Below are 101,066 nucleotides of genomic sequence, written 5' to 3'. Positions count from 1 at the left end.
CCAAGGTGACCCAGGGCATTTCCATGGCTGAGCAAGTAATCCAATTCTGGTCTCCAGAGTCATGGCCCAGTGCTCAAACCAAATGCTTTTGACTAACGCAACCTCTTTGAAATCTACCTGTGAGGTTGGTTAGACTGAGAGCCATTCAGCAATGTCCTTATCATCATCATCATCATCATCATCATCATCATCATCATCATCTGCATTTATAGCCCATAGCTCAGGGGGCAGTGATGAACCTTGGCAGCCTTTCTTGGATGTTCTAACCACTACTCAGGGATTTCATTCTCCCCGCTTCGCTTCCATTGCCTCTCCCAAAGCCATGACTGATTCGGCCTGGAGGAATTTAAAAAACGGTTCATGGGCAAGGCAAGGTTTTGCCCAGTAATTGCTTTTAAATAATACATTTTCAAAAATTCAAGATGGAACACGCTTTTTGCAGCCAACCAGAGGCCTTGAATGCCAGCGGCAGAGTGTGTGTGTGTGTGTGTGTGTGTGTGATTGTGTATGCAGGCCTTGTCGCCCTGGGAAGATGTGCCAGGGCGCACGATTGCGCGGCTGTAGGCGTGCCACGAAAAGTGGAGTTGTTATCTCTTCCCAGTGAATGGGGTTGGATGCTATTCTAAGGGATGTGCGTCCACCGGGAAGGCTTCTTTCCATGCCCTTTTCAGGGAACGCTTTTGTCCAGTTGCAATGATTTGGCAACTGTGTGTGTAATGGGGCTTTTGACATGCAAAGGGAGTCCTCTCCTTTCCAACACTGCAAGAGGCCCCACAGGGAAAAAATGTCAATTGGGTGTGAGAAAGAAAGGGAAAAGAGAAAAACCCCATAAAAGTTATACTGCCATGGCCATCTTGAGACTTTTGGCCACCTGAGAAGGAGCAGTAAATGAGGTTTGGTCCCTTCCCCTCGCAAACAGCTCCCCAAACCAAGCTGTGCCATTATTATCCCAAAGCAGCCAAATGGATGCTTTTTCCATCTTGCTCTCTGCAAAGCTGGAAATCTGGGGACTGATGGAAAAATCAAAGAAAAATTCCAAGCGAGCAAAATCCTTGCTTTCAATAAGGCTTTCCTTTTCAGTCGCATTGAAAGCTAAGGGTCTGATTTGGTGCCAAATTGGTTGGCACATGGATTTTTGTGAGTTTTTCAGGCTCTGTGGCCATGTCCTAGAAGAGTTTGTTCCTGACATTTCGCCAGCATCTGTGGATGGCATCTGCAGAGATTCATTCTGGCCACAGAGCCTGAAAAACCCACAAAAATCTATGGATGCCTTTGACTTCACTCACTATGAACTAATTAAAAGAGGAGAATACCCAGAAGTGGGCATCTGGGCACTTTTGTCTGTCCATGTGGCATTTGGGTAGTTTGTACAGCTTCAAAATACATGTCTCATGGAGCAGGAAGAAACAGAGTCAGTCACCGGTGGCCAAGAAGACAGACCAAGGAACCGAGGAAGGAGCAAAGCTATGCTGCGAAATGCACCATGCAGCATTTTAAACCTCATCCTTGTGCAATAGCCCCAGAGCTGCTCTAGCGGCGATGGAACGAAGTTGACTTTCCTGTATGGCGGAAGATAACGCTGCAAACAAGCAGTGGAAATGCAGAATGGCCTTCTATGGACAAGAGGCAGTGAACCTGGGTGTGTTTCCCAACCGTGGCATATCTATATCCTTTGCTACCTGACACACCTTGATTTCTACACCTGTCTCACATGACGATGAGTCTGGTCAGATGGAAGCCGCTGCTGAGTCACCCGGGTTGGATTGGCAGCTACTTGCATCACCCCAGACTGTTTGCCTTGCAAGGATGGCTTTCAAAGAGGAGCTGGTCAACAGCAGACTGCCAGCCAACTTTGGCCTAGTCCCTCTCGAAAACAGCTCCTTCCACCTTCTTCTGGGCATATTAACCCATTGTGAAAAAGTCATGTGGACTTTCTGGAGGATCTTGGGTTGCTTAAAACAGCAGCCTAAGTTCCTCTTCCTTATGGCAGTGAAGTTCTGCTTGACAGTGTGGGTGCGGAGTCAATCTTCTGGAGGATCTCAGTTGTCTTTAAACAACAAGTCCTTATGACCACCAAGGATACACTTGACCGTCCACCTTCAGGAGGTTGGAGCATGAGCAACTTTTGTGTAGCTCTCCTAAAAACCACTGGCTCACACCTTCTCCTGGGTGTGTTGACCTTTGGAAACAAGTTGGACAGCTCTGTGCAGTGTTGGTCTTCTGAAGGATCTTAAAATTGCAACAGGTTTCTGGCTGTCGAGATACGGTTGACAGAGTAGAAACGGCATCAGTAGGAACAGGATCATTCTTCTGAAGGAGGAGGAAGACAAGATCCTAGTCCTTATGAGGATATGCTTGACATTGTGAGAATAGCAGCAATCTTCTCAAGAATTGGAAGGAGAACAACAAGAAGTTCCTGGTCCTTATGACTATGACGGTATGCTTGATGGCATGGAGAAGCAGGCTTGAAGAAGACTCACCTGACCATTTGAATTTGTCCTTGGAGGTCTCTCTCCAGCTCCTTCCATTGCCAGAAATGATGCAGGTGGCAACTGGTGCCATGGCTAAGAAGGCCTTCTCTCATGTCCTCCCACCAAAAGCATCTGAGGAAGTAGACTGAAGATTTTGATTTAAGAGCTTGGTGTATTTTGACCTGGAAGTTGGAGAACACTTTATTTTTGCTCCTGAGTCAGGATAAACATGCTTTACCTATTTCGGCAATTTCCCCAGAGAGGTGTTGCAGATGGGGACAACTTTGTCCAGATGTGTCTTTTTCGCCCAATACCTGACAGGATTCTCTGCGAAACACATTAGTCTCAATGCAGATTCAAGAACACAGTGTGTTCCTGTACATGGAATGCTTTTCATTGAAGCCATTGGACTCAATGCAACAAAACTCCAGGATTTGTAGCTTTCTGAGATGTTTAGCCTTCTACGGCTCTGGTGCCATGACAAACTACAAATCCCAGGATTTCGTAGCATTGAGCTATGGCAGCAAAAGCGGTGCCAAACTGGATTATTTCTGCAGTGCAGATAAGGCCTTGGATACGTGTTAACATGGAAAAGATGTCCTGTTCTTTAATGCATTCAGAGGCGATGGTCCAAAACGCACTGCAGGAATAATCCCGTCTTGCAACCAATTTAAAAAGTTGATTGCTATTCTTGGATGCAAACTGCAAATCCCAGAATTCTATAGCCTCAAGGGTGCCATTCTTTGCGAAATACCTTTTCAAAGGAAGCAAGGAGCAACTTTTATCTGTTTTCTTCCTTTTGTGAGAAAAGCTTCAAAAACTGGGCAGCTTCGAAAGACTATTCGCAATTCGGGAATGGTTCTGCGCAAAATTTGAGTGTGATATTTTTGCGTATTGAAATTGCGCATTGAAATGTTTGCGTTGAAAATGTTTTTGCCTAGAAAACTGTGTTTTCTGCACAGACAGCGCTGTGCATGAAAATCCTCTTTCCTGTGCAGAAAATGTTGCTTTTCTGCACAAAGGTTGCCATGCGTGAATTTTGCGTAAGGTCAGTCGAAGGTTCTCCAAAGTCCTGGGTTCTTCTTGTCGGAGTTTCTCAACACATGCAAAATGTGGGGTTTGTCCGTTTCATTTTTCCCATGCGCCCACACGCCGTGCTCCCATGAGGCCATCCCATTCTTAGGTACCGATCCTGAAAATATTCTGACTGTGTGTAGAGAGCAAGGGGAACCCAGGCCTATAATAACAGTGCATGGTTCTGAATGGCAAAGCGAGGCTACCGGTTGCCCTCAGACACATTTGTCATTTTGTGTAAGCCCTGGTCAGCATTTCTAGAAGAGCAAAATAAACAGCGGAGGCAGCCATTCATAAAAGAGGCAGCTCTGCAGACAGAAAGAGGGCAGGGAGGGAGGAGGAGAAGAGATGCCCGCTTGGTCCGCAGCTGGTGCTTAACCCTTGGAGCACTCGAATTCATGCTCTTTGAGAGCAGAGCAGACTCTCTCAGAAGGTAGTAGGCTTTCCTTGGTTGGAGTTTCTCAGCAGAGGTTGGATAGCCAACTGTTAAGGATGCTTTGAGGTTCCATGAGTAGGTTAGACTATAGGACCTTTGGAGTCCCCTAGGAGAGGCAATCTAGGGTGCATCTCCACTATAGAAATAATACAGTTTGACACCGTTTTAACTGCCATGGCTGGGAGTTACAATTTTCTGAGACCCCAGCACTCTTTGGCAACAGAAAGCTAAGGCCGTCTTACAACTACAAATCCCAGGATTCCAGAGGATGGAGCTGCAGCACTTAAAAGTGTTGCCAAACTGCAATATTTCTATAGTGTAGGTGCACCCCTAGAAAGGAGTCCCATCCACGTCCATGATTCCAAGTGAAAGAAAATCCCTGTTCAGGATCCTACATTGGGGTAGCAGGAAATCTCCACACGTGGGGTTATTCATTGTGCGACAATGTAGGTGTGCTGTATCTGATGATGATGATGATGATGATGATGATGATGATGATGATTTTCTTACATCCCGCCTTTCTCCCAACATAGGGACTGAGTACTGAGAATGTGACCTACACAGTGGGTTTCATGCTCAAGCGGGAATTGAACTCCGGTCTCCAGAGTTGTAGTCCAACCTCAAACCAGGAATCCATGCTGGCTCCTGAAGAAGACAATGACACTGAACTGAAGGTTTGGGAGGATGTTGTCCTGTGGATGGGTGCCACTGGGATGCCCTTCATTAGACTCTTGCCACCAATTGGATATGGGTGAGCACATCCCCCCAAAATTTGAAATTAAAGCCAGGAAGGGTGTGACTAAGCATTGTCGCAGTGCGGTCAAGATAACAAAGGTATCAGTGAGGAAAGATGCCCAAGCAAGGAGGAGCTGCAGCAGTTTGCTTTTGCCTGGGTCTGTTGGGAAGACTAAGAACCTGTCCTCTAGCCTCCATTTTCCTATTAGTTGAGTTAACTGACCAGAGAGGTGAGTCCAAAGTCAATGGTCCAAATCATACTGCAGAAATAATCCAGTTTGAGACCACTTTAACTGTGGTCAATGCTAAAGAAGTCTGTGAACTATAGTTTTGTCAGACATTGAACTTTCTCTGTCAGAGAGCTCTGGTGCCACCATGCAATTCCCGGGTTCCCTTGCACTGAGCCAGGGCAGTTAATGCAGTCTCAAACTGGATTATTTCTGCAGTGCGTTTTGTACCTAAGATGCAGATCTTGAGATCTTGGATCCCTATTAACAGAGGAAACCTTATTTTGCTTCTCCGACTGAGCGACAATGGAGCTGCTCTCCCTGCGCATCGCAATGCCACCCCAAGTCAGCAATGCAGCCGCTCCAGAGGGCTGGCAGCTAGGCAGAAGGATGGCTCCAGCAACATGCCCAAACTTTGTCCAGCCTGACAAGGACGCCAACCGCATGCCAGCAGCTAGAAGGCATTCTCTCCCAGTTTGGCTTCGGTTGTTCCTCAGCTGGGCAAGTTTGCAGGCCTTGGCAGGCCATGGGAGCGGGTGCCATCCTGACCCCACGCTTGTCAAGATGGAGCCTGCCTTGTGAGAGAGCTGTGAGTCAGGCGGCATTCATGGGAGAAGTGGCAGCCAGGTGGGCACCGGCCTCCAGCAACCCTGGAGTGGCCACCGGTGGCTTCCATGTCAAGACTTGTCTAAGGTCCTGAACTCAGTCCTCTCCTCCAACAGCAGCTTGGATAGCTCAAGTTTGGACTAAAACCCAGAGTGGATTCTTCAGCCGCCACAGACATCAGAGGCTTCATCTTTTTCTGCCCTTTCAACACTTTGGCAGCAGCTGGGAACAAAACCTGAGTGAGAGACTCAAACAATGCATAGGTGCTTCTTTTAGGTGGACTTTTTATGACTATGTGGCTGGGGGGATTCTGGATATTGCAACATCAGCCAAAGTTAACAGCACAGAAAAAGAGTTCTTCAGTGAAGCACCATTGCCAGGTCTGGTGCTTGGCACCATTTGCCCAGGCCTGTTCTTTCCCCCTGACCTCTCTCATATTTATCTTCTTTGTGTCCAGCCTCCATCTTTCTGTTTGCCGGCTTTGTATTAATTAAACACTCATTAAGGCCTGGGTTTTAATTGCTCCAGCTGAGGTTGAGGCTCTTTCCAATTTCCTCCTCCTAATTGTTTTCTTTCCTCCTTTCTTTCCTTCCCTGCTTTCTTCTTCTTCTTTTCCCCAGTCTTTCTTCATTGAGGGAACCGGAGGAGAGGATGACCTTGGCAGATCTTCTGGATCTGGAGAGCGAAGCAACCCAGCTCCCTGGCACACAGTTGGCTAGCATGGCTGTTTGGCCTGGAAGGAAGGAGGGCAGAAGTCCAGGCCAAAAATGGGGAGACAGAGGAGGTCTCTTTCTTATTGCATGAGGCAGAATGGATTTTGCAAGCCAAGCTTCATATCCAGGGACCTATGAGCAAGACCTCCCTGTGTCAGTGCCTTCAAGTTGCCAGTGTGCCATACTGGTTTGAGCATTGCACTTTGATTCTGGAGACCAGAGTTTGATTCTCATGAAACCTATCTTAGGCATGTTACACTCTCTCAGCCTCTGGGGAAGGCAATGGCAAGCCTTCTCTGAACAAACCTTGCCAAGAAAAAAATGTGACAGGGTCACTGTAAGTCATAAATGGCTTGAAAGGCACACAGCTCAACCCATGTGCCTTCAAGTCGCTTGAAGACCATGCATTTCCTAGAGTTTTCTTAGGCAAGGAATAGCAAGAGGTCCTTCCTCTGAATCAGAGCCAACAGGATCTGGCCTTGGTTGTCATGTTCTCATCCAAGTACTAACCTGGGCTGACCCTGCTTAGTTTCCAAGATCAAATGGGATCTTCTGTCTTTAGGGTATTTAGGGCAGATGGAGCCAAAGGCAAAAGGAAATTCTCTACCAATTCTCTACCAAATTTTAAAGGTGTGCGCCTTCCAGTCACTGGTCGACCTATGGCGACCCCATGGATTTCAGAGGGTTTTCTTCGACAAGAAATCTTCAGAGGTGGTTTTGCCAGGTCCTCTTCCTATCATATAAAACCAAATGCATTCACCTGCTGCGTGATTCTGGACAAGTTGCACCCGCTCAGCCTCAGAGGATGGCAACGGCAAACCCCCTTCTGAATAAATATTGCCAAGAAAGCCCCAGGCTAGCATTGCCATAAGTTGGAAATGACTTGAAGACATGCAACAACAACAGCCAATCTTTAAATTCAAGGGTAATGCCGAGTTCTTTCATATCTGCTTTTCCAAGTCCTTAGCCTTTACATTGGTCCAAATGTACATCTCTGCATGGTGCCATTTTTAAAATGGTCCCCACTGTTTTTCTGGTATGTTTTGGCTGGGTTTCTGCATGATTTAAAGTAAGTAGAGATCTAGCACAGCAAGGAAGCAAGACCTTGCCATCTTCCTGCAGCACTAGCATTTTATTGAACAAGAAAAGAGATTTTATTTACTGAGTCCTCCCCGAAGATGGCGATGCCAGCATTAAATTGGCTGTTGTGGTCCTGGTCCTACATTGCGAGGCTGCATTCTTGCACAGTGCCTACGCACCTGTTTTCCAAACTGGGTAGGAAAGATTTAAAAAATGCAAGATGTTTTCCTAGCGTGATACAATCCTGCAAAGAATGAGATGCTGGAACAAAAGTGGGAGGTGGCGGTTTGTCATTTTTGGACAGGCGTCTGCATTTCATGTTCAAATACAAGCTCTTAGTTCAAACGCAACCTCTTTGCCCCCGGGTCGGTTTTCAAGGGAACTGGGCAGGGCATGTATTTTAATGCAAAATCTCCCTTGCAGATTGTAATAGGAGGACGATGAAACCCAATATGTCAATTGATGGCATAATTCAGTATATGAAGAGAGAGGGAGGTTACTGGTTTGACTCCCCAAACCTGTTTTATGAACTCTTTTTGTCTTTTTCATTCTTTTGAGAGCTGAACGCTTTAAAAGAAAGTGCTTTTAAGAGGGTTGCATGTTAGTGGTTTCTGTTTTTAAATGGCCTTTTTGTCATTCTTAGCCAGAGTCCTGCATTGGAGTTACGTCTTCAGAAGTGGACTTATTTATATAACACGGGAATTAGGATTTGGCACTTTCGTAATGTCCGCATCCCATAGAAGGCCACTGATACATAACTACATTGCAGTTGGTTGTGCAAGGAGACTGATGCACAATGCTCTACTGTATTTATTTTAATTCACCAGTCGCCTTGACGTCTGGTTTTGGAGGAAAAGGGAGGTTATAAATGAAGAGATTGGTGAACCTGGTATTATTATATTTATTTATATCCTGCCTTTTTGCCCGCTCAAGGCAGCTCACAACAGCTATGAAACCAACGTAGTTAAAAATTCACAGCATGCCATAGTTAAAAAGTAACTAAACTATTTTAAAAAATGAAAATTAAAGCAATCGAAATAGCATTAACAGTGATCAAATAAAAATCAAGGATAGAGTTGTAGCCTCATAGACATGTTCATATATTACATGTATGCTGGGCTAATGAAATATGTTTTGTTGCTGTGTGCCTTCAAGTCGTTGCTGACTTATGGCGAACCTAAGGTGAACTCTGCCATGGGGTTTTCTTGGCCAGGTTTGTTCGGAGGAGGTTTGCCATTGTCTTCTCCTGAGGTTGAGAGAGTGTGACTTGCCCAACATCGCCGGGTGGGTTTCCATACTTTAGCAAAAATAGTATAGACAGTCATTTCAGTGCCTTCCTTTCTGACGGTGCGTGCCAATGTGTGGCATGTACCCCTTGCACATCTCTATCGATGCCACTGTCCAGGATCATAAGAAAGGGTGAGAAAATACTATTATTATTATTATTATTATTATTCTTTATTCATGTAGCGCTGTAGATTTACACAGAATTCCCAGGGCAGTCAAAGAGGTCTCAGACTGGATTATTACAGCAGTGTGTTTTGGACCTCAGTTAATAAGGTGCCTTTCAAATAATGATAACCCAGCCTGGGAACACAGGAGACAAAAGCAAAGGAGGATGACACCTCAAAACCCCTTCTCCCCTGATTGGCAAGGGGCTGGCGCTCTGCACATGCCCAGGGGTCCTCACAACATCTCCCAAACCACCCTCTGAGGACTCATTCTCCTTGGTGTTCAGAGAGGATGGTTGGGGAGGTGTCGAGAGGACTCCCAGGCATGTGCAGAGTGCCAGCCACTTGCAAAGCCCCTGCCTCCATTTGCCACAGAGGAGTGGCACATGGCACTTCTTCTCCCAGAGGTAGGAGGCATCACAGCAATGGCACAGGCAGGGCCTTTTCTGGGGAGCGATGCCCAGAGGACCTCATTGCGGACACCGAAGCAACCTTTTCTAATTAGCAGTAGTGCCAGTTTTCTTTCCCCGGGCATTAACATTTTTTGGCAAGGAGCCTCAGCCCCAGCCTGATTGAAAGAGACATTCCAGGCCCTTGGAGAGGCCAAGTTGCATTCCTCTTTCTGGACTCCTTCCCTGGCTGTCTGGACGTCCAGCCTCCTAAAGGGGGCAAGTGGACTGGAAAGTTACAACGGGCGACGGTTGGCATGTAAGAGTTGCCAGGTCAGGGCAATCCTGAGATTTCAGGGCCCAAACCTCTGAGACAAGGGTTTCACACAGTCCAACAATTCACACATGGAAACCAAGTCTTCAAGTCACTTGTCAATGTATAAAACCCAATGAATTTCATAAAGTTTTCTTTGGCAAGGAATGCTCAAGAGGTGGTTTTGCTGGTTCCTTCCTCTGAAACAGGGACTTCAGCAGCTAGTCCTCCTTAGCAGTCTCTCATCCAAGGACTAACCAGCGCTGACCCTGCTTAGCTTCCATAATCAAATGGGATCTGGTGCCTTTAGGGTGTTTCAGCAAGGTGTTTTAGGCTCTGTGGCCATGTTCTAGAAGAGTTTATCCCTGATGTTTCGCCTCTGAAGATGCCAGCCACAAATGCTGGTGAAACATCAGGAATACACTCTTCTAGAGCATGGCCATTAGCCCAAAACCCCACAAAAACAACTAGGGATGCCGGCCGTGAAAGCCTTCGACTTCACAAGGCTACCCTTATTGGGCCAAGCCAAATGCAACATTATCCACGTTGCAAGCTTTCGAAGCTCCTCTGGCTTCTTCGTCAGGCAAAGATGTTAAAAGAAAACCTGCTTTTTAGTAAGTAACTTCCCAAGCTTGGCGCGAACTGCTGTGCACTCCTCTCCGGCCAAGATGTAACTTTTCTTTGGCGTCTTTGGCCAAGCGGGTAAGGACCAAAATAATCCCAGTGCATTACAGATAATATGTAGACGGACAGCATTTCTCACTCAAGTGCTAAAGCAAAACAAATTGGGGACAGCTAGGTAGAAAAACATGCGGCATAACAGGCTGTCCTGTGTTTTTGGGAAAGAACAATTGCTAAGAACAGAAGCTGTGGAGTAACTTAGGGCAGAGATTGCAGGGCAAGAGAAAGAGGGGGAAATGTGCGTTTCCCGGCAGAAAACGGCCTTTGTTCCCTTGTTGTTGTGAAAATCTGGAGGAATTACAGCTAAAACCCAGCTCCCCCGGTTTTGGGAAAGAAGCTAATTGGGAGCACGAAGCCGCCTGAACTACTCAAATGTCCCTTGGGCCCCCCTTTGATCCCTGTGTGATTTTCTCCTCCAACCGTAATCGGCTAAGCACTTTAGCCCTGGCTTGGCATTACCGGGAAAGGTCAGTGTTCATGCGCAAAAAATCCCACACGAAACGAAGGCCAAGCACTGGGATGGGGGTTGGGGGGGGGGGGAATAAAAGGTGGGAGAAAGGGAGAATTCATTAAAATTAATCAGCGCCAGAAAAACAAAATGGGAACAAAGTTTTCTGCAAGAGAAGTACATCATGGCAACCAAATGGGCCTCCATTTTGTTTTGTTTTCCCTTCCGAAAAGGGGTTAATGCCCACATAGTTCTCTTGGAGACCCTCAGGGTTGGTGATCCCTCCAAAGTTTGACTAATAAACCAAGGATGTCTGTGGCCAAGCAGCACCAGAGTGTGGTCAAAGTGGCAAAAGTCATTAATGAAGAAGGGCGCACAAGCTAGGAGAGGTTGCAGCAGTTTGCTTTGGCCTGAGCCAACTGGGAAGGGTGAGATTCTGCCCCTTCTCTCACTGAGTTAATTTAGTTAATTGCATTTTGAGCTCAATCAATTGAAGATGCATCCAAACTGATGAAAAAGTCCCAGGGTTTTGCTCCAGTCCTTTCCAAGTTTTGTTGTTGCGTGCCTTCAAGTCATTCCCGACTTATGGGGATGCTAAGGCATACCTTTCGTGGGTTTTTCTTACCATGATTTCTTCAGAGGAGGTTTGCCATGCCTTTCCTCTGAGGCTGAGAGAGAGTGACTTGCCCAAGGTCACCCAGTGGGTTTCATGGCCAAGCAGGGAATCGACCCCTGGTCTCCAGAGTCATAGTTAGTTGCTCTGTCTTTCCACTGAAGCCAAAATAGAGGAGTTATAAAAAGCAAACCTTGATTTTGCCCTTTTATATAAGGGACACCATTTTACTATCCGTTATGTTTAATGGGATTTGAGCATCCCTGGAATTTCGTATCCATAGGGGGTCCTTGGACCAAACCACAGTGGATACCAAGTAGTATTAAACAACTATGCTAGTGTCACGTAGATCCAGCCTTCGGGATCTTATCATGCGCCAATTGCTCATGGCTTCTCCTTATCGATTGCAGGAGATAATCTGCTTCTTTTGACTAGTCAAGAGATTGGCAGTGACTTCTCTCTTCCATGGCTGATGCAACCATCTCTAGCTGAGCTCACCTGAGTCAACCTACTTGGGTTACTACATAACTGGAAATCATGCGGAAGAAAAACATTAGTTCCTTGCACTGAGCTGGGTCGATCCACTCAGGGTGCTCCCTAAAGGGAAACCACGCCAAAGAGAAATATCCAGCCTTGGTAACAGAGCTGAGCAGATCCACTTGGGCTGCTTTGGAAAGGAAGTCGGGCCAAAGTAAAACATCTTGGACAAGGAGTCTATTTTCTGACTTGGTTCAATCCATGGCTAAGGAAAGCTGGCTGTACTGCTTTAACACCCAGAACAAGATGCTGCCTCAGACTTTCGTGGCGTGAATCTCTGCCCTTTGGGTTGACACTTTAATCATGTGATGCAACTCTTGATTTGAAGAGTCACATTGCACAACATTGCATGGAGCACTGATGCACCTCACTGCAGGAATTTGCCTTGTGCGTTAATGCACATCCACATCCGGTTGTGCGGTTCCACCTTAGGTGTCTTGGTTCAGCTGAAGAGCGACGTTGCACGACTGAACCAAACCCAACGTGGAACTGAATGCACAACGTATTGTGCCTGTGCACTAATGCACAACTGGATGCGCATATACATTGACGCACAAGGCAAATTCTTGTTGAGAGGTGCATTAATGCTCCATGTGCACACATTTCCATGTGCAATGTCTGTCCATGCCTAAGGGCATCGCATGCCCAACTCTACTTTTGCAGCCTTGAACTAAATGTGGCTTTTCCACATTGGACTCAAATGCCCAACCTTTTTCTTAGAGAAAATTAGGCATGAGGGGGATTTGCTTTTTAAAAATCTCCTTTCTGCACAAAATACCCACATTTTTCTTCATAGGTTAATTTTTTTGCAATATCTGGGGGCATTCAAGAGAAAACTGTCCACTATTTTCCCTGGCCTATTTTTCTTCCCTGCATAAGGTTTTCGCAATTGCTGCAAACCCCATTTTTCAATCTGGGAACTAATGGTTCCATATATTCTTTCCGTCCCTGTAAAGAAATTGTTGCAAATGTGGTTTTTGACCGTTTCTTTTTTTGCTTCCCCATTGTTCAAAAGTAACTGAATTGGTTATATTTGTTTAAACCCATTTGAATACTTTAAGCCGCTTGGTTGCAACCCAGACCACACTTAAGTCCCCACTCCTGTCACTATAAAAGTAACACAAAAAATGGTTACAGTGACCCCATTGAAAAAGTGATTTCTTGTTCAGTTGCAGTTTTACTGTAATTTGAGCATGCCTGAGTTATTCTCATAACATGCAAATGTACGGAAAGGATGGTTTTTAAAGAAAACAGACAACCTGTTATTTGTAACGTGTGAGTTTTGAAAGCTGAAAACAAAAGGAGATAAGAATTCCTTTGCATTAGCATGCCCTCCTACAATGCGCAATTCGAGAATTAAATCCACTTTCTTCCTCTGTTGCATTTCATAGAGAAACCTTTATCTTATCCACAAAATGCAACAGAGGAAGGGTGGGTTTAGTGCCTGACTTGGGCATTGTTGGAGGGCATGCTGTTGTGAAGGGAAAAAGCGCCGGAGGCAAAAACCGTGGTTAGACGAGAAGCTTTTAAAAGGGGTGAATTCCTTGGAGATGTTCCGCTTGGTTTGCGCCGGCTTCATCCCGTGCCTCTGGCACTTAGCAAGATCCAAAAATAACTGCATTTCCCAGATAATGGCGCATGGCCTGGACAGTCTCATATGTGGTGGCGAAGGGGGTTACTGTAATGTAGTGATCTTTGCCGGGATAAGTCTCTAACCCCTTCGGTCAAGAGGATTTAAATTATATTCCTACACCAGTAAAAAATGTGAGAAATTCCATATACAGAAGGGGTTTATCATTTACTAGGAATGTCCCAGGAAGCATGTAGTGGTTTGAGCATTGGACCAGGACTCTGGAGGCCAGGGTTCAAATCCCTGCTCAGCCGTGGAAACTAGTAACCCAGTTCCTTGTTCTGAAACATTGTCTGGTCTTCCTTAGTGGTCTCCCATCCAAGGACTAACCAGGGCTGGCTCTGCTTCGCTTCCAAGATCAGACTTAGTGCCTTTAGGATATTTCGGCTAGAGAACCAGCATGGCACGGTGGTTTTGACTGTTGGACTATAAGTCTGGAAACCTGGGTTCGAGTCCCAGCTTGGCCATGAAACCTACTAGGTGATCTTGGGCAAGTCACACTTTCTCAGCCTCATGGGGAGGTGACGGCAAACCCTCTCTGAGCAAATTTGGCCATAAAACTCAGTGGGTGGAAGTGTTGCTTGTGGAACCTGTTGCGAGGGATAGCAGAATATTTGTTGCATTCCCATAACAGTGAGATATTTGACGCATTCCCGTAACAGAAAGGCTCTAGTGTCGGAAAGGGTTCTGTCGGGAAGGAGCGCAAGCTTTCTCTTGCATTGTTCAACTCTGTTGTTGTTGTTGAGACCCATTTCACGTCAGTAACGGACTGATCTCCCACATAAAGGAAGCCTTTGTTAGCAGCCCTCCTTGGCACATGAGTGTACACAACGGCCCTCACCGGATAAACATTTCCCACCGTGGCTTCTGTCCGGCTTCAGATGTTTTCTAATAAGGATCAACACCCGACCCAATTCTTCCCCCCCCCCCCCCAAGTTCTCCCACCCATCCAATGCCCCCTGGTCCTGGGAGCCAGATCCTGGTTTAAAGACTGGCACAACTCAGCATCCCTCTCTGGCTCAGTTTCAGCCACAGATTGGAAGGAGCCAGGAGGGTTGTGACGGGAATGGAAATGTATTGCCCTCCCCGATACAAAAAATTCCTACCTTCCCAAATGTCTTGCATTGCAGACACACAATGGCATGCTGGAAATTGTGACGCTAAAGGCTTTTGCAGCCGGCATCCATAGTTTTTTGTGGGGTTTTTGGAACGAACTCTTCCAGAACACAGCCATATAGCCCAAAAAGACCACAAAAAAGCCTGTGCTGGAAATTGTTCGCATCTAACATTTCTACTTGCTGTGTTCATATCCCCTTGGTCACTTGGCCTGCCCTATTATTATTATTATTATTATTATTATTATTATTATTATTACCATCATCATCATCATCATCACTACTACAGGTTGAGTCTCCCCTATTTAAAATGCTTGGGACCAGAAGAGTTGTGTGTTTTGGATTTTGGAATACCTGAGTTTGCAAATAATGTGTATGATCTTGGAGAGGAAACTCAAGTCTCCTCCTCCTCCTCCTCTTCTTTTTCCTATTATTATTATTATTATTATTATTATTATTATTATTATTATTATTATTTCCCCCAGTTTGGGACTCCAGGGGGCATAAAGCAGTTAAAGCAAATGCATTTTAAAATTCACTGCCTTGCAAAGCTACAAATCCCAGGATCCCTTAAGCTGGAGCTACCTCACTTAACGCATTCTCATACTGCATTATTTCTACAGTGTAGATGCACCCCTGTTTGCCATCAGATGCACTAGGTATTGGGATAACTGGACTCTTATTGCAAAATTAAATTTGCTGTAATGCTGGAAATTTGGGGACCGAAGGAAAATTTAATGGGAGGGAGGCAGAATCTGTCCTCGAGGGGACAATGCCTTTATTTTGGAGACCCCCACTTAGCAACATCCCTTGCAAGGAGTGTGTTAAAGATCACATGTTAGTTGTAATCTTCTTAATTTTTGCTACCCCACCAAGGCGCAACGGCGTGGACGTGATGTTTGCACGCGGCGCCTGGGATTGAGACATCTCTCTAAGCTGACAGAGGGATTTGGGCCTGTTAATAAATGGCTAGGCCCTATCTTTGGTCAAGGAAACTTTGGCCAAGCCAGTTGGAACAAGGATGTGGGGGTCCTTGCTGAACAAACATTTCTCACTGTGTAGATTGTGGAGGAAGCTCCGATATTTCGGATGAGCATCAACACTCTGGCCTTGGTTCAAATCCTGCGCCACTCGCAAGTCCAGGGATAAGTCTAGTCTCCATTTGAGTCACATACTGGAATGAGTATCCTTACGGTAGCTGTAATTTGTCCTGCCCACGTTACTTTTGCAACTGCATGCCCTCCAACAGAGAGACAGCATAGTGCAGTGGTTTGAAACCTGGACTATGACTCTGGAGACCAGGGTTGCTCGGCCATGGAAACCCACTAAGTGACTTTGGGTGAGTCGCACTCTCTCAGTCTCAGAGGAAGGCAATGGCAAACTCCCTCTGAACAAACCTTGCCAAGAAAACCCCATGATAGGGTTGCTGTAAGTTGGAAATGACTTGAAGATACACAACAACAACAACAACAACAACAACAACAAGTGCAATCATGACATTTCCAGTCCTGCATGGTGGACTGGAAATGTCATGTCTTTCCTTTGCAGCCTCTGAACTGGTCAAATCTCTGTTTTGTGGCACATGGCAAACAGGAGGTGATCTGTTTCTTAAAAGGAAAAGAAAGCGAAGGATGTATATTTATTTTCCTTGCGTAAGAGAAGTCTTGGGAACATGGATATGATAAGGATCATAAAAGCGGCTTGCTTTTTTCCAAGGGAAAAAAAAGTAAGAATAGGAACAACAAGGATGCGCTTTCAAGCCAACTGCAGGAAGGTGGATTTGGCTGAAATCTTTGTAATGTTAAGGCAAAAAAGTGACTCAGAAACAGAAATGAATTGCCTTTGAGAAGCTGGTGGCAACCTTCCCAGCTTGGAGTATTTTTCCAGGCAAAGCGCATGCAAGCCCAAAGGCCGCCAGTGGCTCCCATGTCATTGTGGCAGAGAATTTGCTTTGGGTTTACATCCGAACTTCACCCAACTCCTGCCTTCTCTTCTGATGAGCTCCAGAGTTTTAAAGGGACAGAGGCAAATGTCTTCCAAAAAGCAAACCTTTGGGGGTGAAATGGTGTCACCCCCTATTGACGCCCTTGGATTTTTCCTTCATAGGCTCCCCATATGTTAAAGCCAACTTGACAACACATAACAACAATAACAGCGACAACGTCTTTTCTCTTCCTCTGCTATCGTGTTGCCCACTGGGTATCATTTTCATCTTGCCTGGGGTACAGGGTTCAGATTTCCGCGTCTCCTTTTTCACCGGGAAGAATCCATTTTGTCAATAGGTCCTTAGTTGAAAGGATTGTGTATTTCCACCTGCCTGGTTATCTCCATGTGTGCAAAACTTGGCACGGCTCTTAAAAGAATAAGCAGAAACACAACCGCCACCCCCATTTGTTTAACAAGGCAGAGTTGCAGTGGTTTGTGGGGTCAACTGAGGAATATGGCACAATGACGGGAAGCCTCTGTACGAGGATCTTATCTTTACACAACCGCTGCAAATATTGGTTGGCCACCAAAGAGCATGACCAGGGCACACAGGTTGGCAATGGCCAGGGATGCCATGCAACGAACCGACACACACACACACACAACCCATCCCCCTGGCTCTACACTTTCTCTCCTTCTACCTTCTACCTTTCCAACATCATTGCGTTTTCTAATGATCCATGTTTTCTCATGGAGTCCGTCAGCTTCAGTTTATTCATCTTGGCTTCCAAGGAGATTTTAGACTTGACCTGTCCAGTCTTCCACTCCTTCTTCTATCTTCTATCTTTCCAACACCATTGTCTTTTCCAATGACCCATGCCTTCTCATGATGTGGCTAAAGCCCGACAGCACTGTGTTTATTCATCTTGGCTTCTAAGGAGATATCAAGCTTGACCTGTCCAGTCTTCTCCTCTGTCTACCCTCTACTTTCCCTAGCATTATCGTTTTTGTCTAGTGATCCATGCCTTCTCATGATGTGCCCAAAGTCCGACAGCCTCCGTTTGACCATCTTGGCTTCTAAGGAGACCTCTGGGTTGATCTGTTCCAAGACCCATTTCTTTGGCTTTTTGGCCATCCATAGTATGCTAAGCACTCTTCCCCAGAACCACATCTCCAATGAGTTGATTTTCCTTCTGTCTGCTTCCTTTATCGTCCGGCTCTCACATCCATCCATGGTTATGGGAATATACAATGTCTTGCACGATTCTAAATTTAGTGTTCAGTTGATCAAAAACAATGGCGCGAAACCAAATAAGAACAGCTTTATTTTTGCACCGCTCTTTTTGACTCGCCCTGTATATCTTCTGGATCTTTTCTAGTTCTTTCATAGCTGCCCTTCTTATTTCTTGGCTGCAGGGACCTTTCTGGGTTCATTCTGGGTTCATCTACACTGTTGAAAGAATGTAGTTTGATGCCGCTTTAAATGCTGTAGCTCCATCCTAACTACTAACCAAATATAAGGTTTGGTTACTAGACAAACTAGAGGAAGATGTTGAAATTAGGATATGTTGGCATATCTGGCCCCAAACCTTTTGCCGACCCATCACTGGAAAGTGGCTACCAAGAACTGTGTGACAAGAGGTGCCACACTTTTGTTGTACAGGACAAAGGAAAGCAAGCCATGTCTCAACTCTGGGATATTTGGAAGAACTGGAAATATGCTAGAAAGATACGGATGAGCTGAATTTTGCATGGGTCCAAAGAGTTGGAAAGTTGGCAAAGCACACCTGTCTTTGGAGGAGAGATTACAGAGCCAGAGAGCAAAGACTCAGATTGATGATTTGCATGGTTTTGGGGCCTATGCTGACCCTCAAAGAGAAAGGGCACCATACTATGATAGTGTTCCCTTTGAAAGGGACCAATGGATGAATGAACAACCCGACTACTGTTATTATTAATAGGGGATTGTCTTATCTGCAAAGGATAGAAGAGAGAAGAAAATTCTTGGTATCCACTTGCAGGACCTCTCATGGATCCCAAAATCCATGGATGCCCAAGTCCCATTAAATACAAGGGCATAGTAAAATGGTGTCCTTTATATAAAATGGCAAAAATCAAGGTTTGCTTTTTGTTTTGAATATTTCCAAGCCGTGGATGAGTATCGATCTTAATGGCGAGGTGGAATATAATAATAATAATAATAATAATAATAATAATAATAATAATATAAATCCATAAAGAATCTGGGGATATGGCGGACTGACTGTATGGAGTTTATCGCACAAAGGAGATCGGGAGTTTATCCCGTGAATATTCTGGAAAAATAGCATAATTACGCAAAATGATTTCACACGACGTCGCACGCAACCCACCACAAAGAAGCATTAACGCACATCTGTTTACTTTTGGGATTTCTGCGCAACGCATTCCCGATATCACTTTATGTGCGCAATTGTGTGCGATAATCCTTCATGCAGTTACTCGCCATTTTGGCATTATTTGTGGGATGCTTTCAATGTGCTTTAATCTCTCTTTATTGCCAAAATTAGCCCCAGTGTGACAACCCCCATAGTCTGTTGTGCCATGGCCAAATCAACCCTCTTTCTGTATGTATGATGCAGTACTTCCATCACCGCTGTATTGAATGGTTCTTCTTTTATTGTTGTAATGCCTCCTCGATCTTATAGGGATAAAAATAACTATTATTATTATTACCCCCTTTTCTTTTGTGTCCCCCAACTGTGCCAGGGGGCATCCAACGCAATCCTTGCCATGTACCTTTATGGTGCCGTGAGTCATTTTGTGGGGTGTGTATGGGAACCAATGCACTGAGGCTGGGCAAAGGATGTTGGGTCACCTTCTTCCACCCCTTCCTTCATCCCTTCCCTTGTTTTTTAATTATTTGGGAATTAGCAAATTCTTGGCAAGGCTCCACTGCGCCTGGGGAAGCATAATCCCTCTGAAAGTTGGCTGAAAAGATCTTTTTGGGGGGCAGAGATTCGGTGGCCACCTGGGACCTTCACCATTTTGTTATGGGTGCAAATGTGCCTCCTGGACAAGCACTGAACCTCCATAATAAGAGGGCAAAGACCCCCACCACTCCCTCATTTTTAGAAGCAAACCTACGACAGCTTGACTGCAGTTGCAAGAGAACGGTTCTTTTCCTCGCAGGGATGCCAAAGCCACACCTGTTGAATTACTCCCCTGCCATGTATCCAGAAAAGGCCCTGGAGACTTGGCTAGCCAAATGCTTTTTCCACGCCTTTGCGGTAGTGGCTTGGATGTCAGTGGAAGCAGTGGCATGTTTGTTGGACTTTTTGCAGGGTCACCCACAGTTCAAACTGGAGCAATCCAGGCTGGCTTTTCCAAGTGGTCAGTTGGTGACCACAGTGCTTGAGAAATGGGACGGAAAAGACGACGGCAGGAGAGCACGCTTCACACAATACTGCAGAGCAGCAAACCTGGGTTTTGCGTGTGCGTCTGATGCCACCCTAATCCTGGCTGCTGCTCTATGCCACAAAAAGCCACACGTGTTGGGTTTGTTTGTTGTTGTTGTGTGCCATCAAATTGTTTCCAACTTATGGCAACCCTATCACTTGACAAGTTTCTTCAGAGGGGGGTTGCCATGGCCATCCTGTGAGGCTGAGAGAGTGTGACTTGCCCAAGGTCAGCCAATGGGTTTCCATGGCTGAGCTGTGATTCGAACCCAGGTCTCCAGAATCACAGTCCAATGCTCAAACTACTATCCCACACTTTCCTGCAGCAGTGCCTCTCTCCTCCTCCTCTCCACCACCTGCTCTGAAATATATATGTCTACAATGGTCTAAATCCCAGTGTTAATAGTCAGTAGAGTAGACCCATTGACTCAGTTTGATATCCCTGTGTGTTGACTCACCATTATTTGAACAGGGCTGCTCTAATTCCATCTAAACACCATGTTCCCAGCCGTGATAATAATAATAATAATAATAATAATAATAATAATAATTTATTTTTATCCTGCCTCTCCTGCAGGATCGAGGCGGCTTACAGTATCATGTGCTTCTCAGTATGATGTGCTTCTCCTTCCTGAACAATGGAACTTACTGGAAATAAATAGTTGGCAACCACCGCTTGGCAGAGAGCATGCATGCTGTGTGTGTGCCATGTGCCAGATCGCCAACCAACCAGGCCAAAATTGGCCAGCCTTGTTGCTGTGCTTGGCCAGGGAAGGGTTCCCACGGGCTCCTTCTGCATTCCTACCAGTGGGCCAGAAAGCTGGCAGTTTTCGAACCTGCATCCCCCACTGCCACCCTCTGTCTCTGGTTTTGTCCCGTGGGATTCTCACCCTCATTAGCCCTCATTAGCAAAGTGCCAGTCTCTTGGCAGTTTGCAAACCGGGCGGATTGGCTCCCGAACAGGAGAGGCTGTCGTGGCCCATTAGCTGAGGTGCCCGGCTTCTAGGGCTCAAAAGGAAACCTGGTGGCATGGTTCGGATGCCAAGCTCTACTGGGGCAGAATAATTTAATAGTGAATTGGAGGAGCCAGGAAGGGACGGCAGGCCGCTCTGGCAACCTTGGGTCGCCCAGGCCATCAGTTGGCTCCAAAGAAAGTCATAGAACCCCTTTTCCCCCCAAATGTGCTTGGATGGCAACTCCCAGCAGCCCCAACCGGCAGAATGAGGAACGACAAGAGCTGCAGTCCAATGGCAGAATGCCACGTCTTGAGCTGTTTTTTAAAAAAATTAATGCCTTTATATTTATCCTATTTTTAGTGTACAATGGGTCCTTGGTATCCACTGGGGTTTGGTACCAGGACCTTCCATGGATACCTAAATCCATGGATGCTCAAGTCCCATTAGATACAATGGGGTATTATTATTATTATTATTATTATTATTATTACTATTACTATTACAGTGGGACCTTGGTATCTGCTGGGGTTTGGTACCAGGGCCTTCCATGGATACCTAAATTCATGGATGCTCAAGTCCCATTAGCTACAATGGGGTATTTATTATTATTATTATTACAGAGAGCCCTTGGTATCCGCTAGGGTTTGGTTCCAGGAGCCCCTGTGGATCATGATGATGATGATGATGATGATGATGATGATGATGATAATAATTTATAGCCCATTTCTCCCTGAAGGATTGAGGCAGGTAACAGTCGTAAAAACATACTAACACAATTAACAAAATCCCTGACTCCCCTCCCCCAAATTAAAACACAAAACATCATAAAATAGAATCAAATGATTAAAATCAATCTAAACATTAATCTAATAATTGATTTCCATTAAAATGAGGCAGTTACCAAAATCCTGCAAATGGAATTTTGGATGTTCAAGTGCCATTAAATACAGTGACTTAGTTAAATGGAGTCCTTTATATAAAATGGTTTGCTTTTCAGTGTGTGTGTGTGTGTGTGTGTGTGTGTGTGTATATAATATTTTCAAACCACAGATGTTTGGCTTCCGTGGGTAAATATCACAGGAATATGGAGCGTGGTGGGCCTTATATACAATGGCAGAATCAAGTTTTTAAATATTTTATTTCTTTTTTTAATTGAAGATATGCACATTTACCTTACCCTTGAATACATAAACTATTAAACTTACAAGACATTAGACAAAGAGTACCATACTAACTTATAAAACATTCAACAAATAAGACAATACAAACCTGCTATGCACATTCTACTTCTAACTTACCTCTTCTATAATAATTCTAAAATTGTTAAACCGATCATAAACTTAACTAAAATTTTAAGTTCCAGGTCCTGCCCAGTGTTTCCTTTATTTTATTCAATTTTATTTCTTTCCCTCTCATTTTCTTAACCTTTCTTAAGACTTTCTAGATTGAGAACTTGAAGGCACACAACTACATTTATATTCTAGTATTTGGCACAATGCTGCAACCTGTCTCAGGGGCCATATTTCCATAAAAAGGGTCTTATCTACTAAATGGCGATATCGCTTATGAATTGGCCTTAATCTGGCAACAAATCTTTCTATCTGATGCTGTTGCCCCATCGCTCCAGTGCGCCAAATATTGGCAGTTCCAAAACACAGTGTCCCCAAACTCCAAAGGTCTTTAAAAAATTTTGCAACCTTTTCTGTTACAGTTATCCATTAACAATTCAAACGCTTCGTCTCCGCAGCCTGGGAAAGGGACCCTTTTTTTGGAGCACTGCCACTTTTTGCTGGGGGATCCGGGGGTTTAAACCGTTGCAAAGCAGTTTAAATAAATGTACGGCGTGCGGTAGATTCTGAAAGATAAATCCAGTGATCCAGAATGGAGATTTTTTTCCCCAACCCTCCAACCTTTTGCAGATGAAAGCTGGGACACGTTTGGCCAATGTTGTAAGCTGCCTTGATCTCATTGGAGAGGCAGAGTATAAATAAATTATTATTATTATTATTATTATTATTATTATTAGGGATGTCAGAGTGTGGCTCAGATGGCAAAAATAATAGATAAGGGAAAAGACACAAGCAAAAAGAGGCTGCAGCGGTTTGCTTTTGCCTAAACATACTGGGAAGTTGCACGATTCTGCCTTTCCTCTCTTCTCCTCTCATCCCTTTCAGTTAACCGAGTGCAAGCTGCTTTTGCAATGTGAACTCAGTTTGCAGGGAATGAAGTAAGCTGACAACGATAAAGGAAGGTGAGAGGAGGAAAGAGAAACCGGGACATTCGAAAAAGCAGCTGCAAAAATGTGGGAAGGCAGAGCATTAGCCAAATTTGAGACAGTCAGAGGCCATACTTTCAGACGTCTGCCGATATGAGAACCTTCCCAGATTGCCTTGGACATGGCGCATGGTCAACCTCTCTGGGGACTATTCTCAGGTCACACTGGATCACTGGAGGTCCTATCATTTGGGCACAGGGCCATGGTTTGGAAATGAGCGAGTGACACAGCCCAGGCATTTTCAATGGCTCCTGGGACCGTATTTCACAGAGGAGGGTCCTCATTAGCGCTTAAAGGCCACCCAGATTGCCGCTCTATCAAATGCTCCCAGATGCCCCTGAAAAAACGGTGCCAACTCTCCAAAGAATAATGTTTTGTGTCACTGGAGTCCTGGACTCAGTCGGACATTTTAGGGATGGCCACGTCTTGTTAGGTGCCTTCAGGTTGACTCCGACTTACGACGATCTTATCTCGGGGTTTTCTTGGCCATCCTTGCCTTCCCCAGAGGCTGAGAGAGTGTGACTTTCCCAAGGCTACTCAGTTTTGCAGGGCTCCCCAGAGATGTGAGTCCAAATCCAAGTCCAACTCTCAAACCACTTACCCAGTGTTATTTGTAGGAACAGCCACTACAGGGGCTCAGTTCAACAATATAGTCTGGAAAATCAGTCTGCAAAGGGATCTTGCCGCACTTTCGTGACTCGCTCAGAGAAAGAAGTTGGCGACATGACAGCTTTCCTAGACTCAAGTCTGCTTCCTCAGATGCATTTGGTGAAGATCTGCATCTCAGAATGTAGACTGAAGTCTAGGAAAGCTCATGCCGCCAACTTCTTTCTTTCAATGAATCTCAAAGGTGCAACAAGATCTCGCTATGTACTGATTCCACAGACTAAAGTGGCTATATCTTTGAATAATACCGTCTATACTTGACTATAAGTCAACCTCATATATAGGCCAAGTTTTGGGGTCAAAATTACGTATTTTGGTATGACACATGGATAAGTCAAGGGTCAAATCTAGAGGCATGTAATAAACGATCTAAAGGATGATGCAAAGGAAAACAACGCCAAAGAACTTACAAAATTCCGCGTATATACAGTACCTTTATTGAACCGTGGATAAGTCGACTCAGGTTTTGTGGGTCAATTTTTTGACCAAAATTTCTATACTTATACATGAATATATACAGTAATAATAATAGTAAGCAAATGCATCTGAGGAAGTAGACTGAAAGCTCATGCTGCCAACGTCTTTCTTTCATTGAGTCTCAAAGGTGCAACAAGATGGTTCTACTGCAGGGATATAAGGCTCAGGAGAAGGCCTCATATATTTTTTGGCGATGCCTTTGTATCTGAGAACATCAAAATCCATTTTAATGCATGGACCACCATTCAATCAGCTGTTGTTCATGTGAGAAGGAGACTGGGTTGACCAAACAAGCAAGGAGCCAAAAACCGAGAGAGAAGGGCCTAACTGGGAGAAACAGGAATCAACCGAAAGGGAGAAGCAGAAGTTGATGCTGAGGACAAGTCCAAAAGGCAGGTCCAAAGGCCAAAGCAAAACACACACAGGGGCACATTGGATCGGTGTGAGAGCTTGGCGTTCAGGCCAGGCGCCCGACAGTCACAACTTTTATAACATTCGTCTTGCTCCAGTAAAGTCCAAAGGACAGCCTAGGAAAAAGCAGGTCCTGAGATGAATCGATTGCCTTGACAATCTGTGACCCTAATTTAATCCATGCTGCAAAAGTGTGATGGAAAGAGTATGGATCCGCAGGGGATACTGGAACCAAACCTCAATGGATACCAAGGGCCTACTGTAACTAGTTGTTGTTGGGTGCCTTCAAGCTGTTTCCGACTTAGAGATACCCAAAGGTGAACCTATCATAGGGTTTTCTTGGCAAGATTTGTTCAAAGGAGGTGCGCCATTGCCTTTGCCTGAAGTCGAGAGAGTATGACTTGCCTTAAGTCACCAAGTGGATTTCTTGACCAAGCTGGAAGCTGAACCCTGGCCTCCAGGACAGCATTATTCTTATGTGAAGTCGACGGCTTTCATGGCCGGCATCCATAGTTTGTTGTGGATTTTTCGGACTATGTGGCCACGTTCTAGAAGAGTTTATTCCTGACCTTTTGCCAACATCTGTGGCTGGCATCTTTGGAGAGTGGAGTCTTCAGAGAAGATGCTGCTGGCGAGACGTCAGGAATAAACTCTTCTGGAACGTGGTCACATAGTCCAAAAAACCCCATAACAAATGAACATTATTCTTGCTAATTGCCCTCCAGTTGATCTTGGTTCATGGCAACCCAATGGAGGAGACATCTCCAAGCAAACCTGTCTTCCACTTTGGTGGATTTCTGCTAAGATCTTGCAAACTCAAATCCATGGCCTCCCTAACTGAGTCTATCCATCTGACTTGCAGACTTCCTCTCTTTCTATTACCTTTCCTAGCATTATTGCCCTTTCCAATTGAGTCGTGTCTTCTCATGATGTGGTCAAAGTACAACAGCCTTGGTTTCGTCATCTTGGCTTCCAGGGAGATATTAGGCTTTATCTGTTCCAGGACCCATTTGTTGGTCTTTTGGACTATCCACAGTACTCTTGTCCAGGACCACATCTCCAATGAACTGGTTTTCTTTTTATCCGCATTTCTTCATTGTCCAGCTCTTGCATCTGTCCATAGATGGGCTTGGATGATCCTCGCTTTAGTGTTCAGAGTTATATCTTTATGCACACAAAATGCATACCTGTTTTCCTATTTGGAAATTAAGAGACAAATCTCAGCAAAAGGGGCTGTGTTTGGATCAAGGTGAAATGAAAAGGTCATTCCTTCTTGGAAAAATTGGATTGTTGTCAATTGCCATCAAGTGCACTTTCGCTTATGGCAAGTCCCTCTGAGTAGTTGAAGTCAAAGGCTTTCATGGCCAGCATCCATAGGGTTTTTCGGGCTATAGGGCCATGTTCTAGAGGAGTTTATTTCTTGGAAGATGCCAGCCGCGGATGCTGGCAAAATGTCAGGAATAAACTCTTCTAGAACATGGCCCCCCCAAACCCACCAAAAACCTCTGAGTATGACTTGCCCAAGATCATCCTGTGGGTCTCCATGGCTGAGCAGGGATTTGAACCCTGGTCTCCTCCAATGCTCAACCCCACCGAGCTGGTTCTCCATTGATTGATTCATATCTCGGGATATATGCATAGTCTATACTTTCTCTTTCACATGCAGAGAAAACCCACATCGTTTCATTGCCCAGCTACTATGGAGTTGCAGCTACACTCAGAGGTAGGAAAAGGGATTTCTTCAGGCTTGACAGTTTCAATGGAAATAGCATTTTTTGCATCTCCAAAAGACTTGTTGCAAGAAAATACGCACCTCACCGTGAACGTTTGCGCATTTGCAAGGCATACTGGGTCTGTCCAAGACATAACATGCCCCCAAATGGGATGCATATTTTTAAAATCTGAATAGTAACCATTAAAAAGTGGGTGCTTAATTTGTAGGGTAGATGTAGAAACATGCTTTCTAAGTAGTGGGGCATGTCACCCAAAAGGTTTGGCTGCCACCTAGCGATGTAACATGAGTCTGCATCATGTAGTGGTTTAAGTATTGGACTAGCTCTTCCTCTGAGGCTGAGAGAGTGTGACTAAGGTACATTATTATTATTATTATTATTATTATTATTATTATTATTATTATTCTCTGTCTTGGGACCTTATTACACTAGTGACATCCTGTTCAGAACGCGGGAAGTTTTTCACATGACGTTCCTCCAAACGTGAAATAACGCAAAAATGAACTGAAGGTACTATAGAGAAAAATGGCAGCATTTTACTTTCGGAACTTCCCAAAAGTAAAAAGCTGCCATTTCCCTCCGTTTTACCTTCGGTTTATTTCCGCGCTATTTCATGTTTGCGGCAATCTTGTGTGAAAAGCTTCCCGCATTTGCTGGTTTTTAAAAAAATTAAATCTAGTTAAAGCTATCCTGGGGTCTTCTGGGCAAGATTCTTCAGAGGCCATTTGCCATGGCCATCCTCTGAGGCTGAGAGAGCGTGACTTGCCCAAGGCGACCCTGCAGGTTTACATGGCCAAGACGGGATTCGAACTCTGGCCTCCAGAGTCCTAGTCCAAGGCTCAAACCACGACACCATATTGTTTCTTGGCAAAAACTGCCTCTGAAGAAACTTGCCAAGAAAACCCCCATGATAGAGGGTTGGCCTTAGGGTCGCCATAAGTTGGAAATGACTTGAAGGCATGGAACGACAAGACAGTGAGATAATCAACAACAACAACAACAACAACAACAACAACAACAACAATAGTTTTTGTGGGTTTTTCTGGCTATGTGGCCATGTTCTAGAAGAGTGTATTCCTGACTTTTCGCCAGCATCTGTGGCTTTGGCATCTGCAGAGAATGCTGGTATGGAAGAGAGTGGTGTGTGTGTGTGTGTGTGTCTGTGTGTCTGTGTCTGTGTGGCACAAGTGCATTAACATGTGTGGCCCTGGGTAGGGAGGTATGTGTATACGTGTGTGTGTGTGTATACATACACCCAACTTTTTCCAGGCAAGCATTCTCTGAAGATGCCAGCCACAGATGCTGGTGAAACGTCAGGAATAAACTCTTCTAGAGCATGGCCACAGAGCCCAGAAAACCCACAAAAAACTATGGATGCCGGCCATGAAAGCATTCGACTTTGATGATGATGATGATGTTGATGATGATGATAACGATAATAATAATAATAATAATAATAATAAAGATGAAGATGAAGGTGCAACTCCCAGAATCCCCAGAAGATCCTGGAACCTGTAAATAAAAAAGGCCATAACTTATCCAACCTCCGGTTTTCCTTTTCAAGCAACACTGTCTTCCGTTTCTCATTTGGCTTTGGTTGCCAAAGGCCTGTGCTTCCCTCCTGATCACTTGCGGCCATGTTTTAGCTGTCCATTTCACTCATGCTCTTACACACACACACACACACACACACACACACACACACACACATATATATATGCATGCAAGCAGTTTAAACGAACAGGAAAGCCAAGTTGCAAACATCTGCAGGGATTTCCCTTCCACCCGAAAACGGCACCGACGGCTGGCTGGCCACAACATCTGTCCGCTGCGGGATATCTAGAAACGGAAACTTCAGAGAAACCAGGCCTGCTCTGCTACAATGCTATTTCTCTTTGCAGAAGCCATGACCACAGGGACTAGCCCCTTGATCCTCCGTGGAATTATTTATGACCTGAGATGTGGGAATTGTCTTGGTGCCTTTTTTCCTCTTCTATCCGCCCGCACACTGGTTATACCCTGCTGTGCTTCTAATGCAGACATCAGGGGCCTCTGTATTGGATATGGCAACTTCAGAAGCTCTGTGTGTGTTTGTATATATGAGAAAGAGATTGAGACTTGGTCGCCTTCTCCCAAATCTCCCTGGTGCATGGTGCATTCGCTCACATTTGGCCATGCTATAGCTCAGCGATGTCCAGAATCTGCCCTCCAGGTGTTTGGGGACTTCAGCTCCCAGAAGCCTCAGCCACCTTGGCCAATGGTCTGGGATGCTGGGAGCTGAAGTCCAAAACACCTGGAGGGCCAGAGTTTGGGCATCACTTCTATAGCTGCTGCCACACTGCAGAATTAATGCGGTTTGATGCCACTTTAATTGCCATGGCTCCATCCTGTGGAAACTTGCGATTTGTGGTTTGTGGTGGCACCAGAGCTCTAAGACAGTGAAGACCAAATATCTCACCAAACTCCAGATCCCAGGATTTCCATTGCATGGAGCCATGGGAGTTAAAGCGGTGCCAAACTGGATCAATTCTGCAGTGTGGATGGAGCCTACCGTTGTTCCTGCTCTTAATATATTTCAAGGATCTTGCGATATATTAAGTTTTACATTGTGGGAGGAAAACAGAAGGAAGGGAGGATTTATTTATCAATGTATAAATTGATCAGTTTATTGATTTTGCTTTTTCTATCATCGATCTCGTGTGTGTTGTGTGCCTTCAAGTCTCTGGGGCGAGTCACACTCTCTTGGCCTCAGAGGATGGCAATGGCAAACCCTTCTCTTGAAGAAACTTGCCAAACTTGCCCTATAATAGGTTTGTCTTAGGGTTGCCATAAGTTGGAAACAACTTGAAGGAGCGCAACAGTAAGAAGTCTATGAGCGATGGCACTACGTATTTGCACCAATGGTGATATTTAAAAAGAAAACTCTTGGCTTTTAAACATTAAGGAGGCTGTTAGTGGAGGGAATAAAAATGTGCAAGGAAGAGATTTCTGTGCAAATGCGCAGTTTATATCCAGTGCCTGAATAGATAAAAAATGTTTTGTGGATTTAGGGCTGCATTCGCACTGCAGAAACAATCCGGTTCGATGCCACTTTGACTGCCTTGGCTCAGTGCTGTGGAATACTGGGAAATGGTAATCTGGTAGGGCACCGGGTTAAAGCTCAGAATGCCATTGAGCCGTGGCAATGAAAGCAGTATCAAACCGGATTGCTTTTGCATTGCGGACGCAGCCTCGGACGCTATTGTGCTTAGCCACACGCTCGCGCACGCACATATGTAACATAGATGTTGCACATATTTATGCGTGTTTGCATTCAACTATTGATTTGCATTTTGCATATATAAATGTATGCATGTTTGCATTTTAAATATATTTGCATTCATTGGGGGGGGTCCCTCACCCCTCCACAGTTGCCATGACAACTGCCTGGGACAGACCCCCCCCTTCTTCCTTCCTTTCTCTTTTTTTGGAAGGCAAGGAGGAGACAAGAGGAAGGAGGGACCCAGGCAAATGCTCTGCCTTGCCATTGGTGGGGTCTTGGCACGTGATGCACACAGGAATGCTAATGAATCCTGGTATTTCTCTAGACCCCCCTTGTCCCCCCCTCCAGCTTCCATCCTCTGTCTCTGTCTCAGTGGGTTGCATTTATTGCCCTCCCTCCATCCTTTTTATTTTGTGGCTGCTGTTTGTGTGCATTCTGGAGAAGCACAGCTGGGTGTCCCTTTGCGCATGCCCCTGGAGGCCAGGTAAGCAGGGCTGGCAGGGGGGGCTTTACCTTGGCTGTCATGGTTGTGGGGCTGGAAGGGTCCTGGGCCTCCTGAGGTTGCCAAAGGCCCCCTGTCTGGCTGTGCATTTTTGAGAAGGAAGGTGTCATTTTTGGCACACTGGCTTGGCAAAGGTTCAGTTGGCAGTGCCAGGTCTCTCCAGGGTTGCCATGTGCCCGTTGCTTGGAAAGGCTCCCTCTCGGTGGCTGGGTTCTCTTTGCCCATGCTCAGCCTTTTTGTAAAAGCTCCTTCTCAGTGGCTTGGTTACCTTTGCCCATGCTCAGCCTGCTTGCACATGCTCCTTCTCAGTGGCTGGGCTCCTTTTTCTATGCACATCCTGCTTGCAAATGCTCCCTGTCAGTGGTTTGGCTCCCATTGCCATGCTCAGCATGCTTGCACATGCTTCTTCTCAGTGGCTAGGCTCCCTTTTCTATGCTCAGCCTGCTTGCAAATGCTCTCTGTCAGTGGTTTTGGCTCCCTTTGCCATGCTCAGCCTGCTTGCACATGCTCCTTCTCAGTAGCTGGGCCCCCTTTTCTATGCACAGCCTGCTTGCAAATGCTCCCTGTCAGTGGTTTGGTTCCCTTTTCCATGCTCGGCCACAAATGTTGTGATCAGTCTCCATGGCAAATGTCATGCTCGATCTCCATGGCTAAGAGTCTCTCTTGGCCATGCTCAGTCTTCAGAGTTTTGTTGGGCTCATTTTGCATTTTGCAATATTCCTGCAACGCTCCGCTGCCAATGCTGAGTGGCATCTGCCATGCCTAGTTGCCATGCTCAGCTTCTGTGGCTGGGCACCACATGCAGCGTTCAGTTGTAAATGCTGAGTCTCAGTTGCTGTGCGCCATCTCAGTAGTGGCAAGGGCTCCCTTTCCAATGCTCTGTTGACATGCTCCATCTCTGTAGCCAGGTCTTCGGTGTTTGTGTTCAGTTTGCAGTATTCTTGCAATACTCCATTGCAAATGCTGAGTGGCACATGCCATGCTCAGTTGCCATGCACAGCTTTCAGTTTTGCACATCCTGAGTCTCAGCTGGCATGCTCCCTTTGCACTACTCAGTTGACCTCAGGGGCGAATGCTCAGTTAGCAATGCTCAGTTTTGGTGGCTGTGCTCACCTCGCGGTGCTCATTCATAAATGTTGAGTTTCGGTGGCCATGCTCTGTTTGCAAGGTTTTGTTGTCATGCTCCACTTCTGTTGCCAAGACTTGGTTTGACTTGCCATGCTTATTCTCAGTGTCCAGTGCTCAGTTTGCAGAGCTCAGTGGTCAGTTGCAAATGCTGGGTCTCAGTGTCAGATGCCCATTGTTGCTGACCTTTGTGGCAGATTCTGTAGGATGGAACCATGACAGTTAAAGTGGTGTCAAACTGTATTACTTTTCCAGTGTGGCCCAGGAGCCATACAAGAAAGTTTTGGTAAGCAATGGCAAAAGCCATGATCAGCTATGGCTGCATCCACACTGCAGAAATAATCCAGTTTGACACCACTTTAACTGCCATGGCGTCTTCAGATAGGTTCCAAGTAGGGTTGAAAAAAGAAATTAAAAATATTCCCCCCAAAATGTTTGAAAAGTATGGTTTTTTGAGTGTTGAGAAGAATCCTGGATTGATAAAGAATTTGCGTTTCAGGACCTATTCTGATCAAAATTTGCACCTGCGCATTATGTGTGGAAAACAGTGTTTTGCATGCAAGGAAACAGCACTTTCCACACAGAAAATAATATTTCTACACAGGAATGTTATTTTCCTGCACAGAAAATGCCATTGTCTGCGCACAACAATCCATAGCGAATTTTGCGCAGTGGAAGCCCCAAGTTGCGAATAGGCTTCGAAAATGGTGTGGTTTTTGAATCTCGCCAAAAACCAAAACCAAACCCTGATAGGTTCACTGTAAATCGGAAATGACTTAAAGGCCCACAACAACAACAACAACACCTTATACACATAGACTGAAGGTAATTTTGTACACAACAACTGTTAATAACTTTGTGCCCAGAACAAAGTTTGTGCACACTGAACCATCCGTAAGGCATCACTGCCTTAGCCAGCCACGCAAACAACTTTGCTTTTTGGAGCATTTCAGATTTTGGAATTCCAGATAAAGGAGACTTGACCTGCATTGTTAGTTTTGGATCAGAGAAGTTGCATATTGTTAGTTTTGGAGAAAAGACGTTTACTAGAACATGTCGAAATGCAATTCTTGTGTTGCAGGAACCTATATTGCGTTACTTCTATGCTACTTTTTGCCTCCAGTACCAAGTTATCCATCAAAGAACAAGATCTACATTATAAACTAAGGCAGACCGGTGTTCTTCTCTAGTGTAAGCCCACTTTGCAGGGTCGTTGTGAGTGGAGGCGTTAGGAAACATCATGCAAGGATAGAGGGCAGGCCGGCTATTATCATGGAGTCTTAAAATAACCGGAGCCAGGGCTGATGATTATAGTGTGTTTGATTGCAAGGCGGAAGGTCTCTCTTGGGACCCAGTCCCTTGAAATGGAGATGAGATTAGAGAGCTCAGGGGGAGGACTGGGAAGGGGGGCAGCATTTTTAATTTCCATTTGATGTCTTTCCCCCATCTCTCCTCCGTAGGGGGCTCCTCTTCCTCCTTTCTGACCCCCCTTATGGCAGACTAATCCAGGCTTCTTGATGGCTAATGATGAGCCAAGGAGCGTCTGGCAGGCTGGCTGTCAAAAGATGGCTCCATGGAGGGTACCTTGCTCTGCACCCGAAAAAGAGAGGCACGCTTTGAAGGGTACCCAGCTGCATCAGAACTCGTAGTACCCTGTCATGTTGTTGTTGTGCGCCTTCAAATTGTTTCCGACTTATGGCATGTTTTCTTGGCATGTTTCTTCAGGGGTGGTGTGCCCTTGCCATCCACTCAGGCTGAGAGAGTTAGGACTTTTTCACACGGAGGAATGGATCACCATCCCGAAATAAGAAGAAAAGGGGGGGGGGGGCAATCCACAAACGCATGAAATTACATAGTAGCGTATTGCACGCACGGACAAACATTGCGCCCATCCAAATAAGAAAGCAGTGCGAATGTGAACAAATTCATCACATGAGTACGTACCCACCAGCTTCTTGATTTTGAACTAGTGCGTTTGCGCATGCGCAGGGAGGGCAGGCGCATGGCCAACAGTAACCCCATGGCCAAACTGGAGATGCATTTCATACTAAGGCAAATGCGAATTGACTGCGAATTTGCAGTGGGAAAGGATTTATAAAGTCAATATTTTTCCGAATGCAGCTATTCCTGGGATCTCTCACGATTTGTGTTTGGATTGCCTTCTGTTTGCGTGCGACGTCATTTGAAAATCTTTTGCAAAGTTATATGAAAATACCTTGGATGACCCTGGATTAACCTTTGGTTAACCTTCCAATTTTCCCCATATGATAAAGTCCTAAGACTTACTTGCCCAGCAGGTTTTATGGCCCAGTAGGGATTTGAACCCTGGTCTCCAGAGATGTACTCCAGGTTACTCATCCTTTAGGTAAGTGATTCCCAAACTCTCTTCCTCCAGATGTGTTGGACTTCAGATCCCAGAATCCTCAACTATCCTGGCCAATGCTCTGGGATCCTGGGAGCTGAAGCCCAAAACACCTGAAAGGCCGGAGTTTGGGAATCACTGCTTTAAGACCAAGCTTCAAACTCCCAAAGCAAGGCAACATCGCCAGTGCGAAAGAAGTTGTGGTATAAGCTTAAGCATAAGTGTGCGAAATCTTACACTACAATTTCTTTTGCAGAATGAATGGATTCAAATTAAAAGATTTCCACCCGACTTTGTTACTAAGAGCTTAGAGGCATAGCTGTGTTAGTCTGGCATATCAGTACGCACAGGGATACTTTGAGGCTTTGAGAAGAACTGCGCCAAAGAAGTTGTCGCACAAGCTTCAGCGGAAGTCTGCCAAATCTTACGCTACCATTTCTTTTGCAAAATTAAGTCTCAAAAAGTGTGACAGGATCCTTACTAAGTTTGATGATGGAAAGAGGTTGGATGGGCATCTTTCAGGATGCTGTTGTCGTGTGTTCCTGCCTGGCATTGGGTTCGACTATTCTCTGGTTGGTCGCTCCTAAACTGCAGAAGGAAGAAGAAGGGATTTGCTCATTTAGATCCATGGGGTTGGTTGCCTTTTATTATCTTAAAATTTGCAGCTGTAGCAATGGCCTTCAGTTGGGTTTGATTGATGGCGGATGTCAGTAGCAGATTACTTGAAACATATTTAATCGGAGGCGCAGCTGACCTTCAAAATGATGGAGCGCAGAGCATTATTCCTCCCTTATTCTCCACGTATTCTTCTTTCGTATTGGAAATGAATGCTTTCCTGGTACAATCCATCCCCGCACCTGAAGCTTGATGTTCCTGTATCTCTTCCCAGCATTCCTCACCACCAGCAATGCTAGGGGATGCTGGGAATTGCAGTTAGTTAGTCCATTTCTTAAATTCGTTGCTCAGAGGACATTTACAGAAGGAGAGGGAAAAGGCTTGCACTTGTGTACCAACATCTGCTTCTAACAGAGTAATAATCACTATAATTAATCTAATTATATATAACTACAACTCACACAGTCTCCCAGTTTGCTGGCTGGGGGATTATGGGAGTTGTGGTCCAATCTCTCCAGGTTAGGAAAAACTAGTCTAACCCGTAAAGGCTTAACCGCCGTTCAATTCCAATTTTGGTTGTTGTTATTGCGGCTGCTCCAGACTGCGTTTTCGTTCTGCAAAAATCCCAAAGGCGTTTGGTCATATTTATTCACCCCATATTTATTTATTTATTTATTTTCTTAAAAGAAGATTTGTTTGGCCTCCTTCTTTTCTTTCTTCTGTGTATGAAGCTTGCTCTTTTTAAAAAACAAAAATAATTAATAAGTTAAAAGAAGGAAGCAGTTGGAAGGCTCTGCTCCCTGCCTCCCGCCGCAAGCCAAAGCCACGACGAAAGGCTATTACAGAGATCCCCATTAGCCTACCCAAATGGCCTCTCTCTGCTTAAAGGCCCCAAAGCTGTAAATCTTCCGGAAATCGCACTCGGGCCTCCGGGTTGCAAAAGCTGGGCCTGGTGTCCTTTGCGGCTGACAACTTCCTTTTCACGTGGGCAACCCCAGCTGCTGCATCATCTACTTAATGATGATTAAAACCAGAGAAATTTACACCAGTGCCCTGAATCCAAGCTGTCAGCCCCATATATATATATGTGTGTGTGTGAATGTGTGTGTGTTTATAGCTGGATAGATAGATGGATAAATCGATAAATCAATAGGTTAGATCGATGGATAGATCGATCAATCCGTTAACATTTTTCTTTTCTTTATACAGTAAGCTCACACCATACGCGGGCTTCACTTCTGTGGCTTTCAACATACGCTGAAGCCGTGGGAGAGTCTTGTGAATGGTGTGTTGCCCCTGTGGCGCACTTGCCTCGCAGTGCGGTGTGCACGCGCCCCATTGTTTTCAATGGGGCGTGGACGTACGCAATTGTCCCCTTATGCACGCGTGCGTGTGTGTGTTTGGAGTGGATCCCCCACGTAAAGGAAGGGAGCACTGTGCTTTATTTTTCTTCAAACATAAGCATATATTTCCAATAAGATACATTAGAATTTACTTGGCAACATAAAACAAACCGTGAAGTCGAAGGCTTTCATGGCCGGCATCCATAGCTTTTTGTGGGATTTTGGGGCTCTGTGGCCATGTTCTATAAGAGTTTATTCCTGACGTTTCACCAGCATCTGTGGCTGGCATCTTCGGAGACTGCTGGCATGGAAGAGAGTTGCATATATATACATATATGCATACATACGTACTGTGTGACCCTGGGTTGGGAGGAGTGCTTTCCATGTCTCTGAAGATGCCAGCCACAGATGTTGGCAAAAAGTCATCAATAAACTCATCTAGAACATGGCCACAGAGCCTGAAAAACCCACAGAAAACTATAAAACAAACCCTTCTAGAGCATGGCCTCATAGCCTGAAAAACACACAAAAAAACTATGGATGCTGGCCATGAAAGCCTTCGACTTCACGTTCCTCCTAATGTTTATACACGGAATCTCTTTTCCTGAAGCTTGCATCCATTGCTCTGTTGTGTCCTGTTCTCTGGACCAGCAGAAAACAAGCTTGCTCCATCCTCAATATGACACCCGTTCAGAGATTTGCTTTTGCCTGATCCTGCTGGGAATGGGGAATATTTCCTGACCTCCTCTCTCCTTCTTGCTGAATTGAGTGCAAACTACATTTGCTCTTTGAACTCAGTTTGCAGCAAACCAAGTAAGCTGAGGACAAAGGGGGACAGCTAAAAAAGTAGGACAGAAGAGGATTAATTGAGGCGGATTTCTCCAGATTTGTATGAGTTTTACTGAAGGATAAGCTCTGTTCTTACTGATCCCCACGACTGCTTGGAAGTCTAGGGTTGCTGTTATGTTTCCCAACCACTCTCTTTCCTCTCCTGCAACCCCCTTTTAAGAGGCTACCGAATTCCAATTAATTTGCTCCTAATGCTCTCCTCTCTTCCCTTCCCCCTGCAAATGGCTAATTTATATGCTAACTAGCCTGATGGAAATCGATGGCGCCTGCAGATCAATAGGGGATCCTATGGGCACCACCGTCACCGTGGACCCGCCAGCTAATGGGATCCTTCTGAAGCCGACGCCAGCAACGAAAACGAAGCAATTAGGGGACGATAAATGGGTCGGTTGGGGAGGGGGAACACTTGGGTGGAGAAAGGTTGAGTGCTTCTTACCCCCATGGCAGGAGTTATCGCTCTACCTTTATTGCGACAGTCTTCTTCCGTTCATCCTTTCCTCCATGTGTATAATCTACATACCCTAAAGGCACCAGATCCCGTCCGATCTTAGAAGAACTAGTTCTGGTTAGTGTTTTCATGGGAGACCACCAATGAATACTAGGTGCTGTAGGTGGTATTCCAGAGGAAGGAACTGGCAAAACCACATCTGAAGATGCCTTGCCTAAGAAAACCTTATGGGACATATGGGGTCACCATAAATTGACAGGCCACTTGAAGAGACAGGCTCTTGGAGTGCTGAAGTTGTGTCCTTCTGCATGGCAGAGCGATGGACTTAGCTGGCCCTTTTGGCTCTTTTCAACTCTTAGGATTCTGCAGTTCTATGCAATGGTCTTGAGCATCCTGTGAAAGGGATCTAGGAGTCCTAGCAGATCACACATTGAACATGAGTGTGGCAGCTAAAAAGGCCAATGTGATTCTAGGCTGCATCTAGATGGAGGGAAGTAATAGTACCACTCTATTCTGCTTTGGTCAGGCCCAGTTCTGGGTACCACAGTTCAAAAAGGATGTTGAGAAGCTGGAACATGTCTAGAGGAGGGTGACCAAAATGGTGACGGGTCTGGAAACCATGCCTTATGAAGAAAGAATTAGAGAGCTGGGTATGTTTAACCTGGAGAAGAGACAGTTTAGAGGTGATATGATAGCCCTATTTAACCCAGTCCCCCCCAGATAGTAATGTGTTGGCCCAGGTGGGATTCCAGGGGCTGGAAATGGCCTTCCACAAACTCCTGATTAAATCCCTCCCTTGCTCAGAGCCAAATGCTCCAAGTCATTGTAGATGCACATAGGCCACACATGTTGCCAGCTTGGATTGGGCTGGATCACACCAGGTACCTACTGGGACGGTTCTGCTTACCTTTGCCTGCAGATGCTCCTTCCTCCATTAATTTGGGTTTGTGGTCTCCCCCATCGTCTCCATCCTCACTGTCCAGGGGATGATCTTGGCCCCAGAAAGACGCCCGGCTCATGTCGGGTCTCTTAATGTCTCTCTGGGGAAGTAGTAGCACTAAGCCACTTGGCTGATGACCCTATAATATTTTTAAAAGAAAGATAGAGATGGAGGGAAGGAGGGGGCATGCTTCCAAAACTATTTGCATGAAATACTGCAGGCAAAAAGCCAAGGCCCCGATTGGCGGTTGCTAAGCGACCTCATAATCATCAGGAAATTGGGCTCTCTTCTTTATTCCCCCCCTTCCTCCTTTTCCCAACCCTGGACTATGTGTGCAGTTGATGTGCAGAAAGGGGAGGATGGGAGACAAAGAGCGTTTGCAGCCGGATTTGCTTATGGGCATGGCAATTTTCTCTTTCCCCGCTTCCCTTGCCGTGACATCTTCCAGAGCGCATGCCGTCGGGGTATGCCAGACTCAAAGCATGTCTCTCTAGGCCTGGCCTTGGATGACCCAGGGGTCCCCGAAACGGTCCCCTTCTGAAAGTGAGTTTCTGATACCAATCTTTGGCAGACGAGGCATCCTTTGGTGCACACCTGATTGAAGGGCAAAGTGTGGAGCTGAGTACAGGACCCTTGATGGGATGGCATGGGTGCCAACCCTTTGAAGATGATGCCAGCCTTTGGATGCGTACCAGGGATCCTTGTTAAAATGTGGAGGTAGTGAAGGTAGGTGTAGAGGCACTATCCAGGTGGCTCTGGAGAGGAGAGCGTTGGTTTGGATACAGCTTGGGGAGACAACCAAAATGTGCAAAGGTGTATCCGGTGCACTGGCCACAGAAATGCCATCTTTCTGGGGCAGGTTGGGTTTCTTTCCTGAGCAAGGCAAGTTTCTAGACCTCAAGGTAACATGGGGTTGGGATTTTCAAGGTGGAAAAGCAAAGAGTTTTGGACCAGGGAGTCTAGCAGATGGATTGCTTGACTTCTGTACGACAGATAAGCCCTTCCTTCCTTCCTTCCTTCCTTCCTTCCTTCCTTCCTTCCTTCCTTCCTTCCCTTTCAAAAAGGATGGTTCCTTTTTTAAATATAAGAGTTAAAGTACAGTACTTGCATTGGCTGTGGGTAAGTCGATCAAGGTTTTTAAAATCAATTTTGTGACCAAAATTTCTAGGCTTATACATGATTATATACAGTAGTTCATGGTGAGGCACAATGAACTTGTGGGACTCGGCGCCACTAGGATGGCTATGGCTGCTTGCTGAGATGGGTATTAAAAAACTCCACACTGGAGATGGAGATCCTGCATTGAGCAGGGAGTTGGATTCGATGGCATTGCTTCTTCCACTTGGGGTGCAACCGTGATGGGATTTGCACACAAGACTGAATTTTGGGTTTTTTGGTCTCCTTGCAGCTGCCGCCAATCCTGCCTGTCCCGCCATCTTGGACTCCCAGGCCTTCCCTTGGTGGCTTCTTTGGGACCCTGGATGGGCACCATGGAGAACGAGCAGCTTCAAGCCCCTCTGCCTCCCCACAGCAGTGCCGGAGCAGCGCCGGCCACCAACAGTGCCACGTCCACGTCCAACACCACTGCAGGCGGGCGCCAGAGTGGGCCCCAGATCTCCGTCTACAGTGGGATCCCCGATCGACAGACTGTCCAGGTAAGCAGGAGAAGGCAGATGGAGAAGCTACCCCGGTTGGTATTGGAAAGATCTGTCTGCACTCTAAGAATTATCTCAGTTTCATACCCCTTTGAATCTGCGGAATCCAGGGATTTGTAATTCAGGAGGTGGTGCACTGCATTCCCTGCTAGAGAGCTCTTATGTACCCGTTAAATGTGGATTTTTAAAAAATGTAATAATAATAACAATAATAATAGTAACCAAATACATCTGAGAAAGTAGACTTTAGTCTAGAAAAGCTGCCCCCGCCATTTTTTCTTTCATTTAGTCTCAAAGGTGCTTCAAGATCTCTCTACATACTGATTCTACAGACTAACATGGCTATGTCTTTGGATAATAATAATAGTAATAATAATACAGTAGGCCCTTGGTATCCATTGGAGTTTGGTTCCAGGACCCAATCCATGGATGCTCAAGTCCCATTAAATGCAATGGTGTCCCTTATATAAAATAGCAAAATCACGGTTTGTTTTTGGGAATTTGTACATTTCAGAAAATATTTTCAAGCCCTGGATGCTTGAATCCATGGATAAAGAGTCCATGGATACAGAAGGCTAACTGTATTTGTTTCTTATCCACCCCACCCTATGGATCGAGGCTGGGAACAACAACAAATCAACAATTAGTAACATGAATTAAAACACATTAATTTAAAAAAATGCAATTGTTTAAATGGACAAATGAGACACAGACATTTTTAAAACAATCCACGTTTAGGGGGTACATTAGAGCTCCCCTGAACAGCATGGTGCAGAAGTCTGAGATTGCAACTGCACTGCAGAACTCATGCAGTTTTGCAGTTTAGCAGCCATGACTCCATCCTATGGAATCCTGGGATTTGTAGTTTGGAGAGGCACCAGAGCTCTCTGACAGAGAAGGCTAAATATTTCACCAAACTACAAACCCCAGGATTCCATTGCATTGAACCATGGCAGTTGAAGCAGTGTCAGACTGCATTAATTCTGCAGTGCAGACGCAGCCTGCGAGTTGGATTTGGGCTCTGAGAGATTAGGGCTCTGAATCACTCTGGCCACAAAAAGTGAATGATGGGGTTTGGAGCAGACTTTTCCCCAAAGTGCAAGGCTAGGCGCCTCATATGGGATGGCACATGGGAGATGTAGCGCGTGGGGCCTGCCTGCATAGAGAATGCAGGGATGTCTAGACTGGCACATTCCAGTCCGATTCTGGGATCTGTGGGGAAGTGATGCCCTCTTGTGGCTCTTGGAGAGCAACGTCTTGGTCAACCTGACATGTTGAAATGCCTCTCTCCATGGCTTATTTATACTGGCAAAGCTTGTTGGGGGATTCTGGGACCATTAGTCCAAACTTTTCTTTCCCATGGTTTTGTTTTTTACACCATGACTGGCAGATTTGGGGAGATGGACTCCACAATTTTGCTTTCCAGTATGTAAAGCACAGTGGTTGGTTGTGAAAGATTCTGGGAGCTGTCATCCAAATTTGCTTTTCTCCCAAGATCAATTTTGAAGCACTGCAGCCTTTGGGTGGAAGATTCTGGGAGCTGTAGTCCAAAAGTCACTTGTTTGACGCTCTGTGGCTGGGGACATCTTGGGGGCTGTAGTCTCGAATTTGCTTTCCCCGAGATCCAATTTGGGGACAGTGGCTGGGTGTCATCCACATATCTAAGATTATTGCTACTCTTCCTTAGTCATCGTTCCAAGTCATTGATGTTTTCTGCTAGCAGTATGGTGTCATCCACATATCTAAAATGGTTGATATTCTTCCCTAGTCATTGTTCAAGTTAATGATGTTTTGTACTAGTAGTATGGTGTCATCCATATATCTAAGGAGTTTAACACATGGGAGGGAAGTGCCCAAATCCCGAGAAAAAAACGGGAGTTAAATCTGGAAATATCCTGCAAAAGCGGGATTATTTTCAGATGACGTCCCCAGACATCATCATTATCACACATTTAACCCATTAATTAAAGTATGGGATTTGGCCGCTTTTGGCCACTTTTTATTTTTGGGAAAATCCCAAAAGTAAAAAGCCATTTGTTTTGCCCACTTTATTCACGGGTTAAATGAGGGATAATGGCAACGTTGGGGGACGTCGTCTGAAAACAATCCCAGATTTAATTCCCAAACGGGTTCTGTGCGCTTTGCCTCCCATGTGATAAACTCCTAAGATGGTTGATATTCGACTTTCTTTAGTCATTGTTCCAAGCCAGTGATGTTTTTTGTTAGTAGTATGGTGTCATCTCTGTATCTAAGATTGTTGATATTCTTCCTTAGTCATTGTTCCAAGCCGATGATGTTTTCTGCTAGTAGAATGGTGTCATCCACATATCTAAGATTGTTGATAGTCCTTCCTGCTGTCTTCATGCCTCCTTCTCCTGTATCCAAACCCGCTTTTTGTATGATATTTTCTGCGTACAAGTTGAACAAATAAGGTGAAAGGATGCATCCTTGCCTGACCCTTTTGCCAATTGGGGACTGTTCTGTTTCTCCATATTCTGTTGCTAATAGGAGCCTCTTGTCCTAAGGACACATTTCTCATCAGGACTGTCGGATGTATTGGCATTCCCATGCCTTTCAGAGCGCAGTGGGGGGCGGATTTTGGGATCGGTAGTCCAAAGGTCCTTCTCCCAATGTCCGATTTGGAGCCCAAGGGGATTCTGGGCATTCCACTGGTTTCTCCCCCACTTTTGTCCCAGGACCTCCTTGCCCTCCCTGCCTTCCTTCTTTCGCTCACCGAAGGCCAGAGGTCACTCCTTTGTCCTCCTTTCTCCTCCCACGCAGCCTGCTTAGAAGGAAGCAGAGAGGCGACCCTTGGGAAGCAAGAGACCCCAGAACTGGCTCGCTTAGAAGGACCTCTTCTCACCTCCCTTTCCGAAAGGACTCTTGGTGCTTTGGATAACAGGACTTGGGGGTCAGGGCCGATTCTTTGCTCTCCCTCTGCCCCCTTCCCCACCAGCCTTTGCCCCCATCCATCAGGGTTGTCTGGGGTCTACTCTTGCTCTGCTTGCAAAGCCTTTGCAGAGTCCTGGGTCTCTGTCACTGTAAGTAACTCCTTTTCTTGCAGATGAGCTTTTGGTGTCTGTAAATAAGTTCATGTAGAGAATATGTGGGGAGGAGGGGGGTAGGATAGGGGGGAAAACTCATCTTGGTTTGGGGGCTGCCACTGTGCTGCTGCCACCACTTTCCCCTCCTTTTGAGGCTGGCACAATTTGTGGCATAATTGGCACTCTTTTCGCTCTGACCTCAGGATTCAAGGACCCGGGTTGATATCCTCTGATATCTGGATCTTATAGAATATTTGTGCATCTTGCAGAATTTTGCAAGGGCAGAGTTTTGTTGTGTGCACACAAGTATGAAGTGTGAGTTGCAATTCTTTGTTACTGAACAATTGAGGATCCAAGTTGCTTGCATTGCTACCTCTCCATCCTCTGGTCTGTTTGACTGGACAGGGTTTGGGTTTGGGGTTCTTTTTCTCCTGTCCAGAGAGGGATGGGTGAAAAGTAAAGCTAGGAAAGTGACTTTTTGGACTGCAAACCCCAGAATCCCCCACCCCACCCCCCGAAATCCCCAACCCTCTGGAAAGAAAACTCCAGTGGGAAAACTCCAGTCTACAACCTGTAGACTTTGAATCCAAGAGAATGGCAGTGATTGAGATTCTACATCATGGTTCATGTTGCATAACTTCATGAATACCTGACTGTGTTTCAGGCATGCAACAAAACACTGGAGTTTATCACACTGTGGCTAATTTTGGCATTAAAGAGAGATTAAAGCACATTTAAAGCATCCTGCAAATGAAGCGGCAATGGCGAGCGATTGCACGAGTGATTATCACACGCAATTGCAGAAATAAAGCGATATCAGAAACGCATAGTTGCTGAAACCCTGAAAGTAAAAAGATGCGTAATTACACGAAACGATCCATTTTGAATCGGTTCATTCCTCAATGTGAACCACAAGTGGGTTATTTTATTTTGCCGCAGGAAAATGAGATCGGGGCAAATGTAGTGGGAACCACGCTCCGCTTGGAGTGTGGTTCCCACTGCATTGGAGTCCACTACATTGGAACCCACTCGGTTCGCAAAGCAATTTATTTGTGAGTGGGAATGCGGCCTTGGGTTGCAAGTCATGCAAAAATACCATTACCCAAAGCATTCCCCCTCCTTCCTTTTTCTTTTTTGATCTCTCATTCCATCTTATTGTTGTTTTCCTGAACTGAAAGATGGGCTGCGGAGCCACGGTGATGGATGGGGTGCCCCAAAGCAGCTGGGAGCATCTTGCAAATGCTCCGCAAGGTCAAAGTTCCCAGGCCCTTTGCTGACCACAGTTAACCTTTGGCCTGACCCTTTTGCATTTTGGGGGGGAGAGATGCTCAGGGTACCATAGGGATGCTTGCACAGCATCTCTTTCCCTTCCTCCATCTCTCTTTTGGTTGACACCCAAAAGTCATCTATTCCAACCTCTTGCTTGTAAAGGACTCCACAGTTAAACCATTCCCATCCTTATATCTCTCTGCTTTCCTTCTGTTACTTCTCCTTGCTGAATCTCCTTTATCCAAAATGCTTGGGGCCAGAAGGAACCCCCCCAGGTTTTGGAATATTTATATGTATAATAATAGTAATGATAGTAATAATAATATTTATTTCTCACCCACCTCTCCCCATGGATTGTGGCGGGGAACAACAACAATTAATAAATGAATAACATTAGTTAAAACACATTGGTTAAAACACACATCACATCAAAAGGACAAATAAGTTGTCCTATTAAAAACAATGCACATCTAAAATTTCTAAACATGAAATTAATATATGCCTCGTATATACCTTGTGAACAGAGCCTCAAGGTAATTTTATGCACAATTCTTTTAGTAATTGAGAGCCAGCATGGATAGTGGTTTGAGCGTTGGACTGTGACTCTGGGGATCAGGGTTTGAATCCCAGCTGAGTCATACTCTCTCAGCTTCAGGGGAAGGCCATGGTATATCAAGTTGACATGAAATGCATGGGATATACACTCACAAACACACATATATACATGCATAGGTATGTAGTTTTAATGTCATAGTGGGCTTAATTGCAAGTAATTCTCATTACTCTTTGTGTTCCATAAGTGCTATTGCATTGCTCTGTTATTTGTCATTTTGGGATGGCCATCTGTTTGGGAGCCAGGAAGGGCAGAAAAGCAATTCATCAATACTTTAAATCAATAAATAAAAGGCCACACCGGTGAACTACAAGCTGTCCAGCCCCATTGCCCTCCCCAAACTCACTGGCCAGCTGGCAGAAAGCTTAAGCCCAAAGGTAGCCATGGCCAAAACAGATTGTTGACTGTTTTCAGAAGGGAAAAAAAGGGCCGCGTAACTTGAGCCGAGGAAAGGCTGAGCATATTATGTGTGAAAGGAGCATGTAATCGGCCCTCAAAGCCTTTGGCCACATGGAGGAAGGGCCAGGGAAAGGGGGCTGGAGAGAAAAGAAAAAGGCAACTTATTGCCACTATTAGAGGTTGGGGGAGACGCCTGGATTTATCACAGAGGCACTCTATATATTAGGCATGTGAACAAAGGACTCCGCCTTCTTTATCCCTGGATGGTGATGCTAGCAGGCTTCTTAAGAAGAGACTGGAAAAGTTACTTATTGGTTAGATTCCAGCTCCCAGATCTGCCCAGCATATTACTTTTAAAAGTAATATACAGCGGGTGCTCCGGGGGGGGGGGGGGGCAGCCATGGGGTGAATGTGGATCTCTAGTTGGGTGAATCTGGGTCTCTTCTAGGGCCAGCCATGGGATGAATCTGGCCGTCTCATGGGGAGGCCAGCAATGGGATGAATGTGGCCCTCATGTGGAATCCACCATGGAATGAATATGGCACTCATGTGGGGCCTGCAATGGGGTGAATCTAGCCATTCTGTGGGTCCAGCCATGGGGTGAATATGGACCTCTGATAGGGTGAACCTGGGTCTCTTCTAGGGCCAACCTTGGGTGAATCTGACCATCTTATGGGGAAGCTCTGAGCCAGTGGTACATCCAGCCAGCTAAGGGGTGATTCTGACCCTCTTGTGGGTCCAGATGACCTCCTTCCCCATGAGTCTTTTGTATGGCAATTGTCTGACCTTTGTGCTTTCCTCCTTCCTTTGCCTTTGAAACCTTTCTTGCGAAGCTTGCAAAAAGAAGATGCAGCTGATATTCTCTGGTCTCACCTTCTGGCATTTGGCCCACTCCAAGGGCTTTCTTGGAATTGAACCCAGACACACACAAGGCGACACATGTGTACCCATCAGCCGCTGCTACCGCCTTCGCAGTCCACCTCTGCTGAAAGTTGACCTCTCCTCCTCCTCCTCCTCTGCAGGTGATCCAGCAGGCGCTGCACCGCCAGCCCAACACGGCCGCCCAGTACTTGCAGCAAATGTACGCAGCCCAACAGCAGCACCTGATGCTCCAGACAGCCGCCCTCCAACAACAGCACCTTGGCAGCACCCAGCTCCAGAGCCTGGCCGCTGTCCAACAGGTATGTCTTTTGGGGAGACGGTAAGCAGGCTGGGGATCCAGAGCATGGCGTGAACCAAGGTTGGAGAGAAACTTGATGGGGAGAACCCTGCTTGTTCCAGAGTGTGCAGTCAGCCCTCCATATCTATGGATGTTTGAGTCTATGGCTTGAAAAAAAATTAAAATAATATAGAGCGCACCCTCCACATTTGCTGGAGTTAGGGGCACAGGACCCTTGTGAAAGTAGGAAAACTGCAAATTAAAAAAACAACAACCATTTTTATGCCCCTCTAGGAATTTCTTGTCATCCAGTGCAACCCTCTGGTCCACAACTGCTGCAAGTTGACTGTAGAGCTGTGCTGGAGGACCCACAAATGCCTAGCAAAGTCTTCTCTCTAGGAATCTCTGGATCCTCCAACGCAATTCTCTGGTCCACATCTGCTGAAAGTTGACCATTACCAACAGATGTCTAGAGACGTCTTCTCTCCAGGAATTTTCTAGGTCCTCCAGTGTGACTCTGTGGTCACCCTCTGGTGGAGTTGCAATGGAGGACCTAGTGATTCCTAGAGAGAATCTCTAGGTCCTCCAGCATGACGCATTAATCAAACCCACGAATAATTGAATCCACAAAAGTCCAAGTGGCAAATGTGGAGAGCCAACTGTATATTCCAGAAATGCAAAGCTTAACTTTGCCATTTTATATAAGGGACACCATTTTACTATGCTATTGTATTTAAGGGGACTTGAGCATCCATGGATCCACCAGGGGTCCTGGAACCAAACTCAAATGGATACCAAGGGCCCACTGTATTATTATTATTATTATTATTATTATTATTATTATTATTATTATATTATGCCACAATTTGAGGCAGTGGGATTTCATTCCTGTATGTTCCCTCTTTCCCAGGCAAGTCTGGCAGCCAACAGACAAGGGGCTTCATCCAGCAGCAATGGACCCCCGCAGACCCCAAACCAGCAGCCCACGGTAAGCCGCGAAAATCCCTTCCTCCCTTTTCCCATCTCTCTCTGTGGCATTGCACTAACCCCAGAACATGAGGTGGCTGGGTCAGGGTTTGTGAGGGAGGGGACAGAGTTTTTTTGGGTATAAAACTTGGTTGATTTTTTGGTTTAGACCAGGCTTTTCTTTTTCATTTGCTTGTTTGTTTGTTTTGCATTAATGTCTACAACCACACCGTTAAATCAGAAAATTAAGTTGCAAAACGCAGCTCAGATGTTACAGCCACTGGCTTAAAAAATAAGCATTTTGTTTTTTCTTTTTCTTTCCTTTCTAATAGTGCTCTTTTGAAGTCGGTTGTTTTGGTTGAACTTACGTTAATTGCAGGGTTTGTTTCCGAATGCCATTGTGTGCACTGTAAAATAAAGTTAGAATTCAAAGGTTTGCCTGGGGGCGGGGGGAATCAATCTGCAAAGGGATCTTGTAACACCTTTGAGACTAATAACTGAAAGAAAGAAGTTTGCAGCCTACTTCCTTAGATGCATGTTTGGATGCATGTTTGGATGCATGCTAGCCAGGAGTGGGGGATTCTGGGAATTATGGTCCAGGAAAGCAACTCTCCTAAATTCTGGTGGGGCTGGGAGGTGCGGCAGACCTCAAAATAGCTGGCAGAGGCCATGGTCCTGTCCTTGGTGCCCCGATCAGGCTCACCTCTGTAGCCCACGATGCCGATCTCTCCCTTTGTCTCTCTCAGATGAACCTGGCTGCTTCCCCAGCAGCCGCCCAACTCATCAACCGGGCGCAGAGTGTGAATTCAGCCGCTGCAGCCACCTCAGGCATTGCCCAGCAAGCTGTCCTCTTGGGCAACACGAATAACCCCACTTTGACCGCCAGCCAGGCCCAGATGTACCTCCGGGCTCAGATGGTAAGTTCCTCAGAGGATGGCGTTGCCCTCCAGCTGGCCAAAGTGTCTAGATAAGCGGTTCTCGACCTGTGAGTCGCAACCCCTTTGGGGGGGTCGAATGGCCCTTTCCCCAGGGGTTGCCTAAGACCCAGGATTGGCGCCATAATCTAGAATACTCTAGCGTGCTGGTTCTCGACCTTTGGGTTGCGACATTAGGAAAGTTGAGAAGCACTGGTCTAGATAGTCCTTTGGTTTGGTCCATTGAGGACGTTCTTATGTTGATATTATTGTTGTTGTTATTTTTATTGTTGTTATTATTATCTTGATGGGTGGGTAAGCAAAGTACTGCCCAGGGGCTGATGTGTCACCCCCTAAGGTGGGTATTTTTTTGCAGAGTCTGTGTTTCTCGGTCCCTTTCCCTTTGCGTTGGTTTCTCTGCTGGGCCGGTGATGGGTGATGTATAAGGGGACCCTCTCCCCGTTTCCTGTGATTTCCAGGCTCAGCAGAGTAACCTTGTGCAAGTAGCTAGGAGCCTAGGCCGTCCTGTTCCTTTGTCCCCCCAGCTCATCTTCACACCAACAGCCACCGTCACCGCGGTGCAGCCCGAGGGCACCGGCACCACCCAGCCGTCCACCACAACCACTCAGGTAAGACACCAGGTGGGAGGAGTGGGGTGCATTTGGGTGGGTGGGCAAGAGGGCGTGCATGTCTGAAGGTTCAAAAATGGTGTGGGGAGAAAATCACATGTGGCTAATGGGCTGGGTGATCCTTATCCATGGCTTAGCATCCCCTGTTATTGGGAGCAGCTGTATGGGCATCTTTCAAGAGTACTTTGGTTGAGTATTCCTGCATGGCCTGGGGGTTGGACTAGGTGACCCCTTGGGGTCTCTTCCAACTCTAAGATGCCATGATGTGGTCCACTTTCACACTCTTATGCTTCTCACTGCCCTCTCTGTACAAAATTGTGGCTTATAACGCAGCCCTGATCTGGCCCAGGAAAATAATATGCCCCCCGCAGCTCAACTGCAGATCATGCCTAGGGATGCCATCTGCCTATTTGAAAATATAGCATGTGTGATTCCTACCTATGGCTTAGCTACCCCTGTTATTGGGGTATGGGCATCTTTCAAGAGTGCTTCATTTGTGTATTCCCGCATAGCCAAAGGGTTATTGATGGGGTTTCCCCATCAGTGAAAAGGGTTGCTCATTGTGAGATGACATTGTGGAGGGTTTTCAACAGAGGCTGAATCTGTCAGGAGTGCTTTAGTTGTGTATTCCTGCATGGCATTGGGGTTGAAATGGGTGACCCTTGAGATCCCTTCCAAGCTTCTATGTTGGCAGAATGGGGTTGGACTGGATGGCCCTTGTGGTCTCTTCCAACTCTATGATTCTATGATGTGATACAGTTCCACACTCTTATGCTTCTCGGCAAAATTGTGGGAGAGCAGAGTGCCCAGCTCCAATCAACACCAACACCTTTGCTTCCATCCTGCCTTGCAGGTACAAAACCCATCGCTCCGCACCCAACAAGCGGGGACCCAGGGGATGGGTCCCTCACCGGGTCAACAGCTCCCCACCTTGGCCATGAAACCTTCTCCAGGCATTGGCAACCACTCTTCTTCCTCACCGGCTTCTCAGGGCAAGGGTGCCGGTGCCACTCTCGGTTGCAAGGCGTCTGGGTCTGAGCACACATCGGAACACCTTAGGAAGGGAGAAGGGACTGGCAGTGGAGGCAACAATGCTAGCAATGGAACCGTCGGACACTCGGAAGGTCGCGGGAATGTCCCAAACCGCACTGCAACACCTGTGACAACTCACCAGCTCATTGCTCCAGGTAAGAAAAGGTGTCTCACTTGTTCCCTCTGGACTGAGTCTGTCAGGTCCCAAGAAAACACTGCAAAGACAACTGTGTGCAAAGATGATAATTTAAATCTCCCGTGTCAGTGAATCCACTCGGGGTTTAAGTCCAAACTTTACAAGTTATCCAAGGTGCTGTGAGCCTATTTCAAGTGTAGGTTTCAACACCTTGGACTGGTTCTGGCCTGGAAGAAACACTGGCCACTTTTATCAATGGATAAAAGTTGTTATTGTTGTTGTTGTTGTTGTTGTTGTTATTATTATTATTTCCTACCTGCCTCTCCCTATGGATTGATACAGGGGACATCAACAACTAACAAACAACATCAGTTAAAACACTCTGACTTTATTTTATTTTTAATTGATTTTACTATAATAAAATTATTATATCAGCTCATATTGCACATATTTCTACAGTTATTTTTTTTAAAGTATGATTTACAGAATAGAGGGGAAATATAGGTTACGGGAAGAACATTTTGAAGAAAGAACAATATGGAAGTTGAAGAAGAAAATATATCAGTGTAATAATAGTTGTTATTACACTGATATATTTTCTTCTTCAACTTCCATATTATTCTTTCTTTTATACAAACGTTCTCCCCGTAACCTATATTTCCCCTCTATTACATAAATCATACTTTTTCCCTCCCCCTTGTTTGTTGTCAAACAAACCAATTCCAAAATCCAAACAATACTCATAAAACATATTGATTTTTAAATTGATTTATGTTTTAAACAATGAAGTAAAGATTAATATGCTAAGGTTATTTAAATTGCCAAAGAGTTTTAGCCTGCTTCAACTTAATTGCAATTTCAGTTGCTTGACCAATTTAATACGCAACCTGGCCCATATTATGTGCTGTCAGCCCTCTGTATCCACGGATTCTGCATCCACGGATTCAGCCATCCATGGCTCGAAACATATATATAAATTCCAGAAAGCAAACCTTGGGTAACCTTGGGCACATCACACTTTCTCAGCCTTAGGGGAAGGCAATGGCAAACCTCCTCTGAACCAATCTTGGCAAAAAAAGCCCATGATAGGTCCACCTTAGGGTCACCGTAAGTCAGAAATGACTTGAAGGCACGCAACAACAATGTTATATTGGACTGTTGTTACCTGCCTAGATCCTCGAAAGGGAAAGGCGGGATATAAATAAATATTTTATTTTTTTATTATTATAACAACAGCAACAAATACAGAATGCATTTGAAGAAGCAAACTTAAGTCTACGAAAGCTCATGCTGCCAACTTCTTTCTTTAGGTACTACAAGATGTCTCTGCAAACAAATGCAGAGTAACCCGTGCTTCGTTCTTACACTCTTTTCCAACTGTGTTTTCTTCCCTTCCAGCATACTCTCCGCTCCAGACTCACCAACTGGTGCAACACCAGCAGCAAAAGACCATCCAGCACCAGTTTGTCATCCAGCCCCAGATCCAGCCCCGTCCCACACAACCGCAGACCCTAACCTCTCCGAGCCTCAGCGCATCTTCTGCCCCACAAGCGGCCGGGCACTTGGCAAACCCAGGAGTAACACCCGGCCAACTCCCACCTTGCCAAGGTCCCCATCAACACAAGTCCAGCAATGCCAACCCGTCTTGCCAACATGCCATGCACCCCTCCGGACCGTTGGCGCCAGGGACGCAGAGGCCAGAAGGTGGCCCACTTAACCGTCCCGGTGGATGTCCGAACCACGCTGCCCAGCGCAAATTCCAGCATGCCTCGGCTGTCATCCTCCAGCTCCAGCCTTCTGGAGGGACGGTGAGTTTGGTTGTATCCCGTTTTAAACATTATTATTATGGTTAATTGTTGCTGTTACATGTTGACTCTCCTGTGTCCAGATTTCCGAAATACTCCAAAATCTTGGGTGACTGAGATAGCGACATGTTTGCAATTTGGAGGCATGTAGGAACAATGTTTTAGTTTTGCTGCTGGAAACTAAACCCCAGAAGAGGATTTTCAGCTTTCAAGAATGGCAGAAGGAAAAGCCACCTTCTTATGAATCCTGAGCAACCACCAGAGAGTTGTTTGCACATAATAATAATAGTAATAGTAATAATAATAATAATACATTATTTTTATCCTGCCCCTTTAAGCAATGCAATCAGGGCGGCTGACAACATTAAAATATGCAGTCCATATCCCCCCTTAAAATACAATTAAATGATTTACAATATAAAACATAACTTAAAATAATAAACAATATGTAACAGTGACTGCAGCAAAAAATCAGGGTCCAACAGTGAGGTTTTCTTTTTGGTCAAGGGCCATCCAATCCAACCGCATGCTGCCATGGAGGAAAACACCATCAAAATGCTCCCTGAGACAGATAGCCATCCAGTCTCTGTTTAAAAACCTCCAGCGAAGGAAGCTCCACCACTTTCTGAGGCAGCAATGTATTCCACTCTGAGGTTGTTCCTAATGTTGAGGTGGAATCTCTTTTCCTGTAGTTTGCATCCATTGCTCCATGTCCTAGACTCTGGAGCTGCAAAAAACAAACGTGCTCCATCCTCAGTATGACATCCCTTCAAATATTTAAACAGGGCTCTCGTGCCACCCCTTAACCTTCTCCAGGCCAAACATCCCCAGCTCACTAAGTCTTTCCTCATAGGGCTTGGTGGTCTCCTGACCCTCTGCCATTTTGGTGGCCCTCCTCTGGACATGCTCCAGCCCTGCAAAGGGCTGTTGGTACTTGGATGGGAGATGGCCAGTACATCCCAGGTGCCATTGGCTCTATTTCGGAGGAAGGGACTGGTAAAACCTCTGAAGGTTGGAGGTCTTGGAACAGAGGCTGGATGACCATCCGTTGGAGGTGCTTGGATTGTGTCTTCCTACATGGCTGAAAAGGCTTGGATGGTACTTGGGGGGTTTCTTCCAACCTTGCCTAAGAAAACCCCCATTGTCTGGGGTAACTTGCCTGTAACTTTTGTTCTCTGCTTTTCCCCCAGGACAATTCCAGGAAAGATGCCTGTCCCACCGAGAAGCCACCGACGGAGCCACGGGTCCCACCGCAATCCACTTTGACACCTCTGTCCGCCGTCCCTGAATCTCAGGCCCCTGAATGCACCGGTTCTTCCCCACACGGTAAGGAGAGTCTTTATAAAACCTGTATAGCCACCGCTCACAAAAAACCCACACAATCCAAATGCACAAAATGCAATGCAGATGTCGTTCCCCATGTTGAGTTGCTCTTTCGTTTTGGAAGCAAGGGCAAGGACAAAGTCTCCTCTCGAAACCAACAAACGGGAGCAAAGTTCCTCTCTTGGTGTAATGCAGGGGTCCCAAGTCCCAGCATTCCTCCCTGCCCTTGGCTTGGGGATGCTGGGAGTTGTAGTCCACCAGAGGGAAATAAAACAGGGCAAAAAGAAAACAACCTCTAAACAGATAATTTTAAAAGGGGGAATAGAAAAGTGAATAATATGACCAACGATTTATGGTGACCCCATGAATTTTATAGGATGAAATATAACCTAGGGAATCTGGATTTCGTTGGTGGTCTCCCATCCAAGTGCTAACCAGTGCTGAGCTTGCTTAGCTTCCAAGATCAGGCCATGAGGGTATTTTGGCCTACTTTCAGAAACAGAGGATGCAAAACGACTGCAGCCTGGAGGCACAGTGTAGTATCATAACTGTTATAGCCAAACAGAAGACAACTATTATAGATATTACCAAGTGCAAATAGACAAATGGCAAGTATAAACTGTATCAGTGCAACCAGGATGTAACAGGGACATAGCCAAGGGGGGGTTCTTGGGGTCCGGACCCCCCCTTCCATTAGAAAAATGAATGGTGCGTGCTGCTGCGCTGCTGCACCCAAGCCCCATTATAATGGTGGCACTTAGACTGGACCCCCCCCCTTCTTAAAATCCTGGCTACGTCCTTGGATGTAATATACAACAATAACAACCTGTAGGCAATACAATGAGACTGTAACACTTGTGAGGATACAGCGGTTTCAATACTAATCATAAATATCCAAATCTATCCAAACATCCATGTAAATAAGACTAACTAGCGTAAAAGACTCCAAAAACTGTGTACCCACGAAGAGCTGGATTTTTATTTTTATTTGGTCCAACTATATAATTCTATAAGTTGTAATATTTAACAAGTTGTAACCCTGTGACAACTTTTGGATTGAGCCTCCCTTATCCAAAATGCTTGGGTCCAGAAGTGTTTGGGGTTCCGGAGTTTTCCAGATTTTGGAATACTCGTGTTTACAATAAGGAGATACCCCAGTCTAAAATGCAAAATTAATTTATGTTTTGGATACACGTTTTGAACTTTATACGTAATACGATCCTTTTGCGCATGGCCCAAAGTTTGTGCACGTTGAAGCATCCGAACGCAAAAGTGTCGCGACGTCATAGGGGGAAAACGTTTTGGATTTTGGGGCATTTTGGATTTCTGGATAAGGGAGTCTCAAGATATATCTTTTTGGAAATCCTTCTTGCGGGGAACAAAATCTGGAGAGGTTGCACACGTGTGCGTTTTGTGTGCATCCATCCTGGCAAGGACTTCTGCATGTGGAGCAGCCAAAACGTCTGTCCTTCTATCCCAACCATTGACTCCTCTGGTTGCTTTTTTGCCATTCCTTTTTCATTTTCGCCGACGTTTTGCACCCAGAGGAGGCCTCCCACCACAACCCCAGAATAGCAATGTGGGTTTTAACATCTGTGTACCATGATTTAACTCCTGAGAAAACAAACTCAGAAGAGAATTTCAGTCTTAGTCCTCCGCATCCTTTGCTGAAGCAAACCCAGGATGGTGCAAGTTTCTCAACTTGTTTGCAGCCAGGAAGAAGGTTAGTTCTTCTGTCCAAACTGAACTTTTCCCCAAAGTTTTCAAAATTAGCATTCGCTACCCAGGACTTTCCAAAAGGGCTGCACATTGTGGCACAGTGGTTTGAGCATTGGTTTACAACTTTGGAGTCCAGGGATCGATTCCTAGCTCAAGCAATGAAACCTGCTGGGTGATCTTGGGATGGTCACACTCTCTCAGCCTTGGGGGAAGGCAGTGGCAAACCTCTTCTGAAGAAATCTTATAATAATAATAATAATAAAAATTTTATTTATATCCCGCCCCTTTGAGGTCAATCGGGGCGGCTAACAATAATAAAATACAATGCAATATATAAAAAAACTTCCCTCCCCCCCTTAAAAAGTTATTAAATCAATTATAATTAAAACCAACAAATTAAACAACATAACACATACACACCATTACAAAACAGACAAAAACAAAACAGCAAACTGTGGCAGCAATTCACTCTAATTTCCAGAGAGGACCTTAGGGACTCTCATGAGAAGAGGGTTCTTGAGGGTAGGATTATCTATCCAGGAAAGGCCTGCTGGAAGAGATCCGTCTTGACAGCCTTTTTAAAGCTGTCTAAAGATGTCAGTTGATGGATCTCGTCCGGCAGGTCATTCCACAATCTGGGGGCGACAACAGAAAACGCCCTCTGGGAGGTAGCCGAAAGCCTAGATCTTTAAGGCTGCAGCAAATTCCTACCAGAAGACCGGAGTGTGCGGGGAGGTTTATATGGGAAGAGGACCCAAGCCATTTAGGGCTTTAACAGTGATAACCAACACCTTGTACTGGGCCCGGAAACTAATAGGCAGCCAGTGGAGGGACTTTAATACCGGAGTAATATGGTCCCTCCTCGATGTTCCTGACACTACTCTGGCCGCCATATTCTGCACTAATTGCAGTTTCCGAATCAAGCACAAGGGTAGCCCCATGTAGAGCACATTACAGAAATCTAGACGTGAGGTTACCAGCGCGTGTACAATAGTCTCGAGATCCCTTACTTCCAGAAAAGGGCGCAGTTGGCGTATCAGCTGAAGCTGATAACAGGCGCTCTTGACTGTCGCATTTACCTGATTCGTCATCAGGAGCGACGAGTCACGGAGCACCCCCAGACTGCGAACACAGTCACTGGAGGAGAGTGTGACCCCATCCAGGACTGGGGATTGCAACCCAATTCTTGGTTTCGGGGCTGCTACCATGAGCACCTCCGTCTTGTCCGCATTCAGTTTCAATCTGTTTTTCCTCATCCAGCCCATTACTGCCCGAAGACATTCATTGAGAGAAGAGACGCCATCAGAATTCGAGGCCGACGAACGAGACATGGAGAAATAGATCTGGGTGTCATCAGGGTACTGATAACACCCAGCTCCACAACTCCGAATAACCTCACCCAGCGGCTTCATATAGATGTTAAATAACATTGGGGACAGTATAGCACCCTGTGGAACCCCACAGGTGAGCTCCCTTTTACTGGAGCAGCGGTCCCCGAGCAGCACCCTCTGGGACCTGCCCGAGAGGAAGGACCGGAACCACTGCAATGCAGTGCCTCCGATACCTAACCCCCTCAGGCGGTCCAAGAGGATGCCATGATCTATTGTGTCGAAAGCCGCTGAGAGGTCTAGGAGCACCAACAAGGTCACACTACCCCTGTCGATGCTCAGATGCAGATCATCGGTCAAGGCAACCATGGCAGTCTCAACCCCAAAGCCTGTCCTGAAGCCAGTTTGAAATGGGTCTAGATAATCGGTTTCATCCAAGACAGCTTGGAGTTGAAGAGCAACTGCCCTCTCGATCACCTTGCTCAAAAATGGTAGTAAAGAGACTGTCCTGTAATTATTCATATCCAGGGGGTCAAGGGAAGGTTTTTTCAGAAGCGGCCTAACAGCTGCTTCCTTCAAACAAGATGGAATATGTCCTTCCCTGAAGGATGCATTGATGATATCCATAAGGAACTTCCTCAATGCATCCCCCCCCCCCCCCCGGACGGCCAGCCATGATGGGCAAGGGTCGAGAGGGCAAGTTGTTTTCCTCACCCTACCAAGGAGCTTGTCCACGTCTTGCCAAGAAAACTACCTGGAGGCACACAACAATAACAATAACGCATCCCATTAAAACACAACTTTTAAAACATGAACAATTAAAGCATTTAGGGCCAATCTGCACTGCAGAAATAATGCCGTTTGGCATCGCTTTAACTGTGATGGCTCCATGCTATGGGATTCTGTGATTTTGTGAGACATTTTGCCTTCTCTGCCTCAGACAGTAACAGCGCCACAACAAACTACAAATCCCAGGATTCCACAGCATGGAGCCCCAGCCGTTAAAGTGGTGTCAAACTGCATTTGTTTCTGCAGTGCAGATGCAGCCTTAAGATACAATTTTCATGCTAAAACACATATTACGTGTGTTTTTTTAAAAGCAGCACACTTAGGTACCAATGTGCATTTGTGTGAGTGTCAGGTTGCGGTCCCGTTTTGTGCAGATTTGCTGTTTGACCCAAGCGGTGCTCAGTGATGCGCATCTCTGCACATAAAAGCTTTATGTGACACAACCCTGAGGTTCGGCTTTGATCAGATAGTCTCATGCCAACAGCTTTTTGGGAGATGTACCAAGAGTACATCTGCATCCAGAACTGTACTTCTGTATGCAGAAGGTTTTTGCATTGCACTGCATGCCAGGTTTTCTGATGGTCCTTGTTGCATTTCCAACTTATGGCAACCCTAAGGCAAACCGATTGTGGGTTTTCTCTTGGCAAGCTTTGCTCAGAGGAGGTTTGCCATGGCCTGGCCTGTGTTTATCCAACAATGTTGTGTTGCAAGGGAGCCTCTTTTCCCTCCTGCTGGGTTCCAAGCGAAAAGGACAAGCCTTTGCTTTCTTTCCTTGGCCCTTCCGCCAGATTTTTTGATCTGCTTGCAAATTCCCTTTCAATCAAGTTAAACGGAGCAAACCTTCTGCCCTCTTCCTACGCAACTCTTTGGGGACAGGGAGCCTTGCATCTGCATTGGGGATGCGGTTGGTGTGTGGGGGTGTTGGGTGTGAAGATGTCAGCTACATAATCTCCTGGCCAGGAGAGCGCACAATGCTCCTCTCTGGCTTGTTGCCGTCCCCTTCTTTCCCTCTGCCGCCTTGGAAATGAGAGGAAGGGGCTTCTCATTGGGGAAGGAGGAGGTTTTGCTAAAGCGGGGGACCACTGGGTCACACAGGCGCACACCTGCTTCTTCTCTGCACACCCCTCGCAAGGCTTTGCACAGCTGCCAGCCTCTCATGCACACTTCCCCCCCTTTGCACCTCTCGTCCCTTTCGAAACTCCTCTCCGCACCCCTTTTGTTTGACTTTCTTCTTTTGCCGAGAAAACAATGTGAGGCATTGAATGTGTGTATATATGTGTGTGTGTGAGATAGAAAGGCAGGAGGAGGCTGGGAAAAGAGCCACAATCCTGCATATATATATATATATATAGAGAGAGAGAGAGAGAGACAGAGAGAGAGAGAGAGAGATGGGTGTTTCTGCCAAGTGGGCAGTTGTGGCCAGACAGCTCTTACGAACCCAAAGTCCACCTGAAATTGTTCAACTTTGGTTTAAGGCCTGGTTAAAATGGCATGGCCAGGAGAGAAAGCTTTTCTCTCCATTTTTCTCTTCCTCCAGTTGGGAAAAAATTGTTGATCAAAATGACAAAAGAGGGATGGATGGATGGATGGATGGATGGATGGATGGATGGATGGGTGAGGGGAGCCCAAACGTCTGTTTTCTGGTGGAGCGAAGGAGGCGATGGGCAGACTTAATACGATTAGACAAGCAGCTGGGAGACGCAAAAATAACGGCTGTCCTGCTTCCCCCCCATTTTTAAAAAACATAATAATTATGAAATCTAGCAGTTGCTTTGCTTGCGGAGTCTGGCGCATGGAGCAGGGAAAGAATACAGGCCGACGTTTGCTTTCCAGGCTGAAAAATAGTTGGGAAGAGGTACACAGAGGTTATGTGTATCAGTATATGTACTCTCTGTTTTTAGATTGGGTTGGCGTTCAGATTCTAGATTTAACTGTTATCAGATGGATTAGCATTGTATCAGTTCCTCAGTTTGGCTCATACTCAGTTCATTTTGTAGGTTGTCTGTTAGTTTGTCTTTTGCAAACCAGGGAAGAAATTCTGTGGCAAGTACGGGTTGAGTCTTTCTCGACATATCCAAAATATTCCAAAATCCAAAACTCAGAGATGGTGATGCCTTTGCTTTCAGATGGTTCAGTGTAGGCAGACTTTGCACAACATTATTTAAAAGCATTGCCTAAAAGGACCTTCAGGCTATGTGTACAAAATTCAAAATATTCCAGAATCAGTGCGGCTGAGATGGTGACACTTTGCTTTCAGACCGTGCGCAACATTATTTAAAAGTATTGCAGTTTTGCAGTTTTTCCATGGAATTTGTCCATCCTGAAGTGTTTGGGAAACTATTCTGTGCAGAAATGCGCACGGCTTTTTTAATCTCGAAAGCATGGATGAAATTTCTTACGTAGAGAGATCTTGACGCACCTTCGAGACTCGCCAAAAGAAAGAAATTGGCAGTGTGATCTATTTCGTACACATTTCGAAAGCATGTGTGTGAAAATAACACCAATGGTGCTAAAACTGCAAAGCCACCATACCAAAAGCCAAACCCATGTGTGTTTCCGGACATGACATTTTTTTCATGTGAAACAGTTTGGCTGTTTCTGTACATTTCTGGAAATGGGTTTATTTTGGACAAGGAAAAAAAAGATCTTTCTTCCTACTTTTCCTCTTTGCATCCTTTCTGGCTTTCTTTGTTCCTTCCTTCCTTCCTTATTCTTTCTTTCCTTTCTATTCCCTCCTTCCTTCCTTATTCTTTCCTCTTCCTTATTCTTTCTTTTCCCTCCTTCTTTCTTTATTCTTTCTTTCCTTTCTCCTCCCTCCCTTTATTCTTTCCTCTTCCCTTCCTTATTCGTTCTGTTCCTTCCTTCCTTCCTTCCTTCCTTCCTTCCTTCCTTCCTTCCTTCCTTCCTTCCTTCTTTTCCTTTCCTTTCTCTTCTCTTTCCTTCTTTATTCTTTCTTTCCCTTCCTTCTTTCCTTCCTCTTCCTTCCCTCCTTGCTGACCTCTCTCCTCCTCTTCCCCTGGGCCACCCGGGTGCGGCCTCTTTCTTTCTTCCCTCCTTCCCTCCCTCTCTCCACCCTCTTTCTTTTCTTCTCCTCCTCCTCCTCCTGGATCTGGCCAATGGGAGCCATTCCCTTTCCCTTTCCCTTTCCTTGCCTTTCCCTTTCAGGGGGAGGGCTGCATTGTCTGCCTTCCTCTTGCTGCTGCTGCTGGTGGTGCTTCTGCTGGGCTTGAGCTGCTCAGGGTCCAAAGACGCAGGGGCTGCTTGGGGGCCCTCCAGCTGGCCCTCTTTCCTTGGGGCACCCATGGGACACCCCCCACCTCCCTGGTGTTTTTGGAGAGTCTGGTGAGTGGATCCCTTGGGTTGAAATACAACTTGCTTTCTCTTTTGGCTTCTTTGGAAGAGGATGGACCACTCCAAAGCCCAGCATCCCCTTGCTAGTGTTTGCAGGGACAGCCTTCCTAGCTCAACCAAAATCTGGCTTGGCTGTCATTGGTGCAATCATCATCATCATGATCATGATCATCACCATCCAGGTTGGTCCAAAACCCACTCCGAAATAACCCACATTGAGACCGCTTTCACTGCCCCGGCTCAAGGACTGTAGTGTCTGGGAGACCCTGCGCCTTCTCTGTCAAAGAGTCCTGGGGCCACCATAAAGCTACAATTCCCAGGATCCCCTAGAACTGAGCCAGGGCAGTGGAAGGGGTCCCAAACCGGATTATTTCTGCAATGCGTCTTGGACTGTGTTGTTGTTATTGTCGTTGTTGCGTGCCTTTGAGTTGTTTAGGGCAAGCCAAAGTTCTGGTGTGTGTTGTGTTTTTGCATCCGTTTCTTGAGTGTTTTGAAATTTATTTGGCATTCTTATAACTATTGATAAGGACAATTCAGTTGCATATGGCTTTGATACATAATTTATATCTTAAGGGGAGGAATTGGGAAGCACTGAAAACAGTTGCAATGCTCACATGAGTAAAGTATAAATATATGTACTCTTTGGGAGAAGTTAGCCGCAAAAATTGCTACTCTGGTTTAAGATTGGGTTGATGTTTGGATTCTAGATTTGATGGTTGTTGGATGGATTAGAATTGTATCAGTTCCTCAGTTGCGCTCCTATTCCGTTTATTTTGTGGCTTGTTTATTAGTTTTCTCAAAGGATGTCTTTTGCAAACCAAGGAAGAAATACTGTGGCAAATACAGGCTGAATCTTCCTTATCCAGAATCCCAAAATCCAAAATATTCCAAAATCCAAAACTCAGAGATGGTGACGGCTTTGCTTCCAGGTGATTCAATGGACACAGACCTTGCACAACATTATTTAAAAGTGTTGCATAAACTGACCTTTAGGCTTTGAAACATAAATGAATTTTGTGTTTAGACCTGGGTGCCATCTCCCATTATGGATGTATATGTGCAAATGCAGGTCTTCTGAAATCCAAAATAAAACACTGGATCCTCCACATTTGCTGGGTTTGGGGGCACTTGACCCCATGAAAGAAGGAAGCTCTGCAAATAGAGATAATACCTCTCTAGGACTCCCTAGGTCCTCCAAGGCAACTCTATGGTCAGCATAACCATAGAATTGCGTTGGAGGACCCGCAAATGCCTAGAGAAGTGTTGTCTCTACGAATCTCCAGGTCCTTCCATGTGACTTTGGTTGGCGGAAGTTGACCACAGAGTTGTGCCAGAGGACCTAGAGACTCCTGGAGATAACCTATTAATTAAATTGGTGAATAATCAAAGACGCAAAATCAAAGATGCAAATGCGGAGAGCTGACTGTAATCCCAATTCCAAAACTCTTCTGATCCTGAGCGTTTCGATTAAGGGAGACGCAACCTGTACCAAAAACTGGTAGCAGAAGGAAAGGTTTGTGGTGACTTTTGTCTATGCCTCTTGTTGCAGAGTTTTTCCATCTGTATTCATGCTGCTGAATGTGGGCATGGATGTGCCAGGTTGCTCTTAACATGCTCCTTCTGTCTGGCAGGCCTTGGATTCCCTAAAGGATCCTTCCCTGTAGGCCGAAAGTCGAATCCAATACCAGCCTCTTAGGGGAAGGGTCAGAAAGTCTCCCCAAATCTTTTTCTCCTACAGACCTCCTGGTTTGAGGTTCAAGAACTTTGAATGTAAGTCCTGTAAGACACCAAGCAAAGCAATAGGACTTTGCTGTTTGTACCAGATTGGTAGCCTGTCTCTTTGCACTAAATTCGTACCATCCTTCTCCCAAGGGGGAAAAATACATTTTTATAATTGTCCCTTATGATCTCCATGGAATACAGTTGCAGTGCGCTGACTTGGAAACCAGCCCTGTGGGAGATCGCGAATCAGACCCAGACCTAAGCCAAAGTGTGTTTTTCAATAGGGTTAATAAGTTCCATACCGGCAAAGCGTTCCGATTTGGCACAGACAGTCCCAATGAATCTTTTTCATCTGCCTTGAACATGTCCCTGGTTCTCCTCTTCTCACTTCCACTTCAGTTTATTTCATTTGCTGCAAAGGGAGTTCAAAATGCAAAAGCAGTTGGCATTGAGAACTCTGCAGAATCTTCTCCTTCCCAGTAGGATCAAGCAAAAGCAAACTGCTGCAACCTCTCCTAGTTTGTGTGTTCTTCCTTGTCTTCTGTCTTGACTATACTGTGATGTTACTTAGCCACATGTGCCTTGGTTTTCATCCGGGAAATGTTAGTATTCACATAGGTTTTGCTATGACAAAGCACAGAGAGATAACTATTGGAGTGACTGATTATTATTATTAGACTTTATTTATATAGCGCTGTAAATTTACACATGATGTACACTGGGCACCAATGTGGCTCAGGACAGTCTCCTGTGAGCATATGGACACTGGTTAGGAAGCATTAGAGCACACCAGGTGCACTCAGTGTGGATGGAAAGTGCCCAGTTCCAGTGAGAGGTGCCCACAGTTTTGCACCAGAAGTGCCCAAATGCACAACTTGAAGGCACACAATAACAACAACAACAATAGCACTGTGGGTATTTCCCTATATGTCCAGTTGTCACCGGATTGTGTGTGTGTATGGATGTGTAAGATACAGGAACCTCTTGTGGGATTCTTTCCCCGCCCAATGGGCATCGCCCTCCCCGAAATATCCCTGCCGTCCATGTGGTGGCCGTATGTGTCGGCACAGAAGGCATTGTGGTTAGCACAGTGTGGAAAATGTTTAGGAAGCGGATCTCACATTTCTCTGTGTGTACATGTGGTGGGGGACTGGGAGGGGAATGAAATTGGGGAAGAACATATGCCAAAATAGTACCATTCCCTCCCCTGCCCATTTACCCTTACATTCAACCAAACAATTAGGAATGAAACCGAATGGTTCAAGATAACAATATTAGCACCTTACTCCAAAAACCATTCCTTAGATTGCGAGACAGTCGTAAATCTAATTGCTGATGCGCATGGAGAGCATGCATCCGATTCTTGTTATTTGCTGTTAGGCTGACGTCGACCTGCAAATGAGAGGCCTCCAAGTCATACTGTTATCCAGTGTCCTGCATCTCAGGGTTGTAACTTGTTTCATCAAGTCTATCCATCTGGAATCTGGTCTTCCTTTTTCCCTAGATTCAGAGTGCTGTAATGGTTTGATTTTTTGGACTATGACTGGAGACCAGGGTTCGAATCTCAGCTCAGCCATGGAAACCCACCGGGTGACCCTGGGCAAGGATGGCAATGGCAAATCCTCTCTGAACAAAACCTGTCATGAAAACCCCACGAAGGGTCACTACAAATAAATTTGAAGGCACACAACAACATGGCACCCTCCTCTGTGGGTCCAATTTCGCCTAAGTCTTTAGTCCTCACTTATTTTTCTCAGGCCATGGATGTTTCTTTTAACTTAAAGCTAACATCCCAGCCCTCCCAATCCTAAATAAAGTGCTGGTTTAAGTTTGGTGGACCAAATCTGGTTCAGATTTAGAGGGGTTTTTTTTTTGGATTTTGGAACACTTGCATGTCCATAAGGAGGTGTTTTGGAGATGGGACCCCAGTCTAAATATGAAATTCATTTGTGTTTCGGATATATCCAAGAAGTGAGTCAGTGTGGTGTAGTGGTTTGAGTTGAGGACTACAACTCTGGAGACCAAGCTTCGGATTCCCAGCTCAACTATAAGACCCACTGAGTGACCTTAGGCAAATCACACTCTCTCAACCTTCAAGAAAGGCAATGACAGACCTATTCTAAACTAAGCTTTGCCAAGAAAACCTCATAATAGAGTCACCTTAGGGTCGCCATAAGTCGGAGATGACTTGAAGACACACCACAGCAACAACTACAATAGTGTTACGGGTATTTCCCTCTGTGTCCAGTTGTAACTGGATTGTGTATGTGTGTATGGATGTGTAAGACACAGGAACCTCCCGTGTGACTTGGAGGCACCCAAGAACAAATGCACCTTAGCAGGTTGTTTTATCGGCCACGTTTTTCATAACGCACGACGCAAAGTTTGTGTCCATGGAGCCACCTCAGCCATCCATGTGGGCTATTGTGGATTGTGGGATATTTTGGATTAGGGAGATGCAACCTGTGCTTGGATGAACAGAATTGTAATCTTGATTTTCAAAGGAAAAAAAAATCATCATCATTTTGCACCCCAGTTTGGGCCTAGAATGAAATGCACCTATTTTTTCCCAGCCCCCTTGGCTTCCTTCTGCAAAAAGAGGCAGCCAGATTGTGCAAAGAGGAGGGTGGCTTGGGCGCATGATTATGTCTCCCGACAGCTGCGCCTCTTTCCCTTCTTTTGTTGGGTCTTGGCACGAGAGCTCCCAGAATGCTCTGCTTTGAATCCTTGGCGCTTTTCTCCTCCTGGGGTGGTTAATATTTAATGCTCTGCCTGCTGCGTCCATAGCAAGAGCTGGGAAGGGTGGGGGCCGACCAACCGCCTGGAAGAGATGCAAATGCTCCTTTCTCCCAGGAGTTGAAAGAGGCTGGCCTGATATGTGTGCATTGCGTTGTGTTTTGTGTGTGTGGTGTGTACAGTCTAGGCAAGGAAAATGGCTCTCTCCACTGGCCCTTAGTGGCCTGGGATTCAGGCGTGTGTCAGATGTGGCGAAACCTTTTAGTGCGCCAGATAATGTGCAGAAAAAAGCAACAACCAAGGAGTTTGGAGGGGTTTTGCTTCTTGTTTTGCTCTTCTGCAGACATAAAGCTGCTCATCTTCCATCCATTCACCCCCAGCATATAATAGGGGGGCCTTTTATATTCTCTAGCAAGGAAAATCCAGGATTTGGTGACCGTCGGAAATTACGTAAGCGTGACCTCAATCCTTTTTTTAAAATATCTATTTTGCATTGTTTGTTCTGCCACGCCTTGCCTCCGTTCTGTAAAACGTATTCTTGTTTGGCAACTCTGGGGCAAACAGAATGGGATGTTCTGTTTTGTAAAAACTTGGTGTATTTTATTTTTATATAACAACGCAAGCTAGTATTTTGTTGGAAGAAACAGGAAAAAGTCATCCTTTTTGAAAAGTTCAGGCATCCTTGTAGTTGTTGTGTGCCTTCAAGTCATTTGTGGCTAAGGCAAACCTGTCACAGGATTTGCTTGTCAAGATTTATTCATAGGTTTGTCCTTGCAAAGCAAAGCTAGGTGAGGCTGAGAGTGTGTGACTAGGGTTTCAGTGGCCTAGCAGGGATTCAAACCTTGGTCTCCAGTTGCAGTCCTGTGCTCAAACCACTACACCATGCTGTCTGATTCATGCATCATATTTCATCCCAAGTTGGAATATATTTTGCTGCAGTTGTTCAATGAGGTCAATTCTAAGTTGCAATTTCACACCAAGGTTGCAGAGTACAGTAAATCCAATCTCTTTTGGTCCGTTTAATGCAGTGGTTCCCAAACTTTGGTCCTCCAGATGTTTTGAAGTCCATCTCCCAGAATTCCTGACTATTGGCCAAGCTGACAAGGGCATCTGGGAGTTGAAGTCCAAAATACCCAAGTTTGGGAACCAGTGCTTTAACGTCTCTCTGCATCATGTTTCGCAGTTAAAGGGGAGAGAAGATATACATTTTGATACTTGGATCCCAGTATGGCATTGGGTTGGATTAGATGCCCCTTATTGATCCCTTCCGGCTATAGGATCCTATGGGATTCTAGGCCAAATTGGTGCCAGGCTTTCCCTCTCTCTGTCCCCCTCTTCTTTGCGCTAGGCACTTGTGGTCTGTATGCCCCCAAACCACCCGCCATGATCACTAGATAGTGCCAGGCCTCTTGGTTTGACCACTTTGCAGAGGACAGATTTTGGTACTTCTATGCTGGATTAGTGTCACTCTGTCACCTTTTTTCTTTTGGTGGGTACTTGGGATCTTTGTGTCCCCGAACCCACCCTCTGTGATCATTAGATCATGCCAGGTCTTGACCACTTGTCAATGTCAGGGGATGCATTATTGGTGCTTCTAGGCTATATTAGTGCCAATCTCTCTCTTCCTTGTGGTGGGCACTCGGGATCTATGTGCCCCCCTAAACTATTGCTAGATAGTGCCAGGCCTCTTGACTTGACCACTTGTCAGTGCCAGAGGATGGCTGCTTTCAGGCTGAACTAGTGCCAGTCTCTCTGCTCCTCTCTTCCTTGAGGTGGGCACTCAGGGTGCAAACCAGTACATTGCTGGATAGTTTGAGGCCTCTTGGTTTGGCTGCTTCACCACTTGGCAGACACCACCTCCCTTCCCTTCTTGCCTCTTTTCTCCTCCTCTTTGGTACAATAATAATCTCTGTCTGTGTGCATGAGAGAAGGGGGGCATCCCATGCAGCAGCCAAGACCACTCAGCTGTATGGTAATGGCAGGAGAGAAGGGAAGGGGGGGCCAAAGGCTAGGGGCCGGTCCACCCTCCGTACCTCTCCGCCTTTGTCTCCATGCTGCCACTGTGCATCCTTTCCCCCTTTCTTTCTTCCCCATTTCTGACACCAATCTTCTTTCTCTTCTTGTTGTTCCACCGCAGAAGCTGGCCAGGACAGCGTTCGCCCATCGCCGGACGCCAACAGCCCCGGAGGCATGACCTCGGGCAACGGGACGTCTTCCTCCACCGTCGCCGGCACCACCCCACAGAACGGCGAGAACAAGCCCCCGCAAGCCGTGGTCAAGCCCCAGATCCTCACCCACGTCATCGAGGGATTCGTGATCCAGGAAGGGGCCGAGCCATTCCCGGTAGGCATCCCCAGGGCAAAGGGAAACATGTTGAGAAGGGGGGGGGGGGGAATGTTTTAAGAAAGGATGCTTCAATTATGTTCAATTACGAATCAGCCAGGAGGCCTCTCTTCTTGGATCACTGGGACTTAGCCTGGTTTGCAACAAGGTGTTTCTAATGTGAAGTCCATGGCTTTCATGGCCAGCATCCATAGTTTTTTGTGGGGGTTTTGGGCTGTATGGCCATGTTCTAGAAGAGTTTATTCCTGACGTTTCGCCAGCATCTTCTCTGAAGATGCCAGCCACAGATGCTGGTGAAACGTCAGGAATAAACTCTTCTAGAACGTGGCCACAGAGCCCCAAACCCCACAAAATACTTAGGTGTTACTTTTTTAAAAATTGCTGGGGACAGATGAAATTTGAGAGCCAGCATGGCATAGTGGTTTGAGAGTTGGACTAGGACTCTGGGGACCAGGGTCCGAATCCTGGTTCAGCGGTCAAGCAGATGACCATTGGAAATTCACCAAAGATGAATTTAGCATCCAGCTCCCAAAGATTATAGGTTGGGTTTGAACACAGAGGTTTGAAAGGAGATGGTTGCCCGCTTTTCCGGCTCTGTTTGATGTGTTCCTCTTTCTCCAGGTGGGCCGCTCTTCACTGCTGGTGGGGAGCCTGAAGAAGAAGTATGCCCAGGCGCTTCTGGCGGAGAAACCGCAACAACAGCAGCAGCAACAACCGCAACAGCAGCAACAACAGCAGGACAACACTACCACCACCGACTCTGAAATGGAGGACCCCTATTTGCAAGGTGTGACAGTGTTTGCATGTCTGTGATGCCAGATGGGAGGTAGGGTCAGGGCTGCAGAAGCAGAGGGCGAGGAGGTCTCCGAAATGTGCAGAGTGCCTTTCTTTTCCTCCCCCTTTAACCCCAACTCCCATCTCCTTTCCTCACTTGCCTCTCCTGGCCAGAGCTTGGAAAATGTCTCTTTTTGGGGATAGCAGTCCCATTGTAAAGAAGTAAAGCTCAGGAACACATCTACTCACTTTGTATTTTGAAGTGTTTGCATATACATAATGGGATCTTTTGGAGATGGGACCCAAGTCAGAAACATAAAGTTCATTTATGTTCCATATGCACATTATAAACATTGCTTGGACGTAATTTTAAACACAATATTTTAAATAAGTTTGTGCATGAAGTTTGTATACACTGAAGTCAAAGCATCACTATCTCAGCCACCAATATGCGTAATTTTGGAATATTTTTGGATTTTTCTCCACTTGTATATACACATACCTAGGATTCTCTGCAAAAATGTTTGGAAATTCGTTGTGGTTTAGCAGGCAGCAACCCATAGGAACCATGACATTTAAAAGGTTATCAATGTGTTAGCTATTTAGTACAGACACACTTTTTTGTGAATTTCAGTTGCGTCTCCTCCTTCTTCATTGGATCCTTTCCATTGTTTATTCCATTTTTGGGGTCAACACCTAGATAAATCCTATTAACTTGCTGGGCTTTTTTTGTAGTTTGAACATAAGGGTTCAGGCCTGTGTGTGTTATCATAGAATCATAGAGTTGGAAGAGACCGCACAGGCCATCCAGTCCAACCCCATTCTGCCATGCAGGAAATCCAAATCAAAGCATCCCCAGCAGATGGCCATCCAGCCTCTGCTTAAAGACCTCCAAGGAAGGAGACTCCACTACACTCTGAGGAAGAAGTGTGTCCCACTGTCGAACAGCCCTTACTGTCAGGAAGTTCTTCCTAATGTTGAGGTGGAATCTCTTTTCCTGGAGCTTGCATCCATTGTTCCAGGTCCGGTTCTCTGGAGCAGCAGAAAACAAGCTTGCTCCCTCCTCAATATGACATCCTTTCAAATATTTAAACAGGGCTATGTATGTGCACATGCCAACACACTTGTTTTTGTAACATATGCTTCTAAAAAAGGAATTTTCTCTTTTTCTGATGCCTCCCCAGAATCCAAAGACGAGGGATCACCCCCAAAGCTGAAGTGTGAACTCTGTGGTCGCCTCGACTTTGCATACAAGTTCAAGCGGTCAAAACGCTTTTGCTCCATGGCATGTGCCAAGAGGTAATAATAACAATAATTAATTAATTAATGATATAGTGAGTCCTTGGTGTCCACTGGGGTTTGGTTCTAGGACCCGTTGTGGATACCAAAATCCTTGGGTGCTCAGGTCCCATTATATACAATGGTATAGCGAAATGGTGTCCCTTATGGCAAAAGCAAGGCTTGCTTTTGGGGATTTATACATTTAAAAAATATTTTCAAAGTGTGGATGCTTGAATCCATGCCTAAAGAGGTCTGGATTTTATATGTATCTTATACTTGATAGCCTTACCTTTACTTTTATCTTATATCTATATATTTCAAAGAAGGAAGTTGGCAGCATGAGCTTTTGTAGTCTTAAGTCTACTTCGTGAGATGAATTTGGTAGACTTAAGTCTATGAAAACTCAGGCTGCCAACTTCTTTCTCTCACTTAGTCTGAAAAGTGCTACAAGATCTACATATAGTTTTTAAAAACCAGGTTGAAATTTGCTGTTCCACTTTTTAACAAATTAGGGATTTTCTCAGTGATTCCCAAACTTTAGTCTTCCAGGTATTTGGACTTCAACTCCCAAAAGCCTCATTGATCTTGTCCAGTGGTCTGGGATTCTGGGAGATGAAGTCCAAAACACTTGGAAGACCAAACTTTGGGAACTCCTGGATTCTTTATGTATCTTATACTTATAAGATACAGTGTACCATATGTGGCTTCCAGCATACGTTGAAAGCCGTGCTGGGAAGACTTCTCCCGCGTCCCGGAACAAGCAATGGACAGGATAGGACATAATACAATAGGACAGGGCAGGATAGACTTCTCCCGTGTCCTGCAAGAAGCAATGGGGTGTGCGCCCGTGGCATACCACAGAAACGATCCCCATTAATTCTAATGGGGCTTCAGTTTACGCGTTCTTTCTCTTATGTGGCGGGGTCCGGAACGGATCCCCCGCGTAAGGGGAGGGCTAACTGTATAAGTAACAGTAAGGATGTATCTATATATTTCAAAGAAAGAAGGTGGTAGTTCATAGCTGATGTCTGTCTAGTGCAGTGATTCCCAAACTCTAGTCCTCTAGATGTTTTGGACTTCAGCTCCCAGAAGACTCATCTGTCTTGTCTGGGATTTTGGGAGCTGACACCTGGCAGACCAAAGTTTGGGAACCACTGATCCTAGTTGATGTCTGTCTAGTGTAGTGATTCCCAAGCTCTAGTCCTCTAGATGTTTTGGACTTCAGCTCCCAGAAGACTCATTTATCTTGTCCAATGGTCTGGGATTCTAGGAGATGAAGTCCAAAACATATGGAAGACCAAAGTTTGGGAACCACTGATCCTCGTTGATGTCTGTCTAATGAATTAGTTTCCAGGCGCTGGCTTAGGAACATGGGCATGCCCATATCTTGATCTCTTCTCTACCCACCACAGATACAACGTGGGTTGTACGAAGAGGGTAGGGCTCTTTCATCCGGACCGCAGCAAACCTCCAAAACCGAGCGCACCTTCACACAACCGGCGCCGGACCTGCAAGAGTACTCTTCCCCCTCTCAGTAAAGAGACCAAGAAACAGGTAAGAGCGGAGAATAGTTTCTGGGCGCAATTTCAAAGGGCTGAAATGAAACTGAGATTTGGGTTGTCTGTTGAATCGCGCCCAAAGGGGAAAGTATTAAAGGTAAGATGGAGGAATTTCCCTGAGAAGTATCTGATTTATGATGATCTGAGCAAACACAGTAGCTGTATGGGATAATATAACAAATATATAAATTTCAGGTCTGAAACTTCGTGTAGTTATTTTTAAATGTACATCCTAGATTTGCAATTCTTTGCTTTATTTTTACTTATATCTCCCCTTCACTTATGTCTTACATCTATCTCACAGAAAGCGTTTGGAAGCATGAGCTTTTATAGACTTAAGTAACTTCCTTGGATGCATTCTGTAGACTTACTCATATTTCCCTTTACTTATAACATGTGTTTTATACTTCAATATATGTAAGATATAAAAGATACAAGATATATGATCTAAGGGGACATATACATAAGCCTACAAAATGCATCTGAGGAAATAACTGAAGTGTACAAAAGCTCATGCTGCCAAATTCTTTCTATGCAATATATAGATATAAGATGTAAATAAAGGTAAAAGAAATATCTCGAAGAAAGAATTTGGCAGCATGAGTTTTTGTAGACTAATATCTCTCCTTTACTTATATATCATGTGTTTTATACTTGTACCTTTACTTATATCTTACATCTATATAAGTATAAGATACATGATCTTAAGGGGAGATGTAAGTCTACAAAATGCATCTGAGGAAGTAACTTAAGTGTAAAAGCTCATGCTGAGAAATTCTTTCTATGAGGTACACAGATATAAGATGTAAATAAAGGCAAAATATATCTCTCAAAGAGATATCTATTCTTTCTTATTTTATATCTCGAAGAAAGAATTTGGCAGCATGAGCTTTTGTAGACTCAAGTTACTTCCTCACATGCATTTTGTAGGCTTCCTTTTATCTCCCCTTTACTTATTTCACGTTTTATACTTGTGTTTTTACCTTTACTTATATATTATGTTTACATATCTCAAGGAAATTGGCAGCATAAGGTTTCGTAGACTTGAGTCTACTTCCTCAGATGCGTTTTGTAGACTTAAGTCTACAAAAGCTCACGCTGCCAACTTCTTGCTTCCAGTTACTCCTGAAGGTGATACAAGATCTCTCTTCATGTATCTCAAGGCAGCTAAGACCAATAAGATGTTGTATTGGGCTTTATTTTAATTGTTCAACCTCCAACATTGAGAACAGAGAGCATGGCGCAGCAGCCAGTGGTGCATCTGTGCGCAAGACCAATTTTTGCGCTTCTTTTGTCTCTTGCAGGCGTCGGTAGCGCACCCGCCCAGCTCAGGTCCGATTTCGGTCACAGGTTCCCTGCAGTTGGCCCATGCTCAGGAGGACTCCAGCCGCTGCTCCGACAACTCCAGCTACGAGGAGCCTCTCTCCCCCATTTCGGCCAGTTCGTCCGCCTCCCGACGGCGCCAAGGCGAGCGGGACATGGAGCTGCCCGACGTTCACGTCCGGGACCTGGTGGCCATTGGGCACCACTTCCTACCCAGCGAGCCCACCAAGTGGAACGTGGAAGACGTCTACGAGTTCATCCGCTCCCTGCCAGGTAGGACTCCACCCCACAAGAAAGCCCAGTGTTGGATAAGGCTTTTTCCACACGGGTTATGACCCATATGGCTCAAGCCTTGAAAGACTATGGTTCCCAAACTCTGGTCTTCTATATGTTTGGGATTTCAATGCCCAGAATTCCTGACTGTTGGCAAAGTTGGTTAAGGCTTCTGGGAGCGGAAGTACAAAACACCCGGAGGACCGAAGTTTGGTAATCATTGGACTAAGGTCTAATCTGCACTCCAGAATTAATGTAGTTTGACACCACTTTTGACTGTAATGGCTCCTGGAATTTGTACTTTGTTCTGACACTAGAGTTCTCTGACAGAGAAGGCTAAAATATCTCAGGTCATTCCCACTATGAAAAGTTCTAAATCCTGATTTGGGGTATATGCCCCTAGTTCCCACTGGAAATTGATCTTGATCCTCACTGGATCGATTCCAGGGGAAATAAAGCGGAGCAAATGCAAAAAGCCCAGGGTTTTTTGGTAGCAGTTATTTTGAGGTGCTTTTGAGAAGAATCGGTTCTGACATGATTCCCAACAGTGGAAATGTCAGATCAGGATTGATTCTTTCTGAGGGGAGGGACAAATGGCGGAGGGGCCACGTTTTCACAGATCCACCATTCCCCCCCTTGGAACGCTGCCTCTGTACTTCTGTTATTGTTTGAATTAAATTGATAGAATATGTGATTGATGGATTATGAGAATATGTGGTTGATAGAATATGTGAGTATGCAATTGATAGAATATGTGGTTGATAGAAGATGAGAATGTTTGATTTTGTGTCAGTTAGGATAGGATAGCATAGGACAGGATAGCACAGTCGATTTTGTAATTGATAGAGTATGTGGTTGTTTGATTTGGTGATCGATAGAATATCTGATTGATAGAACATGCAATTGATAGAATGTGATTGATAGAATAAGTGATTGTTTGATTTTGTGATTGATGGAATATGTGAATATGTGATTAATAGAATATGCGATTGATAGAATATGTGAATATGTGATTGATAATGGAGGATAATGGAAGAGTAGACAACTAATCGATAGTTAGAGGAAAGGAAATAACTGGATAATGTATGGAGGTATGAGTATGTAGGAATAGAAGGTACAGTATATATATTCATGTATAAGTCTAGAAATTTAGGTTTAAACATTGTCCCAAAAACCTGAGTTGATTTAGCCACAGGTCAATGTAAGTACTGTACTTTAAGTCATATCTATGATTTAAAGTGCAGTACCTACATTGACCTGTGGATAAGTTGATTCTACATGCCCCTAGGTTTTAACCTCGACTTATCTACGGATCATATCAAAATCCATAATTTTGGCCCCCAAACTTGCCCTCTACTTAAACATCTATATTCGACTTATAGTTGAGTATATACGGTCTGTGGATGAGGGGTGGGAAGAGAAGGAGATGAAGTGAAATGATAGAGAGAGTGGAGAAGAGGTAAGACAGCTTGAGAGATGGAGAAAGGAGAAGCGAAGAAGGAAAGGAGTGTGTGGTTAGGAAGAATACCAAGGAAATAAGAGGGAAGAAGGGAAGAGAATAGGAACGGAAGCAGGTTGAGAATGAGAAATGAATGTTAACTTTAAAATGGTGATGAATAAAATAGAGCAAGTGGCACCATGAGCTTTCGTAGACAAGTCTATTTCCTCCGATGCATTCAATCTGAATACATCAGAAGAAGCAGACTTAAGCCTATGGAAGCCAATGCTGCCAACTTCTTTCTTTAGTCGCAAAGGTGCTACAAGATTTCTCAGGTGATATAGGGGTACTTATCTTTCTGGTGGCCCATGGCTTGACTTGAGAGCCCCTTTTCTCTTTCCGACGGCCCTGACTTCTCCCTCGCTGTGCAGGCTGCCAGGAGATAGCCGAGGAGTTTCGCGCGCAAGAGATCGACGGCCAAGCCCTGCTCCTGCTCAAGGAAGACCACCTCATGAGCGCCATGAACATCAAGCTGGGCCCGGCCCTCAAAATCTACGCTCGCATCTGCATGCTGAAAGATTCCTAGGAGCCCCACGGGAGGACCCTCTCCCAGCCATGGACATGTTCCTCTGTTGGGTTCCTTCTCCACGGACGGTGGCTGGAGACCGGATGGACTTGCACCCCCTCCACTGCCCTGACCTAACTGGGGCGCAAAGCCCCCCACCATGCCGACGGGAGCAGAACAGACCCAACGTGGATCCCGTTGTGGGGATCGCCATCAGAAGCGGACACGGCTATGGGGCTGTACATAATAGGTAGCATTAGCTTCCCTTGCTCGCCCTCCTCGGGCCCACCCTTTGCGGTGGAAGGGGTGTCAACACCAGGTGAGGGGAGTGTGTATAAGTGTGTGTGTTTTTAGGGTAAGGGGAGTCCTCCTCCTTCTCCCCAGACACTGGTTCTCCTCCTCCTCTTTCAGAGCCGCTCAACATCCCCTTGGATCAGACATACCTACTTGAACCTCAAAAGCCAAACAGGACCGTTGCCTTAAACTTTTTTGCGTAGGTGTGTATGTGTGTGTGGTGCCACATAGTGCCCTCCCCTCTTCCTTCCTCTGCCACTTTTCTTGGGGTTTGTAGCTTCCGCAGTATTGGGGAAAGGTGAGTTAGGGTTTGGGGGATCCTACTCACGATCGGCCGACTCTCCTCCGCAGGGAACCGTCTCCAATTCTGATCCGAGTAGCCAAGTAAGGTGTCTTGTTTGGGGCGGAGGTGAGGATTCAGGACACATTGCTCCCCTCCACACCTTTCAGGCATGGAAGACAGTCTTGCTGTGAGTTGCAAGATCTACACAACCTAGGTGGCTATGTCTCTTCTGTCCCTGAGGCTCGGGATCAATCCTTCAACTGCCTTTCTGGACCAGTTTTGTTTCAGCTGCCTTAAAAAAGACCCCTCACAGCTCCTGACACAAGTATCACCCTACATTTCTCCCCACATCTCAAAGCAGGGCAGGAGGAGCTGGTTTTCTCCCTGGAAGATGGAGCTGGCCTCAGGCGTGCCAGGAACCGAGTGCAAGGGGAAAAGTGGGGCGATGGCGCAGCTGAGCTGCATCCCCCCCTTGGAACGTTTTCCGCCTCGTCCCCTGCCCCGATCCCACTTCTCTGGTGCTGGCCACTCACCCCCAAAACCTTCAAGGGCTGCAGGCGCAAAGAATTTCTACTGTTTCCCATGCCCCCCCAAACCTGGATTTTTAAAAATAAACTCCTTTTACAGAAATGAATTAAGAAATGTGTGTCGCCTTTGGATTGATTGTGCATCTTCTGCATTTCAGGCACAGAAGCCATCCTCTCGTGGGCTCTCTCCCGAGAAATGGAAAATACAAGGTGCAAGGTTTAAAATCGGGACTGGCTCCGTTTCCCACCAACCCAAGACATTAGACCTATAGAATCATGGATTCAAATTACTAGGAGAAAGGGACTCCACGTTATGGAAATCTGGGGTTTGTAGTTTTGTTGTGGCAAGAGAGCTCTCCGACAGAGAAGGCCAAGTGTCTCACAAAACTACAAAACTCAGAATTGCATAGCACTGAGCCATGGCAGTTGAAGCATGGTCAAAGTTCATTACTTCTGCAATGCGGACGCAGCCTAAGTCCACTTACAAAGCCACAAGTCCCTGAGTGAATTCCAGCTGGGATTCCAGTGTGCAAATTTACAGCACTGTATTAATAATAATAGTAATAATAGCACTATAGGCATCCTCAAACCAGAAAAGGCTTCTTCCATTATTGTTAGAACCACATACAGTGCCTGAGCGAGTAAAAGAGACCAGGTTCCCTGCCCTGCCACACTTAAAAAGTTCCTAAATATACCCAGAAACATGCTTTGTTTCTGCTTGCTTTGGACACAGCAAAGAGCAAAGATACACAACGCGAATTCTCATTTAACATCCCTGCCCCGGAGATGGAAGACGGGGGATGCCTCGCCAGCCTTGCCCAAGGGTTCAAAGACATTTTTTATTCTTTTTTCCCCACAACAGAGAGAAATACAAAGCAATTCTTTTAAAATTTTCCATTTCCATTAAAAAAACAAAACCCAATGCAAACAGTTGTTGGGACCAGGGAGGAAAAATAAACCCCATTTTTCCCCACTTGTCTTTGTGACCACGAAGCAAGACTTGAGAGGAAGGGATGGGAAGGAGAGAGAAAGGCTGCTGTTTTTTATCCGTAGAAAGAAAATGCTTTCCCCCCATTTTTCATTAATAAGGTAATGATAATAATCATAATATAATAATAATAACTAGGGGTCTAGCTAAATGTGGCCTGGGCTCTTATATAGAAAAAAAAGAGGGCGAGAAAGATGTTAACATTATAAGAGTCCTATTTACAGAGTTATTAACATGCCGACAAAAAAAAAATTAAGAGGCTACAATATTGAATATCATACAACATCAATTCAAGAGAGAGAAGAGGGATCGAAAAGAAAAAAAGGAAAGGATCAAATCAATATAAACTGCAATAACCAGATTAAAAACAAAGGCAAAAAATGATATATTTTTTTAAGGCCTAAAAGTCGTTTTCTTTTTAAAAAGAATAGTTAAATTCGTATATCCTCTCCCTCTCCTGGTTGAAAGGAACCCAAAAGCATATTAATATAGAGGTGGTTTGTAAATTTTGGCAAGGAGTTCGGGCGGAGGTGATTGGTCGCTCGGACATATCTGGGAAACAGGTAATCCCAAATGGATTTTTAAAATGAAATTATAAAGTCCCTGGTTTTGCTGGTACTGGACTGGCGGCAGAGATTCTGGCCTGTTTCGTGGGTGCAAGTAGAAGTGTGCTAAGATACGGGAGGAAATGGGGGAAACCAACCAAAAGCGTAGTAAAACGGGGTGGCATTTCATCTTTTTTCTGGAAACATAAACTACTAACTTTGGTCCCCGATCACCGTTGCTGAATTTGTCCTTAGAGGAAGGTTTCGGATTGAAAGGAGCCCATCCTCTTAAAACAGTTCTGGGGTGGAGGAAATCAGGCATGGGTCAAAATCATCCCCAAACCCCCACAAAATACCCAAAATCACCAAGGTTTGAACATCACTCCAAAATTGCATTTGCTTTCAGATGTCCTAACATCTCAAACCTTTCCTAGTGTCAATGCGATATCCAAAAGTTGCTTCCATGGGTGACTTTTATGGGGTGCACAGTTCTTGGGGAACAATAGTTCCCCAATAGTCAATTCATATCTTAGGTCTACCCTAAGCAGGCAGAGTGTGTTGCACACCAGGGCTAGAATATAATTCTTTACAGGGCTGTTAGTTATGATTTTTGAGGATTAACTATTGCTGCTCCCCCAGCTTTCTTCAAGTCATACTACTCTCTCTCTCTCTGCCACAAACTTGGAGACAGGAAGGCCTCACCCACCAAGATATATCCAAATACTTATGCTCAGTCCAACTATAGTGGTTGGGCAAAGGAATTAAAAGGTAAGTCAAAGGCTTTCATGGCCGACATCCATCATTTTTTGCGGGGTTTTTGGGTTATGTGTCCATGTTCTAGAAGAGTTTATTCCTGATGTTTCACCAGCATCTGTGGCTGGCATCTTCAGAAAAAGTGCATTTTCTGAAGATGCCAGCCACAGATGCTGGCAAAGGGTCAGGAATAAACTCTTCTAGAACATGGACACATAGCCCGAAAAACCCACAAAAAACTATGAATTAAAAGAGACTTCTTAGGGCTTGATGATTATCCCCATGGAAATCCCTGTTTTTTATGTTCTTGCTCTATACATGGCTGCTTTCAAGAGATAAGCAAAACCAATGACCGTTACATAGCTTTCGGCACATCTGGGGCCTATAGGTTACCGAGCATTCAACAGTTTGCCCAAGGAAAAGCTTGTTGGTGCTGGAATTCTCCCTGGATGAAGGTCATAACATAATGGGATTTGAATCTACATCTAGGTAGGTAACCACAAGCTTTAGGAGACAAGAGGTTACTTAGATGCCCTACAGAATGGGCCTCCACTCTCCAAATGCCCGTTGCAAATGTTCCTCGTAGAGGACAGTCCAATGGTGGTGGTTAACCAAAGACAGAGCAGAGATTATACCAGACTGAGTGAGGTTTATACTGGCCCAGCAAAAGGAAGAGGGGAAAAAAGGACAATTCTGAGAGATACTTTATCTCTTCTCCTCGCCGTGGCTTGATCACCATACTTCCACATCTTATTGAATTGCACCCGGGTGCGATCCCAGCCCCACATCTCCTCCCAAGGGCTAGGATGACAGGAGAGGGGAGCTCTCTCTAGGTCGATAGGGACATGATGCACAATTGTCAACCACTGGGGCCTCCTAGTCTTCCCCACCTTATATCTCCAGGGGAGTATGTCACATACCAGTCAGTCAAACCAAAGATAGCCATCTTCCAAACATCCCTTTCGCCATTCTTTCCCAAAGGAGACCCTCCTTTTGCTCTCCCTAGCCCTGATCCAGCCCATTCTCCCTCGTACCGGCACGTGCTGTGCCACAATCCCAACTCACCCCACTTTTAAGTCTCAATGCTGCTTGCCGTACGCATCACTCCAGACGGGGTGACACTGAAACCCTCGCAGAGTACCAAGCTCCCCATACCTGCCATGCTCTTGTCCCAAAGGGTCCTGTGATGGCTCAGAGCAGAGTCCAGGAGGGGGCCTCAGCAGTCCACTACAGTCTCATTCCCTCGCTCGCTCTGGCCTGTTGCGAAAAATGTTCTCGTATCCAAAAATAAAAATATAACAGAGCTTGGACAGGGCTGGAGGACAAACAGCAGAAGAGCTGAACACCAAGAGGGGCTTCCATCTGTAGGCGCGTGGCGGAGAAGGTTGAGAACGTGGTGGTTCAAAGTGCTCTGAAACCATCTTTGGCTGACACCAAAACTGAAAGAGAAGAAACCTCCCAGCTCCCTCCCCACCCAGCCGTTGGGGGGTACCATCCTTGCGTGACGGGGTTTTGCTCTTGGTCCCGGCCACAGCGAGGGAGATGCCAGGGATGCTGAGGAGGCAGAGACTGTGGTTCGAATGATCCTATGCCAAGCTGTCCTGTCATTTCCCCCCGTTCTGGAATTGGGGGGTCGCTGCACGAAGGGAGGGTTGGTGTCTCCAAGACTCAGATAAGGGAGATCCGCACAGGGATGCCAGGAGACTCCGTCCTTTGAGGAGAGTGTTGACTCACTAGATGTTCCACCACCGTGTGTTTGGACATGTGCTTCATCAAATAGGTCTCCTGGAAAAGGCGACAAAAGGAAGAAAAAGCAGGGATGAGGGAAGGAAGGAGGAAGGCTTGCAGAGCCTGAGAACTTTACCTTCTTGGACCACAATCCCCAGAGTCCCCTTGTTGGGATGTTTTGCTCAAGGTGTGTGACATATCACAAAAGATTTTAGGGGTCATCTTGGTGGTGGGATCCTTTTCATGACTTACACAGGTTGGGCTACATACGAAGAGCAGTTGACATTCATAAACAAATGTCCTTCTTTTGTTTTAGCACAGGAGTAGTGGCCCTCCTGATGATTTTGGATAGCAAATCCCAGCATCCTTTTCACCCTGGTGTAGTTTGCTGGGAGCATTTGATTGCATATGGAGGCTGCCACTTTGCTCACACCAGCCCTGTGATACAAGGATAGATAACTTCACAGCCATGAATGTCAAATGGATCTAAGTAGACCACAATGGAAACAGGAGTTAACAGTGTGATGCAACACATAATAAAGCCAATGCAATTCTAGGCTGCACCAATAGGAGTATAGTGTCCAAATTGAGGGAAGTCATGGTGACACTCTATTCTGCTTTGGTCAGACCTCTCCAGGAAAATTGTGTCCAGTTCTGGGCACCACAATTCAAGAAAGATGTGGACAAGATGGAGCATCTCCAGAGGAGGGTGACCATAATGGTGAAAGGTCTGGAAACCACCAAACCCTATGAGGGAAGGCTTAGGGAGTTAGGTAGGTTAAGCTTGGAGGAGAGGAGACTGAGAGGGGACATAATAGTCATCTTTAAATATCTGAACTAGCCAATGGGCTCAAATATGGGGCCAATCCATAGGAAAATCTAGGGGAAAAGCCTGCTAGTCCCCCCCCCCCCCCATCACATAGCTAACATTGGTGTAAAGGATGGAGTGAGCATGGGTTTTTGCTGCTTTAGAGACCAGAGCATTAACTTCAAATAGCAATAAAAGAGATTCCACCTAAACATTTGGAAAAAAATATTGATTGTAAGAGCTGTTTGGGAATGGAATAGACTCCTTCGTGGAAAATAAGCTCTTCTTCTTTGGAGGTCTTTAAATAGGGGTTAGATGCCCTCCTTTTGGGAGTGTTTTAGCTGTGGATTCCTGCATGGAAAAGGTTGCACCAGAAAACCCACACAGTCCCTTCCAAATCTATGGCTCTGTGACATCTCAACCAGTACAGCTTGAGTTCCCCTTATCCAGAAATCCAAAATCCGAAATATTCCAAAACAGTTGTTGCAGGTAGCTGAGATAGGGGCACCTTTGCTTTCTGATGCTTCAATTTACACAAAACTGCACAAAATTTATATGTGCATAAAGTGTATACAAAACATACATGAATTTCATGTTTAGACTTGGGTCCCAGCTCCGAGACGTCTCCTTATGTATGTGCCAATATTCCCAAACCGAAAACACTTCTGGTCCCAAGCATTTCGGATGAGGGCGACTCAACCCGTATGTGGGTCCACCCCACCCTTTCCGCTGGCCCCCATTACTTACTGAAGTATAGGCCCGGCCGCACATGCTGCAGCAATAGGCCTTGGCGTGCTTGATTGCGTGTGCCGAGAGGTGGATCTGGAGCGAGGCCGAGTCAGAGTACGCTCGGTAGCAGTTGGGACACTTGTACGGCTTGTCTTTGTTGTGCTGCCGTTGGTGAGACTGGAGGAGGAGGAGGCAAGCCAGTCAGCCAGTGTACAAGCCTCCTAAATCCCTTGGTCTGAATTGTTTTGAGCTTGCATGCTGGCTGGAAGGGGATGCTGGGAGTCGGTAGTCAACTCTGGAGACCAGGGTTCGATTCCCAGCTTGGCTATGCAAACCACTGGGTGACTCTGGGCAAATCGCATGCTCTCGGCCTCAGAGGACAGCCATGGCAAACCTCCTCTGTACAAATCTTGCCAAGAAACTCCCATGATGGAGAGTGAGTTTTCAACATAAGGATGGGAGACCTCCTGCAGTTATTTCAACCCAAATTTTCCCCTTGCCGCAGAGATACACAACAATACCCGCCCCATCTTTTCCAACTGTACACCTGGGTGAGTGGATTATACCCGCGACTTCTTCCTTCCCCCTCTCCGCTTACTCACTTGGAGGTTGGACAGCTGAGTGAATGCCTTTTCACAGCCAGCGTGAGGGCACTTGTAGGGTCTGTCCCCAGTGTGGATTCTGAAAAAGAGCAACAAGACTGAGAGCAAGTGAGATCCTAAAAGGAACCAAAGACTAACACATTCAGCTCGGTGCACAAAGTTTGTTCCAGGGACTGCCAAAGTGTGCCAACTGCAAAACATTGCCAAGGACAACAAAGGTGCCTCCATTCAGTTGCAATAAAGTATTAAACCCTTAGTGGTAGAATTAAAAGCCATGCCCATGTTAGTCTAGAAAATCAGTTTGCAAAGGGACTAAATTTTAAAAAAGAAGTTGGTAGCATGTGTTTTTGTAGATTTGAACCTCCTTCGGATGGTTACGAAAGACTTAAGTCTAGGAAAGCTCATACTATCAACCTTTTCTTCTTTCAGTTAGTCTCAGAAAGAAGATCCCTACAAGATCCCTTTTGCAGAGCGGTTATAAATCCTCAGGCTGTTAAGTGTATTTCTCTGGTGGAACTTAGCAGAAAATTTAAAAAGGAACACAGAAACTCTATGAATCCTGGGCTGGATTCAGATTTGGGTATATAATAGTAATAATAATAATAATAATAATAATAATAATAATAATAATAATAGGTTTTATTTATATACCGCCCAATCACTGGGAATCCGAGCGGTTTACAACAGAGGGGATAACAGACAGTTCCCTGCCCACAGGCTTACAATCTAAAAGACACGACACAAAAGGAGAAGGGAATGGTGAGGGGGGAGGGAATCAGGTCCAGCATTCTTCTCTCCCTCTGAGGCCTGGACCATATGCCATGGGGCTGGCCGAAAAGCCCTGCTTCACTACACAGTGGGATAACTTTTTTGTCTGTTTTTCTACAGAGAAGGTGTACCAATATTTTAATGAATGCCCTTTTATTTGAGAATGCCACAAAGAGGTATGGGCTCAAGCTGATTGTACCCACCAAAAAACCAAAAAGCACCAAAACAACAACCCTTAAGTATAGGCACCTTCTGTGAGTGCAGTCTTTCGATCCACAAAAGATTAATTGTGGATTTAACCCATTAGGTTGGATGGGATCCTGTTTTGCAAACTAGTATTAAAAAATCTACAAGTATTAACTATACCACATCTCTTCTCTCGATCCTACCCAGACACACCAATAAAATTCAGGAGCACTAGAAAAATGTTTTGGATCTGGGTCTCCCACCTTCACTGAATTTTGGAATATTTGAATAGACATGATGAGATATCTTGGAGATGAGGCCCAAGTCAAAACATGAAATTCATTTATGTTTCATATATATCCTACACACAAAGCCAGAAAGTAATTTCATGCTAAATAATTTGTGGATGGAACAAGGTTTGTGTCCAGTGAACCATCCGAAAGCAAAGGTGCCACTTTCTCAGCCGACCATTTTGGGGTATTTTGGATTTATCTGGAATTCCAAAAACCAAAACAGTGACACCTTTGCTTTCTGATAGTTCAATATCCGTAAAATTTGTTTCATGCACACAATTATTAAAAATATTCTGTATCAGATTCAAGTGATGTGTATAAGGTGCATATGAAACATAAATGAATGTTGTGTTTAGAGTTGGGTCCCGGCTCCGACACATCTCATTGTGTATGCCTATGCAAACACAGGTATTCTAAAATCTGAAAATATCTGAATTTCTAAACACTTCTGGCCCCAAGCCTTTTGGATAAAGAGGAATCAACCTATATAGGCCGCCAAAAGTTGGAGAGAGAAGGTGCGCCAGCCGGTCCTCCTTACCTGGTGTGTTGCTGGAGGTGGGAGAGTTGGCGGAAGGATTTCTCACAGTAGGAGCAATGATAAGGCTTGACGCCCAGGTGGATGCGCAGGTGCTGCGCCAGGTAGGAGGCGTTGGCGAAGGACTTGGAGCAATGCGGGCACTTGTGGGGCTTGGCCTCTGTGTGGGACTTGGAGTGGATCTGCATCTCCGACTTGGTGAAGAAGGTCAGGGGGCAGACTTTACACCTGAGGATACGGGACAAGGGCAAGGAGAAGAGGAAGAGGAGGAAGACAAAAAGACCTATAAAGGCAAGGTTTGGGTCACAAAACCTACAAAAAATGCCACTGGGTAACCTTGGGCAAGTCTCACACTCTCAGCTTCAGAAAACCCTGCAATAAAGTTCACCTTAAAATGAACAAATTTATTATTACGGTGCATGGCCAGCACCAGAATATAGCAAAATTACAAAACATGTAACATCAGGTGTACTGCCGTAACACTAATATATATACTTTCTATTCCAATGGAGATATATATCCAAGTAGGAGGGGAGAATAAGTTCACCTTAGAGTCACCATAAGTCAGAAATGACTTGAAGGCACACGACCACCACCACACCACTAGAAAGTAGCTCCCCGGCATGTCTCTGAAATGAAATTTCAGGCTGAAAGAATTTCCCACCAATACTCCAACCACAGCACTGCAGTGGCTGTATGTGCCATGTTGGTCGGCCATCCCACACTAGCAACCTCCCAAATTCAGGGGTGTACAGATACAATGCAAGATGGAACAACATGGTGAATGTCTAATTTTGGTTTGTCAGGGTTGTGACAAGTGTAACAAGCAGAGTGGACCCGCTCGATTCATTCCTACCCACCTGTACGTCTTGCCCTCTTTGCCAATGTCACCCGAGGCCAAGAGCGGGTACGGCACGACAAGGACTGGGGGTCCCGAGGGGTTCTCCGCCTTGATCTTCTTCCGGCCTCGCTCTGTCTTGGGCACCCCCAGCAAGCTGTGCCCCTGGATGGTCTTAATGGAGTCCAAAAGTGGGGGGCTGGTGATCCCTGAGATGAGGGTGGGCGAGGAGGCAATGAGGCGGCTCTGGGTGGTGGAGGTTGGCGTGGAAGGGGTACTCGTGCCCGTCCCGGCGCTGGATTCAGAGGTACTTACAGCCGGAGCACGGGATCCCAGACCCAAACCTGGAAGGTACAGCAGAATAAAAACCATCAATATGAATACTGGAGTTGTTTGGGAGGAGAGCTCACCCACAATACAAAGCATTAGCTGAGCTTGGAACATTACTTGAAAAATAAATGTGTCCAATTAGCTCTATGCTCCCTTATCCGGAATTCCAAAATCCAAAATACTCCTCAACCAAAACTGTCAACCTGAGAAAGTTACCTCTTTGCTTTCAGTGTACACAAACTTTATTTCACGTACCACATTAATTTAAAACGCTATGTATAAAATGACCTCCAGGCTATTTGTTTAAGATGCACACAAAACAAAAATGAATTTCATCTTTGGTCTCGGGTCCCATTTTCAGGAAAGCCCACAATCTTTATGCAAACATTCCAAACTTTGAAAATCTCTCCAAAATCAAAACATTCCCAGTCCTGAGCATTTCAGATAAGGGAGATGCAACCTGGACTTTTCGGTAGCACCAAAAATCTGTGTTTCTGCAGCTTTCCTTCACCAACCTCTCAGTGCTGATGCAGTGCAAAATATTTCCAGTTAGACAGAGGATGAGGAGAAAAAGAAGACTAGGTAGGCATATATATGTACAGTGCGCCCGGTTTATACGAGGGCACGCTATACATGGCTTTGTGCATACGCTCAAAGCCACACGGGAGCGCACGAGGCACAAAGGGCAGAGTGTCCCATTCGCATGAAAGGGGCATGCTCCCGTGGTATGCACCCCACGCACCCCCGCGGGCATGAGCCCCATTCATTTGAATGGGGCTTGAGCATCTATGTTTTTTCTCTTACGCATTGGGGACTCCAGAACGGATCCCCCACATAAGAGAAGGGCGGACTGTATGTATGTATGTACGTATATGGAGTTTGGGGAGGGAAAAGGTGCATTTTTTCCATATGTTTTGCTAACTGAGCTATGCTCGTGCTTGTGATGTGGTCTTTCCGAAGGTGCCATGGCCTACCTGTGACGGTGCTGGTGGCCGGCCGGGCATGTAGGGCCACGTCAGGTTGGGGGACAGCTTGGGGGTGCAGCCCAGGGACCTGTTGCAACTTGGGAATAGACATGATGGACTGGCTGCTTTCGGCGGGCGAAGGAGGGACCAGCAGCGGCTGCTGGGAAGACACTGAGGTCGGGGGCAAGTGTGGCGGCCGAATCTTCTCAGCCATGAGTTGCTCCTTGATTTTGTTGATCAGAACCAGATTGTCCAGCTGGAGGCAAAAAGAACGAGCACCATTAGCCAAAAAGGGAGACAGAAAGACTCCAAACCCTTCCTCCTCTCCTTGGGACTGACACATGGTTCGGGCTCCTTAAGAAGATCCAAGACCAGTCATCCCCAAACTTTGGTCCTCCAGGTGTTATGGACTTCAGGTCCCAGAAGTCCTGGCCAGCTTGACCAGCAGTCAGGGATTCTGGGAGGTGAAGTCCAAAACATCTGGAGGACTGACGTTTGGGAACTACTGATTTAGACCAAATGTGTGAAAGCTCATGCTACAACTTCTTTTGCACAGTTAGTCTCAAAGGTGCTGCAAGTTCCCTTTACAGACTGATTTTCCAAACTAACAGAGGCCTGATACAGACAGGGCAAAATAAAGCTGCTTCGAGTCACTTTGGAGGTATGCTGTTTAAATGATACGTGCGTCCTAAGAGTCCAGAAGCCACACCAAAGCCATGCTCCAGTCCTAAGGACACATGCATCATTGAAACACCATACCTCCAAAGTGACCTGAAGCAGCTTTATTTTGCCCTGTCTGTATAGGGCCAGGGCTATGTTAAAAATAAAATGCCATTTATTAAAACTGGCATTTTTACATTGTTTACATTGTTTCTCTGTTAACACACATATATATGTGTGTGTGTGTTCAGAGAAAAGAGAAAGTTTCTTTCAAAACCAAAATCGTTTGTACAAATCCAAGATTAATAGACATATATATATTGAGAGAAAGGAAAACATGCCTTTCAAACCAAGATCCCTTGTGCAAAAGAAGACTAGGTAGGCATATATATGTACAGTGCGCCCGCGTTATACGAGGGCAATGATGTGAACTGGGATATGGCTTATTTTCTCATGCATTTTCTTGCAGAAGGGATGCCATATTGAGGAGGCAGCAAGCTTGTTTTCTGCTGCTCCAGAGAACAGGACCCAATGGAGCAATGGATGCAAGCTACAGGAAAAGAGATTCCAGCTCAACATTAGGAGGGACTTCCTGAGAGTAAGGGCTGTTTGACAGTGGAACACATTCCCTTGGAGAGTTGTGGAGTCTCCTTCCCTGGAGGCCTTTAAGCAGAGGCTGGATGGCCATCTGTCAATGGGGATGCTTTGATTGAGAGTTCCTGCATGGCAGAAGGGGGCTGGACTGGATGGCCCTTGCGGTCTCTTCCAACTCTAGGATTCTATGAGATGAGAAACTTGGGTTTCTTTGCACAAGGCGGAAACGTCCTTCGGTCCTTACCTGGCTGGGCATGGTGGGAGGAGGAGGCCAAAAGTAGGGGTTGTTGAAGCGAGGCTCCGCCATCCTGAAGGAGAAGGAGAAGGGGGAAAAGGAGGCATGGTTATGGGTCAGATTGGGTCATGATGGAGGCAGACATTTTAGGCCTCCTTGACTACCTGAAACCACATTGTGTTAAGGCAAAGCATAACAGCATCCAAGAAAAAGAAGAATCCCAAAGTAAAAGTAATTAATAAACTTAACAGCAAGAGCCAGCACTGGAGTATGGGTTCGAATCCCCATTTCAGGAAGTCACACACTCTCAGCCTCAGAGGGAAGCAATGGCAAACCCCCACTGACCAAATGTTGCCAAGAAAACCTATGGGTCGTTGTAAGTCGAACATGACTGCAAGGCATGCAACAACAGCAGCAGCAACGTAGTTTTTAACTATCTCATCGCTCTATTAATCCGATCATCAACAGGCGGGTTTCTTTTTTAAAAAGGTAGGTCACAATATTAGACTCGTCAAAATATTAGACGCAAAATGCAAATGTGTTTTAACTGCCGCCACAGTCTCACGCCAAAGAGACAAAACCAGATTAAATATACAACAGACCCTCACCAAACCAGTCCGAAATTAAGTTTCACGTAACCCACATTTAGACTGCAGTCCAAATATTGTGTGTAAAATTACCTATATAGGTATAATAGGCTATATAGGTATGTGGTGCATACGAAACATGGTTGAATTTCATCATCATCATAATAATAATAATAATAATAATAATAATAAATACAAATTTTATTTAAACCCCGCTTCTCTGTCCCAAGGACAACCGAAGCGGCCTACAATTAAAGCACATAGGAGTTTGTCGCATAGCTCCCTGCACAGGACAGAACAGAATGGGGGCTGTCACACATTTTATCGCACGCTGGAATGCCAGTGCCAGAAGTTTCCATTCCGTTCCCGAACCGTCAGAAGCGTTCCTGAAAATCGCCTCCTTTGGGATGGATCAGGAATGGAATGGGAACTTCCATCGGCGTTGTTCTGGCATGCACTAAAATGCACGATGTCCTCCCTTCTGCTCCCATCCCGCTTCCTTCCGTCCTGCACCAGGAGCATCCCTGGGGCTGTGCGGTAAGCCCCATAGTTACCCAATCTACCCTCTCCCCCAAAACAACAATGAAAGACATTACTGGTTAAGATAGCAATGAAAATAAACAGAGATGGGTGATGCAGTTACAGAATATACCAGGCGATTGGACTCAATGGGTGGCTGGGTCTACTATTCAGGAGAGGCCTGCTGGAAGAGATCTGTCTTGACAACTAGGGATAGAGCTCTGATGACATTTGTAGATTTGCAGCCCACCTTTGGCTTACTCGGGGGATCCGTTCCGGACCCCCCTCCTGCGTAAGCCAAATACCGGGCATGCTCAAGCCCCATTCAAGTGAATGGGGCTCGTGCATGCAGCGGTGTGGCGATGCGTGCATGCCACGGGCATGCACCACATTCAGCCGAATGGGACGTGCTGTCCCTTGCGCCCAGCGCGGCTTTCACTGTATGCTGAAAGCCACATATGACGCGGGCGCACTGTATATCTAATATTTGGTTTATCTTTCTATGAACATTACTCCCAAATTTTTGTGTTTTGGTACAAGTTCACCCCATGTGCTACCTGTTGCTCACACTTCCAGCATTTGCTCTCCCGGTTCCTATATATTTGTGATAATTTGGATGGAGTTAAATGCCACCTGTATGCTATTTTTAAAGTAGTTTTCTCTTATACTCTGGCATCTTGTGAATTTAAATGGTTTTTCCCTCCCTCTGGAAGGTCAACTGGTCTTCCTATATCCTTGGACCATTTAATCAGGGATCTCTTCTGACAGGCCATTCCATAGTCCTTAAAGCAATTGCAGTCAACCTGGTCTTTATAGGCTGCAACAGATTCCTCCCAGAGGACCTGAAAGTGCACAATTTCATGCTTACGCTTGGGTCCTATCTCCAAGATATTTCATTACGTATGTGCAAATATTCCAAAATCTGAACATCTCGGAAACGCTTTTGGTCCCAAGCGTTTCGGATAATAAAGGAAACCCCCAACCTGTACTATCCGTAACAACACCGGAAGATGCATCTGGGTTTGGGAACAAATGTTGTCAATGCACAGAGACTTGATAAATCCCAATTGAAACAATATATCTCGTCCATTCCAAAAATGTAAACCATGCAAGCATCTTCATTTTTGTCCCAGCTCAGTCTTGAGATGTTCCCTCCCAACCATTAACATTTTATATGAAGCACTAACTACCCATACCTTCGCCTCTCATATTTATTCCTCAAACTGGAAGCATCACCAGACCAAGGAAAGACGACCAAAGGATGGCGGAGGGAATAAAGCGAACGGAGGTTGCCTAAATCTAAAGGACCAGATCCTGCCTGATCTTGGAAGCTAATCAGAATCAGCCCTGGTTAGTACTTGGATGGGAGACCGCCAATGGATACCAGGTGCTATGGACTATATTTCGGAGGAATGTGGCCATTAAGTCGACAGGCGAATTGAAAGCATGCATGCACACAACTCCAAAGCCTGTCCAACTCTGACTTCTTCACACTCTCTCAGCCTCAGAGAAAAGCAATGGCAAACCTCCTCTGAACAAATCTTGCCAAGAAAACCCCACAATAGGTTTGCCTTAGGGTTGCCATAAATCGGAAACCCTAATTTCAAATTTAGTGTACTATAATGGTAGCATTTCCTCCGCACCACGCACATCACCACCAGGCTCTACAGGCAGCGACAGAACATAAAAACCTATTGATTTGATTGTCCTAAATTCCTACGAAAGCAAATACGCAACAAACTACAATAGGCATTTTAAATTTGTATTCTGGAGCTGGTGTTGCGGTTTGGGCACTGGATTATGACTCCAGAGTAGTAAATGGAAAATGAAGACCCCGCATTAACAAGGAAAATAATAAACGACAACATGAATCCCGATGCAGAAGCCGATGATGCTTCGAAAAGCTTGCACAATGCATTTTGCGCATCTTGGTTGGGCTCATAAAACTATCGCTGTTTGGTGGGTTTTGGATGTCATTGCAAACGGCAACACTGGAAAACTTAGCAAATTGGGGGCAACAAATTACATGGGTGCTTTGTTGTTCAAAAATTGCACTGTGAATCCTGATTAAGTGTCGGTGCCTCTTCGAAAGCTTGCATGGTGCATTTTGCGCATCTCGGTTGGCTCTTTGGTGGCGATGCAAATGGCAACACCAAGAAATTTAACAAATTGGGGGCAAGAAATTTTATACGTGTTCTTTTAAAATATGAATTTATTTCCAAGCTTTATATTCCGAAACGGACGGGAAAGTAAGGAAAAAGGTTGTTGGGGTGGAAATAAAATCAATCCCAACCACGTCAGTGTTGAAGACTTCTTTTGAGGTCTTTAAACAGAGGCTGGATGGCCATCTGTCAATGGGGATGCTTTGAGTGAGAGTTCCTGCATGGCAGAATGGGGTTGGACTGGATCAGGGCCCTTCTTGGGGTCACTTCCAGCTCTAGGATTGTATGCGAACAGGAAAAAGGTTAGGAGGTTTCCAAGATCCTGGTGGAAAATGGTGCAAAGAGCATGTTTTGTGGCAGGGGCAGTCTACCTCCAAGTCCCAGATACTTGGGGGAGGTTAAGGGATGGGGCCCCGAGTTCGGTTTCTCCGAGAGAAGCACTCCTAGCGAATCCCTGCAAAAAGGGAAGAGGGTTAGCGGGGCCGTACTCACAGGCTGGCCTCCCGGTGGCCGCAGCTGCCCGAGGAGACGTGGCGGTGTTGCTCCAGGCTGGCGGGTGGCAGATGGTTCCCCGGCTGGCGCAGGCAGGAAAAAAGCACCAGCTCCCCCGGGGTGGCCGGGCGGGGAAGGGAAAGCTCAGGGGCCTTCGCCAGCTCCGACCCAAAGGGCTGCTAATACAAGGTTAGGGGCCCGTGCGGGACATCTCTGCACGGGGGGAGGCCCTCTGTTTCGCCCGGCTGAAATAGAGAGAAATGAGACAGGTAGGTAGAGGCACGGATCACTCGCTCCCGGGGCTGCAAGGGCTTCAGGGGGTCTTGCAAACGGGCGCTGCGCCGGACTCGCAAATCACGGCATGCTGCGTTTCGGTTTGGCCCCATAGCGGCATCGCCGTTCGGTGGATTTTCGGATGTTATTTTGCAAATTGCAACCCACACTGGAGGCGACAAATTATGTGCGGCTGAACAGACGTCTCTCCTGACGCAACCCTGGCCGGGTTTCATGTTCCCTTTTGCATGTTTTCATGCTCACCTCTGCATGCTTGTAGCTGTACTGTACTTTTAATTTGCAAGCCAGTTTTGGGAAAGTAGTGGAATCTAAATAATAAAAATATCATATAAGCCTTGGGGACGGGCTTTTTCTTGGTGCCATCACCATCCTTGCCATGACACAGAAAGGGGCCTTCTTGGTGGCTGCTCTCAGGGTTTGGCCTTCCCTCCTAAGAAAGCCCAACTAGCCTCCTCTCTTTCCATCTTTCCATCAGCAGGGAAAGGCCTTTTTATTGGGATGCACTTTTAGTTACAGTCGGCCCTCTCTATCTCTATTATCCAATTATTATTCAAACATCCAGGGCTTGAAAACATTAAAAATCAATATATATTCCAAAAGGAAACCTTTTTTTTTGCCATTTTATATAAGGGACACCATTTAACTATGCCACTGTATTTAATGGTACTTGAGCATCCATGGATTTTGGTCTCCAAGGTAAATCCTGGAACCAAACCCCAGCGGATACCAAGGGTCCATTGTATATTCCAAAAAGCAAAAGGCCTTTCCTATCAGCAACAAAACCTCCATGTTCCAAAGCAGCATATCTCTCTATAACAAGATACCCAACAAAGGCGGCACCAAGGAGCTAAAAACGGCACCCGAGAGGCAATCTAGAAGGGCCCGGCATCAAGGATGTGGGATGCTGCAGCTTCACATTACCTTACTGTATCCATACATGACCAACTGCAATGAAAAGGGACATTTTCCACTTGTGAAAATGCATGCTTAATAAGGAATCCTGGTGCGAAATACCAGCTACTTTTAAAAAACTACAGCTCCCAGGAAGCACTCCAATGAACCACTCCTGCCGGAGCATTTGGGAGCTGTAGTTTTTAAAAACCAGATAGTATTTTGCACTCAGATTCCTTACTTTCCTGCCGTTAAGCGTGCATTTGCACAGGCAAAAAATCTCCCTCTTTTTATGTGTATGTTCCACTCACTTGTCAACAAACAACAACACAACGCAACACACATTTTCATTTCGACCGATCCATCAGCACAACAGTAATATATCCATAGTCAAATATGTTTCTTCCCAGCATTAAAGGCACTGAAAATCCCAAATAACTTGCGGCACAGACTGAGTCTCCAAAACTGGCAGCACCTTTGCTTTCTATTATTCATTTATGTTTCATACACACACACACAACACACACACACACACTGTATGCATATATAAAATATGCAATATATACGCATAGCATGAAGGCAGTTTTATACACTGTCTTAAAAGGGGAGACTATCCCAGCCGTCCAGGAATAAAAGCTGAGACAGGGACCTCTCCGCTTTCTGATGGTTCGGCGTCCACAAACTTTGTTCTGCGCGCAAAACTATTTCGAATACGGCGTATAATTACCTTCAGGCTAAGCGTCAAAGGGGTCTACGAAATGTAAAATTCGTTTCGTGTTTAGACTTGGGTCTCGCTGCCAAGATCTCTCATTACGGAGCGGCAAATAATCCGAAACCGGGAAAAAGTCTGAAATCCAAAACGCTTCCGGTGCCAAGGATTTCGGATACGGAATTGTGGAATTGCTTCCCTGGTTGGAAAAAGACATCTTTTGAAAAACTAACCATCTAGATCAGGGGTAGGCAACCTTTTTGAGCCGGGGGCCGGGTTGCTGTCCCTCAGACAACTGGGGGGCTGAACTCAAGATGGCGTCCAGAGTGGCGCGGAAGCTGCGGCGGGAGCGGCAATCGGAGGCAAGACCGGGCTGGGGCCGGTCCCAAGGCCTCGCCGGGCCGAATCCGGCCCACGGGTGTAAGTTGCCGACCCCTGATCTAGATAAATAAACCGAATATGAGCCAAACTGAGAAACCGATACAATAATCATCAATCCAATATCCATCAAATCTAGGATTCAAACGCCAATGGTGCATTTTAAATGTGAGTATAATCCACATTTTCCAAACCGTTATACGTCCTGAAACAGCTATTTCTTGGTGTTGGCCCCCTCTAAAAACACCAGATCAGGGTTGGGAGACCAGGGTTCAAATCCCGTCCCGGCCATGAAAGCCCTTAACCTGGGCAAGGAGTCACACTCTCTCAGCCAAAGAGGACGGCAATGGCAAACCTCCTTTGAACCAGCCTTGCCAAGAAAACCCCAGGATAGGTTGGCCTAAGGGTCGCCACAAGTCGGAAATGGGTCGAAGGCACACAACAAAAACGACAACAACAACAACAAAGGTACCAGCCAGGCTTCTTTCCTTCCTATTCTGATCCTGAAATCTGCGGATTTGCAAGGTCTTCCATCCAAGGATTAACCATGCCTGGCGCTGCTTAGCCGCCACCGTCAGACAAGATCGGCTATGCTAAGGTTGGGATGAGAAAAGAGAAAGATGAGAGCATTTATTCATGCGACTTAATGCGGGGTTCGGTTTAAGATCTGGGTTCGGATTCTGCAGCAAGTCACACTCTCTCAGCCTCAAACCTCGCCAAGAAAACCCCAGGATAGGTTTTTGCCTTAGGGTTGCCATAAGTCGGAAATGACTTGGAGGCATGCAATAACAAGTTTGTTGTGGCACCAGAGGTCTCCCAAATGTCTCCCAAAACTACATTTCCCAGAATGCCCTAGCATGAGCCCAGGGCAGTTCAAGCAGGTCTCAAACTGGATTATTTTTGCAGCATGTTTTGGAGCAACGTGGGAGAAGAGTGCGAATCCAGGCTCCGATGTCAGTATGGGTATTCCCTCCATGGCTGCAGATATAACCCAGTTTGACACTGCTTTAACTACTTTGGCATCCTGGGATTTGTAGTTCAGTGTGGAACCAGAGCTCTAAGGGTCGATGCAGCGCTTTCCAAAATGTTGGTCCTCCAGATGTTTTGGACTTCAGCTCCCAGGACTCCTGACGGTCGGGGCTTTTGGGAGCTGAAGTCCAAAACACCTGGAGGACGAACGTGAAATCCCACCAAAATACGATTCCCAGAATGCCGCAGCACGGAGCCGTGGCGGTTCAAGCGGCATCAGACTGGGTTTTTCCTAGTGCATTTAATTCTTAACTCCTTCCAAAACTTTTAAGCACCTAAACCACAAAGATAGACAAGTTAAATATTTTACGACATTTTCCGCATCACAACGTAATGCAAAAAATATAAAATAATTAATAACAATAATAATAATAATAATGTAACTAACACAATGAAATCACTATCCAAACCTATTTCTTTTTGACAATAATAATAATAATAATAATAATCTGCAAAGGCGGCTAAAATCCCTGTTCCCAGTTTGCAAAATTCCTATCCAAAAGTTGCACAATCTAATAATAATAATAATAATAATAATAATAATAATAATAATGTCTCCACTTTTTCCAGGCCCTGTTTATGGGCCCAGTCCTAAGCAAGACAAGAAATCAAAGAATGCAAAGTCCAGGGAAAGGGAATGAGAATATATATATATATATATATATATATATATATATATGGCCATCACCAAACAAAAGGCAATTGTATTCCTAATAATGCAGAGTCTTTCCCCAAAGGAAGGAAGGGGAAGAAATAAAGAAAACCCAGCAAATGTCTAAAACTGCTCTGGCTTTTGCCTCCTCCTTCCTTCCTTCCAAAAATAAATTCATACTTCTCATAATAGACATTCGCCTCTTTGGGGCCAATAGTGAGATCATGCACCCTTTATATATATATATATATATATATATATATATATATATATATCAATCAAATATAGCAACAGCACATATATTTGGGGAAAGGGGGACTACTGAAGAAAGGCAGAAATGTATACACACACATACATATATACACACACATACATGTATATACATATATATATATATATATATATACACATGCATTATATACACATACATATATACATATATGCATTATAAACATATATATATATACACAGACATCCATTATATACATATATATATACACAGACATGCATTATGTACACACATATATGTATAGACCTGCATTATATACATATATATATAGACATGCATTATATATACACACAGACCTGCATTATATACATATATATAGACAGACATGCATTACACACACACATATATATACAGACCTGCATTATATACATATATATAGACAGACATGCATTACACACACACACATATATATATATATATATATACAGACATGCATTATATATATACATATATATAGACAGACATGCATTATACACACACACATATATATATACAGACATGCATTATATACATATATATATATATATATATATATACAGACCTGCATTATATACATATACACACACACACATAGACATGCATTGCACACACACAGACATACATATGAATCTATATTCCTATCAACCAAGACCTTTCCTTTTCTTCCTCCAAGAAGAAAATCTCTCCCCATTTTTCAAAGCAGCAGATTCCACTGTTTTTAAGAGCAACCCTTTCCTCTTTGCAAACTATTCCTCTGCAAAAGCAGCATTGCTCTTCTAGATCTGCAGACAAATCAAAAGCAATGGCATGCAGCCTTTAATTCAATGTATTTTGAGGGGAAGGAGGGGGAAGGAAAGCCATGATTCCCAACAAGCCCTACGAGAAAAGCATTTGTAAGAAGACCTAGAAACAGATCCAAAGGCACTTTCTCCAAATCCACCATTTAATAACAACAACAATAATAATATTAAAATAAAATAAAAATAAGAATTAAAAATCATAGACAGGAGCTGAACTTTGCAAAGCGAGGGCACAACCCACTCCTTTAAACTTTTTGCACAACTTCAGATCATACACAATTTTTGTGATACAAAAAAGTGCCAAAAAAACAAACAAACCACAACATCATGCAATTTTGTTTCAAAGAGGAAATATTTAAATGCACAAAGAAACATTGTTTCACATTTTTTCCTTGCAACACAATCCCTCCAAATGCAAAAAAGCCACACAATTGCAAAGCAAGGTCCATAGAGATACATTGCAAAATAATAATAATAATAATAATATATGTATATATATTGCAGAACACCCCTTTTGTAAAAGGTGCCCTTTTTCTCAGCCAGATTTTTATCCTTCTTCTTATTACATTTTTTGGAGACAAAAGAGAAACAAAAATGGCAGCCCGGGCTTTATTTTTAAAACTGAAGAAGGACGCCATATTCTGCAGGTTTTTTTTCTGCAAAGAGAAAAAGAAAAGACAGGAAAGAAGCAAAGGAGAAATGAAACAAATCTGAAATAAGTGATTTAAATATATATATATATATATTTATTTATTTTAGTTTATTGCAAAAGTGCAAAGTCTGAGAAAGGCTGGAAAAAGGCCATATATATATATATATATATATATATATATATGTTTCCTTTTGGTTGCATTCTTTGGCCCATTGCATTGGCTTGCATTTGCAAGCTTTGCACCATAAAAGGGCTGTTGCTGTTTATCATTGTTGTTGTTGTTACAATATATATATATATATGTTTGCAAAGGCTTGCTTTGCAATATTTGAAAAGCCCGGCTTTTATTTATTTAGAAAATATATATATATACAGAGAGACTTCCTATATATATGTATATATATGTATATATACCAATAATGCACATGCTCCACTTGGAAAATTGCAACCCAGCAGCCAGCGCTCCGTCTGCAAAGGAAGGAGGAAAAAAGGAGGGTTTTCCCCTCCTCTTCCTCCTCCTCCTCTTCCTCCCAGGTTGCAATACGTTGCAAAAAGGGAGGAAGCCTCCTTTCATCCCCCCCTTCCTTCATGCCATCATCATCGTCATCACCCCCAAAAATGCATGCACCCCCTTTTGCAAAGCTGCCTCCTTTTTGGTTGCATTTGGCTTTGCTTTCTTGCAAGCCTGACCTCACTTGCATTATTCCCCTTTCTCTTCCTGCAGCCATTCTTTCAGCAGCAGCAGCAGCATTTGGCAAGCTTGCCCTGACACACACACACACACACACACACATAGAGATGCTATATATATATATGTGTGTGTGTGTGTATATACTTGCATGCAAGATTGCCCTGGCACATACATACAGATGTAATATGTATGTATGTATGTATAGGACTGTGTGCATAATATGTGTGTATATATAATTGCATGCATCCTGAGCAGCAGGATCATTATTTTGCAAGGTTGCCTTGACACAGAGATATAATATATGTGTGTGTGTGTGTGTGTGTATACATGAGTGTGTGTATGATATATATGCGTCTGTATATGTATATATGTGTATATGTGTGTGTGTGCATTATATATGTGTGTGTATTATATATATGTGTCTGTGTGTGTGTGTATATATATATATATATATATATATATGATTTTATATATATATGTGTGTGTGTGTGAGTGTGTGTAGTACATAATTGCATGCATTCTGAGCAGCATTATTTTGCAAGGTTGCCCTGACGCAGAGATGTGTGAGATATATATATATATATATATATATATATATATATATATATATATAGTGTCTTTGTGTGTGCGTGTGTGTGTATCTATAATTGGTTGCATTGTGAGCAGCAGGATCATAATTTTCAGGCTTGCTCTAACATACATGCACAGAGATGCTGTGTGTGTGTGTGTGTGTGTGTGTGTGTATATATATATATATATATATATATGAATGTGTGTATGTGTGTGTTTATATAACTGCATGCATCCTGAGCAGCATGATCATTACTTTGCACACTTGCTCTAACACAGACACACATATATACTGCATCCATTCTGAGCATAATTATTTTGCAAGCCTGCTATGACTATATATATATACACACACACACACATTGTATATATACATATATTGTGTGCATACAAACCCAAATATATACAAAGACACACACACATGAAATATATATCTGCATCCATTTTCAGCAGCATGATCCTTTTGTCAGAGCAAACTTGCTCTGACATACAGTCACAGAGATGCAAGCCTGGCTTGATTTTATAGGTAGGTGTGTGTGTGTGTGTGTGTGTGTGTGTGTGTGTGTGCAAAAAAGGGGATCAGGCAAGAAGCCCAGAGGTTTCTGACTGGATTGCAAAGCAGAGCATGCAACTTTTTAGCAGACATTTCCCAAATCTCTCCTGCCCCTTTCATGCCCAAACTCTAAAAGTAGCCTAATAAAAGGTATTATTATTATTATCCCTCCCTCTATCCCTCCCCCAATACCCCTTTTAGGAAAATAATATTATAGATATAGATAGATAGATAGATAGATAGATAGATAGATAGATAGATAGACACACACCTTCAGCTGCAGAGTTTTGCAAACGTTGGGCTTCTTGGCTTTTGCAAGCAGACATTGAAAGGGAAGGAAGAAGCATGTATCTGTTGCAAATATCTATCCTTAAAAATAAAGAAGAAACCCACTCAAGTTGGGCTGGAGATTGATAGGTTGCATTTCTCCCTCCTCCTTTTTCCTCCTTCTTCCTTTCTTCCTTTCCTTCCTCCTCTCTTGCTGCTTTAGTTCAAAATCTTCCGGGTCGTTTTGCAAATCACTTCTGGGTTTGCAGGAAATGCATTAAAGGCAAGAAAAGGGAGATCTAGGTATGCATCTTTATTTTGCAACATTCATTTTGCAGCCAGTCCCTGCTTCTCCTAAAATAATACATACTTACATACATACATACATACATATAGTGGGGAAGATAAAATAAAGGAGTAGGTGGGTGGTTTGCAAAAATGTGCCCAGATATTGCTAAAAGAGAGCCAAAAATATATTGGCAAATAGACCTATATACATTTTTGCAAAGTATGTGCGCATATATATATATATATATATATATATTGCAACACACACACACATATATATACATATATACATTTTTGCAAAGGAGAAAAAGACAGAGAACATTGTTCTCTCTCTGTGTCTCTTTCTCCTTTGCAAAAATGTGTGTGTGTGCGCGTATATATATATATATATATATAATATGTATGTATATGTGTTGGCCAATATATTCATATATTTGCAAACACACACATATACAAGTATATGTATATGTGTGTGTTTGCAAATATATGAATATATTGGCCAACACATATACATACATATTTTTATATATATATATATATATATATATATATATATATGCACACACACACACACACATATATTATTCTATACTTTGCATAAGTCTAATATTCTATATGTGTTTTGCGTATATTCTATACATTGCATAAGTATTGTATTCTATATGTGTCCTGTGCATATTATTCTATACGTTGCCTATATAAGTTTGGTTATAGGATGATGCAGGGGACAGAGGCATGTCCTGGAAAAGGAGGACATGTCTGGTCAGACTGGGTTTTCCATGTTTTTTGAAAGATGTGAATGCATGCCTTCTCTCACTCTTTCTTGCTTTCTTTCTCTCATACTTTTCTATAGGTCCTGCCAAAGTCAACAGGAGGGAACGCTGGCCGTGGTCCAAAAGCATCAATGCTCCCCCAAAAGCAACCCTTTCGGATGGCGGGCCGCTTTGAAGGCCTGGGTCCAGGGATGCCATGGCTGCAGGGCTCCTGCGCACCAGCTGCGCATAGTGTTTGCACAGCAGCATCCTTTTGCAAAAGTGGAATGCAAAGGCAGGGCCCTTGGAAGGAGAAAAGAAAAGAGAGAAAGAGAGAGGCAGGGTTTGGTTTCCAGACCAAGGTGGCTTCCAAAGGCTGGGTCACGTCTTCTGCAGCCCCCGGCGCCCTTTGGGTGCATCGGACTGCAGCTCTCATCATTTGGGGCCCTTGGCTTTGCTTAACCAGAGTCAACATGGAGAAACGTGGATTGTGGAAACCGCAGTCTTGGAGCCCTTAGCAGTGTTTCCCAATCTTTGGTCTTCCGTGTGTTTCGGACACCTGACCATTGACTGACTGGGGATTCTGGGAGCTGAAGTCCAAAACATCTGGAAGACTGAAGTCCAGGAACCACTGCCTTAGGGGCTTTCCCCCAGTTTGGGAGACCCCCAGATGTGAAGTCAAAGGCTTTCATGGCCGGCGTCCGTAGTTTATTGTGGGCTTTTCAGTCTCTGTGGCCATGTTCTAGAAGAGTGCGTTCCTGACGTTTTGCCAGCAGCATTTGGGGCTTTGGCATCTTCATCAGAAACATCAGGAATACACTCTTCTAGAACATGGGCGCATAGACCGATAAACCCACCAAAAACTATGGATGCCGGCCATGAAAACCTTCGACTTCACCCTCGGAGGAGCAATGGCTGAGAAGCATTAAAGCATGGGTTTGGTCCTGGGGTGGCATGTGGCCCTCCATCGTCTCCAAGCTCTGTAGCCATGCCCCAAACAGAGGGCATTTCGAAGACTGAAATGCAAGACATGCCCTGGAAAAAGGAGGACGTAGGACGTATCTGGTCACCTTGTGAAGCGTCCAAAGCCCGTTCTTACTCACAGGTTGCTCCAGACCTTGGAGGCCAAGATGTGCGACAGTGCGCTCAGTCCCCCAAGTAGACGATTTTGATGGCTGTGTCGTTGGCCTCCATTTCCGTCGGCTTGAAGCCGGAGCTCAATGGGGCGAAGAGACTTCGGTGGACCTCCTCCAGCCAAGCCAGGATCCGCTCCTCTGTCTCCGGGTCAAGATGGGACTTCTCCGGAGAAGTCAGGGAGCCCAGTTCGTCTTTTCCGTCTCCAATGCGTTCCTGTGGTGCATGGGGCAACCATGGCCTCTCCCTCTGACTCAGGCCACCTCCTAGTACAAGCAACTGACCGCCCCGGGCGCCTGGGGCTGACCGCCAGCCGCTACTCCTGGTCAGTGGTGGCAAAAGGGCACTTTGGGTGAGAAGACCACAGCCGACTGTGGCTCCGGGGGTCCTGCGGGTGGCAGAACCACCAACGGCGCCATCTCTACTCCCTGGCGCGGCACGGCTTGGCCTGGTGTGGCCTTTCCATTGTTCTGCCCAGGCTTGGAAAGGCAAAGGCGGTTGGCGTGGGACCCCTGGCGCCAAGGGTCCACAGGCAAAAGGGAGACGAAGGTCCCTCCGCAAGGCTGAGAGAGAGTGGTCTTCTCCTCTCGGCTTGGCCATTTGCCCCTATTGACCTTCTGTGGCTCTTCTGGGGTCACTTCTCTGCGCTGACCCCCTTGACCACTACTAGGCCTTTCCTCCAAAGCATCCCAAAGGGAGGACTTCTCTTGAAGGAGGCCCAAGAAG

At 45.3% G+C, this 101,066-nt stretch overlaps 2 protein-coding genes across 11 annotated transcripts; one reads left to right on the top strand and one right to left on the bottom strand.

Moving 5' to 3' along the window:
• Window positions 1-39,278: 39,278 nt before the first annotated feature.
• Window positions 39,279-75,185, top strand: PHC2 (polyhomeotic homolog 2). Of its 4 annotated transcripts, XR_016282072.1 has the most exons (15): window positions 39,279-39,501; window positions 45,849-46,007; window positions 46,896-46,973; window positions 47,698-47,868; window positions 48,345-48,494; window positions 49,348-49,681; window positions 51,061-51,470; window positions 52,658-52,793; window positions 66,573-66,778; window positions 67,400-67,565; window positions 68,737-68,851; window positions 70,246-70,387; window positions 71,697-71,988; window positions 73,858-74,310; window positions 74,403-75,185. XR_016282072.1 is itself a non-coding variant. In XM_089534420.1 (14 exons), the coding sequence occupies exons 1-14, from the start codon at window positions 39,328-39,330 to the stop codon at window positions 74,010-74,012; spliced, it is 2,622 nt and encodes an 873-aa protein (XP_089390546.1). In that variant the 5' UTR covers window positions 39,279-39,327; the 3' UTR covers window positions 74,013-75,185. The 4 variants fall into 4 exon arrangements, 3 of the variants coding, with proteins under 3 accessions (XP_089390546.1, XP_089390545.1, XP_089390547.1); XM_089534420.1 differs by having other exon boundaries at window positions 48,411-48,494; window positions 73,858-75,185; XM_089534419.1 differs by having other exon boundaries at window positions 73,858-75,185.
• Window positions 75,186-75,862: 677 nt separating this feature from the next.
• Window positions 75,863-98,508, bottom strand: LOC149307781 (zinc finger protein 362). 7 transcript variants are annotated; one of them, XM_089534412.1, is made up of 9 exons: window positions 98,171-98,508; window positions 90,413-90,657; window positions 86,662-86,725; window positions 85,173-85,419; window positions 83,891-84,212; window positions 83,034-83,258; window positions 81,249-81,327; window positions 80,665-80,823; window positions 75,863-79,166 (listed from the first exon to the last, which is right to left on the bottom strand). In XM_089534412.1, exons 3-9 carry the CDS (start codon window positions 86,722-86,724, stop codon window positions 79,050-79,052), a joined length of 1,212 nt encoding a protein of 403 aa, XP_089390538.1. In that variant the 5' UTR covers window position 86,725; window positions 90,413-90,657; window positions 98,171-98,508; the 3' UTR covers window positions 75,863-79,049. The 7 variants fall into 7 exon arrangements, with proteins under 7 accessions (XP_089390538.1, XP_089390540.1, XP_089390542.1 ...); XM_089534414.1 differs by lacking the exon at window positions 98,171-98,508 and adding an exon at window positions 96,500-96,584; XM_089534416.1 differs by lacking the exon at window positions 90,413-90,657.
• Between the last annotated feature and the right edge of the window lie 2,558 nt (window positions 98,509-101,066).

The sequence above is a fragment of the Sceloporus occidentalis genome, unplaced genomic scaffold (genome assembly GCF_023333645.1).
Source record: "Sceloporus occidentalis isolate IW3139 unplaced genomic scaffold, rSceOcc1.0.p SCAF_8, whole genome shotgun sequence".
NCBI classification, from domain to species: domain Eukaryota; kingdom Metazoa; phylum Chordata; class Lepidosauria; order Squamata; family Phrynosomatidae; genus Sceloporus; species Sceloporus occidentalis.
This window is presented reverse-complemented; position numbering and strand designations above follow the sequence as displayed.

Excerpts from the sequence above, each read along its gene's own strand:
- PHC2 (XM_089534419.1), top strand. The coding sequence starts at position 39,328 with ATGGGCACCATGGAGAACGAGCAGCTTCAAGCCCCTCTGCCTCCCCAC. Across the intron at positions 46,008-46,895 it reads GCCTGGCCGCTGTCCAACAG|GCAAGTCTGGCAGCCAACAG; the intron begins GTATGTCTTTTG and ends CCTCTTTCCCAG. Across the intron at positions 66,779-67,399 it reads AAGGGGCCGAGCCATTCCCG|GTGGGCCGCTCTTCACTGCT; the intron begins GTAGGCATCCCC and ends CTCTTTCTCCAG.
- LOC149307781 (XM_089534411.1), bottom strand. Across the intron at positions 80,824-81,248 it reads CTCAGCTGTCCAACCTCCAA|TCTCACCAACGGCAGCACAA; the intron begins GTGAGTAAGCGG and ends CTCCTCCTCCAG. Across the intron at positions 79,167-80,664 it reads GCGGCCGGGCCTATACTTCA|GAGACCTATTTGATGAAGCA; the intron begins GTAAGTAATGGG and ends CGCCTTTTCCAG.